The sequence below is a fragment of the Scomber scombrus genome, chromosome 19, assembly GCF_963691925.1.
Source record: "Scomber scombrus chromosome 19, fScoSco1.1, whole genome shotgun sequence".
In the NCBI taxonomy this organism is placed as follows: Eukaryota; Metazoa; Chordata; class Actinopteri; order Scombriformes; family Scombridae; genus Scomber; species Scomber scombrus.
The window spans coordinates 25,694,725-25,838,903 of NC_084988.1; the positions used below are offsets into that span (position 1 = coordinate 25,694,725).

The 144,179-nt window shown below is 38.2% G+C and overlaps 1 protein-coding gene across 1 annotated transcript; it reads right to left on the reverse strand.

Moving 5' to 3' along the window:
- Positions 1-53,588: 53,588 nt before the first annotated feature.
- Positions 53,589-112,282, reverse strand: si:dkey-87k14.1 (leucine-rich repeat transmembrane protein FLRT2). Its single transcript, XM_062439870.1, has 3 exons — positions 112,145-112,282; positions 59,846-60,202; positions 53,589-58,088 (listed from the first exon to the last, which is right to left on the reverse strand). Exon 3 carries the CDS (start codon positions 57,635-57,637, stop codon positions 55,637-55,639), a length of 2,001 nt encoding a protein of 666 aa, XP_062295854.1. The 5' UTR covers positions 57,638-58,088; positions 59,846-60,202; positions 112,145-112,282; the 3' UTR covers positions 53,589-55,636.
- Positions 112,283-144,179: the final 31,897 nt, after the last annotated feature.

Here is a 144,179-nt window from a genome sequence, read left to right on the forward strand (position 1 = left end):
GTAGCTCTATCCAGTCCTGCAGCTAACAGACAGCCGTGTTGTATCAGGGATTAAAAGTGGTGGAAAGTGGTGCTTAAAATCATGCAGATAAATTCATTCTAAGGAGGTAGTGTAGTCATTTAGGAAATTAATGAATTCATTAGTGCACACAAGAAACCAGGTAGGTGTCAAGTTTAGGAAGACTTTGAGTGGAATTTGAATACAAGGATGCATGAATACATGTAATGATCTCGCTCCATTCTGCAGCCAAAGTGATACCTAAATATGTATCCTGCACATTTACCAATTAGAAACCAGGTTATGTGTACACATGGCCAAGGGTGCTGGAATCATATTTGTCTAATCCACTTTCCAAATTACTAAAACTGGGTTTCTCTATCACTTTGTGTTGGCATTATCAAATTACTTAAGAAAGCTGACTGAAACCTGGTTACTTATGTGCATACAAACATAGTGACCCATTGGGGGGTCTCAAACCCTGAGGTAGTAGAAACCAAAAAATATTTAAAAAATACATTAGTGTCATCTGTCATCTGACCATGCTGGATGACAAAACTGTTTGAAGGTGTTCTGAAAGGCCACATTGAAAAGCCGGAGTTAAGTCTGCCAACATGTAGAGGGATGAGATGCAATGAAATTAACATATGGGGATAACAGCGCAAACTTATGAACAGTTTTTCCCTGAGGGCATTCAGAGTGTTTGTACACGGGGAATTGAGAAAAGGATTTGTGCAAAGAATTACAAAAACAAAGCTGGAGAGAGAAGTTCAAGCTCTGCATACATTCTCACCCTTTACACACCTGGCTAATCGCTCTTATTGGATTGTCGGTTTGCAGAAAGGCACAAAATTCTCAGACACATACTCCGACATTGGAAATTTGTGGGAGGGGAGGGGGGGTTCAGACACTGTTTGACCATACGACAAGCACTTCGGCTGAACCACGCTCACTATTATAGGCCACCCATGAAAATGGGGCCATGGGAATAGACTGTCTTTCCTAATGAATTCCCCCTGCAATAGGCCTGGTGTACTGGTCTGCCCAGGGAAAAATTATTGGGTGCACAGAAACTGATGTATCAGCGTCTGTGATTTATGTAAATGCATGTGTAAATACAAGACACACTAGATAGCTGAACAGACACAAAAAAGTCTTCATATGTTCAAACCTCATCATTTGAAAATCTAAGGAAAAAGAAATCAAAGCTATAGACACACTGATATTCTGGCAAATAAACCACAGTAATGAGTGTAAAAAAATAATAAAAATACACAGACATGCTACTCCAGCCAGCGCTGTGAAATGGCTTGAAAGTAACAGGGTAAATGAGGAGGAAGACTGAATGGATTTCACTTATCCAGCCATTTCAACACAGATTATGCAGCATAATTGCAGATGATTTCACAGTTATTTCTGACAAAAGCAAACATCTCAGCACAAGTGACCAGATGATGCTGGATGGGGGCTTTAAGGAAAGTAACTTTATGGTTGTGTTGGCATACAGCAACAGTTGCTTTGGCAAAGAAAGGATCATTTCTGCCTTATATGAATCCATTAGATAAACAGTGCCTGAGCCAGCACACTCTCAATTTACATCTGTTCCAGTTTTTGAAATGGCTTCATATCAACACATTCTCCCCCCCCAAAAAAGCAGAGAAATGAAAAATGATTAAATGTTTGTCAAATGAAAGGGCGGGCAAATAACACATCGGCCTTCGTGTCATTTGTGGATTCATTGCTTTCTCTTTCAGTTCTCCGACGCTTTGAAAAACACCCAAAAAACAAGTAGTCTATGCACATGCTCAAGGTGAAAAGAGCTGTTTTTCCATCACACTGCCCCGATGACATGATTAGCAGCTGACAATTTGTCAGTTGCTCGAGCCAGGACCTTACAGCTGGGATTATGACACCCTAAGTAGATCAAAGTCTCTCCCTGTTGCAGCATTCATTTTTACCTATATCAGCTCTCAGAAGCTGAGACGTACACTTGAAGTAACTATCATCCTTGCAGCCTCACCAAATCTCCAAGGAGAAAGTCTTGACAGGGAGAAATCAAGCAATAGCGGCTGCAGGAGAGAGAGAGAGAGAGTAAGATTGACAATTTTGCGCTAATGCCTCCTGACACTGGTGAAGGCTTTCTGAGGAAAATAAAGTACATTACACAAACAAGGTGCCTCAGCCTAATCCACTGCTAACCTGATTTATCCTCAGACAGAGTGGGCAGCACCACGATGTCTGCTTAAGTTGCTTAGAAAAGCAGCGATAAAGACCCTCCGTTGTCAAGGTGATGCAATCGCTTCTCCCGCAGTTGTTTGACAGCTTGTGAGCTAAGACTTCAGATGTGTTCACAACTCGGTGGATGGCTTCTCTGTTCTGAGTGACTGTGTGAGACGCTGCAATCACATCTGTCTGTGGTTGTGAGGTGTTGATCAGTATATCATATTATATTTGGTTTTGGATTTTATAATGTATAGTTTTGAACAATATCCGAGAAAACATACTAGGACATTTTTAACAAAATGTAATTTTAACCCAAAAGTCTGCTTACCATTGGCAACATTTAACTAAACTTTAACCTGTATAGTTTTGACAGTGCATAGATAAACTTTGTATATGTAAGTCTAGGTTTACAGATTTTATGATTTCTCAAACTCAGTAAAGGGTCAGCAATTTCGGATTGCAGTTCCAAAAAGTGTAGGACTACAGAGATTAAAGAGAAAGAATGGTCATGATCAGGGAAGCAGAGGTTGACATCCCGACGTTTAGTTCTTAGTATGGGTCAAGCTCTAAAAACACTTTTCACAACGCAATGACCCATAGTCTTTGGAGCAACTTTGGATTTGTAGCTCTAGGTTTAAATATTTTATGATTTCTCAAACTCACTTAAGGGTCAGCAATTTCAGATTGCAGTTCCAAAAAGTGCAGGACTCTCAAGAGACTGCAAAAAAAAAAAAAAAAAAAGAATGGTGATGATCAGTGCAGCAGAGGTTGACATCCTGACGTTTAGAGCTTGACCCAGTTTTCCTGGGTCAAGCTCTAAAAACACTTCTCACAATGCAATGACCCTAGTCTCCAAGGGCAAGATAGCTCAGATAATCATTTTCTCAAACTTTTGACATCTATTTCCAGAGCCACAGAAGCTTGCCTGCTGTACAGTGGATGTATGAAACCCTGTCTTCTAAACATTACATTTATATAGAATTGCAACAGCAACTAAATTTAAAAAATGTAAAACACCTAACAGTATCAGCAAGATGTTCACTAGCAAAATATTTAATTTCTTTGCAATACAATATCCACTTTTGCTATTTAATATGAGCTTGTAACTAAAGTATGATTTATCTTTCTAATGGTTGTGTGGTCACTCACAGCACTTGTTTAAGGTTCGGAAAAGATTGTAGTCTTGGTTAAATACTGGAAAGGTCCATTGTGACTCCATGACTTAACATTTTTATTTATTAACTGAAAACAAGTTCACTAACCTTAACTTCCAGAGTTTTTGTCCTAATCTCACATGCAGGACTCAACCCCATTTTGTGGTTTCAAAGTTCTGCCCTTGGATTTCTAATTCCAATACCAATACCATCCAACCTATCCACCTCCTATTGACTCATACGCATTACATAGTGTTGTCTGAGAACATAAAACAATCAACAATTATATTTTTCTACCATAGACTGTATATAAGAAATGGACGTAGCATCCGTGACGTCACCCATTGGTTTGTGGACTGCTGCTCGGAAGCCAAAAGTATCGGATCTGAGCAGCGCCATTTTGAAAATTTCAGGTGCCGGGAAAAATGAAAACATGGATTCTACTTATATGGGCATCAGGAGGAGCATGAGGCGCCCTCCTGAACCTGTGAACCAATCAACCTGTCAATCACAACGTAGCCACGCCCTAATGCATACCCTGCTTCATCGTCAAATATAAAATCAGGGAGGCCAAAATTTCACAAATGAACACCATACTGCATTGAAGAAGGCTTTAAACTAGCGATTGAGACCATAAACACATTTTGAAAACGTTTACTGAGGTTAGAAATCAAGTGAGAAGTTGGTGAATTCTCCATTGACTTGTATAGAGACGGAAGTCCTTTTGACACCAATACGGTCGCCCCCTGGTGGCCTTTTGATAGAATGCAGTTTTAAGTTACTTCCGCGTTGGCATCATTTGAGAGGAATGGAACTCCCCGCCTGTTTTCTACAAAAAGGCAATTGGTTAAACAAATACAGTATACATTTAATTTGTTTTCTTTGATGTTTAGACTGTTGGTGTTTTCTGATCTGATCTCCTATCAGTAGGAGGACATTTGCCAGTGTGTTACATAAATGTCATACATTTATATGTTGCCATTTTAAAGCACTATTATTTCCTTACAAGTATAAATATCAAAAACTCTTTAAACAACATTGCATGTTACTGAGTTTGTAAATGTATTTATACAAAGAATGAACCAAGAAAATAGGTTAAACATTTCAGCTGACCTGAATCTAATCAGTTCACACACTTAGCTTTTTATAAGCTTAATTAAATCATTCAACATTTATTCATAATTTCTACACCAAATTGCTGCTGGTAATTTTCATTTAAATGTTTTAATTGAAATGTGGCGATATTTGTACATGTAAGGACATAACAGTCCACAAAAGCAGTGCTGTTGTACTGTTTGATAAAAAACCTGAACTTTAACTTCAGACAAAGCAATTTGCCAACTCTGAGAACAAAATGTATCCTCCAAAGGGAATTAAAAACGGTTTAGAACTCTATGGAGTTATCAGAGCTACCAGTTAATTGCCAGAGGGCTTGTAGAGATTAGACTGTTCTCCCTGGAATGACGACTGATGTTGATTGGCCAAATACTGTAGGCATTATTTAAATAGCAATAGCAGTAACATCAGGGAGTCTTCACTGGTTGCCTGGCAAACACAATGTGACAATACTTCAGGAAGGTACTGCACCCTTTTTCTCAGCAATGATAAGCTTTCCTTTAGACATAAACATTATTTGTTCTTAAACTTCATCAGTCATTAATCATTGGTGAAATTAGATTCAGGGGCGAGGATAATGTACTCCAAAACAACAGTTTCTTTCAAAAAAAAAATGCATTCTTTGAAAACCTTGTAAAGCATGAGACTCTTAATCCCTGGGTCTTGGGTTCGAGCCCCTCATTGGCCACCGAGCTTATCCTTCGGTAATCATTACAATTCAAAGGCACTGTATTCCAAGTTTCAAATACAATTTGTATAAATTTGCCAAACAAGAAAACGCAGATCTTTACGGTACATTTGTATGTGGTCATACTTCATAAAAGACATTCACTACATGACCTAGTCCTCTTTTTGTATACAATTTAACGTTAAGATGTTGTCCAGCTCATTTTGTTGTTCTTAAATTGAATAATTTGTGAAATAAGATGCATGAAGTGCACATAGTGTTCATATTGACAGCTATTTTGTTATTTAGTCTTGGTTCTGTGTCAAATGTCCTTGTTAGTTTTTATCACATTTAGTCAACCTTATCCTGGTTTTTGAGTCAAGTTTCAAGTTTGGGCATTTTATCTTAGTCTTATATTATCCAAAGAAAACTCTTTTTTAGACTTTTTTAGCTATCAGATCATATTGAACATTTTGGTCAATCTTGGTCGAGCCAAAAGCCAATCATTTTTGTCACTTAGTCAAACTTATTACACATAAGATTGTACCTTATCATTATCTGATGAAAATCACAGGTTGAATGAATAAGAGTGCAGCTTTGCAGAGAGTGTCTAGTCTGATGGTATCAGTTTAAGAAATACATCCAGACATGGAACATCTTCTGATTTAAATATTGATTTTGCACCAACATAATTGAACAACTTGGCCCCAGTACTATCTTTAAAATTATTATTAACAATGAAAGCTGTGCAAAGGAGAACATTTTGAAACAGATTTTGGTTGTCCAAAGTATAAACTTCTTTTCTGTTCTGAATAACGGAAATAACAGAAGTTAGTCTAATAACATTGAAGAAAATACTGTATTGCCATCTGCTTGCATCACAAACATAAATAAATAAATACATCTGATGTCAGTGTTGACAAGAAAAGAATAAGAAAACAATTCTCCCTGGACTTAATGACAAATGGTTAAAAAGAAAGCCATCTAGCTATTTAAACAAGGCAAGGTTTGCTAGAATAACAACCATGATAAAGAATGGTAATGTTATACACTGCTGTTTTAATCAATACAGCTGTACACACAGGCTGCATAATGGCTCTGGTTTCACTCACACTACATACACATGAATGTGACCTGAAGTCTATATTTCTCAGTTAAATGCATGTAACTACAGACTCTGACCGCTTCAGAAACTTATGTGACCTACACTCAACACTGCACCTGAACGCCTCAAGTGTAGACACACAGACGGAGCAGTCACTGATAGTGCTGCTCTGCTAACATGCTGCTCATGCTACGTCTGCTGTTAGTGTGTTATATTTTCTCTCGCACATTTTAGTCTCCTTTTTTCTCCATCTTCAGTATTGCATGTCTCATCTCTCATCTTAGTCGTGGGAAGAAAAAAAAACGTTGCTGAACATATAAAGTTATTTATGCTCTATATTGTTATGCGCTATATATTTTTATTATTATTCTATATTTGTATTATTATATTTTTTTCAGTTTTTAGGAGGATGTATTTTATGTATGAATTTTGAATGCTGGGCAATATATAAGATGATTTTCTGCCACGACAGACAATAAAGTTTCTGAATCTGAATGAGTCATCATTTTCATATTTTAATATAAATAAACATCTTTTTTTTAGAAAACTTTCCAGGCTAACTCTAACCCATCCACACCTTGCTGAGAATCTGGGTTATGTAACTCTCTGGAAATAAATGAACATCAGCAGACTTGTTGATCGTGTTGCTCAGAGTGTTATAACCATAGCTGTGAAAAATGTTTGCTTCCTGTTAAAGCTGGCCTCAGATCAGAACATCAACCGTCAGATCTCCGATGAGCTTTCGAGAGTCCTTGAGTGCGACCATCGAAACAGGACGGGGGAGGGGGACTGTGTGTGCAGACGCCTCGTATGACCCTGACAATCTATTTCTGTTAACGAGAGCTTTAAATATTCATCAGTGATTGCCTTGCCAAGGAGAGGAGCCCTGAGCAAACAGGCCGATAGGCATTTGGCGTCGCTCTGTAATGATCACACCACATATCTGTGCGATAATCAGAAATTAAATAGAAACAGAGCGCAGGGGAGCGGGTCTACCTTCAGATGACTTTTTCACTGCTGTTTCTGCTTTGTTTGATCTCTGCGGGCTTCACACTTTACTCTGTGTGTTTTCTCTCTCTGTGTTCACCCAGATAATCTTGGTACAGACAAGATTTATTTGAAATGTACTCCGCAAAGACAAAGCTTTTTATTTATTATGTCTGAGTACCCCCCAGCCACGTGCTAATTGTGTCAGGGGTTGCGTAATACTGCGATGGGTGCAATTAGTTCGCTTAGTCTACCTCAGACGTTTTGCTGCTGTTCTCTAGAGGCGAGGCAGTAATGTTGAACTGAGCAACATCTCTCTTTAAATAGATCAATTCATTTTGTGGGAGGTTGATTTATAAATAAGCAGCTTACATAATGATAGGGGAAAAAAACTAAAAGACTGAACTGAGCTGAAGATGACATACAAACACCTCAAGATTGCAGGTAAAACTGTACTGGAGCCATCAATATCAACATCAATATCACAATATCATATCACAGGGTCAAGAATGAGCAATATGATAGGATCATTACATGTGAAATAAACTGTCTACATGTTGTTGGTGAGAGGAACTTTAACTACAGCAAATATAGCAAAGTTCAGTCTCTGGTTGATGTGTATGAACATCTGACTGGCTGACTGGACATTTGTTGGGTTTAAACGCTAATTATGTTATATTATTAACTAAATATATTTCACATTTGATTGACATGATGTAGTGTGTTAGGCAAAAATGAATCAGTGAAATAAGAGACAAGGATTCAGTTTTTCTCCAACATGATGATAGGCATTGAGTTTAAGGCATGAGCCTTTAAAATTGTATTTTATATAGTGACAAATAAGGTTTGGCAAGAGGAACAATCATCTTTAAAGAATAGTTTCATCAGGTTTGTTAAAATGTACATTTAGTATTTTTGTTGGTTTGTTGGTCATTTGAAATGACATTTGCACCAATTTTTTTTTACCAAAAGTAAGACTGAATGCTCCTGAAAATGTCAAATGGTGTAACCACAAAAGAATGATGAATATTAAATATTGTATCCACCTACAGTGTATTTCAGTGGACTTATACTAATAATGACTTCATTGTAAAAAAAAAAAAAAAAAAAAAAAAAAGAAAGAAATGTAAATGGTTCCTGATTAACATGATTCCCCAAATTAAATTTAGAACATTTGTATTCCATTACCTTTATTTTATATAAAAGTTATAATGTAAGATCATGCCAAACTAGTTGATATGGTGTTTTATTGAGAATTTATTCATTTTTAAGCAAGTTGAATTATTTGGTACAAAGTTTTTATGGTTAAACCACTTAGACATTTTTTTCCATAATCCTCTAATATATTCTCTCAAAGTGGATTAAAAGCAGAAGCAAGTTATTCATATATAGTAATTTTCACATTGTAACCCCTTTAAATTTGACTAAACCACATGAACACAAAAAAACCCTAACTGACCCATAAACCTTTGTGATGGGACATGTATAATAATTATAATTAATCAATTAATTAAATACATAAAATGAGAAAATGAAACAAACAATTTCCACATCGTTTTTTGTTACGCAGTAAAGAAAATATCCAACAAAAGTCTGTGTATGTCCACTTTTGGGATATTTGGACATTCCTTGTTACAGCCCTGTTAAACTCTAGGTAATGAGGTAATGTCCTCAGCCATTTACCATATCAATAAAATAACACAGTAAAGTAGCATGAAATTAGGTAGATAGATGAAAAAAGTAATTTCACACTAACTTACTTTTATGTCTTTTGGTGTGTACATGCACTAGTTTGAATTTAGACTAAATTGGTATTGTCACCCAAATGACTGAATATGTGGTGCAGTTAACGGCTAACAACATTCCGCCACGCAGATTAAAACATTTAACGAAAGTAAGCATCTACAGCTAAGGCAGAATGCTGCTTAAGCTAAACACTTACATCAGCATACTAACATGTTCATAATCACAATGCAAACAAGCTGTTTTAAAGGTAAAGCTAACACTTCCTATGCATTAAACACAAATTACTACTGAGGCTGATGGGAATGACCAATAATTAGATTTGCAGATACTTTGATCATAAACCAATGTGCTGGGAAAAAAATGAAATTTGGATCAGATGATGCTATATGAAAAGTCAGATCACCAATTCACAATGAAGGGAACGTGGATGTCTGTACCAACTTCCATGGCAACCCATCCAATAGTTGTTGAGAGTGATTTCAAAAACTGATTTTATTGTACTCGAAACCAAATATGTCCACCTCATGATGGAAACTGTCCTCCCAAGAAAAACGACACAATAGGTTTTTGATTTGAGCTGATTACTTGGATGAAATGAGTATCCGGTTCAGATAATGTACTTTCTATGGACATGAGTTTCATCCGTGGTGTGAACTGTGTTTCCACAGTTTTAAACCTTTAAGTAGTCATTTCAACCCTCAGCACGAGTCTCAGATCTTAACAAGATTTAAACCAAACCACAACCTCACCTAAATAAATGACACAATAGGTGATAGAGTTGGATGAAATGAGTGTCCAGTATAGATATCGTACTTTTATGAAGACACCCATGTTCGTTTGTGTCAATATTCATACTCGTGATGAAGGAAGGTCCTCAATTGGGTAGCTGTGTCCACATGATTCTATGATAGACCAGGCAGCCAAACACAGAGCTCTTCTACTACACAGAGCCTATTCAATGTGCACTGCTGTTATGCCACACAACCCCAAGTGTCACATTTCCAACTGTGAAGTTGGACCTTTTGTTTTAAGCCCTTAACTTCAATCATTCTTAACTGTGTGCTTTCATATTGTAGCCAGATAATAAAGGTGGCTTAATTTGAAAGTAGTAACTTCAACCCTCACCACATTCCTCAAACCTTTAACCCAAACCATGATCTTATCCTAAACCTAACCACGTGGTTTTTGTACCTGAACCTATCCAAACTGAACCACATCACTGTCACATCATAAAATACCAATACCAAAATATGAAAACATGAAAATACCAATCATTTTTTAACGGTGGTTGAACAGTTTTGGAAAGCATAGACAAATGATGTCCTGCTGATTACTGCTGATAGAAACACCAGATTAGAAAGTCTCATAGATGTTGTTCTGGAATCACATGGTTGAACAACACATCTGGTTGTTTAATATGGAGGATTTGTTGACATGGTGACACTAGAGTAAAAATCAAGGGATCATTAAAGACATTAGGGTACATCCTCTAGGGAACATGCCTGCATGATTGACTGTGGCGTTAGAAATACATTAGCAACCAAAGCTGTTCTTCTACAACTAGAGTTCCAACCATCCAAGCTGCAATGTAAAGGCTAGCATCATTTGGATTGATGGAAAGCTGCTACATGTACCACAAAACTTCTTTAATAAGGGAACCAACTTTCTTCAACATTTTCCAGGTGTGCTCTTGATGCTGTCTGAGCCACCCTGATGGAATGGTACGTATGGAGTAACTTTCTGAAGCCGGTGACATCAGTCGATTCTGATCCTAGACCTTATGTGACATTGTCTTTGAGCTCAAAGCAATCAGTCATGTCTGAAGCTGCAAACAGAGCAGCAGAATGAAAGAGTTGTACAGATCAATTTGAAGCCATGCCTCAATCCCTGTTACTGACTGATGTCTGTCAGCAAGGAGCTTCTGTTCCATCTCAGAACTTTCAGGGTTGGGAGTGAAAATGGAATTAAAAAAAAGAGATGAAGGATTGAAAGAGAAAAAGGAAAATGATTGAACTTTATGGGATGATGGGTAATGGGAACTGTTGATAAATCAGAATCACATATCCAAAACATGTGTTTGTTTTTTCCCACCATTAAATGAAGGAAGTGTTTATGCCATCATCATTGTGATGTTAGATGGCCTGTAGTTGATGACATACACCAGGTTAAGTACATGATCAGACTCAGTAAAGAGCACATTTATATTCCAACAAGCAAAACCTTTGGTTGATTGGGTTTTTTTAGACGTGGAGTTTCCATACTCTACCACTCTTGCCCAATTTTTTTTTAGTTTTTCAGGGGTTTTTTTGTTTTATCAATAACTTTGTGACAAGACAACTCAGTCATTTTCACATCAAGGCTAATTGTGTATTTATCCTCCTGGTAGCTTAGCTGGGGGGCCAGACAGGGAGGTTTTCTGCCTGTCCCTCCTGCTGTGGTGCAGCCTCTCCCCCACCTTTAATATATGAACATAATACTGCTCACTAATGGTTAACAATGATTCATGATTATGAAAAATGATAAGTATGATACTGTTTATAATACAAAGTATATGTATTTCCTTATTATTATTATTGTTATTATGACATAATGGTCAACATATAGTCACCATTATCACAGTCATTGTTAATATTATTATCTCTATTATTATTATAGTAGTAGTAGTAGTAGTAGTTTTCTTCTTCTTCTTCTTCTTCTTCTTCTTCTTCTTCTTCTTCTTCTTCTTCTTCTTCTTCTTCTTCTTCTTCTTCTTCTTCTTCTTCTTCTTCTTCTTCTTCTTCTTCTTCTTCTTCTTCTTCTTCTTCTTCTTCTTCTTCTTCATTATTATTATAAACCACATCCTACCATACACACACAACCTACCCAACTTCCAACACTTTATGTTATGTCTGTTGTCTGTCTGTTATCTTTTATGTCTGTTGAGTCATCATGTCTCTATGCTAATGCTTGTTTGTGACTTTATTTCACCAGTAATATTTTTTTTATAAATAAAAAAAATGCTGACACATACTCATTGTTGTTCTTCAAACCTTTATTCTTCTGTATGTTTTTCCATTGGTAACTACATCTGCATACTTCAAATAAAGCAAAAGAAATCATTCAAATATCAAAATGTTATTTAAGGACATTTATGCTGTTACTTTTCTTCTTCCGTTTTTTTAATACAATTATTTTTTAATTATTAAAACTTATAATAGAAAGTCTATAGGAGGAATGTTTGACATCTCTCTTTGATATCTTGTGTCTTTAGTACAATAAAAAATGACACTCGGTACACCAGTTCTCCATGAGAATGTGCACAACATACAGAAGCATCTAACCAGTAGCCTCACCTTGCGAATTCATAATATTTTAAAGAATCCATAATATAGTAGTGCTGAGCTCCATTTACTGAAAATAATACAAACTGACTATTGATAAGTACTTCATTTAATCTGAACTATCCCTTTAAAGAGTAGTACATTAAACCCACACATTACATCATTTTAACCCAAACCATAATCTTTCTCTAACACTAACCAAGTGGTTTTTGTGCCCAGACTTTAACCAGCGTTGCCACATCATAAAACATCATTATGTGTTCACAATGATTTGTAACGGTTTTGGAAAGCACAAACAGAAGCAGCCTGAAATATAAAGAAATATGTGAAATGACCACTACTTTTTTTTTTTTTTTTTTCACACATTACATGCCACCACCATGTAATGCAGTGTAAATAACACGTGGTCATTTTTTACGTATGTCTGTGAGATCGGGTTGCACGAGAGCGAAGAATGAAGTGTAAATAATTAAAACGGTCCGCAGAGGCTCGGTCTAGCAAGACGAGCCTGCAGTTGACCTTCAGTCCATGTAAATGAGCTGAGCAGTGTGAGACCACAGGCTCCGGCCCAGACACACTGTTATGTTTTGACAAGACTCTGCTGGAGCCATGACTGACACGCTGAGTTCAACTGAAAAAGAAAAACGCCAATCTTTTAGGAAAATGTAATTTTTAACATCATTCTTAGTGGCTCCGTGGAATGTTCTTGAAGGTATTGACTTTCTGCGCAACCGAAAGAAGAAAGAAAAAAAAACATTTCTCAACAACACACACACACGCACACGCACACAATAACACGCATGCAGGGCATTGAGCAGATGGAAGAGACGTTTTTATCAGCAGGAAGTCATGCTGAAGCAGAGCTGCAGAACCGAGCTTTGACAATCTTCACACTTTGATCTTCAATCTGCACATTTCGGGGACAGGAGGAAACTTAATCCGATTGGTAGTATTGCAGGAACGCTCCTTCATTCTTTTTTTTTTTTTCTTCTTTTTTTTCATTCTGGCTGAAATCAAAGCTCTGTGTCAGGGAAGCATTGTGATTAATCTGCAGGTTTTTGCCTTCTTGCCACTTCCCCCTGCAGGGTGCGGGGAAACCGAAAGGTCACGGCGGCATTGAAATGGCTGTTATGCATGCAAGAGGAGGCATGAATGTATGCATGCGCTGGGATTTTTTTTTTGACACAGGAAAGAGCTTGCTCGACGCTGAGTTGACCCACAAGAGCTTGTATGACATGGTAATCACTCTGTTCACTGGATATCTTTTTTATCCTCGGGGAGCCTTTAGGGCCCTAAAGCTTTGCTACACTTTGATGTGAAGTTTTCTATTATCACCAATTCTCTGTGGTGCTTCTTAATATTTCAACAAATCCATAATGTGGTAGAAGTGGACACTATCAGACCTGGTCATCTTCCAACTGTAATGCTGCTGGTCATCCAGATAACTGTTTGAGATGATAGAGGGATTTCATCAATCTTATTTTTGAGTGATCAGTATTTTCAATGGTGTATTCAGCGACGCATACATAATAATTAGTGTATACTGTATGTATGTAAATATCTGGACATTGAGGTTGATCCAAAATGGAACCCTCAAAAGCTTACCCGAACCAGATGTGCAGGTATTTCTGAAAATAGGAGAAAAACATAAATCACAGCTTCCCATACATAAATGTAATACATAACATATATGTCTCTATATCAAGAGTGATGTTGCCATACATGTTATATAAAAGGTGATATATTATGATTCCATTCATGCAACCTCTATATATATGTAGATCCATATATGAAATAAGCATACTAAAATATGTATTGAATTTAATTGAATGCCTTTATTGTCATTGTACATTACAGTACAACGAGATTAAGAGTGCTGCTCCACTTAGGTACACACATACAATAAATAAATAGATACAACAATATACAATAAATATATATATATACATATATAAGACATATCAATATGATTCATTTTAAAATGGTATTATATGTTGTGACCAAGGCTGCATTAGTTTTTTTCAGAGGCCCCTGGGTGTTTAAGTCCCCGTAACCTTGTTACTCATATTTTAACTCATATTTAAGTCACATATTTAATTTTGGACATACTAGGTTTCTGACGTGACATAATTATCCCAAAAAATTAAAAATAAAATGAAACCTCACATTTTTTTTCTCCCATCATTGAGGGCCCCTTTCTGCTCAAGGGCCCCAGGGCACTTGCACAGATTGCCTGTTTGGTAGATCCAGCCGTAGTTGTGACCAAATATGGAATTTATATATGAAGATTTATTAAAACAACAAATACACAAACATATTTGTTTTAAAAAAATGTATTTTAAACATACGTCTATCTTCTATATGCATATATGCATGTAAACATATACTGTATGGACTGGGATGGATATATGTACATACTGTAATACAGTGTTTATGTATGTGTAGTTTTTGGGAGGTATGGTGGTGCCTCAAAGCAACAGTGTTCTGGGTTCAAACCCTCAGAGACTGGCTCCAGCTCCTCCATGACCCTCTACAGGATAAACAGTATAGAAAGTGGATGTATTTGTATATTACACATTTATAAAAATACATGCATATTATATGTATAAATAATTATATATGTGCCATATAATGTAAAACAATGCATTATACATACATTAGCATACATATGTGTTTGGGTTAGACATGTCAGTATTATATTGTTCCAATTTCTAATAGGTTTCATATTGAGTTTGTACATAGATGACATATATGTATTTGCTTTATATGTATATTTATTTCATGGAGTTCATCTTAATTCCCTTATTCCCTTATTGGATGATTCCTCGCTTGATCCGGAAATGGTTCTGGAAAAGGAGGATCCCGGAGGAGCGAGGAAATAGAGAGAGGGAGAGAGAGAGAGAGCGACTCTTTTATCTGACAGACGCAACCATTTATTGGAAATCAGTTAGTGACTGGACGCTGCAGCTGATCAGATGACTCTGCAACCGCATCAAAACATCACTGCTTTATACTGGGACACATCAGTAGTAAACACAGAAACTTCATTCCGAAAGATGTGACTGTATAAACTTGGAGCGTATCAGTCTGGTACAAAATGTCATTTATCCTGACTGATCCTGTCACCATGACGGGTTAATTAATCATTTCTAAATAATTCATGAGGTCCTGCTGCTGTGGCACGTGTGTAAAAATGCAGACGGCCCCCGTTCTCATTGTGGAGACACTCGTATCATCCCTGCAGCTGTATGATGGCTATGCAAAGAGTGCTCTGTGTGCATCTGTGTACTAAAGCCACACAAATTGTTGCTTTTAGCCTCTCTGTAGAATGTATGCACCGAATCTCAGAGCACGGGTGTGAAGAAGCAGCCTAATTAAACTGTGCTGTATGTATATTTTTCATCAGAGTGGTTTTGTGGCTTCCTCTCACGTAGCGTGAGATATGTATCACCAAAAAAGATGATACTTGCACAGCACAAATGATTAAATTGCGAGCACAGATTATCTTTTTTTTTTCTATCCCACTAACAGGCTGACATTTACCATGTCTAGTGGAAACTACTTAAATAAGATAATGAATAATCCTGCAAAAAAGACCTATTTGCATAATCTGGATAATTAAATAATGCATGTACAGAATGCATGCAGACATGAACTGATTAATACATTTAACCCTCCTGTTGTCCTCGAGTCAAGGAAAGAAGGATGGCAGGAAGGAAGGAAAGATGGAAGGATGGAAGGAAAGATGGAAGAATGGAAGGAAGGAAGGAAGGATGGAAGGATGGAAGGAAAGAAAGATGGAAGGATGGAAGGAAGGAAGGAAGGATGGAAGGAAAGATGGAAGGATGGAAGGAAAGATGGAAGGATGGAAGGAAGGAAGGATGGAAGGAAAGATGGAAGGAAGGAAGGAAGGAATGATGGAATGGAGGAAGAAATAAGGAAAGGAGGGAGGAAGAAGGAAGAAGGAAGGAAGGAAAGATGGAAGGATGGAAGGATGGAAGGAAGGAAGAAAGGACGGAAGGAAGGAAAGAAGGAAAGAAAGATGGAAGGAAGGATGGAAAGATGGAAGGAAGGAAGGGAGGAAGGAAAGATGGAAGGGAGGCAGAAGGAAGGAAGGAGGGAGGAAGGAAGGAAGGGAAGGAAGGAAGGAGGGAGGAAGGAAAGAAAGTGAGAAGGAGGGAGGAGGGAAGGGAGGAAAGAAGGAACAGTCAAAACAGACGGGGTCAATTTGACCCGGGAGGACGATACAAGGGTTAAATAACATTTTGCTGCCTGTTAAAACAGCATCAGTGAGGCCAGGCTGTGGTTTGAGTGTGTACTGTAAGTGGAACATGCAGACAGGTGTAGGTGATAACTGATAAACTCCAAAATCAACAAAAGCTTCAACTTCAGAACGTTCCCTGTATCTCTTCTCGTATCTTCACTAGGAGGGAAACGTGGATGCAATTTAGGGAATTGAGATGCACCCCAGGAAACAATGGGTGCATCTTAATTTCTTTAATTGTCTGATTGGTTCCCTCACTCGCATCCCTCAGGCGGAGAGATGCAGGAGAAGATGTGAAGAAAGAGGAATGGTGGAATAAGATTACACACACACACACCTGAACACACATCAGACTGGTAAGTTAGAAGTAAATATTCTGTCAGAGTACCAGGACTCATTCATTCTGTTTGTCATGGCCTCGTTTCCTACATCTGTTTAAGTGAAATGTTTTATTCTTGAAGAGCGTTACAGTTCAAACTCTGCTGTGTCACATACATTAAAATATAATGTAAATGCACCTGTTTCCGATGTTATGTTAAGAGAAGATATTCCTTTATTAGTCCCACAGTGGGGAAATGTATAATTTGATGTATTAAAACAACATATACACAAACATGTTGTATGCCTGTATGTGTGTTTTTTTAATTTGTTTTATTACATTTAAACCTACTTTTCTATCTTTAATATTTACTTATTAATATATACTATATGGAATGGATATATAAGGGTAAGGGTAAACTTTATTGATCCCCCTAGGGGGAAATTCAATATTGACACAACATTATGGACAGTAAGGACAGTCTCAGTCTTATTAGTAAGAGTGGGAGGTACTGGGAGCTGTGGTGTACAGTCTGGTGGCTGATGGTATGAAAGAGCCCCCCAAGCTCTTTGAGGCACGTGGCTGAATAAGTCTGTGTGTAGTCTTTTGGGAGGTATGGTGGTGCAGTGATTAGGATTCTGGGCTTGAACCCAGTGATTATCAGCCTCATAGATATGGATTAGAAATGGCCTGTTACACCTGCATCCATTGGAAGAGCACTGTGGCAAATATTAGTAGGTAATATGCCACTGAGTTGTGTTATGCTACAAAATAATGATGCTTTATGATATGAGAATGCTGTGTGGCTAAGATCTGGTTAGGAAAAGATCATTTTACTGCTTATGAATGCAGTAAAATGTGGTAAAAATCAGGTACTGTGGTAGGAAAATATGGTGAAAATGTCCCGACGGAAGAGAATAGCGGTCTTGAACTGTCGTCTCCTGCTTGCAACTTGCAGTATTTTACCATTCAACCAACCCCTCTGCTCCTAACAAGGGAAACATCATCTCAGGAGGACTGTTAAACACCATCACACACTGCTGAACATTGGCCGTGCTGCTTTTGAGAAGGGTCAGCGACGTTAAGTTCCTGGGAGTCCACTTAGCTGACGACCTAACCCTCCCCATCAACACCACAGCAGCAGACTCTCCACTCCTCCCCTCACCAACGTCTACAGGGAGCACTGTTGAAAGCATCCTGGTTTTGGAGCCGCGAGGCCTACTAACAACGGCAGCTAAACAGGATTGTGAAGACAGCCAAGAGGATCATTGATGCCCCTCTCCCCCCTTCCTGATGGAGATCTATCGGCAGCAATGCATTCACAGAGCTGCCTCCATCATTAAAGACCCTCCCCACCCTTCTCACGGACTGTTTTCCCTCCTGCTGACTACAGGAGCATCTGTGCCTCAGCTAGTCACTTGTCATGGAGAATCTTAAATAGGATTGAAAACAGCACTTTACCAAGGACAATACTGCACCTTTTCTCTGATAAACTGTTGTGTATTTAACCCTTACATATTGTTCAGGGTCAAATTTGACCAATTTCTACATTTTAGAGTTGTAAAAACACCATATAAACATTTCTTTAAGATGGACTTTTCCTAGTGTTACCCACAGTTTACAAAAATGGAAATAAAATGCATCATTTTCACAAAGTTTTTGTGCAGCTGATTCACATTTTTATATATGTAAATATTCTTGACCAGTGTTTATTAAAAAAAATCATTAAAAAATTCAGCATTCAAACATGTTGTTGTATTCATCATATTCTATAACAAATTTCACCTAGATCACAAAATAATGATTGTCAATCCATATTATTTCCCCCATAAGTTAATCAAACATTTATTAATAACTGATGGGGAATTTATGAATGTGAATTGATGTAGAGGCTAATTATGAGTCAGGATATGAACACTATAGGGTTAAATGTCTGTTAGCATGACTGCTAATTGTGTGTCTGAAATATTTGTTTTTTATTTAAGCATTGATATTTTTTTTATCACTTATGTATTACTATCTGTTACGGAGAAAACAGCATTTCATTTCATTCTTAGCATGCAAATAATACTAATACGACTTTTTGAGCTACAGAGCTCATTTGGCAACCAGGAATATTTATAAGAAGTCTTTTATCCCAAGTGCAATTCATATTTTAAACACTTCCAAGTGATCAATACGCACAGAATAACTGATATGCATTTATATTTTATATATTTTTTTAAATGTATTTATGTATTTTAGGAAGGATTTTATAGAGTTAATGGATTCTATGGATTGTATGTAATTTCTGCTGTATGTCTGTTATTGGTGACATTCTATTCAATTCAATTCTATTCTATTCTATTCTATTCTATTCTATTCTATTCTATTCTATTATATTCTATTCTATTCTATTCTAAAACATCTTATCAAATCATCCTCTACTGTCATCACCTGAGCTACATCACTTCCCACTAGACGTCATCTGTAAGTCAAAGGTGACCTCCACCTTACCAATGAGTGATAACACCCTTCTGAACCTACTAGTAGATGTAACCCTTATCTATGAGCCTGGTAACCACTGATAACGCCCATTCAACCCAGTGACAACATTACAAGTGTGTGTGTGTGTGTGTGTGTGTGTGTGTGTGAATATTCACGACATAAAACTCCAATTCAAATTGCGATTGAGAATATTTTTTCTGTCTGTGTCAATAACAGCCCGGCTCAGTTTTGCTGTCTCATATAGGATTCAGGTTCTACAATCCGCCGCTGTTATCATATCAATGCTGACAACGGCGATGCGAGAACAGGAGCACGTCCTTGACATCAAACATACATCCTACATCAAAGCCTCCTGTGTGTGTCTCCCAGTAGTAACAGCTCCTCACCTCTCCTCTGGCTGTTTTTGCTTGTGATTTAGCTACAGAGGCTGCTGCTGTGCGAGCTGTGAGCTGTGGCATCGCTTCAGGCGTCCAATTGGAGGTTGGGTTTACCTCGGCCGAGGCGGTAATGTACAACCACCACCGCCGCCGCCTCTCCCTCTCCTTCTCCCTCTCTCCCTCTCCTTCTCCTTCTCTCCCTCTCCCACTGCAGAGACCCACTTGGTATTTTAGGCACTCTCCCAAACAGTTTAATTCCTCTCCGACAGTTTGAAGGTCTAATGCCTCAATCAATAGTCATCGTTTAAATTAATCCCCTGCCCTTTTTTGACTCACTAAAGTTGGCTGGATTAGATAGATTATGAGGGCTATCAAGCTCTCCACTCTTGGCCCTCCTTTTTCAACCTTGCATTCTTTATGGAGGGCTTTATCGTCTTGCAGTGTGAGAGCAAAGATGTCATTATTCAGTGATGATGTCTTACAAGGTCCTCACATTAAGTGAAAACTACGCCTGTGGCTTTAATTACTTTGGTAATGTAAAGAATGGTGTTAGTGTGGAGTCAAAGGGGCGTAGTCAATATGGAACATTTGCAAGCTGATGGAGAGTTTCTGGAATGGAATTACTATTTACCTCTGCCTGTCAAATCAGGGCGTCTTTGTCTTCTTTTTATTAAGAGCTCCATCAGGCTGGGAGGAAGACCTGGAGGGATACTAATGGGTATAAGGTATGGATATGCACAACTCTCTGCATTTACCCAATAGCCAATATATAGGTCACATGTGTATATCTCAATTTACAGTATTTATAGACTGATGCATCCATACGCAGCATGAAAGGAACTATTTACTCCATTTTCTATCAATTTGGAATAAATATAGAGCTGATTTCATGAAGTTAAACTCAGATTATAATTGAGCTAATAGTCAAACTTCAGGGCCAGTTTCACAGGTAGTTAAGATTTTAAGATTTAACAATCAATCAATCAATCAATCAATAAATCAATCAATCAAACATGCATACATCGTGATGGAACACAAAGTGCTTTATATAGTCCAAACAAACAAACATTAAAATAGGTACTCAAACAATCGCTATAATAACTCTCAAGAATTTGCAATGAGGAAACACCAGAGGTAGGATACAAAGTGAAAAATAAATAAATAAAAATGTATTAAAGATTAATAAATATATTAATAAATATAAAAAAGGAAAGAATAAAGATGTTAGGGGTAAAAGAGTAAAAGTAATGAAGAAGAAAGCAATAAAATAGAACACTTACTTAACCAGTCTTAATTTTGCTCTTAGATTAATTGAATGGAAGTTCAACAATTTCACTAAAAATAACCAATGGTACCAACAGAAAAAGAGTAAACACCAACAAGGGAAAGAGTTATTAGAGTGTGCAGGAAACATGGCTAGATCTACACACAGATCCCAATCTGGGGGAGTACACAGGGGCCCTTGAGCACAAAGGGGCCCTTGATGATGGAAGAAAACCAAGTAAAGAAAACGTTCAACAGAAAATCCAACATAAGGCTTGACCCATTCTCTTAATGTTGATAATTATAGTCACTGTCCAAAACTAAGTATGTGAGTTAAATGAGAGTTAAAATAAGAGTTACAAGGTTTCCACTCAATGGCAGCGTCCAATAAGAATAAAGTAAACGTTTTTCAAGGGACATGATTTCCAGTACCCAGGGGTCTCTGGGGGTTTTAATGCAGCCTTGGCAGTAACCTGTTGGAAATAGATTAAAAAAACTAAACATTCAGCACACAGCCAGTTGTGTTTCTTCACTCTTGCTCTATAAGACAACCTTTATCTCTACATACAATCACTCTGTCCCATTTCTTATCTAACGTGTCTGAATTTTGTGATCTGAAAATGAATGATAATCATTTTAATGAGGAAAAAGACTGGGTTCAATTAACACAAATTAATATATGCACATATTTACTTCAGAAGTCTTCCACAGACCCCCCTGCAACTCTGGCACAGAGCACTATTCTATGATCTAAAAACCCGCAGGTGAGAAAGAGTTGATTAAACTACCCACCAGTGTATGAAATATTTAAAGATCCCTTCCAGACATGTTTTAAGACATAAAAAGACTCTCTTTGAAAAAGACTCTTTGTATAATTATTTGTGTCGGATGTGTTTTTCCTTAAAAACATTTGATTACACCATTAAAAAGTCTCTAAATGACATCTACTTCCTGTGTCAGTGAAGAATCTGTGAATATGCAAACACTGTCCACTTCTACATCCTTCACTGTAAAGTCCATTCAAGTCCTCAAGTGTCCACATAATACTTGTGTAAGATGAATACTGGACCGTGATTGGCTCCTGAACTACTTGAGATTTCATTTACTGAAACTGAGATTTAACCCATACATACTGTTCAGGTTATGAGCCTCCACAGTATCCCCTTAAAATGAGTCCTCAAATCTATTTTTCATCCATAAATACCTCCTTAATGCAGAGAGTACTCTTTAGGTTTTACACTATTTATTTATGGAGGAAATACATTCAAAATCAAATCACATATTACTGTGATATATTATGTTACATAACGAGGAACACTTAAAACCAACAATGATTGAATAAATATGGCTCAGAATTAATGCAGAACACCTTCTAATTATACAAATCTGCAGTTTATCAGTTATCAAAATTGAAATATTTATATGATTGCATTATTCTGGATATGCTGGTTCTAGAAGAAGTCGGTTCAGCCTGGGTCCTTCATCAGGGTAATCATAAAATACATTACAAGCAGTATTTAAATAGGGTTTTAAATAGCTGAAAAATATTTAAAAAGTTTTTTTTTTTAAATATACCAAAAATATATGCATTCAGATGCAATGGGTAATCTACCAAGATGGGTTGGGTATATGATTAGGTGACTTCAGGCCAATCATTATCCCAGACAGGCAGGGAGGCTCCTTGGAAGTAGGGGTTTCTAGAAAAAGTCATAGTCAAAGTCATTTCAGGCTGAAATTATGATGTTTAGGATGTTTTTAGTCCTCTCGAATGTTGAAATGGGTCAAATTGGATCTGAGCAGTATGTAAAGGTTTAGTTGAGCACAAAGAAGCTGAAGTAATGAGTCTGAATATTTCTTCCACTGCTGCAGTCCTTGTCACTGTGAAGTCCACTGCTGTGCTGTGCAGGAGAGGACAGTGACACATGATGTCACCAGCCGTTTTTCTATTCACCTGCCAGTGATGATCTTCCCTGTGAGGAGCCGCTTGTGTGGCGACAAGGACGAGATCCTTTGCTGGCTTTCAACCAACACAAATGTGCTCCTGTATGGGATAAAGAGTCAGACATTTGAGCTGCTGGTTGGCTGCTGCTTTCAAACCAGCTTCTTTATCCTCCTTAGAGCACATTAAAGAATGTCTAACAGCCAATTACAGCCAATATGAAGCCTCATTAACCAGTAACAACACTCGCCAATTGGTGTTGTACAACTCTGAGCTCCAAAATATCTACAAGCAGCATATAAAATCAATTATATTTTGTTTTTTGTGACCATACTGTGACGGCCCTGGGCCTCTATGGTAGAGGGGATGGTCTGCCTTGCCTTCTACTCCTGTGTTTCTCTCTTCCCCTAGATGGTCTGGTCCCTCCCTCCTCATCAAGTGATTGAGATCACACATCTGGTCTGCCCTGTTACATCATCATCAGTTCTTTATTGTACAGCCTTGCATAAAGAAACTGTAAAAGTGGCTTGCCAAACATATGCCAACATACAGGCTTTTTCAAACACATCCCTTCTTTACTGCTACAGGGCGACAGGCTCTTGTTACCCAGGCACAACTTGCATGTTACTGTAATGTTCTTGCTCTTATTTCCTCCCACAAATTCAAAATAATGTGAATATTTACACGAAGTGAATGCTTCCTGCTCCCTTTTGCCATCTTGACCACCGAGGTGACATATATAAATGTCTCCTCTAGTTCAGGAAACCTCAATAAGTCCCCCATATACAATATGCTGATGGGCAGTGTTATCAAGGTCTCCAAACTGGAATGATTTAAACAATCCCATTCCACTGACAAATGACAGAGATTTGTCAACCCTGCACTAACACTGCTTAAGCCAAATGCTCCTTCTTTTGCCTCCTTATATCCATTTATAGAATAATAATTCAGAAAGTAATTATTTATCAAATAAGAAGTAAACCACTTCATTTATTTACTCTAGAAACTTCCACAATTACAGACACACTTCTCAGCTCCACAAACTTCACCCTCGAGCTGGGAACAGTGCTCCATCATGTCTTGTTACAAGCCAGATTCAACCACCAAGACCACCAAGATGGCATGTAAATACCACACCACTTTTAAGAAGACTTTGTGTGTCATGTTTGCATTTTATGTTCCGCATAACTCACTTAATGCTGTTCAGCCCCTATAGACATCTATTTTAATATCACTTCTTGTGAGGAATGTAATTTTTATTTTCATTATCTTCATAAAGTGAATGTATATGTTTAATTTGTCTGTTAATACAAAGATATTTTCAGGTTATCTATCTATCATTGCTATGATTGTTACTATGGACAACGCTATGCTGAAACCATGTAATTGCATGTTATTTGAATATAAATGTTTACATTTTATTGCTCCTCTTGTCATCTTCATATAGTTCATACACTTTATTTCTCTGTCCATATTTCCTTTGTTCAGTCCATAGTTCAAGTTTTCTATCCCATTTCAAAACTACTACTATTCCATTCTGCAAATACATTTTAAAATTGCAATTCAATTTTGATATTACCTTATTTCATTATTATTATCATAACCTTACTTTTTTGCTTTTTATTCTTATGTGTAGTGCTTTTTTGGAAGCAAAAGCATGGACACATTCTTTGTGTGCTTGCGCTGGCTAGTATAACAGATTCTGATTGAATGTCACACTGACATAAAATCCCAACACCGACAATCACAAAGGTACAAAATATCTTTTGTGGGCCAGACTTGGCTGTGTGATGATGGTACAGTCATTATATTTAAAGGAGGTCTGGACTATAGCTGGATGATTTTAATATTCACTTGGATAGCATCAACAATGATGCTACAAGGAACTTAACTTCATGCCTTGACAGCTTTGGACTACAGCAATATATTGACTTTCTGACACACTCTTAAGGACACATTCATGCCCTGTCATCTTTAATCACTGACATCATTCATTCCTCACTGACTGCTGGTGTTGTTCCATCATCACTAAAGACTGCTGCAATAACTCCAACACTCAAGAAACCTGGCGCCGATCCGAATGATTTGAACAACTTCCGTCCCATCTCAAACTTGCCATTTCTCTCCAAAATACTAGAAAGAACTGTGGCAGCCCAGGTCCACACCCATCTGTCTGACAACAATCTCTATGAACAATTTCAGTCTGGCTTCCGTCCCCTCCACAGCACCGAGACAGCACTAGTGAAAATCACCAATGACCTCCTGATGGCGCCTGTCTCTGGACTTTTCTCCATTCTGGTTCTCCTCGACCTGAGCGCAGCTTTCGACACCGTCTCTCATGACATCCTCTTGGACAGATTAGCCTCCATTGGAATCACTGACATCCCTCTGGGTTGGTTCAGATCATATCTCTCTGGCCGCACACAGTTTGTTCAATTCAAGAACCTGAGATCCGGCTCCTCCCCAGTCTCTAGTGGTTTTCCCCAGGGCTCTGTCCTTGGCCCCCTCCTGTTCATTATTTATCTTCTGCCTCTTTGTCACATTCTCAGGAAATTTCATATTCAATTTCACTATTACGCCGATGATACCCAGCTCTATCTCTCCACTAAGCCTACTTCCACTCTGCCACCCACAGCTCTAAATCACGGTTCTCACTCAACTTTCTTAAACTCAACAGCGACAAAACTGAGGTCCTCCTCATCGGTACCAGATCAACCTTAGCAACACTCAACACTTTCTCCATGTCCATCGACAATTCCACTGTTCCTCCATCCCCTCAGGTAAAGAGCCTGGGTGTTATCCTGGACAGCACATTATCTTTTGAAGCCCACATCAATAACGTTACTCGGACTGCATACTTCCATCTACTCAACATCAATCGTCTCCGTCCCTCACTTTCACCAACCTGCACCGCTATCCTGGTAAACACCCTGATCACATCCCGTCTGGACTACTGTAACTCTCTCCTCTTTGGTCTATCTCAGAAATCTCTTCATAAACTCCAACTGGTACAGAACGCAGCCGCTCATATCATAACCAAAACTCCCTCTATTGAACACATCACTCCTGCCCTGCAGCAACTTCATTGGCTCCCTATCAAATCCTCCATTGACTTTAAGATTCTACTCCTCACAACCTGGTACCATCATATAGCTCTGAACTTATTCACATCTACACACCTTTCCACACTCTCCGATCCTTTTCTGCCATCCATCTGACTCTGTCTCCACCTTTAAATCCCGCCTGAAAACACACTTATTCTGAGTGGCATACTCAGAATGTCTCACACTAACTATCTAATCACATTCTTGTTTATTTATTGTACTATTGCACTATGTTGTCACATTCATATTCATTTATTTATTTATCTTTGCAAAACTTCCACATCAATGTTACCTGATTTATATTGTATGATGTACTGTTGTTGTGTTAAGTGTGTCTTGTAAGGTGTCCTTGAATGCTTTGAAAGGCGCCTTCAAATAAAATGCATCGTTATTATTACTATTATTATTATTATCATTATCTCCAGGGTTGTGTAAGTAGTAGTAGTCTATGCTTGAATGAAAACCGGTTGGTCTTTTCAGTCCTTCCTCTAAGCTTGTAGTAATGCCCTACAATGTCAGCAGTGATGTAATCTCTGAAAGGTGACTCACCTTGGTCACTAGTCCCATTATAAAAGGAAGACAAACAAACAAACAGACAAACAAACAAACAAACAAACCAATAGAAAGCTCCATTTTTTATACTGGGTCTTCTAAGTGCTCTCTGAAGCTAAGCCTAGAATCACTTTGGGTCTTTGAAATGAGAAAATTAAAGCTTGGTTGTAGAGCTAAATTAAATACATTGTTGGAAAGCTGTTGGTTTATTTTAGATACTCAACATTGGGTGTGTGTGTGTGTGTGTGTGTGTGTGTGTGTGTGTGTGTGTGTGTGTGTGTGTGTGTGTGTGTGTGTGTGTGTGTGTGTGTGTGTGTGAATGCAGACGGAACTCATTGAACCAGCTACTAACTAAGATCCCAATCAGTTTGAAGTAAATCCAGTAATTAAAAGCCAATAGCATACAATTGTGAATTAAAGTTTAGAAAGCGGATCGTCTTCGTCTCTACATGCATGGTCAGTGAGGCTCATGGGTAATGTAGCTTTCATACAGGCTAGTGTAGTTAAAAGTGCTTTACAGTTAGTTGATTGATAAGATAATAAGACAGAACAGGTGACAACATTAAAAAATGGAATAAAAAATAAAAAATAAATTAAAAGACAAACATTTAGAGCAATGCACGCAAGAAATCATACTAATGATAAAAAAAAATTGAAAATTTAAATAAAATAATTTTTTAAATAATATAATTAAACAAAAGGGTAAAATAAGAAAGGGATAAGAGAAAGGGTTTATTACAAGTTAGAATAAAAAAGTTGTTTAAAATAGATTAAAAAGACAAAAGAAAAGTAAAATGAAATTAAATAGATAAAGTTAAATAAAAGCTGAACTAGAACTAGGTGGAATACAATAAAATAAATAAAAAGACTACAGAAAAATTCAGTTCTGTATCATTAAAAGAAAACCTTAGCACTATGACTTAGAGAAATACCTCCAGGTGGGTCGACCACAGAAAACCAACACAACAACACTGTTTTCACTCTATGAGATTTGACTGTAAAGGGACATGACATCTATGAGAGACTAGATGATGTAAAATTACACAACAAAGGCAAAATAATATATATAAACTCGATTAGAGTAATTTGGGACACTTTTTGCTATTCTGACTTGTGTACCATATTTACATATGAATCCGATACATTATATCAACACCTTATATCATTATGATATCCTCAAGATGTTTCCTTGTTTAATCAGAAGACAATTTTTAAATATTTTACTCAAAGGGAAAATGGCACATATATAAGTGTTCTTTGTGTCAAATGGTGTCAGAATTTGTGGATTTTCTACTCTGGGACAGTTTGAGCTGAAATCTGGGACACTAGTTTTTAGGCTTATGCATCATTTGATGCTCAAATACATCATAAACATTATTTAACGATTAACAACATTGTTTTAGTCATGCCTTATATCCTTAACATTGATTTTGTGTAAATGTCATGTTATGATCTTTAAGTGTATATTTCACAAGGGGTACATCCTGTTTGGCTATTTTCCTGCTTCCATTTATGACATAAGACCCACAAAGTCATATGATTTCTATTTCATGACCCCCCCTGCTTGGATTCAACACCAATAATATTCACTTTAATGTTGTAGAAAAAGACATAAATGCACTGGAGCTCAGGTGTCCCAATCAGTCAATCCAATCCACCCTACAATTATTCAGACAAAAGCAGTCTAAAGATGCAAAACAGTTCAAACAGAACACAATGTGTGATAGTAGGCAAATAATAGAGGCAAGGTAAAGCTGTAATAACTACATCATTTAGAAACAAAGCCTATGTTAAAGAAAGAAAATGCAAAGAAAGGCAATATCTATTCAAAGGAAAATAAGAATCCCTTTGTTGCATTGGCTATAAAACATTTCTAAAGTATGCCAAAAGTGGAAACTATAAGAGAAGGTACCGTGGCTGCACAAAACACTAGTAATATAATGCATAATATTCACACTACATCAGTGATTAAACCAAGCAGAAAACGTAACAAAGCGTTCCCCCACCTGCTATCGTACCTGCAAGTCCCTAATGAGGGCACATTTCAGTCTGAAATGCTGTTTAAACTTAGTGAAATGAATGATGAAACAAAGCAGCTCACATATATAGTACATCTGAACCAATGAATGAACGGGGACAACTTAGCAGCTGCAGCAGAGGAAGATCACAGCTTCCCTGGAGGGTTTTTATTCCCAGTATTGACACAGCAGTTCATTGAAGTGGGGACACATGGGGACACTAAGTATTCATTTTAGAGCTTTTTTTTCTTTCTTCCTCACAGTCCTGCGTCTCTACTAAATCTAACTGTTTGTTTGTTTTGTAATGTGGATTTATGATAGAACATCTTTGAAAAAATAAGTTTTGATCTACTTTATTATTTTTGAAAGGACACATTTTTAATAAAGTGTTTCCTGAACCCTCACTCCAAACATTTTTATATGTATGCAGACCATACAGTTATATACAGTGTGTATCTGGTAGAGCTATTAAATAAAAGTTTGTTTTTACTATTTTAATAAACCTTATCTTTTCGCTCTTATTCTACCTATTATTTTCATTTATTTATTTATTTATTATTTTATTTATTTACTTTTAAATAATAAATGATTTAAAAGTATTACTTTATTTATTTAATTATTTTTGACTTATTTTATTTAATTGTTTTTTTTTTATCATTTTTACTTTCTCTTGCATGTATTTGTCTCAATTTGTGTCTTTTAATTTGTTCTTTGTTTTTATTCCTTTTCTTTATGTTGTCACTTCTTCTGTCTCATTATCCGCGTGTCAATCAGCTAACTGTAAAGCACTTTGAACTACATTGATCTGTATGAAAGGTGCTGTATAAACAAAGTTCGACTGATTGATTTCATCATTCTATACAGCTACTGCAGCACTTACAGTCTATATCGGCATGGTATAAAAACCTCATGTCCAACACTTAACATTACTGTCAGTTTGATTTTCATGCCGGGCTCGACCCTTGTTAGAAAGTTAAGTTTCAAGAAAGTAAAATATCTCTTCTAGCTTCACAAAAGCAAACGTGCATTTGAAATTGTTTGCTCTTTTGTGCTGCAAATAGTTGTATGCATTCCATGCTATTTTCATAGTTAAGTCATTGTGTAAAAACACGGTCACAAACAGCATCTTATGATTAAATATATATGCGGGATTGCAAGTTTTGTACCAATTGGTGATGTGAAGCTATCTCCCTAAAGGTATGTAAATAGGGGGAACAAATATTAGAAACTTGTCCATATAATGCAGACCAATACACTACCACCTCTACCCACTACAACCTCAATAATATACATAATAATGATAGTAATAACTTTATTTATATAGCACGTTTCAAAACAAAGTTACAAAGTACATTACAATAAAACAGATAATTCAAATAAAAGATCCAAGGTAAAAATATACAATAAATTAAAAACACAACAAAAACCAACACTCAAGAAAAAGCCATACTATAAAAAAAGTGAGTCTTAAGAAGAGATTTAAAAGATCAGATTGAGTTTGCCTGCCTGAGACCTCAAGGCAGGGAGTTCCACAGCTGATGGGTCGAAAAACAGCAAAGGCCCGGTCCCCTCTATTTAGATTTTGGAACCATCAGTAAGGCGGATATTGGAGGATACTGACTTTTACCTGGAATTTAAGATTAGCATTCAGTCTGCAGGTCTCTCATTTTCATACAAGTCTGCCAGAAAAAGTCAGCTGGGGACAGGATTTACGGCCAGTGGCTGACTGACCAATAATGAAAAAGCTGCTTGTGTCCATTTCTGTCTGATATGAGGGATCCACTATTACTAAAGATTGTATTTGTATGCAGTGTTAGATCACAAAGCTTGACAGATACTGTATGGTAACAGTAACTAAGAGGGACATTCTCATTCAAGTGAATTAGAAGGTTTGTCCAAACTTTTAGCTGCTCCTGTAATATAAGGACATTAAATACAACTGTGTGCTTAATCTCATCAAGAGAATCTTACTTCAAAATCTTATCTTGTCCCTTCAACATAACAATATTGTTTTTTTAAACTTCTACATACTGTATTTAATAATTCTCTCGATTGATTATTTGTCAGTCGGTGAATTGTTTCTTTTTTTTTCTCTTATCCTGCTTTATAAATTTCATCTAGTTTGCATTAACCAATAACCACATCTCCTATTACACTGGGATACATAACAGAGAAACAGCACACGTCCTAATATCTTCATTGAGTATTGATTGAATCTAAATGACTTTGCTTCTGATTTTTCCCTGGAAAAGGTTTCTCATTAAGTGTCCCAGCAGTGATGAATGATATGCAGGCAACAGAGGCTGGATTGAAGAGGTGGCGAAAAGGGGAAGGGGAGGAGCGGGGGGGAGGGGGGGAGATGATTACCGAGCAGCTGATTTGAAAGGACATCAGGTCTCGGCTAATGTTCGAGGAAGAATCTCATTCTATAAGAGAGTGGGAATGAGAGAGAGATGGGGGGGAAATAGAGTGCAACCCAGGTTAGAAGATGAGAGATGTGCGGAGATTTTCTATGGCTGAGGCCAGTCACTCTTCTATACTGCAACTCTTGTTCTCTCAGCTGTGAATGAGATGCCTTCCCCCCCTCCCCTCAGAAACTTCACTGTCCTTCCTCCATCCTGAGCAGCTGCATGCCTTATCTTTGATTAATGCAAAAAAGCCCTTTCTCTGTGAAGTTACAAAATATATGTAAATATGATGTAATATATTAAAAAAATATATATATGTAAAATAGTAATTTTCATTATTGCCAAAAATGTAATTGTTGAACTGAGGGTTTGATTATTTACTAATTTACCACTGTAAATCCACTGGAATACTCCACTGTAAATTCATTGGTTGTTCATATTATAAACCCTCACAGTATGTTCTGGGTTAATTTTGACCCCTGTCTAAGAATCTCCTCATAAAAAAGTGTCTATACCAAATTATGAACCACATATGTGTTTAGAAAGCATCAATAGTCGATCTGACTGATCTGAGTGTAATTTTTAGCTTTTACACCACTCATTTTTGGAGAAAAAACAGCTACTATCACACAATATCATGTTCTATTTTACCTAAGACATGAAAATATAACATAGCAATAATGATGGAAATGTATTTTATAACTTTATGGAAGTGTGGGGTTTATTGTATAACCATTAGAGCCATCAGTCTTCAGTGCTACATCATAAAAAGAAATCCTCATAACTACTATCTTATTAAAACTATGAACTATTCATTTCACTTAAACACATGTCAATAGATACAGCTCAAATTTGACCCAGAACAGCCTCAATGGACAAACATGTGTAGCACCTATACAAAAGTACAACATTATTTTCATATGTGTGCATTTTGGGCCACTATAGGAAAAGTAATACATTTCAGAGTAAAATACATTTGGGGTGTTTTTACAGCTGTTAAATGACAAAATGGGTCAAATTTGAGCCAAACAGTATGTAAAGGTTAAGGATTCAGAATTACCTTTGAATGGAATTACAATGAAAAACAATGGGGGGAAAAGATGCATATAGCAATACTGTGCTAGTTTTGCTTGATGCGTCGACATTTTAAAAGCAATAATTTAACATTCTGGGTGTGAGATGAAGACATTGATATCAATGTCATGTCTGTGCATCAAAGGACATTCATGGAAAGGAAATACATGCATGTGATTCCCAGTCGAGGGTTAGATGACAAGGCTGATACCTCTTTATTATAAGTATGACAGCCAGCTGTAGCTTAGCATCACCAAACATCTGGCCCAGGCCCAGATCTATCTGAAAGAGGAAAAAAAGCTTGACAGCACAAACAAAAGTTTAGGTTCTACAGAGGATGTGCTCTGCAATGTCTTGGCAGGGCGCAGAAACTATGTGGTAGTTGCCTGGTAACCTCACAGTGATAACACCAAGAAGTCATCACCAAGAAAAAGTCTGGCACCCAACCCCCCTTAAAACCACACCTTGTCGTTTTGTACCGACTAAAGAAACGAGACATAATGTGTTAATTAGAGAGCTTTAGAGGTGTTGTCAGGTGTATTTTGCTAACTTTGGACAGAGCCCAGCTAATTGGATCCCTTTGTTTCATATCTCTATGCTTTGTTGAGCTAAGTTATATCCAGCTGCTGATGGTAGCTTCATACTTAACGTACAGACATGAGACTGTTATGAATCTCCTGAAACTCTCAGCAGAAAAAGCAAATTAAAAATATTGCTTTGAGCTGGAGTCAGAAGTCGATTAACGTAGTTTAGCCTAGAGAAGACTTATTTACTTTCTAATGAGCAGATTTCCCAAAACATTGAACAGTTCCTTAAGTAATTATCCACAATTAAAAGGAAAAAAAAGGAAAAAGTGACTCTCCCCCATGGGGTTGTAATGGTCTCTACATCTTATAAAACAAAATTGTTGAAAGGAACATGTTTTATCCAGTGTTGTACCAGTAGAAAGACTGTTGGGTTAGTAGATTAGAGGGGTTGATCCCCTTCAGAGCCGAAATGTACTCAATACATGTTGTTGCTTTTATCTTATTATTTACTAGATTAGATGTAGTTTTAGTTAAAGGTAGGGTTGGTGATGTTGGAAAGCTAGCAAGAGAGCTAGCAAGATTTGCAATACAATAGAACTAGACATGAAGGCACCTGATTGGTTTTTGCTTTTCAGTGCGAAGAGCATGGATTGGTCGGAGTTTTATAAGTCCTGTGGCTGTCATAGAGGTCTGATTTTTTCCCTTCCTTTTTCTAAAGACATAATGTATTGATACCTCTGATAATAGAAGGACCATTTCACCCAGTATAACAAAAAGTGCTTCTGAACAGGATTACCAACCCTACCTTTAAGTTTAGTTTAGTTTAGTTTAGTCGTGCAGTCTTAAGGGATTGTAAAATAGGAATCATTCTTCCACTTCTGAGCAGGACTGTGTTCAGTAGCAAGACTGGAGCAAGTAGGATCAAGACTGTGTTCTCAACCTGAACCGGTCGAGGCAGATGGCCGTCCTCTTAGAGCACTGCTCTGCTTGAGGTTTCTTCCTGTTAAAAGGGAGTTTTTACTTGCCACCGTCGCCAAGTGCTGCTCATGTGGGAATGTTGAGTCTCTTTAATTTAAATTTAAAGAGTACAGTCTAGAACTGCTATATGTGAAAAGTGCCTTGAGATGACTTTTGTTGTGATTTGGCACTGTATAAATAAAGATTGATTGATTGGGTGGGCTTCATCTGTCAATAGGCTTTTGACATTTCTTATGAAGTCAAACATGTAGAAGTTTTGCCCTCAACAAACGGTCAGCGGGTCACCAACTGAGACTCTTCTCACCAGAAAAATTACACTGATGACTGATAATATCCCACATAAATATTTCTTGTGTGCACAGTATTGTATTGTGCAAAATAATATTGGATGGTTCCCTCTGTAATAGAGACGAGATACCCACTGGCATTTCTTTATCTACAAAGCCCTTATAGGAAAATAAACGCATTACGATTTGAAACTGCTTTTGAACCAAACCCGCTCTACTAACTGGCTTTCACTTCATGTTCCATGAGTTCGGTCTGAAAAACTGCTTTCAGCTTTAGCTCACCTGACTCATGGAACAAAATGCAGCACCTCCTTACAATAAGCACACTTTTGGACATTCTAGAAAATTGATGTTAAACATCCCAACATCTACATGTAAGCTTAAAACTACAAATTAAAGGCAGTAGTAGAGTAAAATTTTCATAGAAGTGCCAAAACCTCTTGGGGAGGAGGTCAGAGGGCTGGTTGAGCATTCAACCATCACACGTGGCAACTGTGAGGAACATAACATTGATTAAACAGCAAGGACTCTGGAGAGAAGATTGAATGAACACCAGAAACAGACATCATCAGCTATCTGTGAACACCAGACCATAACTGCTCACAGCATCTGAGAAGAAGTTAAAGGTCACTGGACAGCAAGAGAAAGATCAAGAAAGACATTCCTGTCTGGCATATCTAACATCTTTAACCCCTCATGTGACCCCAACAGTACTTGAAGTGTTTGAAGTAGATGGACCAAATCTTAACTTCTTAGAGGTTTCAGATCAAGACTCGCTAGTTTCCTTTAGTAATGGTAATGTTGGATTTTTTTGAAAGTCACTGAAATGATTTTGTTGTGAATTATTCCCATCACTAAGTAAGTTATTGCCTACAACAATTGTACAAGTTCATTGCGTAAACTCTGTTTCCAGTGCTGTGTCAGCACTCTCTTTCACTTCATACCACCTGTGTTAATTAGTTGCCTTTGCAGTATTAGAGAATAGAAAAGAGATGAAGTTAGTTTTCCCCTCTGTATTTGAGAGCTGCACAATTCAAATTAGTGTTACTAACGTCAGGTTGTATAATTGCAGCCTAGCTATTATATGTATATGTGTAGTTAAGATATTTAAGAGGACTATTTAAGTCTGTTTCCTGGGTGTTTCCATTTCACAAACTAACCAACTATTGGTTTGACCATCCACTCCAGTGCAACCCACAGAAGCACTTTCAGCATGGCCATAATTTATAGTAGGGATGGTGGGGAAATGTCCCTGTCGCTTTTTCCGACAACCTAAAATTATCCCCACCACTAATTTGATCTTAACTGCATATGTGTGAATCAAATATAACTTCCATCGGCTCTACAAAGAGTTTACTCCCACATGATCCCTCATAATCCAATGAATGGACGGTTTTCTAAAACTGCTGCATATGGCGCGCGGGTGGGGGCCACACTTACTCAGGGACTCAAATTACACTTTTTGTACTGTACTGCCTTGATGACACTGCTAATTTTGTTGTACGTTGCTCTGCTCTATATGATAACAATAAACTGAATTGAATTTAATTGAAAATTGGCCCATTTGTGTTTGTTTCCACCACCTTTACCTGCAGTGATTGCTGGAGTGTGTTTTGGAGGAAGCAGAAGCTCACACTTGATACACTCAGCCTACATCTACCTCAGCAGACCTTCATAAATCTCATCAATAACTTTGCCTCTTAAATGCCACCCACTTCAACAGCTAGTAAAAAAGGCACAATAGAAATCAAGTTACTAATAGTGGGCCTCTTCACTAATATGTGACTAAAAATGTGCAAATGCATAATTACTGTTGTATTCATGACACATGACACGTACACACAGGCCAATTTTGCACATGTTAGTGAATCAGAATCATTCTAACAGGTGTGTTCCCACTATCACAAATTAGCATACTACAACACCCCGATGTTTCTATGTAAGGAAAGCTGTGTTGGAGGTCGGGCTGAAGCTAAATCTGACAGGGGAAATGAATTACTGTCTCACTGGAATATGGAAATTTCAATATATAAGCTATTGCTATCTAATAGTAGAAACAGGATCATTTTAAGATATAAATAATTTCTTCAAATTGATGATTTATGGATTGCAACGTCTTAGCTATTAATTTTTTTTATATCATTTTAAATTAAATTACGTAAATAATAAATAATAATGAATAAATAAATTATTTTATAATTGGTATACAAATGGTGTATTATTAGCAATTTCCCACTTTTAACCCCTACTGTTCAGCGTCAATGTCAATGTCACCCATTTTTACAAGTGAGAGCTGTCCAAACCCCCCTATACACATTTATTTGAGCTGGACTTTTCCCAATGTGACCCACAGTTCAATAAAATGGAGATAAAACATATCTTTTTTTTCCTTTTTTTTTTGTGTGCAGCTGATACACATTTTTACATATGCAAAAGTACAGAATTCAAACCACACCAAACATGTTATATTCATCATATTCTATAAAACATCTTCTCCTAGACCATAAAATAGTGATTGTGAATGTCTTTTACCATAAATAAACAGAATACATTCTCTGAAAGCTTCATTAAGGATTAACCAAACATGTATTAATGACTGATGGGAAATGTATGAATGTGAATTGATGTTGAGAATAATTATGAGTCAGAATATGAACAGTATGTGAGGGTTAAATGGAAATTTAGACGTAATTATTTTAAAAAATGTTGTTCTATACTGTTTACATTGAATACACATTGACTGTATTATTTTTTTAAGACTACGGGTTGTTATGATTTGTATGTATGCTTGGGCTGAGGCAGTTCTAAATTTGTTCACACAGTAAGAAAAAATTCAGGTAAGAAAATATTGATAAATTCTGCAGTTGTGTTCAGATCCTCAGGTTATTTTCTGTATGCGTTATTTGTGAATGAAGCTCAGTGTTCTTATTGACGACTGCAGGGAAGCAATATGTATCTCTCCCCACATTGTCAATAGACTAGATTGTAAGAATCTCTCCCAGGCGTCCCTCCCATTTGTCGTGATTGGGCAATAAAGGAGTGTCAGCTGGCTATTAAGCCTAAAACAGGGGGATGAACAGATTGACATCAACACACCTCCAGTCCAATCCCAACACACTGAGCAAGGCTTACACCAGATACTGTCTAATGAATCAGAAAATATGCAATCCTTCTACTTATCTATCAAGCCAGTCTGTCTATATATGAGATTTCGTACGCTTGGGGGGAAGCACATTGGATTGGGAATCGATGGGTGCTCACGCAGCACTTCGTCCCTGATGTGTGTGGACGCAGTGGCAAACAGATGCCTTCACTGAGCATTACAGGTAATATCCATCATGGAACATGTCTGTATCACTGTGTGTTGAGAGGGTTAGTTCCATGGACAAGAATACAATAAACATAAATGGAAATGATAAAGTCAGTCTAGAAGCTTTTATTCTCATAGATACAACTTGAGCTGAGAGTTTTAATGTGCAGCATGCAACACTCCACATCTTACTAATGACACACAACCATCAGAAGAAGAGCAGCTCTACTGGATTTCACTCCACTCTGTGTTCATTGATGCAACTGAACACAAATTTGACCACAATGAAGTGTCCTCACCTCAATGTTAAGTCTATCCTGATGTATCATCAAATGTTAAATTGACTGTACTTATACATAGCTTCTTCATCTTTTGACCACTCAAAGTGCTTTTACACTACATGTCACATTCACCCATTCACACACATTCATAGATTGATAGACCCTGCCCATCAGGGTTAAGGTTAGTTCACTCACACATTCATACACCATTGTCACAGCCATCAGGAGCAATTCTGGGCAAATAACGATTTTTTTTTGAATGTCCAAGTATTTCAATGAGTGGCCTATAAAGGATTAGGTATCTTGGCCAAGGACACATCAACATATGGACTGGAGGTGCCAGGAATTGAACCCCCAATCTTCTAATTGGTGGACGACCCTCTCTACCTCCCTAGCCACAACTGTCCCAAATGTATCATTCTTTCACAAATTGGACAATATCAACTTCGGGAAGCACATATATTTTATTTGCATCTGTAATGATATAATTCACAGTAAAGGCACTCATGGTTTACATGCAGAACAAATGTAATGCTTATGTTGGTTTTATCTGTTTGTTGCCATAGAAAGACTAACACTTCCTTTAACGTTGTGCACTGGGGTCCCTCAATGTTAATTTATTGACCTCCTGATATTTCTTTTCTACACATAATGCCACTTAGCTACACATAGAGCCAACAAATTCACTTATGCTTTCATATATGGTAGATTGAATAGTTACAGATGGTCAGATGCTCCCATATGACTGAGATCAAACAGGAACATTTCCCAACATCATATAGGAGGTACAGTAGCTGCATCAAACCAAGCCAGTCTTATTAGTTGATCACACTTTAAGTCGCCCTCTTCCTACAGTTTCACTAAAAGGAATAACGTTGCATTAATTATAATGGATAAGAAACACACTGATCTAGTGATTTTCAACAGATTCCACGTCACTGTAGAAAAAAACCAATAATAAACAATCACTGCAATATACAGAATATGCTGCTATAGTAACAAAATGGAGCATGCCAAGTATCCTCGGATCTTCTCATAGAAGCTTATTTTTCTTCACAACAATCAAATCTTGACTATTCGATAGATAGCCATTCCAATTTTGTACCAACATCCATGGTTCCCAGGGGATGAAACCTACTGATGATCCCCTGACTTCTTCAGGTTCATTTGTGGGACATGTTAGAGAAATTGCTCAACCATTATTGCAAGTATTGCCATTAAATCTGGTTCTGACATTAATGTTGATATTCATCCCCTCAGGATGAATTTATAATAACCTTAGTGATCCTCTGTCTTTTGATCAAGTGCCATCATCTGATCAATATTTTAATCTGTCCAATATTTTAAATGAATACCTGCAAAGCTAATGTCAATCCATCAGCCTCAGCTTTACTTTGCTAACATGCTAAACTAAGATGTTGCCCATCAGAATTCAAGCTTGTAAAACATAAAGAATTCTTCCTTGTGGATATAGACTTACATCTCTACCATGTGTGTTTCCATTTCTGCTGCATCATGTAATTCATATCCTTGAATGAGCTTCCAAAGCTATGATAGGACTGTCCATATTATAGATGTTCTTGCCTTTTTTCAGGGTCAGCTGATGTGTTTTGTACAGTGTAATCATTTAGTGAAAGTCATCTGGCCTCTGATCTCGAAACCTACAATAGAAAAAGGAAAAAAAAAGACATGTAATTCAAGGCTTTTCCCTCTTGGAAGCTCATATTTAAAACCAATCTGACATGATGCGAATGAAGCGAAAGCTGGATATGAAGAAAGAACCAAATGGTGGGCTGACCTTGCCTTGAATCATGACTCTGTTGTGCAATTTAAACCTACTGTGTGGATGGACGGTTCGAAGCTGACAGGGCTGACTGATTTTGTTAGCTTTTTCTTAATACTCTCAGTCTGTCATCATGCAAAAAACTGCAATATCGCCGATGATGATGAAAGCTGAGGTTGTTGGTGCGCTGCCAACAGTGTGATTAATGTAGCCTACTGGTCCAATATGTTGGTGATAATAGGACACACTGTGTGAGCCAGAAAAGGCTGCATCCTATAACTAACCTTTTGTCTGCACCGGGACTCACATCACTGCAGGCACACACACACACGTATACACACACCTTCATACTCATATACTCTCACAAAAACACACAATAGGCCGAGGCTCAGAGTGCAGGCTGATTAGAGGAGCGAGCTGGACTCTACAGAGCCATGTCAAGGTCGAGGGAAGTGGAAACAAAGAGAGCCGGAGCAACTTTTTAACAGCTGCTGGGAAAGCAGGATTTGCTCAGAATAGTATTCCTCACACAGGATACTGTCCAACTTTAATGAACTGGTTTACTGTCTGAGCAAAAGTGAGTCACGTGTTTACAATAGTCTAGACCGAGGGGCTCGTGGGATTTACGAAACATGCTTATTTCCTGATAGGTGAAAGTTGTACATGCATTATGATGATATGAGGATAATCAGCAGGGTGCGGAAAAGGGGAAAGCAGTTCGTCTATTGTGTTGCCTTTTACCATTGAAATGTGTTCAGTTTAACAATGATGAGGAAATGAGGGTATTTTGGGGTGCTCTCTAAGAAAACTGACAATGTATCTTTAAAGCTGCACTTATGACACCATCACCTTCCGATCATTGGGGAATGTTGGGTCTGTTTAAATTTAAAGAGTACGGTTTAACCCTGTAAAACCTGAACCATCAAGTAATCACTAGTAAATTCTTTTCATTTTCATTTACATAATTAATTACATTAACACTTTCCCTATACAGTACAAGTTTTGTTTTGTATCATATTTGATGCATGCTGAATTTTTTTTATTTTTCATAGAATGTTTTATAAATGTATTGAATACAATATCTTTAAGTCCTGCATAGAGCTGATATCAGCCACAATATGAAATGCAATAAAATGACATTCGACAGATTAACAGATAAATGAGCTTCTATACCTGCTGTATCTAATCTGATACACACATTTTCAACTGGAATTTACCATCAAATAAGATACAAAATATTTAGTCATTCAACATTACATCAATCCAGTAACTATTCCTCTTGTAGTATCACAAACTATTGAATGTTTTTTTTTTTTTTTTTAAATCTTCACTTTTTCTAAACTGGCAAACAATTATCCATGCCCAAATTGTGGCTCACTGATTGAAAACGTCAATGCCTCAAATAAAAAGTCCCCTGGTGGTTTATCTGTGCACTACATGTATCTGATCGTATACATCAGGTTTTACACTGATGATGTAGAGCTCTCTAAAACTCATGAATCAAATATGATTCACTTGGCATTACAGGGTCAGACCTGCTATATGTGAAAAATGCATTGACATAACTTTTGTTGTGATTTGGTGCTATATAGATAAAATTAAATTGAATGAATATCTTTATGCAACAGTAACTCATACGATTATATATAGTGTGAAAGGTGTCATCTGTAGTGACGGACCCACAGACAATTACCACGAACTTCCCCTCAGCTCTACGAGATTTTTTGCCTCTTTAAGCTCATTGTTTCACCACTCAAGCAGCTGTTTTCAGCGGTTTTCAGCTTAAAAAAGTCCAATGTTCATTCAGCACCAAACAGAAGATCAACAAGCTAGTAAAAAGCTACAGAGCAAGTAAACAGAGCTAAAAGTAGTGTCAATGCACCTTAATAAGAACACAGTGACAAGCAAATTCATAATGGATGCTAAATATGGTTCCATCTCTAATTGATGTGTACAGTAAAATAGGAACTTGTTTGCTAAGTTGTTCACTTCACCAATTTATAAGCTGTTAACACAACTGATACTGTTGTGTGTCACTTGTTCTGGGTTAGGGTTAGGGTTACCCCAGTTAGCATAAAAATAGTGTATTCTGCTTTAAAGCACAATTCCTGTTTATTACAATTTGGGTCAAATGTTCGTAGTTTTTCATTTTCACATTAATTGCTGAGATGAGGTGTCAGTAGGGGTAAGAAGCAGCCATCTGACAAACATCTCAATGTCTTTACCCAAACTGTTGATGTTATAAACATCACTCACAGATTTACAGCTACCTGCTTCATCTTTGAACTTGCTTGCCATAGTTGTGTATTTCATTGTACAGTGAAGGGAATATTAACAATATTTCATGTTTTACTCCTCCTCAAGGGATCAGGTACCAAAAGATAAGCTGAGGAAAGCTGCCAACTCGAAGAGAACAGGCTACTTTTTTTGGATAGTCTGACAGTAGAGAGTGACAGGAAACAGAGATAAGATAAAAAAAAAACTAGCCTTGCAAGTTGAGTTTTATTTTATTAGACATGGTATGATATGTGGATTTTATGTGCAAATGTAATCCTTTTTTCCCTCCTGATCTGTGTGTTTTTATTAGACCTGATGTATCTGAATGTGGCTGACTCTCACTGTGAGGTTAAACAACACAATGTCGCTGCTGTACAAATTAAAGTTCATCAAGAATACTAGTGGAGTGCAAAACGTTCCTCCAACTTTGATGAAATGACTGGACCGTGCACCACGATGTGGGGCTTTAACGCCATCAAAATGACCCTCGGCTATGCAATCCATTCATCATTTCAAGCATAAATTATCCCTTTATCTTTCTGTTTTAACAGTTAATCAATGCGAGAAGATACAGGGACAGACTGGGACAACATTTTACCACTGATTTCCCTGTGCACGCATTTTCACCTCACTAGCAAAGCAGTGGAGAGAGGCAATCTATCTCAGGTGAAGTGTCATTAAGGTTGGTAGCCATTTTTCATAATCCAGTGGAGCTCTAGAGATCAATACTTGTGTGTGTGTGTGTGTGTGTGGAGGTGTGTGGAGTAAATGTGTGTGTGTGTGTGTGTGTGTGTGTGTGTGTGTGTGTGTGTGTGTGAGAGTGCTTGTAAAGAGGGAATGGAGGCTGCTAGTGGCTCTCTAATGCAATTTAATGCAAGCTGACCACAGTAATGACCAAGAGAAGCGGAAGCCAAACGTTCCTGGGAATCAGAGGGCTATTTTATCTATCCACTATGAATTAAAGAGGAACAGACACTTGATTTAGTCCACTGCCTCTGCTGTTGCTTTAAAACCATTTACAACATTATACAAACTGAATCCCTCCATTTGGAAAAATGCATTAGTTTGGTTAAAGTACTACATCTGGTATCTCTAATCAGCAGTATGTCTTTTTGCATTTAAGTTATGTTTATCGGTACCATTATTTTAAAAGGTTCGTTACCATTAAGGTGTTTTGTTTAGGTCCAAATATTCGGACTGAGCCTTCCCTCATGTGTCCTATTTGTTAGTTATTTATTTATTGTGTCATGCACATACAAGGGCCCAGTCCACATTACTCACAAGACTTACAAGACACCAAAATACAGTGACAGTGGTGAAACATTCGTCAAACATAGACAAGAACAGGAAATGTCTTATATTACAGTGGTTTACCCATTTTCCTAATTTGTTGATGCAGCATTGCCTTCAAACAGAAACTAGCACATGATCAATATTGTGAATTCAATACTGCCTCCAAAATAGGGGACATACCAAGACTTTTTGTCCCGCCACTCTCAGGTGGTGTGGTAATAATTCGGTATCTTTTGGAAATGCTTTCAAACCTTTAGACGTCCTAGATCTTTGCTTTGAACTCCAAACAGATAACAAAAGTCAATAAATTCGCCAGCCTTGTTGAAGTTCTGGAAGTAGTGGGAGATACAGCAGGTATTTTTAGTGAGGTACTAGTGAGGCAGAAGCTACTGTGCCTCTGCCTCGCTGTGCCGATGTCCAAATTTTCTTGACCCTCCATTGTTTGATGACCGGCAGCCAATCAACAAAGACAGGATTGAACAACCTGCTTTTCCTTACACATCCACAAAGACCTTTCTGATGCCTTGAACATGAACAAAGTGTTAAATAGCATTTGCTTTGGGATTGATAGGTACACTCACTACTTTGGAAAAGAAGCCTAGGGGATTAAACCTTGCTCTGCTGCAGCACTGTCTATGTGTATGTTAGTAGGCGTATTGGATGTAAAGACTCAGTTCTAATAGAGCATGAATTTTGATTCTCTTTCAAGCCTTATACAAAAAAACAATTTGACTGGTTGGTTGGTTCCAGTGTAACAGTTCTCAGAGAGAGAAAGCGATCAAAATGAACAATAGTGGAAGCTTTTTGGCTGCTTGTTGGTGGACCACTGCTGCTACCGTTTTGATCTGGAAACCAGGAAAAAGCTATAGTCCTTTTTTTCCCCTTCCATCTGCAATTGTCTCAGTCTGAAATGTGTCGTTCCACTTCAGTTACTACAGCAGAACCCTCTTTCTCTGTGTGTAGTAGAGATATCTTTAAGATGTTTTTCTTCAATCTGATACAAAGTCAAGTATAGGTTATCCAGGTGGCACTGATGTAAAAATAAGCTAACATGCTCACAATGACAATGCTAACATGCTGATCCATATACAGTATATTTAATATCAGAGTCATTTTTATTGGCCAAGTACATTTACACATTTGTGGAATTCGTCTCTGGTTTAGTGGCTCTGAATGTACTTATACACACACAGAACACTCTTCTGAAATAAAATAAAAAAACAGAGAAAACACATTATATGGTGATTCATCCACTAATTTGTGAATTTCCCCTCAAGGATCAATACATTCTTTTTTACCTTATATATATTTTCCCCTGAACCAAAAATGTCAACCAGCTGGTGGCTTGTAGCAGATGAAAGTCTAATTAATCAGGATTCTTCCTCTGGGCAATTTGAGTGTCTGGACCAGCTTTAATGGCAATCTATTGAATATTTGTGGAGATATTTCAGTCTGGACTAAAGTGGTGTATCGACCAACATTTCCATCCCTAGAGTAACACAGATAGTGTGTGTGGCTAGAAACAAAGACATCTGCCCAGGACTGGGAGTGACTGCATGAACCTCCACACATGCTGTGTTCTCCTGGGTAAATTCCTCACTATCAAGTGGCTGGTGACGTCATGTAGGAGGTAAATGATAGTCTGTGTAGTTTCTAGGCCCATGGAACGATCAACAATGAAAAAAAAAACATGGTGCACAATGCAAAGTAAAATAGCAAAATAAAGTTAACTGAGAACTAAAGAAATGCCATGTAGCAATTATACAGATACTAATGTGTGCTCATGTTAGCGGCAGATGTTAGATACAGATGTGTGATTGCAGAATTAGTGTGTGAGGGTTGAGGGGTTTGCCTTTTCAACGACTTCTGTGTGATTAAGTGACATATTGTATTTTCTGAACTGATAGAAAAGTGTAAGTTCCCATTATTTCAATGTTATCATGACCTGTATTTACTAGTTGGAAACAGGTGATTACAGTAACTCTGACATGACATGATGCTGATGCTGCACAACAGTTTTGTGCCAACAGGATGTAATGCTCACCCTGCTGATGCAAATTATTTACACCACATATCTTCTTCAAGAAGTACGGAAGCGTATTGCATTCACTTGAAAAAAATAAAAAAAGCTCTGTTTTTCTGAGATCATTTTCACTGTTTTTTCTGAATAATTTATCTGGCATGACAGAAATATGCTTCCGTAGAGTGGGAACAGCAACGATAGGTTAACGTTACTTGCAGGTGGGAGCTCCTCGCAGGATTTTCAAATATCTCATTAATTCAGAAAAACAGGAAAAAATATTCAGAAGAACTGCTTTTTAATTTTTTTCCAGTGAATAGAAAATATTTGCCAGTTAATTTGGAATTAAATTAATCTTTGACATTTAATTAACCCAAAAATAATTTGGGTTACTGCATATGACACAATATGATTTTATTGATTTAAAATAAATAAATAAATGTTTCTTCTTTTTGGGAAAATGTTATCTAATTATCTATTATCTTAAGATTCCCCCAACCACTTTCAGTGGCTGCTCCATTCTCCCCATTCACTCCATGCTTTGCAGGTGCTTCGGTTCTCTAGGAGCCTTTTAGCTCAGCCTTGAGTTCTGTTTTTTCCCTCACTCAGTGCTACCCAATACTCCCCACAGCTGCTATTCAGCTGTCTCAGCAGTGTTTACCACAAGTTATTTCAATTTCAATATTACCCAATTACTTTTCTTACTGCAAGTACTTATTCACTCAGTAAATGCAGAATCACACACATCTTCTTCATTTAACACAACATCATTGGTTTTGATTATCATTAGCAATTAATAGTCAATCAACAAATACCCTTATATCAAATACAACCTTATGCATTGTTAATAACTATCCTCAAAAATTATACTCCACACTCACTAAGAAATAGTCACTGTATCACAACGTGTGTATGCTTTCTTCAGTTGGCCTGAATCAGTGTTTCCAAAGCAGCTCTTGGTAATGAAGAACCAGATTGGAACACATTTAGTTCTTTACCACCAATCAACAGCCACACCTGCCTGCTCCAACCATTCCACTGCAATTGTGATTTGCACAGATGGAGAGTAAAGACTCCATCATGTGATGGATCCACGTGACCATGCTGAGATATCTGATGTAACTTTTCTTGGTGGTGTTGGGCTGAAAGTGTAAGAATGCAGAAAATGGAACACATCATATCATGACTGCTGTGTTTGCAAACTAGTAAAATTGTATTTACCACTATAGTCTATTTATAACAGGAAAACATTACTACTGAGTTACTACACACAGTGACAGCTGCTTTAAGTATAAGCCCAGTCCCAGAGAGCTGCCGGTAGACTGACAGTGCCACACCAACCCACAGTCAGATGCTTTTAAACTCCATGCAAGGTTCGACCCCACTCTTTGACCACTGTTCCTGCTCTTGTTCCTTTCAATCTCCATGAGAAAAAAAAAGCTTTGAAATTAAGTTTAAAAACACCCAGCAGCTTTGGAGGAGGTACCACTGGTGGGAGATGGGTCCACAAATCCACAGTCCTCATCCCAGTTTCAGATGATGCTAATGAGTCTCCAGCAGTTTGAGTTACACATGTTGGTATCTTCCAGTTTTTTTAGTATACCATCCCATCTTTGTTTTTTCAGTGTGTGGGCAGAGGGGACTGGAAGATCTCAAATGGAACACAGCCATATGCAGACTCCACAGATAATATTGAAAGATGAAAAGTCAAACTGTTTATACATTGCAGTTACTTCATCTCACATACCAAAGAGCAGACAGCGTTTTCAGCAAATGATCACAGAGAGTTCACATTATATGCTGAAGTAGCCCAAGTCTGATTTTTTTTTTCTGGGTTTTCTTGCCTCCAAGTGTCTCAAATCAAATTTTTCATGAAAAAAGGAAGAAACAAAATGTGATTTTTTTCATATCAGATCTGGGCATGTGTGAACCTAGATCTAATTTATATCTGATCTCTCAGTGTGCAACCAGAATTTGTGTTGTTGGTTTTTTTTAAAACATCTCGCTTCTCTGTACATATCGTCTTTCATCATCATTCAAAGTGTCAGCATTTCACTGCTCAGTAAAAAATAAACATGTCACCTTCTCATTTTTATTCTCATCCTCATCATCTGGATCATATGCCGACCTCCACAACAAATAATCCTGAACATGTATGTAAAAGAAGCATTGTTGTAATTGTGATGGGAGACAAGGAAGATGACATTGTTATATAGCAGCAAAGTCTGTAAGTATGAGGTTGGGATGGATGGAAAGTCAAAAAATGTCTGCATTTAACATAGGAGATCAATGTTCACTTCCTGTTTCCAACTGTGAGTCAACAGTGTTAACCTTATGGTTATTATTGTGTAACAAAAAAGGTCCCCTGACTTTAACAAGGTGTCTACGTTAGCCCAAATGATGTTTTCCCAGGTGTACTGTGATGTGGATACAAACACAGGAGACTGTAGGCAGAGCAAAGCTGAAGAACAACACATTTATTTAGCCTCAAGTGCAAACTGAAAACCAGGACTTAAATACAAACTAAAGTGATTATGGGATGAGTTGCAGGTGGAACAGGAGAACAGGAAAAGAGCTGATTGGCTGGGGAAGACACAGGGGGCAGGGCAGGGCCAATGAGACTGATGGAAGGCAGGTGTGGAGGGAAAATCAGGCTGTGGACACAGTCTGGAGGGAAAATATAGCATCAACCAGAAACACAGAAACCAAATATGTCCCAACATATTGATACTGTGGAATCATTTTAGCATGTTAGATATTTACAGATATGCACCTTCTGTCCACCTACAGATACACCTTCAATCTATCTATGCATATTTATAAAGAGCAAATCAATAAACACAAAGAGCATCTATGGTAATGTAACAGCCAGGGTTATTATAGTTTTGAAATTTTCATTAGGTTTTGTTTTTATTTAGTTTTCTAGTTTGTGTTTTTTATTTCAGTTTAGTTTGAGTTAGTTTAACAATTAAGTTTAGTTGAGGTTTTATTTAGTTTTAATTTTAGTTTTTCAGGTATTAGGAGGAAAGCCTTGATTAGGATGAAATAATGCTGACACTGAGGTAAGGTTTGCTGTGTTTCTGACTGTGAGCTTACGTTAGCTGTCACCTGCTTCTGTGTGAGAACTTCCAAGGTGGACTTTCACATTAGTGGGATTTTTCCCTTTTAGCTGTATCCCACAAATGTTCCCATCACTCTTCATCACCACACTTTTACTTTTATCTACTGCGGGGTCGGAGTCTAAATAGTTCTGTGACGTTTTCTCCCTAGAACAACTTATTTCTCAAAAATTGTAAATTGCAAGTCAAGCATCTTCTTCTTGTGTGTTATACACTAGCCAGAATCTGCTATGCTGCCCCCTACTGGAAGCATCCTGTTATCTCAAGAAGTCAAACTGAACAGGACACTGTAAAAATCCAAGCTGATTTAATCTGCAATTCAGTTTAGTTTGAGTTTGTTTAGCATTAATCATTGTAGTTTTTCATTTCATTTTTATTATTTATTTCAAAAAACTAAATTATTTTTTCACCACTAGTTTTAGTTTTCTTTAACTATATTAACTCTGGTAAGAACACAAGGCAGGATTAACCCTTACATACTGTTCAGGGTCAAATTTGACCCATTTTTACAAACGGGAGGTGTAAAAACACCACCAAATGACTTTTCCTAAGGTGGCCCACAATGCCCAAAAATAAAAAGATTTTTTAAATTTGTATACTTATATACTAGTTTTTAATAGTAGTTATAGATAGTAGTTATGAGGATTTCTTTTTATGATGTAGAAGTGAAGACTGATGACACGCTCTCTGCTCTCTGAAACATTAATCAAGGTTTAATCACATTTATTGATCAGTTAGATCCACTATTGATGCTTTCTAAACACGTCTGTGGTTCAACATTTGGTATAGACACTTTTTATTAGGGGATGCTTAGACCGGGTCAAAATTGTAGAATATCAACAGTAAGTAAGGGTTAGTCATTTCATCCTAATATTTAAAGCATCTGTAAACTATCTAAGTATCTGTCCTACTCCCACTCAGTCTAGGCATCACAGGCAGAAAAAGCTGAAGGTCTCTGGTGGGTTGGTGGATAATGGCAGTAAGGAACAGACTGGAACAGAATCATTAAGGTTGTCAAGTGTGTTTTTGTGCCTAAACCTAATCAAACCTCAGTTGTCACATACTTTTAATAACGGTTTCCTGTTCATGTCATACCCTGCATTGATCAATAACATGTTTTGTAGAGTTCATCAGTGTCTTCAATAATGATAACATGTATTGGAATAAGGGAAATGTGTTTATGTTAACTGATGCAAGTTATAGCAGGGTAGTATTCTGTATTGTAATATTCTGAATAGTATGCTTAGTTTGAGTCTACATCATTGCTCACTTGCTCTCTCGGGCCACTGAAGTTCGACCTCACACGAGTCCACTGGAGTTTTCTGCAGGAACATCACTTAACATGGCGACCGGGATTCCCTCGAGGGGAAGTGTTCAGGGGTCAGGTGACCGAGGGGCTTGTGAAACCACGACTGAAACACACTGTCTGTCCTTGCTGAGCCGTGGTGGAGGGATACGTCCTGCTAGTAGCGTGAAGGTTTTGTTGGGGGCATAAAACATGGGCAGTGCACCTACACACAATAGATCTATACCAGACCCACAAACCTATATTCCTTTAGAAAACAGGGTAGAAGCCAACTTCCATCAGCAAGTCCAATCCCATTTTGTAGAAGAGTCTTTGCCCCCCGTCATCAAATATCTTGATGTAGTCTTCCATACTGACCTTTCATTTGACAAACAACTCACAGGAATGTTTCAATCATGCCTTCGTCCAATGGGGGAGCATCTCAAAAATGAGGTTTTTGCTTTCTTGCTTTGCTAACCTTTGGAAGGTCATAAAACCCTTTATGACATTGTGTTTTGACTGTTGCAGTTGTCTATATTCAAGGTTAAGCTAAAAACATGCCTGCAGCTAGAACAGATGCAGCCACTCGACCCATAACCAATTCAAAGAAACCCATCATATCGCTCCTTTTTCCCCGCACGAATATCTGAGGCTGCAGAGTCAGTGACATCGTCATAATATGTATCTCTTTAAAATAATATTTTATTCATCTTAGCTCGATTTTTATGTTTCCTGTTCCACAATGTTGCATGGGTTTCATTGTTTTCTGTTTTATCTCATTTTATTGTATACATATATGTATGTTTTGCATTGTTGAATATGTTATTGTTTTATTCTCTATACCTGTAATCACAAAATGTAATTATGGTTCTCAGTTGTCTTAACTTGTGTTCTTTGCATTTGTAAAGCACTTCAAACACTGTTTTGAAAGGTGCAACATAAAGCTATTATTATTGTAATTACACATGACTACCAAGACAAAAATAAAAAAGGGGAACTGAGACTGCTGAAGCTTCATATTATCGTCGTATGGGTAGTGTAGTTATTTTAGTATAGAGGAGAGGAATGGTTACAGCTGTCAGTAACACTGTCATTGTGTTGTACTGTAATATAAAATCTCTCGAGTGGCGTCCAACTTATGGCCCCTTAAAAAAAGCTTCTTGTGACCCCAAATCACAGGTGAGAACCTACGTATGAAAATCTATAGAAAATAATTATAGATGTTTTCTGTATTTAATTGACCGAAAAACTGAAAAAACTCGACATGACAATCAGCTGTTTAACAATAAGACTGGATAATAAATTTTTTTTTGTCATTTTTGGCCCTGATTTCTACCAGTTGTCATAATATTGTACTCACCAAAGTAATTGCTGAGATGCTGGAACATGGTGATATTTTCCAGGAGTCAGATTTTCTAAACCAAAATTTGTTTGGAGGTAAAAGTGAAGCTGAGTTCACCTAACATGTGTCTAATAAACAGTGTCAACACATCTACAACATAACGAAGTTAAACTCAAAGTTAAACTAAGGAGTCAGTCTGTAAAATGTGACAGATACTGTATCTGCAAAGGACATTTTCTAGTGTAATATCTAACATAGTTTAACTTTGACTAACCTGAACATCCTATCATCTTACTGCTCCTGTTTCTTTACTCATCAAACATATTTTTAGCAATGTCACCATGTTCCGAGATTTCAACAATTAACTTGCTACTTAAAATGTTATTATGACTGATATGAAGGATGGCCATAACTACACAAATGACTGCGGATAAACTGGAACTTCCCTTTAGCTCACTGATGATCCAAAATTAAAGATTTGATGGGAAGTTACAATACTTTGCAGCCTTCTCTGCTGTCATTTGTTCCTGCTCTGCCCTCTCTCTGTTTGTATCTACTCTGACATTCTACACAGATCTGATGTCTGCTTTGCCAGCAAAAAATATGGATCTGTGGCCACGAGAAAGATTAAATACTGTCCAACACAGTTTATACAGAATAAAAACGAAGCCTGAGTAATGGGATCCTTTTGTCCCTGAGCCTCTTTAACCAGGGAAGTGCAGAATCCTGTCACAGAAATGATCCATCATGTATACTCTTACTGTAATGGTAAAGATACATTTTCAACTCCATTAAGAAGGGATAAAAAGAGCGAAGATTATTATTATCTTTATACATTAGAAAATGTGACGTCAAGGGACAGGAAGTGCAAATACAATGCAGAATTAATGCAAATCGAACCAAACTTTACACAAATCTAGCTCATATTTCAAAAAGACTGTGAGAGCTGCATTGTAGGATCTAGTTATTCAAACCTCCTCACGTCTTTATATTCTGTACAGTTCTTTCCTAAGGGTAAAAAAATCCCCACCTTTGGCACTCCCCAGCTTTATTATATTTTGCACTAAGACCCAGAAACCTCCTGTACTGGAATACTACCTGCCCTGGGTTATCACACAATGACCTAGCTCTCTCCTCCATGCAGGAAAACACTGCGTTATTTGATTTTGCTGCAAATGTGTGAAACTTAGTGATGCTGGATGTGCACACAGCTTTTAGCTTTTCAGATGAGAACACATATTTTCTCTTTCTCACGGTGTGTGTGTGTGTGCGTGTGTGTGTGTCCTTTACTGTACTTTATATTTGCTATAAACCTTGAATTGAATTGAACACTTCAATCTGTAAATTATTCTTATAAAAGACAACCTTTGTACCTTCATGCTGTAAAGCTTTTATTAAAATATAAGAACGGCTGTGATAGCATGACTCTGGAAAAGCGACCCATAACAGATCTCTAGAGCTTTCTACAGAGGAAGAGACCCAATGCAAACAGCTGGCAGTGTTTCTGGGCATCTAACATAGACTAACACAGATGATCAAATCTAGAAAAATACAACCAAAGCTTGAATTTTAAAGTTAATTTTTGATCTTGGGAACAGTTTGATTTAGTAGATATTTAAACATAACTTTGTTACAATGTTGAGTGGCCATGCTGACACATGGGTCATTCTGACTTCTGTCTAAGTGATTTGGGAAATGCAGGCTCAGGTTAAACAGAATATATTCAGGAAAGCAGCTTGAGCTTCAGTTTTACATAAATCATTTCAAATGCTCGTCTTGGGTCCAACATAAAGTAAACACACACAGGTGGCTCATTAGATCAATAGCATGGGGATCTGCCTCGAAGGCAACTTCACCAAACACGCTAATAAGAGGACCTTGAATTCAGATGTTTGTTTTTTCTTTTGTCAAAAAAGAAATTCTTGAAATAAATTCAAATGCACTCAAAAAATTGGCTAGATACCATGACCCCCCCACCCCCCCACCCCCACCCCCCAAATTGTGTCAACTTAATAAAGAGACATTTGAAAAACTTTTTTCCAAACAGTTAGACACAATCTTTTTTCTAGAGATGTGTTGTTCTAGCCAACAGCAGCAGTCATTTATCGTTAACACTGAAATCTGTAAAGACAATCATACTAGCCTCATGACAAAGGATCTGCAATGAGGCATTCTTTTATCTTCCGATATTTTGCAAGTTGTTGTGAAGTGTGACATATTATTCTACAAGTGGGTCATTTCTCCCAAATAACAAAAAAAAAAATCTTTACTCATTAACCCGTAATGTTATCTGACCATACAGATACAGTTTGATTGGATTTTATATCATTATCTGTTGTTGAGATTTCTTCCTGTACACCGATACAATTGAGTTGAAAGGAAATGACTTGGCGGTGCTCACAGTGTTGAAAAATGATGTTGTCCTGGTTACTCTGGATAATCCACACTTTAATACATTTTCAGAAATCTCAGGGACAAATATCTCAAAACCTGGACGAATAAAACGACAACTATCTCTCTGGAGAGGGTGATTGTGTGAAGTTGAATGATTCTGATTTGTTGAGGAACAATTGCCAAATAGTGTTCCATTGGCTATTAAGATTCCACGAGATGAATTCACATAGCAAAGACAATTTGGAAAGTGCAAGATGGAAATACTTTGAACCTGAAACAAATGTCAGACTTTATGATTCACTGTCTGTAAATTCACTGTCAGATAGCCTTGTGTTTTTTTTTGGGTGTTTTAACTAATGAGAAACATGTATGAAAAGAAAAAGTGAGTTTAGGATCTTGAAAATGTTAAATTGTCAGAGCCAACCACTTAATAAAGCAGGTCAATATATCAGCCAATACTGCATGCATCAATTAATGGTATTGGCTTATATGTTGTACAGAAGAGAGGATATCAAAGAAATGTGTAGCATTGCTCAAATTGAAATGAATGGGAGAGCAATAGAAGAAGACATATTTTTTATTTAGAAAAAAGGCTGAACGCAAACATTTGTAATGTGTGTTCTATAAATGTCTTGTCTGGAATCTGAATGACCTCCATAATAAAAGTAACATTTAAAAAAAATAAACAAATGTTTAACATCGTTTGAGGGCTTTGACACATTAATTTTTTCAGCTGTAGTGTTGTGCTCACTGTATGTCTTTGTCACAGTTATTTAATTACCAAATTTCCAAAGATCCTTATCAAAACAGTTTATTTGTGTCATATAGTAATGTAAAACACACACATATTGGCTGAGATATTGTTACCTGGTTTCAAATACTGATATTGGTACTGGCCAGTATAATTATTTCAAAGAAATTCAGTTTGACTTGTACTATTACCGCTTTCCCAAATACCGAAACGACTGCATTAATCTTGCATGAAAGGATGTGTTCGGAAATCACTGTACTAGTGAGAATATGTTTTTAAATTGGGTGAAAAGACCCTTAATATGAAATCAACATGCAGTATGTTTGTTTTATGCATCTGTCTTCAAGTGCTTCATATAAGGCTGTAGCCTCCACACTGGACTCCTCATTAAAAAGGTTCCAGATGTGGCCCTTCACCCTGCGTTGACAGCTTCAGAAAATAAAGGATAATGTTTTTAAGCAATTACAGTTTTGAATCTGTGACTTTCAAAACTTAACAGGTCATTTAGTACTCTTTAAATACCTTATCTAGGTATGACATTACCTAATGTGCCACAAATGTAGGCGACTGTTTGACATCACTGGCTGAATTTTTTTATATGTATGCCCTTAGTTGCACAAGATTCAGCAGTGAGACTGCTTTCATATGTCTTGGTGTTAAGCAGGCTTTGAGTGCAATCCATTTGTGGCTTTTGAGCTTTTACTTGTCATCCCCAAAGGACCCTTCCCTCTCCAGACCTCTGTTACAATCACACTGAACTGTCCTACATGAGTATTCTTTAAGACAGCGATCATTCTAGGACAGATCATGAGGAGTAAATTCAATTTTAAGATATGTTTTAATTAAATGTAATGAGGTAAATAAATAATCAAGAGCAAGAGGTTTCGTCAACAACAATTCCAATTGAATGTATATACAGTACACCTTTTGTGCAAAAACATGGATTCAAAAGACATTTTAAGCTGATAACTTCAAGGCACATATATATACTGTTTTACCATAATATTATTTTTGCTGAAAAAAAAAAAGGGAAATAGTTGTTTTTTAATGGGTTCAACATACAGTAGATGATAGATGTGCTTTTTTGCTGCTCACTCTTATGACACCCACCATCAAACACAGCCAGCACAAAGAACATGACCCCTTTACAGTGGTAATGTATTAATCTTGAAAAGCAGGTGAAAACACTGAAGCCTTCCACTTTCTGTGAATGTTTAATGAGTGTGACCTTTAAATTTCCTTTTTTAAAGTAGAGAGAAAAATTCCATTTGCATAAAAATATGTCCTCTTCCTAGAGCAGGAATCTAATAATTTGCATCTAAATCGAGTGTAGTTGCAATTAAACAAATGTGCCATATTACTGTGATGACTTCTAAAAACAGTCACACTGTTTTAACACTGAAAACTGTATGGTGGACTGTATGACTTCAGGAAAAAAGATGCCCTCTAGTGGTGAAAGTAGCTGATTTGTGCCTGTCTCTTTTTTTCCCTCTCTCATACATGAGTTCACTAGCTGGTTTCAGTCCTCTCATGATGTACTGCAGCTACAGTGTGGATTCTGTCCCTATGAACTATGGTCACAGTATACAATGACTTCAAAATCATTCACTATTACTGAAAATCAAAGTGAGACCCAGCCTTAATACTTAGAAATAAATGAATCCTGATTGTACATGTCAACTCAAACAGCACAACTTCAAACCAATAACTTATAAATCCAAAGTTGTTATATAAAAGATATCGTCCAGCCAGTTGTATAAATTACATTTCTTGAAGACACGGGGGTTTCAAATAATATTAACACTGTACAGTGTCCAGTAAAGTGTGGGTAGTTGTCAGTAAAAATGCTTCTGATGCTTTCCAAAACCATCATGTGCGAGAAAAGTCTGCATCCTGAACATTGTTCTTGCAGTAGACTGTGCTGTTGTTCCCCAGGGGGCAGTCCCGGAAGCCGATGCCACCATTAGGGGTGTAAATAGGCTGAACGTGGAAATCTCCCTTGAGGAGCTGCTCATTGTTGAGTGACACTATCTGGAAGCTGGTCTCAGTCATTTCCAGGATGGAATTATCTTTTTTTGTGCCTGCTTCGCAATAGTCATCTTTTCTCCGACCCCGATTATATTTCCACTTGGTGGAGGACTTGGAGCGGCTCTTCTTGTGCATATGCCAGCAGAAGATGCTGAGGAGTATGACCAGGACTATAATCACAGCCCCACCGATCAGCCCAGCCAGCAAGAATGGTGAGCTGGGTTCATGCTGTGTGGCCTGCTCCGGCCCCGTTGGTCTTTTGTTGTTATTGGGGTTGAAAGAGGCTGGTGTGGTCATGGCCTCTGTGCACACTGTATCATCTTTGGGCCGGTAATTATTGAATGCATCTAAGGGAATAACACAGATCCGATAGATGGACTTTGGCTCAAGGTTAGCCAGTCGGATCCCCCGGTGATCCCCACCCACTATCCTCTCTCTCACCGTGTCCCCTGTCAGACTGGGCCCCATCCTGGCCCAGGTCACCTTGTAGGCAGTGACCGGAAAAGCGGCCACCCAGCTCACGTGGATAGCCGAGCCATTCAGGATGGCAAATGTGACCTGCAGAGTCTCCTTTCTGGGATCCAGAGGTTGCTTAGTCCTCAAACCCCCCTCTCTGGTTGTGTACACAGGGTAGAGGGTGGGGAATGTGGGGAAGGATCGCCTTGAGGTGGGGGAAACAAACTGGGAGTCTGTAGAAGATGACAGGGATGGGATTAGAGCAGTATCAGCTGTTGAAGTGGGTGTCATCGCTGTGCTCTGCGGGCACTGGACCAGCTCAGCACTCAGCTCCCTGATCACCATACCCCGGAATTTTTCAGGTTTATGGCACATGAAGCCGCGCACATTGAGCGAGGCTGGCAGAGATTTAAGCCATGACACCACCCATTTGATACTGCAGTCGCACAGCCAAAGATTGTTCCGAACAGTGAGCTGTCTGAGACTGACGAGGCCATCAAAGACCCCCTGTGTCAGCGACTGCAGCTGGTTGCTAGAAATATCCAGCCTCTCGAGCTTGTGCAATCCCGAGAATGCCCTGATAGGGATTCGGCTTATTTGATTTTCCTGAAAGTTTAACTTGATGAGCACCTCCCCTGGGAGGAATGGGGGCGGGTATGTGAGTGAGTTGCGGGCCAGGGAGAGTTCTCTCAGGATTGCCAGGTCCTGGAATGTCCCTGGCGCAATCCCTTCGTCTGTCAATAGGTTTCCATCCAACAGGAGGCGCTCTAGCCGGGTGACATTCCTAAATGCTTCCTCTGCGATGACCGCAATCCGGTTCTCATCCAATCGCAACTCTTTTAGATCATCTGGAAGACCGATAGGCACACTGCTCAGGTGGTTTTTGGTGAGGAAGAGCATCTTCAGGCTCAAGGCCTCACGGAAGGCCCCTTCCTCCACTCCTACAGTAGAAATGGAGTTATCATCCAAATGCAGCTCCTCCAGCCAAAGAAGCTGGGCCAGAGCCGCTCTGGAGATGGTCTGAATGTTGTTCTCCTGCAGATGGAGAACCCTCACATTTTTGGGCAGGTTAATGGGGAACTCATCCAGCTGGTTGCCATAGAGATACACAGTTTCCACAGAAGCCACGTGGTGGAGCTCCAAAGGGAAACCAGCATTATTGATTTGGTTGTTGTGGAGGTAGAGGGTCTTATAACCCTCACCGATTCCCAGAGGCACTGAGGTCAGGCTCCGCTCGTTGCAGTAAACAAAGGTGCGGTCACAGCGGCACTCCTCGGGACAGTTGGAAGCCCGGGAGAACTGCAGGTGAAGGCCTAACAGAATGGGTATCCACGGCCTTATGAAGGAGGCCAAGTCCTTATTCCATAAACGCCACTGTATCTCCATTTCAAAAGGATCGAGAAAAATACAGAAATCACATCAGAGAAAAAACAATAAGAAATGACGATTCGAAAAATCCAACAGAACAGTCATTAGATTTTGACCACATGTGCAGCCTGGTGCTGAAGAAGCTCTTGAGTAATCCCTTGGTAATTAGTTGTCCTAAGCTTCCCAACATAAGAGCAATGGTCTCATTAAGCAATATGATTTCTTGACCAGCCTCTGTCCATAATTAAGTTGGGAGACATTAATAAAGTTCATCACATTTTCACCCTCTCTACTCTTTTACCGGCGGGTAGAGCTCTCTTCAGCAATCTCTGCTGACAGAGCCATGTACAATACAGTGGAGGTGTTATCATTGGATGTCCTCTTCTTGCTTCCTTTCTCTTTCACGTTACACACTGCTGGTCCCAGAACAATAACGCTTCTCTCCTACTCGACCTTTGGATCCAGAAACCTGTTGCAAGAGAAGAATAATAGAAAAATCAGTATTTTCCCTCCCCTAAAAAAGCTTTCCACTGAAGACAAAAGGTGGGTTTTTTTTCCCTTCTTTCCATCCCACAAATGCAAAGCGAGGCATTGTAAATTGGGAGAGCAGAGCAGTGTGCATACAAATGACTTACAGATCTGCTACATATTCCTCAGACACACAGCTGGAAGAAAATGATACTCGGAAAAGATACAGAGAGCAAAGGTGTCGTAAAATGACGAGAAAAACAAGATTACAAATTCCAAGCCAGCGTGCAGATTACAAACGCCAGCTCTGATCTTAAATGAAAACATACACTAAGCAGATTCAAACTTCCCCCCCTCGTCCTGAGTTGATAACAACGGACGTGAACAAACTCCCCAAAAAGAACGTTTTAAAAAATGGACGAATCCAAAGGATTAAAAACATGGCAGCCAAAGCAATAAGGTGTGAATTGAAGCCAAGGAGACGACTGGCTCGCTGATGAGCACCATGACTCTGTTACAAATGTAGATCACCCCCTAATGGATTGTGCCCTGCCCCACGGCATTCAGGAAAAGTCATCCTCAGGAGGGGGGGAATTATCAAGAGGTGAAAGAGGGGACATCAGATATCAGTACTTGCTTACAAAGCCAAATATTTGCCCTGAATTAATGGTAAATTAGACTAATCTTCTGCATTCTTCTTCACTCTTCCTTTGATTCATTAAGTTTTGCTGCTGTGCTGGAAGGAAAGGAGGAGTCCTGGATGGTGATGAACGCAACCTGTCAGCAGAGATAAGATGAGACAAATTCCTCGCACGGGGACACAACTAAGATCGATGTGGGCCTCTCACAATGAGGAGGTGCAGGGGTGCTACCGTGAACGCAAGGTCATAAGATTTAAATAAAGTGGAGCAATTTCCTCGTCCGCAGCGACGGCATTAGCTGGTATACACACAAAAGCCTCATTATTTAGCTGAATTGAGGAAAACAGTGATAAAACCTCCCTATACTGCTCCACTTAACAATCCAATTCAGTCCCTGCAAAGGAAGTGATGATAATGTATTATTAGTGGTTGTTATCTGGGTGGTAGTGATGATTAATAAAATGGCACCAGGCAGCAGCAGCCAATTGACAGATTGCATTGATTTGTGGCCAAGGGAGTTCAATAGTTATGTAATGTTCCTTGAGGGTGGGGGTAGAGGGTGGTGAGGGTGTGGGTAGAGGGTGGGGGGGGCAAATAAGGCATCAAACTGAATACAATTACGGTGACCTGACCTTATCAGCAGGGTCTTTGGCATCAATCCTATGACATATATATTCATGCAACCCTTGTAAAAAGTTATCCACAGGCAGTGTTTATTGTTAAGCAGCGCTGTCCCAGTTTTGGAGAATAATCTTTGGATTGCTCTAAAAGAGAGGGAGATAGAGAGAGAGAGAGAGAGAGAGAGAGAGAGAGAGAGAGAGAGAGAGAGAGAGAGAGAGAGAGAGAGAGAGCGCTTTTCTTTTTCGGCTTTTACACCTACTGAAAATGAAGTGATGATGATGGCATTTATGAAATTAATTATTTTTTTAAAAAGAGCTTTAAAAAAATTCTTATAATTTTGAAGTATACTAAAAATTTTAAAACTATGCCTGTAAAGACAATTTTGACCATTTTAAAAGGGGTACAATTAAAATGCCATTATTTGCATTAATGAAATTTAGCGGGAAAATAAACATAATTATCTGATTGGTCTTTTTTTTTTTTTTGTCTTTCTTACCTTTAGGAAAGCAGAAAGTATTGTTGCTGCACATCCAGCCAGTCTGCTGTTCTCTCCGCAGACTGCTGCTCTCACACCGGGCACACAGTCCGCATCCTGCCCGCTGCGTCCGCTCTCCTCTCCCGCTGCGGATCAGGACTGCTCTCACTTGGTTTGCCGGCGGAGAACTGTGGCATTATGCAGAATGTGCAAGATCCTGACCGAAAGCAGCCAGGAAAATGAAAAATTGAAGTTCAGGTCATCTGTGTTCTGCCGCATCTTCTCAACGCGTCCTTTAAAAAAACACACACACACACACCCCGACAGCCTGACACTCCTGACCCGCAGAGCTGCTCCGGAGCCGCCGGTGAAGTTCCTCTGCCGGATTCAGAGGAGGAGGAGAAGAGGACATGAAGAAAAGAGGAGAGGAGAGTTAGAGACTCCCGGGCAAACACCCGCTGCTCCACCGATAGAAACCCGGGATATGAAGTCCATAGTCTGCTGTTGTGGAGACTGTCTGGTCCCTCCTGGAGCCCCGAGACTCCCTCTATCTCTGTTAACACTCTCTCTCTCTCTCTCTCTCTCTCTCTCTCTCTCTCTCTCTCTCTCTCTCTCTCTCTCTCTCTCTCTCTCTCTCTCTCTCTCTCTCTCTCTCTCTCTCTGCCTTATACACCCCCTTTTCCTCCCTCTGTCCTATCCTCATAGGCTCCTTTATCTCTCTCTCTCTTCCTCTCCTTTCTCTCTCTCACTTAAAGGAGGTGTGTGTTCTTTAACGCGCTTATAAAACGTTACATTTCTTATACTTTGCTGACAAAGGAACAATGTATATGAATGAAAGTGGATTAGGGTAATATGGGACATTGATTAATGCGGGACAACTAAGCTCCAGTGTATTTATCTCTTTTTCTATTCAATTATTTTAAAGATAACTATTATATGCGTATTGTGTCATTTACATTGTTTTGAAATTACACGTTTTTTAACCTAAAAATTGTAGCTCTTAAGAAATTGAATGAACAAATATGGGTATGCACATTTCAGAAAGTGTTGGCAGATAAGGCTGCTTTGTGTGAATGAAAGTATTTACAGGCCTAAAATCTAGTGTCCCACATTAAAACATCTACACATTCTGAAACGATTTGGCCTGAGGAATATTTATATAAGTGCCATGTTCCTTTTGAGTACAATATCCAAATGATATTAAATGTGTAACAAGTCAGAATTGCAAAAGGTGTTGCAAAAATTACCCTGATCTACCCTAAATTAAACATTAACCCATGTAATTTAATTGAACTCCTAACTAAATCACACATAGACATACATTAATAGGGAGAATAAAAAGCAAACAACAAAAATCAATCTGGATAGTGAGAAATAATTGAGAGTAATCAAAGCTCTTCCAGCCTTTTCTTCGCTGCCTTTATTACTTCTATGTACAACTGTCATTTTGCCTCAGGTTTGTTGAAAGTTAATGATTTGTTTAAATACAAATTTGTCAAATAATACGAACAATACAACTGAAATATTGTAAATATTGAATGGATTTTGAAACGGGGCACCTCTACAAAGCAGAGCCTCAAGATTAGAACATTTGATGGGATTTTTCCTTTCAGTGTTTACAGTTTTAATGTTGCGATAACACACATGAATCACATTACCACAACATAACCGCCACACACAAAATGTTTATTCAACCACTTTTTCTGTGTGTTTTTATATGTTTTGCACATTTCCCCCCCCCCCCCCTTTCCATCTCTTTCTTTCTATTGGACGTGCCAAACACATATAACACATATGTTGCATTATGTGCATTTTTCTACAACTTCCACATGTATTGATTCATTCATATGTAAAAAGACAAGTAAATGTAATAATTGACAGACATTTCCATCTCATTACTAACATAGAAATATGTGTGAGATAGTGGAGGAGTCATTACTACACAGCGCAGCATGGAGTACACATGCTATGATCATTTCACTTTAAGACTTTTTAGTTCATTGTCCAGACATCTGCATTAACTTATGTTTTACATTATGTCTCAGAAATGGCTGATTAAGATGACTTTTTTTTTTAATGCACATAAAAAAAGCCTTTTTGGCTAAATTATATACATCCGTTTGGATCTGGTCTTTTTTTTTTCAGATTTAAAGTTACAGCATCTCAGTCAGTCATGAGTTTCTTCTCTCATTGTGTTTCACTTTCTGAGCTGACCTATGTGTCACCAACTCCTGCAACAGATGAATAGAAAAGCTACTAACTCATCCAAACAGTTTGTGTAGATTGTATATTTCTTGTAGCATAGACATTTTTTTCTTGCTTTGAGGCCTTTTAATGAATGGCTTCTGCTTGGAGGCGGATTCTTTGTAAGGATTTCAGACTCAAACATCCAGCTGGGTGATGAAACAAAACTAGTATGGCTCATGCACGGCGTTGTTTGAATTAAATGAATGCAGTTGCTTAACATTTGACCTGTTTCTGATTTTGCATCGGTGACTTTTCCTCCTTCAGATGTACTCATACATCCAGACGGACGCGTGATAAAATGTAGAGTCTATGCACAAGCTGTGTTCACAGAGCCTTTTAGCTCTAGTTAGCACTCAGCAACAGTTCACATAAAGAAAGCATCATTGTGCTGCTGTAACACACTAGTATCCAAATAACTGCTAACCTTCAACCATGCTCTCAATATTACACACACACACACAGACACACACACTAACACAGTCTGTGGTTTGATTCACGTCCTCTATTCACAACTCTCTCTCTCTCTCTCTCTCTCTCATGATTCGAACGCCCCGCTGCCAAACACCACATCTGCTGCCGCCTCTTGCCACTCCAATCTATTAAATTAAAATTCAGGCTAAATCTGTCTGCAGCTTATCGGGGGTGTATGTGGAGTCCGTGGCTAGCATGACGATGTCGGTTTAGCCCTCCGCTTGTTTGTGTTGTCGCTGTAATCTGGCCGCTCGTGTGTGTAAACTCACAACGACCTGGACAGCTGCTCAGAGCGGTTTAGAGCAGGAGTTGGGGAGGAATGGATTACCTGGATATGACACTGATTGTAGGGATCTGTGTGTGTGTGTGTGTGTGTGTGTGTGTGTGTGTGTGTGTGTGTGTGTGTGTGTATAAGATAGTAGTATCAAGAGAATTCATAAGACTACCACTACTCACTTTACATAGTTTGAATCTCAACTGTAAAATGTGCTGATTGGATGAAGGATGAAATCAGATGACTCCACCTTTAAAGCTCCACTGATCAATACATTTCAGTAAGACTCACCGTTCTCATGAACTAGCCTTCTTAAATCTACTGTTCACTACCTGCTCAGCAGCAAACAGCACACACACACACACACACACACACACACACACACACACACACACACACACACACACACACACACACACACACACACACACACACACACACACACACACACACACACACACACACACACACACACAGTAACAAGCTGCATGGTGAACATAGTGGAGCATTTAAGACACAATAAACCTTGACTTTATTGTTCCCCAGGGCAGGTATAATGGCATATAATATATAGCTATGGCTGTAATACTATAGCATACAGTTTAATGTATAATATACTAAATATAAGAATTAAGCATTGTATATATGGTTCAAATACGTTTGAGGTTTTCAAAGTAGCAAATAAAAGAACAGCAAGTACAGCTTCCTAAAAGGCTTTTCATGTTCATTCAAGTGTCACCTACTTCCTTATATTAGTCATTCTCAAGAATAAAGCCAGCGATTCATTTTATTGTGATCCATATGAATGAATCCTAGAAGATCATTATTATTTTATTAGTATAATAATTCATTAGTTTATTTTTTCCTATTATTTTTTTTTACAGGTGTATTTCATTTACTTGTTGTTATGTGTTTAATGCTGAATTTATATATATATATAAATATTGAATTGTTCCTTATTGCTGAGGCTGTTATGGGAGGATGTTATATGTTGTGTTTGTTATCAATTAAAAAAATCAATAATCAAGTATTGGGGGGGGGGGGGGGGGGGGGGGGGGGGAATGTACATTAGAAAAAAAAGTTTTGTTTTAAAAAAGACATTTTATGTGTATTTCTCATAATCACATGGTTCTATATTTATGTTTGGACTGTCAGAAATATAACTACCCAGAAAAAATTACATCATATTATTTTGAAGACCATGTGTTTGATGCATCATTGGTACAACTCTAAATATGTTGAAGGTTTTTTTTACAAATATTTACTGGCTTGCACTAAAAAACCAACATATTTTACCTCATCCATTGAGATTTATTTTTGTCTCCATGAGTCAAGAAACACAAGTTATTATATTGGAACCCTTTATAGGGCCCTCACTGAAATACTCCAATCAAAATTTCAACCCTAGAGAGTTATTGAGGGATATTACATTACTCTTTTTGCTTCTGTGACTTCTTTCAAAATCTTTCATTTTTTTGTTGCAAATCAGGGTCAATAAAGTTACCATATATGATTCCTCACTCACAAATGTAAAACATTTTCCAAAAAGTCTATATATAAAAAATCCACATGGTTCTACAACCTCACAGAGAGGCATGGAGGGGCTATTTTTGATGTTTAGAGAAGTTACCAAATATAGTTATTAGCCCAATAATGGGTTCATATAAAATATTGGTTTTATACTGTATGAAAATATTTCATTAGAATAAATTGATTAACACTGCTTTAAAACTAAAGTCTTCTACTTCCTTCTTATTTCACTATATATAAGTTAATATATATCATTGAATGCACAGTGGAGGTGATGTCAAACAATAGAGGAAGACAGTCTGTGTGCAGACTGCAGAGGCCTTAGAGGTTAAGCATGAATAAAATAAAAAGAGATTCGGTTTTTCTCCATCAGAAAACGCTCTGAAACAACCTTTAGACCATCACACTCTGTGGATAGAATACATGTACAGATGTTAATATGATTGGATAGCTGTTAAGAAAACACTGTGGAGTCAAGGTCCACTTACTCCCTTTCAACCTTTTCAGCCCACGTAGATGAGAAGACTGATAAAGGCTCAGAATAATGAAACGTTTAAGCGTCTGCAGGTCCAATGACAACCGTGAAAACTTTATATGAGGACTGTGTGAGTGAGTCAAAAACTCTGAGAGCAAGTACATAAATGGTGTTTGAGTGGAGACTGTGATGTCAAATGTGCAGTTCCTGGGGGATCGGGTGGTACTGGAGGGGGGTTCATGACCTCAGTAACATTGTAGTTACAGCCCGGTCTACGAATGTGCTGCTAATACTGTGTAAGACATTTTTACTTGGATTTTCCTAATTATAAATGTATAGGAAATGGCAGTTTTCAGATTCAATGCTGAATAGCTGATACAGATGTTTCTAGAACTCAAGTAATATAAAGTATAAATCCAGAGGCCTTGAATCCACCACTTCAATTTAGTTCTAGCTGCATGAGTGGATACATATACAGTATGCATTTTTCTGAGATGGCATCAAGCATCATGACTGCTTCCACCAGGATATGCTGGACTGTGGTGGGAGATTATATTGACAGGCTGACTGGTGAAGGTGATTTCTATAGAGTATAATTATAAGCATTTTTTAAATTTTTTGTTTTCTTTTTCAAGCTATTCAAAACCTACTCCCAGTATGTTTTCAAAATTCATTTCACTTCAACTTCCAAATCCATAGTCAGCCAATCATCTCCACCATCACCCCATTTAAGAAATGTACTATATTTTTCTTTCTGGATCAATTAAGTAATGCGACATCATAACCGCTCTCACTATCATATTATATGTGTTGGTAATTTGTCACCTTTCTTGATACACAATTTATATGGGTCACAATAGGAAGGCCTCCCAACAAGCCTGCATAGGTTTTATTGGCTCCTTCTCCCTCCTTTTTTTCCATCACTTTTCTTGTTTTATTTCTTTTTTCTTTATGTGCAATAAAATAAAAATAAAAAATATATATATATTTTTTTAAATCGTAAATCTCTTCTCTCTTTTGTGGCTTTTGTATACCTTTAGTATAAACACGTGCTAATACATACGTGGTTTTTTACTGACTTTTATGAAATTCACAAAAGCAAAGTTTGAAGGGAATAATGGCCGTTTTCTATACTACTTTTTTAGGCATGAGCAATTTATGTTCCATTACTACCCAGGAACAATGTGTTTTGGGATAACAGCTTGCTACCTTCACAAAAACTGTTTTCCACTCTGAACATCACACTCTTGAGAATAGAACAGAATGTGAGTTTTGGATAAAACTTTCATCCTTTTCAAAGTTTGATTCAAATAACGGTTTATAATCTGTGACGACAGTGTGTCAGTTATTACCAGACTTAAACGCAATCTGGAGACTTTTTAGTTTTTTCAGTGATCATCCAGAATGAAATTATGTGGAATTCTGCAGAATGTTTTTTTTTTTTTGCTTGTAATGTGATAGAAAATATTCATTTAAGATAAGATATATTGTTTTACATGAATTAGAGCTCAGGCGCATTGTTCTGGGAACGGGTTAGGGTCAGGGTTAGATATCAAAACACATATCTCTGCCTGTCTTTGTTCATATTGCTGTTAGCTGCTATGACTCACACATAGTGACGTGTGCTTTTTGGCCGGCTACTTACACAAAGTCACGTCTGATTGGGTGAACTTTTGTGAATGCCTCTGACACATTATGACCAAACCTTTGGGCTTATATTGAAGGAAACGTCTTAATAATGTGAAAATACTAATTTGATGACATATTTGGCATATTATAGAGATAAACAACCAATTTAAGATAGGGACACACATATAAGGCCATTTTCATTTCACCGGGACTTAACATTTAGACTTTAACAAGCAGCATCTTTATTGGAATTAAAGTCTGCGGAAAATATTTCTATTATTAAAGGTTCTATATGTATGTTTAAGAAAGTGCTTCTCATTACTGACACCGGTGGTCATTAAGTCAGCTGCAGTTAGCCTCCTGTTGCTCGTGCTGACTCATTCTTATTGTAGGTAATGTGTTTTTCCTATGTATGTCCCTCTTTGTACATAGATCCATTCATTCAGAGTAACCATCATTTATTGTGAGGAACATACTCATGTCCTCTAAGAGTATGAGTCAGACGCAAGAAAAACATGTGGGACAAAAGTAACATTTGGATTAATTGACCATAAAGTAAGTACATTTTGAGTTTTACAAGTATAATCTTTATCAGAATTAAAATGTGCGAAAATCTGCTTAAAACGTGTCATCGGAATTGTGCGGGCACAGATTGGTGTGGGCCTGGTTATTACTCTCACATGACTTCTCTCCAGCATACAGTGCAAACTGCTTGAGCTGCAGTTTACACTGCTGCTAAAGATGATTATGGAAAAATAAATCTATCGTCCAAGCCAAAGCAGGGTAATTGACTTCTGGGCCCAGGTAGCCTAGTTACACACAGTGGGGGTGTTGTTCTGATTACAGCATCTAGTCAACAACAACCCCACTGCTGCGCTGACTGACAGACACAATAGTGAGAACCCTGGCGCTACAAAACACCCAAATACTCATAACACTTCTCTACAAGTGTGTGTTATTGATTTCTTCCTAAGAGATGTGATGAAACCAAAATACCAGAATTCTACTGCAAAACACACACAACTCTGAGCTGAGCAGGGATCAATGATCTCCATTAGACAAACTTTGACTACAACAAACATCATATGGTGCAATATACAGTATGTTTTACTACTACTGAGTTCAATTATATATGTTTATAACGTGTCTGACTGCTCGTGTTCCCAGATCATCATTTAACCTGGTGAGTACAATGTTGTACAACTGATGGTAAAGATGGGCAAAACTATGAACATTAGACATCAGTTGTACAGTTCAGTCTTTTCCTTTATTAGATCAGTCAATTGAGAGAAATGTGTTTTTGATGACCCAATCATCAAGTTGCATGATTATAAAATGTGTGAATTTGCTGTCTGTTTTCAGCTGTTAGGGTAAATGTTCCCATTAAGCACCAAAATCTAAGTTCAGCTGTTTTTCATGGATACTGACATGATTTGTAAGGGAGATCATTTCTTATAAAGCAACATCTCTCATTTGAAATTGGATTCATTAGTTCATGTAGATGTTGGAATATAAAATAAAGATATTTGATGAAAAAAGTTAAAAGTCTGGCATGAGTTTAATTGGTTCTGTGACTCCATTTAAGCCCATGTGTGCTCCAAATAAGCCAACGTCCCAACGAATTAAAAACAGCAATATATGTATTCAGTAACATGTTAAATATTAAAAAATTAGGAAAAAACCCTCCTGAGCCAAATCTTAAAGGTGTGACTTCAAATGTAACCTCCTTTGTAATCATCAACATTTTCATCAGTAACTGTAACAAATTACAGCAACATTTATTTTTCTGATTAAATAACTTCAAACCGTTACATGGAACTAGTTATTCCCCAACACTGCTCATACTGTTATAGATGATTCAGACTGGAACAAAGCGGTGATCCCACTAACACTGCCAACACTAGCGTGACTACAAATAATCAATAAAAAATGACATTTTTAATTAGCTACAGCCATATCATCATGAGCACGCCAACCTGATAACTCTTTCATTTTCTGTATATTATTTATTTATAGTTTATTGCAGGTAGGGTTTACATGTTTGGCATACATCCAGCCAACCTACTGTGGACCAGACCAGTCCACAGTATCAAGGTAGTGTTGGACTGTAGTGTGAGTCCTTGACAGAGAGTATTCACTTTGTTAAATTAAAATAGCTCTCAGGGCTTTGACTCTCTTCTTGACCCTTCCGAATGCGGCATTGGCAAAACATACCACTCTGACCCTTCTATACTCCCAGAGAAGCCTTTGGCTATGTGTGCTGTCTGTCTTGAATGGTGATTCTTAAAACCTGAGTGCTTTGTTGAAGTCCCAGGTGTGGATATGCTTTTAACAACTAATTTCCCCGAAAAAAACAGTGTTGACCTCATTTATTTTTTATCCCCTGCACCTCAGTACATAGTCATAATTTGCCTATCATGTATCGTAGCAAACATCTATGGGATCCCGCGTTGTGCCTCGACCTTTGAGCACACAGCGCCGCAGCCTTCCCTCTGCATCTTTTACTATTAATAGAGGAGCAGATCGTAGACAGACAGACAGACAGAAAGACAGCACTGGAGATGACAACAAAGAGGTTTTTGTCAGGACTTGGGGGGGTTGACAGGCGGTTCAATCAGTGTCGGGTTTCTTTAATGAGGATAAGGCTCAGTCAGGGGTGGATTATCAAGCAAGGAGGGGAAAAAAGCCCTCAATCTTCCATCTGTTTGGGTAATGTTTTTTTTCAGCGAGAACAACAGAAAAAGTGCAAAATGACACCTGGAGGAAACCTTTTCCACATTTTTTTTTTTTATCACCAGCGGAATTTAAAAGCATTTAATTTGCATGTTTGAGACGCTGACCCATTGATCAACAATCAATAAGCCGACGAAAAAGAAAATGTCTTGAGTTAAGATAAACAAATATATAAATAAATCAAAAATCTCCAGAGTCAAATTTAATCAAGCCACTCCGGAATCCAAGAAATGTCCTTGAGGTATCTGCGCAATTTGAGTGGGGATGCCTCGAATATTTTAATGAGGTACTTCTGTATGTATTTGCATAAATTTGCAAAGTTTTCACTTTGCCTATTATGAGTTGTTTTGATTACAAAATAGACCTATTGAATTCATTTTCAGTTCCTGTGTCAGACTGCAAGATTTACAAAATGCATTAAAAAATCAGTTCAAATAAAAGTGTTGAATAAGAAGGAAGTGAGGTGCAAATGTTTGCATGAACTTAAAACATAAAAAAAAAATGAAGATTTCTATTATTAAAGGTTCTTTATGTTTATTTAAGAAAGTGCTTCTCATTACTGACACCGGTGGTCATTAAGTCCGCTGCAGTTAGCCTCCTGTTGCTTGTGCTCTCTCATTCTTATTGTAGGTAATGTGTTTTTCCTCACTCAGGACAGGGCTGGGACGTCAGTAAAACTTTTTGTATGTCCCTCTTTGTACAGAGATGCATTTATTCTGAGTAATCATCATTTATTGTGAAGAACATACTCATGTCCTCTACACGTATGAGTCAGTCTCAAACATGTGGGACAAAAGTAACTCTGCATAAATCAACCACAAAACAAGTAAGTACTTAATATTTCTGGCATATAACAGTCATTCATATTTCAATTAGTCCTCCAAGCAAATTACCATTTTAATCTTAAATCAATTTATTATGTTAAATGCTACAATTGTATGAAATTGTTCCAAAGCGTCAAACTGACCTTAGTGCATAATCACCATCACCATCATTTTCTCTAATGAATAGCTTTGGGTTGTAACTTGTTGTTGACTTAGTTTAAGTTTTCCCACTTTGTTGAAACTCATTGGTTAAGACAGATGTTCGGATGCATACTTAGTGGTGGGGTTTACCTCGTGTTAACTTTGCGGCATGTCTCAAGAGAAAAAGTCCATGTTGCAACTGTCCCACTGATACTTTCTTCCTGGCCCACCCCTATACTCCTCATAATAACATGAAAGATCGCTAACATTGTGTTTTAGCAAATCATCTCTCAATCTCAGTCAACTTGACTTGCAAACCACCAACTTTGTTCGCCAACCATGTTTGCTAAATAACGGTAAGCTCAGAGAGCTGTGGCCGGGTAGCAACGTGCTGCTGGTTTATTGTGAAATGTGTGGTGGTTGATGGAGGCAGCTAGCTGTCTCAACCCCCTAAAAAACAAAGGTACTGGTAGTGATAGCTGGTATGACTTATATCTTCAGGGTGTTTCTAATTGGATGGCATCATTTTGGGTGTGATGTAGCGGTCATTTGTTGATTTTACAGCACTTTGGAGCACACAAAAACCTTGTGTCCTTTAAATTTTCATGGAAAGAAAGAAAGACAGAAAGAAAAAAAGAAAGAAAGAAAGAAAGAAAGAAAGAAAGAAAGAAAGGTTCTTCACATAGAAATCAGTCAGGCTGTTACAGACAACTGAGGAAGTCTGGGAAAGTCTATTTTTAAAAGTTACAGTTAGTTTAAAGTTACAATCTGTTTACTCTGTGGCAATTTGAATTATGTCACAAGTTTTACATAGAACCTTTAAGTCTAAATATCTAAAATTAAAAGTACTAATTAATCACGAATAAATCTTGTGCACAAATTTCAATACATTGTAAGCAAGGTTTTTTTTAACGTTTTGAAAGATGGCCCCCACCCACTCATATCTCTCACAATGGTTTGGTCCAATGCCTGAACCCCCCGCCACATCTCTGGAAGTGTGCCAGACAGATTATTTCCTTTGACTTTATTAACACCTGCAGTATCACACAGCTGCAGAAATGATGAGTGCATCTTTAAATTGAGAGTGATGTGCACATGTATGGATGTGGCACAGCATTAACACACACTAATTATTGTTCTGTGTTCTGACAGATCAGCTGTTACACACTGACTCTGATTGTTTGTAATAAAGAAGCTCTTCTTTGAATCAATCCTGAGCTCCATCAGAGCTGTCAGGATATTTTTACTTCATGCTGAAAGTCCAAGATAAGCCTCATTACTCACATAATGGAATTTCAGTGATTTAATTGTGTTCTGGGACTGAAGCAGCGGATGTGAACTTTCTATAGCTGCTCAGATAAACCTGGGTCTCTTTTCTATTGGTCCATTTAAAGGGTCAGTTCATCTATTTTACTACCATACAGAAAGTTTTAGCTCTAGTTGTCCTACTTTGGAGATTTCTGTTTAAATGAACAAATATGATTTCTGTCCCTGATATCGTTGCTTCCATTTCAATACTGTGCCCCCCATCCCCCCATACCATTCTCCCCCATTGTGTAACTGAAGATTTTACCCATAGCACTAACATTTCAAGAGCAAAGTCAATTTAGAGAGACCTCAATCTCTGACTCTAAGGGCCTGATTTACTAAGATCCCAAATAGTGGGTACTAAATTGCATGCATGGTGCAATAGATTGCGCGTTTCGTTTGCGTGTATTTTGCGGGTGATCTACTAAGAATAACTGCGTAAATGAAAACAGGTGCAAAAGGTGCAGACAGCAGTATTTAAATGAGGGTTTTGTGTCTTTATGAACATTTTATAACTAACTTTATTCTTGAAATATTGGGAGTTTTATGTTTGCAACTTGTTCACAACTGAAATATTTAAAAAATGAAATCATCCTGGATATACTGTATTACTACCTTCATGTTATATTAGAATTAGTGATTTTTCTCTCTGAGTATTATTTTGTCCTCATTTTGAGTTCATTCTGAAAAACCATGGCCCCCGTGCTCTATCGTTCTTTCTTTTTGCAAACTCAAATACATCCTCTCCCTCTTCATCACTGTGGGTTTTATTATCCTCCTTCCACCACCTGAAAATGAAGTCTGTAACAACACTATCACTTCTCACCTTGTCTCACTCGTCTATGAATCTTTTTTTTCTTCTTTATAACTCAAATCAAATTGCATCAGCACATCATTCCTTTATATTTCAGCTTTGGGTCCTTTTAAGATCCTGTCTTCAGTGACTCCCGGTTTGATATTGTTTTCATCATTTTTCCATCCTCAGCAGGCATCAAAGGGGCTTCCCTGCCAAGATCTTAGACGCTCACTGAAGGTCACTCTCAGTCAAAGCTTCCTTTTACACTCAATGGCTTTTTATTCTCTTATTTATTTATTTTCCGGTGGGAAATCAGCTCTTTGATCAGTCTGCAGCCTTTAACACCAGGCTCACCTCTGTGCGTGCACTGTTTATTCATGCAGCCACCTCACAACACTGTTAGTTGACAGTTTAGCATAATGTGGAAATAATTAGCATATGCGTCAAAGAGCACAATGCAGGCTTAATGGACAAAATGAGGTGAAAGTACACAGCTGCTATTCAAACTTTTGTCACAACAGGAAGTTGGTTGATTGAACATTTGGGGGGGGGGGGGGGGGAATATGTTTTTCTTTAATACCTGTGTAAACCTGATCAATGGGACCAGTCAAAGACTCACTGGGGCCCAAAAAGAAATCTCATTTAACACATGACTGCACTGACATAACATACAGTGCTCTGTCTCATGAACTATACATAGTATATATGAGTCAATGACGTGATGTAACTCAGTGTCAATTGGTGTAACCAGTATTTTTTCATACAAATCTGATTATACACTGGAAAATAAATGTTAACTACATTGTGGAATAAATAAAAAATACAAATATAAAATAAAATAAAAATGTTGCAATGCAACACAATGTTGTTGTGTTTTTTTAAACAAACTATTTAGAAAAAAATGTTTTTTTTAAGGATTTGTCCTGCTCAATATTGAACGTTATCAATATTGAGCTTTAAAAATGTTAATGTAGAAATGTAAATATACATGCACAGAAATGTAGAAATACTAAATACTAAATGTAGTAATTATTTGTACACTTAAATACACTGTAGGTGGATAGAATATTTAAAATGTATCATTATTTTGCGGCTACACCATTTGACATTTTCTTACTTTTGACATAAAACCAACAAAAATACTAAATGTACATTTTAACTTGATGCTGCTTTTAAAACTATTTTTAATATTTTTTTTTAATTGCTCATCTTGCCAACCTTTATTTGTCACTGATCAATATAATGTAAACGTATCACTGAGCCAAACAGTGTTGCATTGTTCCTTCATAGAAAACCAAAGTAATTAATTCATACACCCCAACAATTGTACTATTTCCACATATTTGAGTTATGTTTGAAACTGACACTGAAAATGAAACTATATATTTATGAGGTGTTTTTTTTTAAGATTATTGTCTTCCATTGGAACCAATTGACTTAGGGCTGACAGTCTCAGGCAAAGCAGGGAGCCAGAAAGTAACGAGAGACGGACTAACACAATGTTCACTTTGCTTGGTTTGGCTCTTTTTATAGCATTTGTTGACAAGACAATATAAAACTCTGACAACCTTATCCCTTAACTCTCTTATCTTCCCCCAGCTTTCATATTTTTCTATGCCATAAATTTAATGAGTTGAACCACCAGATGACCGCTGCCTAAAAATACTTAATTCTATTGTTTTTTGGAGACAGCAGCACTGCTACCTGTTGCAGGATGAGCCAATTTACTCATAGCTTTGGGCTTAGCCCAGGGTGCACAACAGCGTACAAACTCCCTCACCCCAATCTAAGTGTCATCTTGTCTGTCGCTGATGTCAACAAGCCAATGACACTATCTGAACATGGAAAACCATGATGGATGGTTTTCGGAGGGTAAAATTGGCCACAGAGGGCCGTTCCTTTGACAGTGTCTCTCTCTCTCTCTCTCTCTCTCTCTCTCTATTTCTTTCCAGCTGCCTTTTTCTACACTTTCCAAGCTTCGGAAGTCTTTTCACAAAACCCAGTTGCGCCCAGCCTGGTATGACTTCCTGTTATTTCTAAAGTTTGACCAGTTTTCAATCTGCCAAAAACGACGAAACTCTCTGAGAGAAAACAGACGTGACGTTTCCCACAGATTTATCTCACAACTGCTTTACTTTCCACGATTTTAAAAAGCATTGCTATTCACACCAACACTTAGAACAATTTGGAAGCTGGATGCTCCTCTTATGCAACTAAAAGTATAACGTCATGACAGACTGTTTATTTTATTGAGAGAGATATCACATCCTCACCTCCTTTTCTTCTCTGCGTTACATGCTGTCACCTCAATACTGTGATGTGGATTACAGTGGAGTTATCTCAAGACGCTTGTGCACTTGAATGTGACTGCTGCTTCTCAGGCAAGCAGAGTGGATGGGAAAACTTTAATGGTTCACCGTGCTTGAAATGAAATGGGATGTACCGCGTGTTCCCAGTGGATGCAATTTAAAACGGGACAAAAATCCTGCCTTCACAATCCAAAACTATGCGCAGTTTTTGCAAAAGCCTGGATTATGTTCACAACTGATTTTTTACATCTGCTGCCAACATTCTTTATGATTCTTGTGTTCTAGGATATGTGCGCATTAAAATGAATACTTTCATTTCGTTAAATATACTTAGCAGCCTTATGAGGAGTCAGAAGAACATGGATACACTTCTCATATACTGTATGTACAGCAGATGGTTAGTATACAGACAGGAAATAGGTGGAAACAGCTACCATGGCTCCATCCAAAGGAAACAAATTCCACATACCAGCAACCCTACAGCTCCGTGATTAAAACAATACATCTTATTTATTCAATCCATACACAAAACCTTAGTGTAAAAGTGACATGTTGTGGTTTCACTATGGGCTTTCTGTGCCAGAGTATTTCTTGCCTGGGAGCAGTAACTTCCTGCATCCAGCCACCTCTCTGATCGTCCTCCAAGAACTCTTGTGTCTTTTGCATGCCTTTGTAGTCTTGACACAGTTCATCTTCTCTGACAGCCGACCAAAACTAAAAGAAACTCGAGAGTTTGAGAGAAAAACTCAAACTGCCCTCTGTCTTACCTCCACACACCTGGACAATCAGTGCGTTAAGTGCATGTGATTGTCAGATTCGTCATTTTTTTGAAAGTTACATGAGTTCTAATATCTGACTCGGAGTTTAAAAAGTTGAAGCGAATTACTTCCGACCTTTTAAAACCACCTGGAAATGACAGCTACAGTAATTTTAAAATCCAAAATCAGGAAACAAAGCTGAGAAAACGTGTTTATTTTGATGGAAGCCACAGCTAATCAAAGCTGTGAATGACCAGGGAGAGATAAACAGCTGAAAATTAAACGTTGAAGGAAATGAAGTCCAATAATTTATTAAAGCAAAGGCGATGACAACAGAACCTGCTCTGCATTGTATATTAACCCAGGAGGACTTCTCCAAAAAGAAAGATTATGGAGTTACCTGAGTAACTTTACTAAAGTTAAACCTGAAACAGGCCGTTTTTTACATTATCAGTCTTTGTTCAAAGTGTCAAAGTTATCTACATATCTTGTTAAAACCTGACAAACCAGACAACTCTGGATATACAGTACGAGGAATGAAACTCAAAAAATGAAATGATAAAATTGATGACCTGTCAGTGAGGTTGAGGTTGCCCTCATTTACAATTATAGTGAGTTATAAACACACTAAAAATTAAGACTAAAAAAAGGACAAATAAAAATCAGTTCAAACAGTTACAGTGTGAAACCTAGGGCAAGACCAAGACCCCAGTTCTCCTAGGGAAGACCAACCGAGCTTGTCACACAATACATAATGATGTGTACTGCAATTATCACCAGTAATAAATCTGGTAGACCGAGTCGAGAGGTTTAAGAGCAGTCTGAGCAGCATTTCTATAGGTGACTTCACCATAATCCAACACTGACAAAAAAAACTGCCTCAACAATCCTCTTCCTACTGATCATAGGGAAGATTGTTCTGTTTCTGAGTTTCAACTTTCAACAAGATTGTTGTTATGATGTTTGAATGTAAATTTCTCATCAAGCCAAGTATGAACTAATACCTACTGTATTTTGAATTTCTGATTGTCAAATCAAGTCATTTTATTTTTACGGTCCGATAACTCAAATTAAACATTTGCCTTAGGGGGCTTTACAATATGTACAACAAATGATCTCCTTAGAAAACAATCCCTTTAATAAGAGAAAATGGTGTTTTGAAGAATCTTGGAAAACCCTGTGAGTCACCCTGGTCTTGCTCATGGTAGCGGCCCCTCAAGAGTCTCAGGAAGTGATGCTGCTGTATGGGCTCTACTTAGTTTACCTTGGCAGAAGAATCACTCATTTATAGTTTTATCATGAGAAAAAGCGTTAAACAGGTTCTTAACTTTTGACTTTCTGACTGATGCTCTAGAAGGAAAGCAGAAGGGCTTCAATTACTTGTATAATGCTTAACACCAGTGTGTGATAATAATTAGGACAGATGAAAAGAGCTGAAGAAACAGTGATGGATTCTTCTATTGTTACTGAGGAGAAGTGATGACAGGATGAGGAGCAGAGAGAGAAAGAAAGACAGGAAGCAGGAAGGGAACGAGAGAGAGAGGAGGCCACAAGATAGCGATCTGCTGGAGCTGGAGGATCTGGCCAGAAGAAAGCCTGAGGGCAAGGAGCCTGGACTAGCTTGATCTAACATCCAGCAGAGCTTGGCTACAACCCCATCCCTCACTGCAGGAGCAGTAGAGGAAGAGGAAGCACTGGAAGAAAGTAAATCCAGAGGCATGGACAGATGGAATACTGAGACTCTGAGGGAAATAACCACCGGCAAGCAGGAAAAGCTAGAGAGCAGAGAAGCTACAGCTGTCCCAAAAGTGCAATATTTTACTCCTTGTGCAGTCTTCTTTTCTGCTGAGTTCCAGAACCAGAGGAAAGTAACTGGCCAGGCATTTGGTGTTTTATGGGCAGGCCTGCACCCAATCTCCCCCCCCCCCCCCACCCCACCCCCAACAAAACCCCCTGAGCATCATCACAACTCAACTACCATCAACCCATCAGCCACGCTTAATTTATATAGAATAATACATCAACCATCACTCATGAATGCTATTTTCTTATTTTATGACTGTTGTGTCACCAAATACAAGTAGAAGCCAACAGTGCAGCATACATATATTATACAGCCATTGCATCACCTAAAGGTACAGGCTAAAAGGTTAACTATAGGCCATCTCTCTTACACATAAAGCATATAAGCACAAAATGTTGCCTATAAATTGACAGTGCAGCTAAAGTCTATTGTGTGATTTTACACTGGTATCTTCTGCTGGAAAGTGGCCCTTATTCCACCAATGAACCTGATGATTAAAAATCTGAATGCTTCTTGTTGGTGACACCATTTATTTAATATATTGTAATACAAAAGAACCAGATGAATATATATATTGTGTTTAACATATGATCATTTAAGACTTTTAGGAGGAAATTGATTACATGTTCTGTTCATGGCACATTCAGCTTCCTGTCACCAGTTAACACGGTCACCAGTTAAACCAGAGCACTGGCCAGCATGGTAACCTCAGCTAGCCATGTCACACATTGAGAACAGCTGCTGGATATTTTAAATCTCTGAATAACAGTTAGTTACTGCTGCATATTGAAGCTTGGAGAGTGAAACAAGCAACTTAGAAATGGAAAGAGGCAACCAAAAGATTAAATAAGAGCGAAACTAAAAGTCTAAAGGTGACAACTTCGGCTGGAAACTAAACAAACAATTCCACTTTAGAACATCAGATAAACACAAGGACAGACGTCTCACTTTACAAAACTTACAAATGAGGCCAGTTGCTTTTTTTGTCCTCCCTGTAAATTTTATTTTATTTTTTCCCATGGAGCCTCGTGGACCTTTCCCTTTCATCAGGCCTGGGGCTTGATCCCCAGTAAAGCAATGCATTACAACAGGGCTGATGCTGATTTCTCCTAGGTTGTCCTCCTGGGTCTGGCCCCCAGGGCCCGCCCATAATGCTGTTCCTGCTCACATCAGCCAACAACAGTATAAAACTGAAGAGAAAATCAGATTTTCTTATATACTCTTTCACACATCTTTATCTGCTTTATATTCATGTGGGTGGAGGTTTGCTGTATTTTCGTGGCCAAGCTGTGTGACGTAGGAGGTAAAAATAATGCATGCATCTCATCTGCATGAACAACATACACTATAAATCAAACATGTTTGGTAATACACTTATTTATTTTCAACCCATGAGTGAGATGAGAAGATGGTTATCAATCTGTTGTTAGCCTAGCTTGGTAGAAGCAGGTATAAACAGCTAGCCTGGTTCTATGAAGAAAAAACTAATCACTTCTAAAGCTTATATATGTTGAACATATTTATTGATGAAATGCTAGATACAGAGACTGTCTTGTCATATCAGTGAAATTGCCGGGTTTGGAATCATCATGCCAAAATCTCAAACTGTTTGTTAAAAATTGTGAAAAGTTTTAATCTCCATTTTAAGTAAGCCTGTTTCTCAGAAATCAAACTACACTATAGTGTCCTATTGGGTGACTGTACCTTAGCATGTAAACTGTCATCATACATACAAATGCACAGTTAAATTAGACAACTGATTTACTAATGGTTAAAATCCTAAAGTTCAGTCAAAACTTTGAAGGAAAAAAAAAAATCATCCAGCAATCAGGATTGTGCAGAGTCACAGACGTTTACAGTGTCCCTCCAGATTTAAAGTTGATTAAAAAACCTCCGACCCTCACCCAAAAATGTATCACTAAGAATTTTTTATCCATTTAAGAGTGATTTCTTCCTCTAAAATGCTTGATAAATATGGCTCCTGGTCTCTCTCTGATTTCCTATCTGAAACCAATCAGCCAACATATGGCACCAAGCCAATCAAGTCAAACATAGCACTGGCAGCAAATGAACCTGAGATGTCTGAGGTGACGGACAAGGCTGTTTCTGAGTATGTAATCATTTCTCCTAACTTTAACCAAGGTTGGCTAACCTTCACCATACTTTCATTACTATGTATCTACCATACCGAAACCCCGTCAGACTAAACCGCTACCACAGCATCTTTGTCAGCCATGAAGGACATTAGCGGGTCAGATACATCACTTGTAACTTTCTGGTTAAGGCAAAACAAAACATTCTTGCATCCTTAACAGAAATGGCTAACATGAACAAAATGTCAGGCTGGTGATGTAACATGTGCCTCTACTGATGTGAAACAGAGCACGGTGATGGAAAACTTGGTAAATACCAGTGTTTTTCAGCCCAGTAGAGGTTTTGGCATGTGTACCTCCAGGCGTCGAAGAGTGGATTAGTTATGTGGGTTTGTGTGTCTGTATTGTGCATATGAATGTGCTCGCCAAGATCCAAGAGTTTCGCATGGTAGATGGGACAGATGATATAGGAGAGGAAAGAGAGAGTAAAAAAAAAATCTGTGAACAATTTTTTAACCCTTACATACTGTTCATATTCCCTTGCATCATGTTCTGGGTCAATTTTGACCTTGTTTAAAAATCCCCTCATAAAAAGTGTTTATACCAAATGTTGAACCACAGATGTGTTTAGAAAGCATCAATAGTGGATCCGACTGATCAATAAATGTGATTAAACCTTGATTCATGTTTCAGAGAGCAGAGAGAGTGTAATTTGTAGCTTTTACACCACTCATTTTTGGAGAAAAAACAGCTACTATCACACAATATCATGTTCTATTTTACTTAAGCAATGAAAATATAACATAGCAATAATGATGTAAATGTATTTTATAACTTTATGGAAGTGTGGAGTTTATTGTATAACCATTAGAGCCATCAGTCTTCACTGCTACATCATAAAAAGAAATCCTCATAACTACTATCTTATTAAAACTATTAACTATTCATTTCATTAAAACACATGTCAATAGATACAGAGATAATTTGACCCAGAACAGCCTCAATGGACAAACATTTGTAGCACCTATACAAAAGTATAACATTTAAAAGCATTTTAATTTTTGTGCATTTTGAGCCACTTTAGGAAAAGTCATTACATTTCAGAATAAAAGACATTTGGGGTGTTTTTACAGCTGCCACATGTCAAAAAGGGTAAAAACTGACCCAAATAGTATGTAAGGGTTTATATGTGTGTGTGTCCATTTGTGTATTATGTTAAAATCTATTTATTGAATTTAATCATTTTCATTTCTGACAGCTGCACAAAATATTTGTTTTGCTAAATACTGTGAGTACATTGTTTAACTTAGCAATGCAGCAATTACAGTAGAAATAAGACAGAATCATGACAGTTAGGTTATTATTATTAAAGTATTCCTAATACAAATAATAAAGTATGGTTGTCTCCATTCATACACTCTATTCTCTGATTATATACACATAATCACCCACTGAAATGTGCATGTATTTATCCGGCTAATTAGGACGAGCCGATAATATATGCCTGCATATTCTCCCGTGTTCCATGATGACTCTGGGAATAATTTGTGCAGAGTGTCCTTCATTTCTTCTTTAGGCTTTAATTTGGTTCACTTCTTTAGAATCTGTGCAAAGATCCCACGAAAACCAAGTGTTATTTGAACACATCAGACACAAATTAAGCAATCAGTATAAAGAAGCATGGTTGTAGCCTTGCAGAGCATTCTCAACTTTGCCTAACGCATCAATAAACTGATGAATTTGTTCAAAAACAGCTGAGAGATGAGAGGGTAGAATTTAGAGTCTGGACTACTGATGTATTTCTGTCAATATGAAGACAAACTGAGGTGGATAATAATTCAATTCAGCTAAATAGCTCCCATAACCATGCTCTGCATAACCTGGGCTACAGGTAGGCGAAACTAAGAGTTACTAACAGCTGGCTGGAGAGTTAACAGAGGTCCAACCTGAACTAACAGCAAATTATGCTGCCTTCTTGATATTTGTGCAGACATGACCATCTTCAGGAGCATCTTCAGGATCTTCTTCAGGACCATCTTCAGGATCTTCTTCAGCACCATTTTCAGGATCTTCTTCAGGACCTTCTTCCTATGTTTATGTTCTTGCTCCAACCCTAGCCACACTTAACCAATGAGCAGACTGAATGTTTTCAAGTGGCTTTAGTGATGAATTTTGATTGTTTTTTCTGTGTGAAAAGAAACTGAACCAAATGGTAAACGCAACCAACTCCCAACCAGAGCAAACCATCTGGGCCACCTTTGGGCTCAGATAAGCTTCTACTAAACCTCAATGTAAATTGAGTTTCCTTTAGTTTACAGTATTAGGCCTTTAATTTGAAAATGGTGCTATTTTTCTTGCCTTCAAAATAGTTTAATCACCTTTGGGAGCAATAATCTTGCCAGAAAAGGCCACATTAATCTTTCTAATGGTCTATGATACTCTATCTTGTGTGCAATGTTGTCATTTTGGCTTTCATGGCACTACATGACAGACAAAAAAGTATCATCACTTGGAGAAAATGTTTTGATACCTTGTCATGAACTGAAATCCTTGCAAAAGAGAAATTTGAACCAAAGAGTAGCACTAGAGAAAAGGTCAAGAGGTCACTATCACAGTCATAAGGAGTCATCCTTTGGGAACTGTGGATATTTATGATTGATGACAATGTGAGCATTCTTGAGCTTTCGTATTCAGGAACAAATTGTTCCTTTTCTTGGAACTCTGAAGTGGTACCAGCTTCCCTCTCACTCTCCAGCTCATCAGCAGCTCACACTGTCTGGCTGTCGTCTTCACACCTCGGCCTCACACCAGGCTTCATGGCTTCTACGCTAAGTAGGCCAGTGACTGATGCGAACACAAGCTATATTAATGAGGTAGGATCACTTTCTGCTCCAATTATTTACCAGTGGGTTGGACCCGGCGAGATAATTCTTTGTCGGGTGGCGCCAGGCCGAGTAACGAGATTAATGGAGGCACTGCTCCCTCAGATGAATCACATATGGTTTGTATCAGGTAGTTGTGCTGTGACGAGTTGGATGGGGAGGAGTTTGGACTGCTGGAAATGTTGTTTCACACTCACTGGAGTGAACTTTGCATTGAAGGTTGAAACTGAACATGAATAACTACAAGTGTAGACCTCTTCATCTTTGTCAAGTCAAGTCAGTTTTGTTTGTAAAACCCAAAAACGTACTCTCAGACTGGACCAGTAAGAGCAGAGCTAAAACTGTATGATACTCCCAAGAGAAACAAAAAAAACATAAAAGCTACAATGTGTAAGTATTGTCTTACATTTTTTTGGATGAAATATACTCCAGGGCAGAGCTTAATGTGGACAGATGTTGTCAAAGGCCTCTATGATTTTCTGGCAGCAGTGCAGATATATTCTTTTTTTTCAAGTTTTCGAGCAATTCTCTTTCTTCTAACCAATCAGAGAAGGCTAAAGTCAGAGGTGAGAGCTCACAGCTGTCCATCAATGAGTGAACACACATAGTAGGACACCCGTGGTCAGTTACAAGCTCTCCGAAAACCTGTGTTAGTCGATTCAAAGAGGTCCGATACAAATATCGGGTTCACACAATCACAAGGGAGAGGGAAGGGTTGGGAGGGGTGGAATTGTTCATCTCATGCTGGCGCTTTAATAGAAAGAAATTATAAATTGTGACGAAAGCATTGATTCTGATACAATGATTCAGTTCTCTAGTTCATTAGGGCCTGATGTAGGCTATTTAACTCAGCACTCTGCAGTGTAGCCATTTCATGCTAGCTTTGTGACATATTGAAAAGTCATGTAACATGTGGCCATAACTCCTTTTACAGAGCTGACATATAATTAGAAATAGTGCACTTGTGCTAAAAGAACTTGCTGGTCTGAGTCGACCGATTGGTGTAACTGACCAGTACTTACAGTATATTCTATTTATATCCTGGCACATACAGTATTTTCATGCTAGTCTACCTATTGTTTTTATCATTTTTACTGCTTGGCTTTGTCATTTAATGACCAACACAAGAATCAATGAGTAGTCAGTGTTAGTAGTTTTCTGGGCTCAGTTACATCAAGTTATATAAGTACACTTGAAATATCAGTACTATTCCCTCATTATACAGGAAGACTGCGCACACGTAGCTACGGTAAGTACAGAAGGTCGGTAGAAGCAGGAAATGGGTTTGACTGTTATTTTACTGTTCATCTTTGTTCTCTCTAAGAAATGTGGCTGACCTCTTGATTTGCTTCCAGCATGTCTGATCCTTTGACTGCTTCGACCCGTTGGTTCCTTTTTAGAATTCGGCAATTAACTTGAGTTCAGTGTTATTATTACTGATAGAAACTAAAATAATACACAAGTTACAATAAAGAGGAATTAGCTTTTAGCAACTCTAGAAAGTTCCTCAATAAAACAGTCAGAACTGCATTCAGTGGCCTGTGAGAAATAATAAATGATTCCCTTTCTTTACATTTTGAATGTGTTGAGACCGTGTGGGTGTGAAAGAGGAAGTTGCTGGTTCATATAACAACTTGTATCTTGCCAGAGGGAGAGATATGAAAAGTATACATGCCCTGTGTATGTGTGTGTGTGTGTGTGTGTGTGTATAATCAGCAGTTTATGGACTGTACTGTAGTGGAAGTGTTGAGTAATTCACGGCTGGTTCATCACATGACAGAGTAGATTAATTGACACAGTGCTGGGAAGCTGTGGAGCCAGCACCTGTCCCGTCACAGCAATACATCAGCATTAGGAAATCAGTCCCTCTGTGATCATTATTTATCTGCCCAGACTAAATGCCCCTGTGCCCCCCCCCCCCCCCCCCCCCCGCCCTTCCCAGAACACAGCATGACACTCAGGAGAGAGGAGAGTATTAAACATGGGCTTAAAAAGACCTGGGCCCCGAGACCACGTCACCTACTGCTTCAACAGGGCAAATGAGGGACAGCTTCTCTATGTAATGATGTGCCTCAAAATGTATTAAAAATATGTTTAACTGGTAAGCAACCCTTACTGGCTGTATGAGGTTTGACTACCACAAAGGTGGAACCAGTAAGACATTGGGCCTCATGCAAGAATCCTTATATGAACACATTTCCTCTTATTTTTGTTCATATCTATGATTTGTTCTTATTTTGTAAGTACTCACTGATTTCTGGGATTCACCAGTGTTTGATCTTAGGTAAGAGAAGACTGTTGTGAATGGTTGAAAGCGCTTGTACCAAGATACAAAAACAACCCCATCTCGCTCTCACAGTTCACAAATTGTTAGTCCAATGCAAGGAAAGTTTTCAATGTTAGGAACACAAATACATGAATATCATATAATCAAAGTTAGATTATGTTTCATAGCAATTATAATAATAGGATTATTAAATTTGTGGGCTAATGAAATACTATTGGTCAATTGATCCTCAATTAGAAATATAATAACTGCTAAAGTTTTTCTTCTTGTTGCCTTTTTTTTGGTGGAATCTCTCTTATTCCTGCACCTGAGCACAGCACCTGCCCTTATATAATGTGTAGGGGTTGTTACTTAAATTAATAAATATCGACCACACACCTTCAAATTGAGATCAAACAGGATTCATTGTTCAGCACAGCTGAGTAAGAGCAGATTTGGGTGGTTAAGAACGTTCAGAGTTAACTTCTCTTATTTTTCTCTTAACAGAAATTTAAGAGAAAATATAAGAAACATTTAAGAGAATGTTGCTGCCTCAGGCCCAACGAGTGCAAAGGTTTTTTTGACCTTAACCAAGTAGAGTTTTAAGCTCAAACCATGATGCTACTGGTTAACCTCTGGTTTTGGACCTGTGTTGCATGTCTCTACCCTTCATTCACATTGGGTCTCTACCATATGTATATAAGAAATAGACGTAACATCTGTGACGTCACCCATTGGTTTGTGGACTGCTGCTTTCACCAATAGTTGCTGCAGCCAATAGTTTCGGATCTGGGCAGGGCCATCTTGAAAATTTCCGGTGCATGCCGGGAAAAATAAAAACACGGATTCTACTTATATGGGCATCAGGAGGAGCAAGAGGACGGAGCGGTGGAGGTTGTGAGGGCTGGATCTACCACAGTCTACACTGGCAACCTGGTGATGCTAACCAAATTAGCTGTTACGACTAACTATAACCACAAAACTCCAGAGAAAACTGTCGGTGTGAAACAAGTTCACGGCTATTTCCATACAGTCTATCTGTCTGCGCTCCTCAACCTGTGAATCAATCAACCTGTCAATCACGACGTAGCTACGCCCTAATGCATACCCTGCTTTATCGTCAAATATAAAATCAAGGAGGCCAAAATTTCACAAATGAACATCATACTGCATTGAAGAAGGCTTTAAACTAGCGATTGAGACAATAAACACATTTTGAAAACGTTTACTGAGGTTAGAAATCAAGTGAGAAGTTGGTGAATTCTCCGTTGACTTGTATAGAGACGGAAGTCCTTTTGACATCAAAACGGTCTCCCTCTGGTGGCCTTTTGATAGAATGCAGTTTTAAGTTACTTCCACGTTGGCCTCATTTCAGAGGACCGGAACTCCCCACCTGGTCTCTACTGTCACTAATAAAAGTATAAAAGTAGCTAATAAGTGAGAGTGGAAGTCTAGAGTCCAAACACAGTAAGGGAAACTTAAGATTGTCTTTTTAATTACTGCTGCTCGATGTCCTCGAGTGCCGAGAGAGGCGCCTTCAAATAAAATGTATTATAATCAATTTTTACAGTATATTTTATTATGATTTGCTGACATGGTTAAAGTTTATAATGACAGACTGGGTTTGATAGTGTATGGGTTGCTCAAGAATGGGACCATTTGCTGTACTCTGTAATTTTATGATATTCTAGTAGGCTTTAATTTGAGTTCATCCATCTCTCCCAAGCTCGAACATACTCATACTTGTGTTTGGAGCTGGCCAGTACTGGGCACAGGCTCAGGTGTCCAGGGGCCCGTGGGGTAAGGTGGCTCCTTAAACCGAGCCTTTGTTTAAACTACTGATTCTAATTTACATTTCTTGTAGGAAAGTCAAAGAGCTCTTATAAAACTCAGTAACTTTTTTTTGCACTGGATCCAGATCACAGTGCAGTGATATTAAGTTTCTTGCCAACACAAAGCCTGATCTGATAGTTACTTTTATTCAACTTTGAATGCTTTATACAGCTAAAACAGGGCAGTTCATGTGGAGTTTTCAACCAACAGCACTACTTTACAGTCATGGTTAACCAATAAAATATCACTGAAAAAGACCGTACAACAACCATGAGCTGTGTGGGTGTCTGCGCTGCATGAGGGCCTTTATGTGTCTATGCCCCAGGGCCCAACACCTCATAATCCGTTCATGCTCCTCCGTTCAACTTCTGTTCCATTCAACTGCTATGTAAGACATTCTAAAACATTTTTAAAAAAGTTAGATGTAATAGTTAAATATAAATGATCATGAAATTAAAACCATGAGTGTGTAGGATTCAGTATCCGATCTCAGCTGCCTTCCTGAGTCCCTGTATAGAAGCTAACTAAATGTATGCTTTCTTTTGAAATATATTTATGTCTTGGCTGAAGGTGACAATATGAAAACAATCAGAGACACTCAGTCTGACAGCAGCTTTGAGCACTCTGTCACAGTATATTACAGTAAGTCTTTTGCACAGCAGTAATTCACAATAAAGCTCTGCAGTCAGATGATAGCCGGGCTCAGCTGACATTTGTGAGATATGAACCATCATGGTCGACATACGCACAGGCGTGCCATCCATCAATATGCACCAGCCCTTCACATCAAATCCAAACCTTATATATTACATTACTCATAAGTCTAAAAATACATTTGCTACCGTATCATGTGGCCCCGCCGTTCATTGTGGCGTAGTATCCAGGGAGGGATGATGTAAGTGTGCCTCACTTTTTTATACACAACCTCACACATTGACACAGAGAACCTCCCTGCAGTACTACAGTGTTGTGCTGTCAGTGTCTGGAGGCTGTGGGGACTTTGGCCAAATAGAAAAAAACAGCAGTTGGTGTTGAGGAAGTGCATTTATAAAAGAGCTGTTTTATATATGTAGCCTATTGATACACATATAAATGTACATATGTATAGTGTTTCCCAGTTTGTTTCTTGGGTCTTAACTTTTGTGTATTACTTTTTTAATTGAGGTTGACCTCTGCTAGTTTTATTTGTACCTTTTTGTAGGAAATGAATTGAGTTTCTGGTCCAAAGTCTTTTATATTAGGCATGACTTCCTTTTACTTCTGCTACTCAAGCATATAAAACCAGGCACTTTAAGACTTGAGCATAATGTAAACAGCATAATGGATAACTTCCATTTGAAATTAACATTACTGCATTAATTGACTTCTGGCTAAGGTGCTAAAAACACATCATTGACACATTTTCACCTTTTAAAGTGGATATGTTGAACATGTTAGCACGCTGCTGTGTATTTACACAACAGGCACATGCTGTGTCTAACATCACATACTTCTGTTAGCACCTTTCTGTTAGTACACTGTGTTCTTTCTAATGTATTGCACAAATTTTGATAGGTAGGCTAAGTGTTTTGCACTTAACAGAAATGACGATTTCTGCATTAGCAAGCTAGCATTAGCAAGCTAGCGTTAGCATTCGCAGTACCAAATCATTACATAGGCCTACTACTAAATTCACACAATAAACCTACTGGTGGCTTATATGTGACAACAGTATAGTGATGTGCAACACACACATGTATAATTTACATTTGTATAATGCAGCGATGCCGTCCTCTGCCATCTTTAACTGTTTGAAAAGTATCCCCTCCCCTTCTGCTACGTAACAAAGATGGCGACACTCAACTTTTGACCGTTTTGAGTGCATCATCCAGGTACTCATAGTGCACCGCATTTTTCCATACTTTTCAGTATTACTTTTCAACGCACTTATGCACTTAAAATATTTAGTGTTAGTACGGAAGAGATTTGAGACACAGCCACAGAGCAACATTAACATTTGGAGATGTGTTTATTCAATTTTCATCTTCTCTTAGTTCTTGCACCAACTCTTTACAGTAAGGGTACATGAGTTATCATGATTTAATTCATACATGAAATAGGTAGAGGTAGATGAATGTGCAGTAATTAACATTCATGCCTTAATGCAAGAACCATAAGTTAATAAATGCATGATTTCTGAATTACTAATGAGGTTCATATCTTCTTCATAGCAACCTGCAGAATCATGTAAATCCTTCCTCATATGATGCAAACCTCATAAACACCCTGAAACATTAGCAGAGACTATCCTTCAAATCCTCACATCTCCCCCCTGCTCTGTGCTGATCCCTCAAATCTAAAAACATCATCACTACTACACATTCTTTTTTTTTTTTTTCTTCTTTTTTTTTTGGGGGGGGGGGGGGGGGAGCGACAGAACAAGGAAGTTTAATTTAAAATACGAGCGTCAGTTACTTTTCACACTACTGGGAAATCATTTATTTCCTTTCACCAGTTACATCCTCGCAATAACTCCAGTGGGATTACATGCGTGCACTCGTACCAGCGTGTGCGCACATCTACACACACATCTACACACACATCTACACACCTGAACACACACACACACACACACACACACACACACACACTGTTCCTCATTTCAGTGGCAGGCAGAAACACTCCTTGCAAGGGTCATGGCTTGGCTCTGGTCCAGCGCCACTGATAGAGTGCATAAAAGAAAGACTTGTTTTAATGAATGGCCTCTGTGTCTGCGCATGGAGTGAGGGGAACATGCAGCTTGGACTCCTCCGCAGTCAGGCCTGAGTTGGGGGCTTTTTGTGGGGCTAGGGGAGGGTGGCGAGGGGAGGGTATACTGCTTCTAAAGCTGGCAGACTCCTATTGTTATTATTATTCTCACTGCAGGAATCTGCAGTCCTTAAACAAGCCCAGGTATTGTATTTTGCGGAATTGGAGTAGAGGAGGGAGCGATGTATGTATGGATGAGGAGTGTGTGTATGTGTGTGTGTGTGTTTTGGGGTGAGGAGGTTGGAGGTAAAAATAACAGTGAGGTATTTCCCATCAAAGGTCCTGCTGGCAGCAGAGGGAAGTAATGCCGCCCTCTTTGCACAGTGTTCATCTTTCAGCAGCGTCCACTAATGAAGTGTTTTTACATGACAGCGAGCAGTTCCAAACAGCTGCCAGGTCACAGTGAAAAGAAAACAAACAGTAAAAGTCTTCGGAGAAATAGTTTTGGGAAAGAGTAGCAATGGTAGTGGTTATAGTAATATGAAACACAGTTAACATAAACGTAAATTGGGCACTAGATTCAATTTAGTCTATTGACAAAAACATAGATTTAGTCAAATTTGAGTCATTTGATTTTCATGCTTCCTTCATCTTTTCTGTGTACAGTTACCATGGTTACAGGTGTTGGTCAGCGGAGAAAGGTGTTCACCTGTTGACAGACACAGTGTCCATGTGTGCTTTGCAGTACTACAACAGACTCTCCTCAGTAAACTCCGTCTGTTTGAACAGTACACTCCTGCTCTCCACTGCACTGGACAAGACTCCATGTTACACTTCAGCGTGTGTGTCTAGGTGTTATGTTTGGAAGATGTAGTACTGTTTGTGCCTGCAGAGGGAGCTGTGTGACATCTGAGAAATTGCCTCGAGTGATGTCACTTGTTCCTACCCTTAGCAAAAAGTAGTATACTTTAAGTTCATTTTATTAAGTATGCTTGAGTGTAAGTATAAGTTTAGCAAGTATACTACGGACCAAGTACTTGTAGTGTACTAGAAAGTATACTAATTTAATACCTCTTCAGACTAAATTGGAACATTTTTAAGTTTATAAAAGTATACTTTAAGTAAACTTTATAAGGTCATTTTAAGTTGACAAAATACACTTTCAAGTATACAACAAGTACACTCATCTATATACTACTAGTGTACTAGGCATATACTTCTAGTCCACATGTTAGTTTATTGAAGTATACTTAAAGTATACCACAAGTACACTCTTCTATATACTGCCATTGTACTAGTTATATACTATATGATGTTGAACATATAAATTTATAACAGGGGAACTACTAAGTATTAGTACTTACTTTTCAGTATATACTTCACTATACTATTCTTAAGTATATAAAATATAGTATATAAAAAATAAATTTCAAGTATACTGCCTCAGTTTTAGTATAAAATAAGTATACTCATAGTACACTTGAATAAACTACTTTTTGCTAAGGGTAGTCTTGGCCTTAAAATAATATAAAATGCATTTGATATTATTGCAGTACTTTCAGTCTTGGCGGTGATGTGACACAGTCAACAACCAATAGATGAGCTTTAACCAAACTGGAAGCTGCGGTTCACAGCTCACTCACAGCCCAGCGCAGACCTCCATGACCTCCATATTCAAAAATACTGTTACATTCTTCACATTTAAACGTTTTTAGTGTAAAAACTGAAGAATAAACTCTCTTTGCTCTCTGAAAGCTTCATTAATAAGGATTCATCTTGCTGTTTATCTGTGACTGGTGATGAGGTGTTCGTGAATTATTTGTTGTGCAGAAATCTGGTAGTAGACTAATTATGCTGGGATACTATGAAGAGTCTGAATATGAACAGTCAGTGAGGGTTAAACTCTAAAGGTCTTGAACTCAGACTGATATTAAGACTAGTCCCAGACTAAAGAAAAGATTGTATTCTGGCCCCTACATCTCTTAACTCTTAAGGCCTAAATGCACTGGAGGCATCTGCCACCTGTTGTTTTAAATGGCTGAATGTGCACCAAAGTGTTATGAGGTGCGTCAAACTGCCTTGACGCCCCTATTCCAACCTAGTCTCGCTTTTGGAGAATGAAATGAGGACCCAGAGACTACAGGTTTTTTTTTTTTTTACTGCAGCCAAAAAAAAGAAGAAAGAAAGAAAGAGAGAGAGAGGGGGGGGGGGGGGGGGGGGGGGGGGGGGGGGACAGAGAGAGCAGCAGTAAGGGCAAATAATGAATGAGAGATATAAAACAATATATTGTGATTATTAAGGCAGTTATAATCTAAAGCACAAATAAATAACCATCAAACACTCAATAGTTGATTTCTTGTGGAAACAGATGCTCTTAGTTTCATTTTCCACCTCTGCATTTCTCCTTCTCATTCATTCATTCATCACCTCCAGCTAACGCAGCAGTAATGTTAAATACAAAGAATAGCAGGACAAATTCTTAGTTGTTGGTATTTGAAACTTAAAGCCAAATGAGGCACATCAGTTATCACTTTGAGTGCATTTGGGTAATTCAATTGAGTAATTAAATTGAGTGTAAGACACAAAATCAAGTTTAAATATCAAGTTTTCTCATCACTATATAAAAGGTGATCAACAGTTAAGCTTGTTGCATATTATTTTGCACCAGTAAATCATTTCTAGTGGGAACAGGATCAGAATGTCATCTGGATTATATCTCTTCAATGTATTTTTTGGACAGGTTTTTAGTATAGTGGTTGTCACAAGGTCCCAGTTACACATTCACAGTATGGAAAGCATGCTCATCATCCCAGCATTTCCCAGAAGTTATGATTTACAGTTCAACATCTACTCTCGGGGTTTGGAATACCTGGAATTTTTGGGAAGCACTTGGGACCATGGGTTTGGATGAGAAGTGTCATTAACATTGTGTGTGTTCACGTTATTACAGCAGAGAGGATTTTATTCCCCCTATAAAATGATAGTATAAACTAAATAAATGTATTTTAAAAGGCAGGTTCACTGTTTTTTTTTTTTAAATGTGTGTCTTCAGTCAGGAGCCCAAATTAACATTAAGTGTGTTTTTCTCTTGCTGTAATCATTCCTCCTGTTCATACTGACCATATGACCATAATGGACTTACAAGCTTCACATCGACTTTAAATGACTGTGTGGACACACTGTGGATTTCGTCCCCCATCATTTGATGTAGATCTTTTAACAGTCAGTATATTCACTGTTCATATGGACACCTGACTGCCGCTTTAAGACACACTTGGAAATGTGTAAAGTGTGAGACTTTGGTAGAAGCTTCTTTTTTTTTGCATTTCTGTTGCATTTAAAAGAATATATTTTGGAAATGTGTCACTAAAAAGTTACAGCTGGTTCAACTACATAAGTCGTGTGAAGTACGCAGTTGTAGTATGGATTACAATGAAAGAAGCAGGACTGATACTTTTATTGATTTTCACATTTACATGAACATCAGCCATCAGACTGTCAACCTCCCACTCCCACTAATGTATTGTATATTTATTGTTTATTGTATATAGTATTTGGAAGTTTTTTTTTATTTTATTTTAATTTGTATCACTTTTAAAGAATGCTGTTGGGTCTATTTTGAATTTCTCAGAGAACCTCAGATCTTTTCCCTAAATAGTTGTTTGAGTTGCCTAAAATTAACCTCTTAAAAATTTAAAGTACCTTGAAAACACACAGTGAGTCATATTCAAACATCTTTATGATTGGGAGAAAGTGATAAATCTGAGCTGTGTTCCAACTGAAGCCATTCTCTCCTTTACACATCACACGGGCCTGTATTTTTATTCCAATTCACTTTTTACTACTTAATGTTAATGAGTATCTTACACTGATGAACCCATTCATGTCTTATTGCTCTTTAATGTTGCGTAATAAATGTCCTGCTTGACTCACAGCAGGAATAATTCACTTTTTAACCTAAAAGCTCAAAAATCTTTGAACAATAAAAATACTTTAATTCAACAAACTCTAACCCTGCTCTGCAGATAGTTGCTCTTCATGTTGTGTGTGTGTGTGTGTGTGCGTGTGTGTGTGTGTGGTTTCTAATCCCCTCAGGATTTTCCAGTGCACGCTTGTCAGTGCTTGGTACAGTACAGCGCTGCCTGCCTCCCACACTGAGTGCTCTTATCACAGAAAGCCCTGTGGACCTAACAGCTGTCAACACCTGCACCTCGGTATCTGCACTCTGCTCCGCGTCGTCTAAACACAGCCAGGAGTGGTGGCTGCTCCTTCACCCACGGGGGCTGTACGCCCGCCTCCCTCCCTTCATTTCGGCGTGATCTAACGCTGCAGCAGGCGGGGTTTGATGTAAAGTTCAGACATCTTTTCTGAACTTAAATCACAAACAGAGAAGAGGAGCACATCCCCACCTCGTCAAGAGCGGGTACATTCACCTCACTTGCCCAAATTAAACTCTTGCTCTTCTTAAATGCTGAAATTCATAACATATTATGAATCAAAACTGGAAAAAGAATAAGAACGTTAAATAAGAAATTACCAAAGAGGGTTGTTAGGAAGGTCAATCAGTGCTAATGATTCAAATTACTGGCTCAAATGTATGGTATTCATAGCTCATGATGTACCTGTAATTTTGGAGATGATTATTTAGTTATGAAAGAACTAAGAGAGAGAAACACTAAGAAGAACTCTCTGGTCTATTTGTTTCTGTACCATACCATACTACATTACTGTATTACTATATTACTGTTATATTAAAGCTTTTGGCCATGATGACGCTTAAAGAAGACTTAGATCAGAGGTCAGTAATAGGCATACCGCAGTCTGTAATTGATGAAATATTGAGGATTGTTAAATGTTTCTATTTTAACAAGCGCAGCTTGTCCAGCTATTACGGTAAAAATGGAGCGGCTCTCAGAAACTTACGGACCACTGTTCATAGCCAATCTGCTCACATGACGCTAATCATCCAATCAAATCCATGCATTTGGATATGCGGAGAGACTCGACTGTCAGTGAGATACACACGGAGAAAATAGTTCATATGTGTTGAAATGTTTTATTATAAAGTGAAGACCAGGAAGAGTAGCTTCTAAACTAATCTAAACTGTTTTAATAGATCGTTAACTTTGCGTGTAAAAGTCGTATTTATACATATGTTTATAGATTAAGGTATCAAGAGGAATCTATACTGTTTCTATAGACCCTCAACTCGTTAATGGAGGATGCTTTATACATGTATTACACAAGACATACCCAATGCTGATTGGCGAATTTCCATAAAACATACTTCACACATCCATACTCCCTACATGATGAACTCTATCCATTTTGGAGCTACCAGTGCAGACCACCATGACATTTGCATGCATTATATTAAAGGGATAAATGCTTTTTTCTCATGCTAAAGTCCCTTTAAAGTCCTTTTTATGAGGACATACCTCACTCTTGTATCTCGACTACTGTTTATAGTCAAAGAACGACTAAATAATCTGTATGATGTTTATTTTTTCATCTCAGTTTCTTGGAGCCACATGTTGTCTTTCAAACAATGATAATAAGCAGGTGTCAAATTTGTGAATATTTTACGGTAATCTAGTTTTTGAAGGTGTAATCTAGTAGTTATGGAGGTGTAATCTAGTAGTTATGGAGGTGTAATCTAGTAGTTAAGGAGGTGTATTATTGTGAAAGCATGTGATTTAGACTACTTTACCTTCTGATAAAAACATCTTCCTTTTTACCCTGAAGGTTCAACTCTACACTGTAAAACATGCACGCTCTGCTGATGCACACTGCCCACAAGACTAAGCTCGCACTTGTTAAAATGACTTCTTAAAAAAAACAAAAAAAGTATGAAATGAAAATGATTCACATTCAATAGAACGTGTCGGTTATTTTCTGAGGCTGAAGTCTCCGCTGCCCAGGAAATTCTTTAAAATAATTTATTGTCGGCCCACACTTGTTCTAGCACTGGCCCTGAGATTGACGACCACATTACCCGCTCTAAAGCAAACAGAACGGAGAAAAAAAAATACCCGCACACCCTGCCTGCAGCTCCTCAAATACATTACAGTGCTTTGACTTGCACACTCATTACACATGCACACTCTTAGTTTTAGAGTGTCTCTGTTCTTTGGTAAATGATAGATTATTGTGCTCTTCATGAAGGAAGACTATAGCTGCTGGATTCCTCACTGGAGTCCACTCTGACTCAATGACTCTACAGACTATTGGGAAGCTTGTGGCAAAGACTGGGCTTTCATCAGTATGCTGGGAGTCGCCACTAACAGAATGCTTTCATCATCTTAATGCTGAGAATGAGATATGAGGTTGGGGGAGAGGAAATGTGTGTGTGGAAATGTCTGTTTTCTAGAACGGTAGCAACACCGCGATCCTAAGAAGAAACAGAACATTTAGATCTATAGACATTGGAATACTTTATAATTACAATCAATTTAATAATACATATTATCATAACATTTGATATACTATATTAAGTTTTCATGTGTTGATGATTGCCAAATTATTTATAAACATACATAGATAGATTTGATATTTGCAACACTTTAATAGTTCATAATCAGTTTATAACTGTCTAAAACATTATTTAGATGCTATTATAAAGTTGCAACTGATTATTACAGTACACTGTTAACTGGTTAAAAAAATAATATAAGGTGAGGATAACAATAGTAGTTATTGGTTAGTAAGTACTTTTTGAATATACTTTTTGCCCCTCATTAAATGTTTAATAGGTGACCTATAGAAGAAGAATGATTTGTGCACCAGTAAGAGAATCACAGTTGAGTTTTAGAATCAACTTCAAATACATATGAACAAACCTTTAAGTCAATGTTGACTTGCAGCACCGCACCATGAATAAACACGGTGTGACATGAGAAAGATGGAATATAAAGGAGAGTTTATATATATATCTTAAAACAGGTAGATATCTTTAGGCATCTAAGCAACAGTCCTTACTCTGTAGTGCTTTAGCAGAACATTATGATCAGTAAACTAAACTACGTTTCTAAGGAAACTAAAGACACAGTGCTGGCAGATAATTGTGCCACCAATCTATTATATTTCTCATTCATTGAAATTGATGATTAGCTTATTTGTGTTACCATTGGCAGACACTGATCAGACTGTATAGCACTTAGAAAGGCAACACAGCCCATTCTTTTATGCTTTACATACCGCAACTCACGTTTCTCAAGGTTATATAGCCAGTAAAGTTTGGTTAATGGGAGAGGCCTTCTTACAATGACACCTATACATCATACCGCTGGTGCTGGTGCACAGTGGTTTACACACTCACACACTCAAACCCACACCACCTCCGCAAAGAGCCACACACTCCCAGCTGTCATTAACAGGAGCACTTTCCTTCACTGTTAAAAGGCGGGTTGGTCTATTTCCCCGCAGGTTTTCTCTGTACTCTCCAGTCTTTTACTGAACCTGGACACGACTGACAGCAGCTTGTAACTTGAAATTTGTAGCTTCCAGGGCCAGAGGCCAACTCCCCCACTGCCTGGAGCAAAAACAGGCAACCTTAGCCTACAGCAGTGTTCTTAAAGATCCACTAAAAAGGTTTAAAGTCCATTACTAATGGAATATTGGAGAAACTTGACTAAATAATGTCAAAAAAAAAGAGTTTGAGTTCGAGTTTCAGCTCATTCTGCCAAGCTGAGAGCACTGATTATGATCCTGGTTCCGCTGGGAGCAAGTCAGAGGCAGGTAACGGGCTCTCCGTGTACGAGCAGGTTTCGACATTTAAAAGATGGTTAGGGTTTCTTGAAATTCGGCAGTTAAAGCTTATCTTTATTAGCAACACTTCAGTTTTTCTCTAATAAAACGGCTTCTGTAATCTCATTACACTCTCATCAGTAGATGCTGCTGAAACATAGCAGTTGAGTTTCAAGGTGAGCTGAGAGGACATTTCAACATACAGTGATATGACAGTATGCAGCCACTGTAACAAAACCCAATATGGTACCCTTAAAATGTATTTGATACAATATATCAGACTGGACTTTTTTTTCATTGCTGTCCTTCCTCTTTACACTTGAATTCATTTTTAACTACTCTAAGATTTACATCACTGTTTTAGTGGCCCCAGTGTTAACCTTTCCAATACCAAACGTGGTATTTTTAGCCACACTAGTGTCATGGCTCTACAGAGGGTAACGATGGTCGGTCAGTCGATCAACTTTGGTTCAGACTGAAATAATCTCAACAACTATAGAATGATTTCAGTTGCAGTTCAAATCTTGTACATCATCTATTCATGGTCCCCAGAGGATAGATCCTAATGGCTTTGGTGCATGTGTTTTATGTCCTCTCTGGGATCTTGGTGACTCTAAATTGCCTGTAAGTATGAATGTGAGCGTAAATGGTTGTCTATACTACATGTTAGCCCTGTGATGGACTGGAAACCTGTCGAGGGTGTACCCTGCCTCTCGCCCAATGACAGTTGGGATTGGCTCCAGCCACTCTGGGGATAAGCGGCATAGAAAATGGATGGATGGATGGTTCTCAGACGCTTCATCGAGCTCCAGTTTAATAAAAAAAGTGTCTCAACATGTTCACCTTTTACATCATCCTCACATAACTAAATTATGTAATACTGCTGCCTTTACACAACACGATAAACCCTTCTGGTACAGCTAGCCAAAAAGCTTTTTGTTCATCCTCTCGACGAGACCATCTGGCCAATTATTCCATCTACCTCATCATGACTGCTAAAGATCCAAGGCGAATTTTGGACCTTGACATTTGTCTGTTAGGCAGTTGTCTGTACAACAAGTATTACAGCATGAAAAGGGGGCTTGTAAAGAAAATAGCACGTCTGTTCAGCATCTGATTTATGAAGACAACAGCTCATTAAGCAGTCAGTCTTGGATTGATCCTGGCACTGACCTCCCATACGAAACACTGCCAGTCAAGCAAATCTCATAGGTGCAGTTCAGAGGTGGGATTTCTACGACATGGCTGAGCTCAGAAAATAAATAGAACATATTGATCTCAATCCCAAAACATTTATTTTGGCCGACTCAACCTGTGACACCTGTTAGGCTATTATTATGGACACAGATGTTAAAACTGAGGTAAATGCTGCCAAACACAACATTTAAATGCCTTGTAGTGTTGTTGTAGCCTGTATTGACTTTAAAGTTTATTGATGGTAAAGTTCAAATTCAAGTTTGATGATCACACTAAATCTCTCAGTCCACTATTCGTTTGTATTACAGATATTAAATATATTGTTTATCGTAAATTTAAATATTTTTTGTTATATATAAACATATATGTTCAACACATCCTAATACTTAAAACAATATAGGTATTAAATTTGGCTAGCAAAAAGAAAAGAAAACAATTCAAAGATTATTAATCATGCCATCTAGTGGCTGTACTAAGAACTACCCAAAGAAGCGTACTATGTCCCTTTACAAAATTCTTACAAATCAATGATAAAAATAATGTTTTATGATGTGACAATGCTGTGGTTAAGTTCTGGTTAGGTTTAGGCACAAAAAACACTTGGTTAGGGTTAAGGAAAGATCAGGGTTCAGGTTAAAATGATCACTCCAAATGTTTCCTTAAAGTTATAACATTTGCCATCATGTTAACAGTAAACAACATAACATCGCAGTTCTAAAAAAATGTTCACACTCGCTGTTTGAAAAATCATGCAGTGTTCCATTTACCTTGGAAGTTGGACGTTGGAGCTGGGAATGATGTCACATCGTTTGAAGTGTTCCAGTTCAAGAAGTCAGAAAACCAGTTCTAGCTAGGTTAGCCATTGATAGAAATACCAGTTGATAAAAACGCATTTCGCTGTATTTTGTACATACAAATATCACAACTTCTACACTGTTGATGCACGGGGCACCCTGGCTTTGGGGTCATTGCTGATGAGGTTCTTCTGACCTTTGGAGTCGGAAATCTGACTTCAGGGGTCCAGTTGAAATTTCCGACTGGGAATTCGGTTAGTCCGACTTCCGAGCAAAGTCCACTTTCTGCCTTCTAACTATGTAGCGACCGACTTAACCCATCTCATCCTAACAAGACAAAAATCATCTTAGCAAGTCATCTTATACTGATATCACCTAAACTGCGTCACTTCCCAAAGTCATAATAACTATGACTATTAGATGGCAAAAATGTAACTATAGGTTGTTTTCTTGTAAGGCCGAGTTGCTCTGTGTTTTATTTACGCCTGCTCTTCTGCAAAACTGACAGATGCCAATTGTGCGATTTCAGTAAATCCAACATAATGCATAATCTTATCGCGTGATCCTCCCTTCAAATGCATATGCAAGAAGGAGAGAGATGCACCCTGCAGTGTTTCTCAAACATCTGTGTCATAAATGCAGCACATGTTTGGACCAGAAAGAGTCACATCTGCACCTACAAAACAAACGCAAAAAGCCGCAGCACATCTGTCCCGTAGAGGCTGTTAATATGTAGGCTCGCTGGTGATTCTGTAGTTGGAACATTCAGCAGCTTGATGTAGTTTGAGATAGAAGTAAATCGAAATAGGAGTCAAAACATGCTGGTAAACTTTTATTGCAGCTTTCTGGAGGAATACCAGAGAATACTAAATCAAACCATAAAGCACAGGACAGGCTGCTCTCACACACACACACACACACACACAACACACACACACACACACACACACACACACACACACAAACACACAAAGTTTGTATTTACAGCTACGCAGTGTATACATGCTGAATTTACCAAATAAGAGTGCACAAATATTTGAAGTCCCACTCTCATACACACACTCAAACATACACACACACACACACACACACACACACACACACACACACACAGCGTCTAGGGTTTCAGTAGATTGGCTGGTCATTGCTCTCTGCTCTGATTTATTGTGGCAAATTGAAAGATTCCAAGAAGTGAGTCAGTTTGTGTTGGCAAGAGCCTCCAGGTCAGTGCACCCCTCTACCACCCACCACTTCCCCACACCCCACCACCACCACCACCACCACCACCACACACACACACACACACACACACACACACACACACACACAATTTTCTCATATTAACCCGAGTAGCCAGTTTAAGGCTTCCTAAGCAAATGTACCACTAAAACAATCTCCATTAAAGTCCATAAGTCAGGAGGCTGCAGCGCTCACTAACAGAGCAGTTCAAACATTGTGACAGCAGCTCTGACTGATGAGCCGTCATCAATCAAACACCACGTTTGTTCTGTCTGACGTGTCGTAATGTGACCCTCACCTCAGAGACAGGTTATCACTGTGTGTGTGTGTGTGTGTGTGTGTGTGTGTGTGTGTGTGTGTGTGTGTGTGTGTGTGTGTGTGTCCGCAGTGAAAGTCTTCATCATGCAGCTGCTATTTAGACTAGAACTGAACAGCTGAAATGACACCTGATTAAAACATTTTTTTTTTTTAATTTTACGAGATATATGCTATAATGATGTCAAACATATGTGTAGCTTTTTTTTTCTTTTTTTAATACCACTTTCTAATAAGGCAGCCTTTATTAAAATATTATTATGATGGCTAATCAGTCTTTTATAGATAAGATAAAAGGAAGTGAATGGTTATCATCCCCTTTGTATCCTGTCTTGGTAATACTAAACAATGATAAATAATAGTAATAATAATTTAGTTTTTTAAGTATAGTTTTTATGACATAATGCCACTTCCTCAGTAAAATAAACTGACATTATTCTGAGAGTAAAATTATGAAAACAGAACCAAATATTAGACTCAAAATGGTGTAAAACTTGTGTGTGTAAATTTCTATATTTTCATCTATTTTGTAAATATAATGTAATAATAGATTTCTTATAAATATTTATATATTGCTGGGAGCTATGATACTACACTGTGTTATAAGGAAAATGTATGCTCTTATTTTTTTTTCAGCACACGTGGACCAAAACGTGTTTGTCCCATTATATTACATAGCTATGCAGTTAAATGTTGGTATAATTTTATTAATGTGTGATAAATTGCTATTAAATAGAATTTAGACCAGATCCTCCCCTACAGTCAAAGAGAGTTTTCACAACCTGACAAGTCAGCCACTGTTCTTATTCATGGCTTATAAAGCATTTTTATGAAGACTACGCTCCAGTGTATTAACCCTTTATTAGACAGTGCTACTTTAAAAAGAGGGTGAATGTGAAAATTTGATATTAATATGAATACAATAGAATAATGGGTACAATGGATAATGGGGCAGCTGTGGCTCAGGGGGTCGAGATTGGCAGTTTGATTCCCGGCTCCTCCAGTCCACATGTCTATGTTTCCTTAACCCCAAATTGCTCCCGTTGCTGTGCCAACGGTGTGTGAATGTGTGTGAACGGTTAGTTTCCTCCTGATGAGCAGGTTGGCACCCTGTGTGGTAGCTCCTGTCATCAGTGTATGAATGTGTGTGAATGGGTGAATGTGACATGTAGTGTAAAAGTGCTTTGAGTGGTCAAAAAGACTAGAAAAGTGCTTTATAAGTACAGTCCATTTAAAATATAATTAATAAATGTTTTTCTATATATTTTAAATGATGCAGGGAGCTATTAGACTTGTAGTAAGAGAAAAATAAAAAAATAAAAAAAACATCTTAGTGCATTTTACAACATGTATTAGCATCAAATGAAGGTAGCAACAAGAGCTTCATGACACTGGTATAATCATTAAAAAACTGGTTATTCAGAAACTGCTATTTGGAAAAGAAAAAAAGGGAAAATCTTGAGTCATAAAAAAGTAATACATTAAAAACGTTTAATAAAATAGAATAAAATCATGTGAAGTTGAGTTTTTACTTAATGTACTATAAAAAATGAGAGGGTGGTTACTGTACTTTGGTGTGTGTGTATTGTAGTTTGACGTGTGTGTGTGTGTGTGTGTGTGTGTGTGTGTGTGTGTGTGCGTCTCCCTGCGTCTTATCTGAGCCACTTCATCATGTCAGGGCAGCAGCTGAACAAATGGAGACTGATGCAGCTCCCTCCTCTCTGCTTCTTGTGCCTTTTGACTCTCTCCCACACGTAGCCGTGACTGACTCCAACACATGTATGTCACAAGATATATGAGCTGCTGCTGCTGCTATTAACTATCTGCAAACCCACAGACTGAGCCGCCCAGCGGGGGCGTGCATGACATCACGCCTAGTCTGGCTTTCACCTCAGGTCCCACTGTTGTAATATCAGGTCAATTATACACACACACATGTTCTTGAGTCCAGTTCAGAGACCTCAGCACAGATACATTAACATTTGTTCTTCCAGTTGTTTTTTTTTTCAAAGTGAAATGTAAGATTCTCTCCACTCTCACCACTCCAATAATTTTCTTACAGTCCCTAAGTTGTGTCTTTAGTCCACAAAGCAGAGTACAGTTAAAGAGGTGACGTTATTATAAGAGCAAGAGGCAAACGTGTAACATGAAACTACATTTGCTCACAACTGATGCGCAATAGCTTTCTAAATTTAACAGCAAATGTTTCTCATCTATTATCACAGGCAGAGTATCACTAGTCCTCATAAAGTCTAAAGGTTGTTCATCACAAACTAGTTCATTCATTCTCCATGTTTGAATATGCTATATAATTACAAATGAATACAGTGTATGAATCAGATTGTTTTTTTGTTTGGAGCTAGGTGTCATTCCAACATTTTTTTTTAATACATTTTATGCTCCAGATGTAATTTCATAACTGAGTAGTTAAGTATGCACCATTAAAAATAGATTAGATTGAGAAAGTTTCATTGTTAAATGAATCTTAAATTCAATTTTTTTTTAGAAGTGGATAGCTCTTAATTTTGGGTTTCTGAAGTTTGGGAACTTTTTTTCTAAATCTTGTAAATAAAAATAATAACTTCATATAACACATTTTAAAACAAAGTTACAAAGTGCTTTATAGTAAAAAACAGATAATGCAAGTAAAAGATCCAAAACAAAGATATCGACAAAAAGTGAGTCTTCAGAAGTGATTTAAAAGGTGACACCAAGTTTGACACTGGAAATTCTACAGCTGAGGGGCCCGAACGGCAAAAGCCCGGCCCCCATTTAGTTAATAAAATAGAATAAACTGTCCAAACTGAGTAGATATGAGGGCCCATTAAACACAACGATTCTTACTTTCAGGTGATTATACACTAATTAAAACATACTTAAGCATATTATATTCCATTTCAGCCAGGTCTGTTCTGTTAGATGCCACTAAATGATTCACACTGCACCTTTCAAAAGTAGAAAACATCCAGACATGTATCAGCCAATCTACCAAGGTGTGTTGGGTATATGGTCACTTCATTATCCCAGACACACAGGACGGTAAGAGGATCCAAAATCCCAAAAATATAAAATCATTCCACCTTACAAACACAGAGACAGTTCCAAATGTTACAATTTGATGTCCTTTGCACATTTAGTTAAACCCCTGTTCAACAGTTACAGTGTTTTAAGTAACGACGAAATTCACACCCCCAGATGTTTTTTTTTTGCTGAACTCCAGACATCCCAAGACACTTCTATTTTAAAGTTGTCGCTCTGAGCAAATTGTGTCCCGTGGCAGACATATAACCCACACATCCAATAAATGAAATCATTACCCAGTCTCCAACTGCTCACACTGTACAAGGAAAAACAGATTCATCATTGTTGAACTCGACTTAGAAACAATTATAACTTAGCAGGAAATGTTGAGAAAGTGCAAAGTGGTGGAAAAAGTGAAAAGTTTTACTTCTGCAATTAAACTGTGTGATTATATTTTTATACTTTTGTTTGTATTGAACTTTAAATAAGATTCCGAATAGCGATCGACTGTCCACGCCACTTATTAAGTCCTTGTGGTGTCTCGAAGGCCACGAATTCTCTTCATCGGGGTAATATCCTCCACATGGCCGGACGGCTGCAGAGCAGAGCTGCTTCTCGAATGGCCTCAGCCACTAATCACAATCAGCAGCAGGACTATTCATAGGTCGACTACAATAGCGCTCCCTCTCATGCTCGGATTATGTAGAGAGTCTCAGATGTACCAACACATGGTGAAGAAACAAACCGTGTCTCTGTAAACTGAGCGTCAAATAGGCCGTTGAGAACAAAACAAAAGCTTTCGTTTCCTTCATGCTTTAGAGACGTCTGATCGATTGATGGAAATTACAACAAGTCAAACAGTTCAACCATGTGGCCATTAGAGAAGCTGCTTTCTTTACCACCCACTGACCGGATGAGCCCTCATCTACATCTTCATCCACAACAACAACGGAGCAACGAAGCTCTTGTCAATCGAGTCGGAGCACATTCATCATTCTTCTTTTTCCTTCCCCCCGTCTTTCAGCCTCTTTTTCCATCTTTCTAACATAAGGTTCCAGTTAAAACTACAGGCAGCCTGGCATGTCAACAATCCTGAACTGTAGGGGAGGGAAACTCTTTAAATTATTGGCGTCAAAATCAAGATCTCAAGCAAGATGTCAGTGAACTTCTCCATCCTGGACTGACAGATTCCAAAGAGACGCCAACAACCTGATCTCCACTGATGTTAGCTTTCAGTTCTCAACTGTTCTCGAAAAACACTGAGCTTAATTCAACTTAATAACTGTCTTGTCTTCATCGTGACCACCAACACAGAACATATAACGTCACACCCAACTCTTCAGTATTTCATCTTTCACTCATCAATGGGTAAAAAAAGGTTGAATCCAATTTTTGTGAGTATAAAAAAGCAAATGTTAAAGACTATTATGCTCAACTAAAAAAAAAACTAAACTTTTGGCCTTTATATCTGCAATTAACAATTTAAATTAAACCTTTATTAAAAAACACACAGAAACAAACAAAAACTGGCTTTAAACTTGATAGAAATGTTGATGCCGTTGTGTGGAGATAAGCTTGGGTTAATTTTAAATAATCAACAGCTACACATACATCCTTTTTTTTTTATTTCTTTGTTTGATTGTTTTTCAAAATTCAAGTTTTTTGACAAGAAATTAAATCCACTGAACTCAAAATGAAAATTTCTTGGCAAGGTTAAGCTAACCATAACCCCGATATTTTTACACATTGATGAAAAAAACACAATTTTGAATAAAAATGGTATAATAATGCATTCAGAGCAGGCCGAAATAACATTTGGGAACAAAGTGTGATGTACTGGAGAAGAGTTCAAGTGCTTGTTTGATTCTGGGGTCATGTACTTCTGAGCACCAGTCATAATTTAGCGATATGTGAATCAGAATCTGGTGACTGTTGCTGGTTGCTTATGCCTCCACGCCACTGTCAATCAAATGTGATTTTTCACATGGTTTTAAAGGGGGCACTGTGTAGAATTTAGCATTTAGCATCTAGTAGACTTGGCAAAAGCTTGGCAGAAAATGAATTTTATATTCATAAGTATGTTTTAATTAGTGTATAATCACCTGAAATCATTGTTTTTTTTAGCCAAACCATGGATCTAGATAGGGCAACAGTGGGTTTCATGGCCACTGTACTCCTATCCTACACACTGGTCCTTTAAAACGTATACTTCAGTTGCATTAAGGGGCTTAAATGCTTCTAAACAGCTAACATGTCAGACTGTGAAAATGCGCTTATCAGTCTCTTGTTTTCATGAAGCTTACGCTGGTCTCCACTTCATAGTGTGTCAGAGGTGTAGTGGTGTGTATATGCAGGTATACATTGTATAGCCAAGCAGATACAACTTTCCAAACATAGCAAGAGATACGTATCAGTGCAAGCAATCCTGTTCCTGTCTTTTATATATAATCTGTTAACTGTGCAGCAGAGACTTTTATTCCCTGACTCTAACCATTAAAGACAATACCTCCTTCCAGGACATGTAAGTACCGGCATAAAATAAAAAGATATCAAGCCTGGAGAGAAGTGCTGTCTGGAAAAACCAAGGGAACAAATGTCTCTTCTGTTGCTGCTGCACACACACACAACTACAGAGATGAAGCAAACCAAAGCACACACACACACACACACACACACACACACAAAAACTTTGTCAACAAAATAAAAGTGTCTCACAGCAATGACTCTGAAGATGGTTACAAGCTAGAGGAAGAAACATCTCCAGAAAGACATAATGTAAATAACACAATTAACCAACACTGAGCAGTGGTGACAGAACAGAAGCAGCAATGCAATATAAAAGTCAGTTTGGTAAATAAGAATTAAAGGGTAAGTTCAGAATGTTTCAAATCAGTCTTATAAAAACAATCATGAGCCCAAATGAACATAAAAACGTGTTTTTCTTGCTGTAATGATTCCTCCTGTTCATACTGACCATTAGAAGATCCCTTCATAATGCACTTACAATGGAAGTGATGGAGGACTAAATCCACAGTCCTTCTGTGCAAAAAATGTATTTAAATATTGATCTGAAGCTAATATGAAGCTTCAGTCGTCCGAATGAGTCAAATCTTCATCTTCTATGTTTCAACGTTACAGTGTTTTTAGTACCAAAGTCTTTTTGTTACTATACTTCCACCACAGCTCAACAGGGAAACACTAAGAGGGAATCTGATGCTAAAAAGACTGTAAATGTGTCAGATATCACTTGATATGACTAACTCACACTGCTGAAGCTCAATAGAAGCTTAACATCTACTTTTAAATGACTGTGTGGACACATTTTTGTCCTCCATCACTTCCATTGATTACTAATAGCTAGGAACAAAGGGAGGAGGAGGGGGAAACTGATAAAACTAATATATAATAAAAGCAAAGAAAATACCAGAAGCACAGCTATACTGTGTGGATTATTATTACTGATGTATGAATTAGTGGGCTGAGGTGAATCTTCAGAGTACCGCCTGCTGCGCGTGCTTTTAAAATTAGAAATTGGAGTTTTCACTGCTCGACACTGTGAGAATTTGCTCTCAGTTAGGAGGAGTGGGAGCTTATTTAGGCTGATTAGAGCGCTAGATTTCCACTTTCAAACCTCGTCCGGTGCAGCTTTAAAGCCCCACAGGGCCAACACATTGACTTTTTGAAGCAGCGAGTCGGAGCAGCTAATCAGCTGAGCCTGACACCGCAAGCAACCCCGGGTCTTTCCCCCACCTTCTTTTTTTTTTTTTTCTTCCACCATCAGAATGTCAGCATCACTCATACAGCAGGATAATTAAACTTTGATTTCATGTAAATTATGATACAATAAAAGGCTATTTATCTCCTTAACTGAGTGGAATGAGCAAATGAAAGAGCCTGTTTACGCGTCATTGCATCATTTTGTTTATTTCACAGATGAGCGATAAAAAAAGGCATTCTGGCATCTATATCTAAAGGTAGCGGCTGACTGCGGGGCCTCGCTAATAGAGGGAAAATTATTTAGCTGGCACAAGCGAAACCACGCTGATTGGGACTTAAGCTTTCATTAAAGATTCAATGAATCCCAGCTGTTGGCAGACCTCGCTGCCTCTGCTGCCTTTCGCTTTGTTTTCTTGGCAGAGTCTTTTCAAACGCAACCCACCAGTTGCCTGCCTGCCATGCTCCTTCCACAGACACGCAGGGGGAAAAAAAAAGGCAATTAGACAGAGTTCGGTCATGTTCCTGTGCTGTCACCCCATCCCACTCTCTCTCTCTCTCTCTCTCTCTCTCTCTTTCCCTCTCTGTGCTAATATGTTTTCACAGCCAAGTGCCACAGCACCACCTAATATCTACACTGTACTTCCAGAGAATTACGACACACACTGCTGCTCATACATAGTGAAATACTCGCGAACTGCTGGCAACATTCATCTCCTCAGTTAACTTCCTTCCAATTCACTTCCTTTGCTTCTTTAATTTTTTTTTTTTTTTTAAGGTAGACCTCCTCGTGGAGCGGAAACCGGTTTGAATGCAGCAGAGAATTGGGCAGTTACAACAATAGCCAAGGTTCCTGCAGCCAGTCCTATTCAGCTTCTTTTAGGCAGTTGGAGTATTTCCAACATGTAGATGGGCATGACATGTTCACCAATATTCTTATTGTTTAACAAATCCCATGAAAAAAAAACAACCAGCAAAATGTTCGTCCATCTGTCAAAACTTCCTGACTTCACTACCATGTTTGAGACTCTCAGCCTCAAGCCCAGTGGTCCCTACTGAAGATGTACATATTAAACTCATTTGGTACCACTTTATAATAAGACTTCACTTATAAAGGATTTATAAATGGTTGTAAGCTAATTAGATTGTAAACACAGTTATAACCTTATTTCCTGTACATCAGTGCAGGGTCACTATTTGGCAAGATGAATGTTGGCTACTACTACTGCATTTATATTCATCTGAGTTGGATATGCTGTCAGATCTTTGTCAGTCAGCAGATTCTTCTTGGTGATATGTTTTACACTTTACAATAAGGCTCATTTTACTGTAAGCTTATAATTGGATGCTAAGAAACATGAAGAGAATCCACTCAACAACCAATAGAAACCAAGGATGCTGCCTGATGAAGACAAAGATCACAATACAGATAAACAGGGATCACTATTTGGCAAGTAACTGATCACTGTTACTTTTTCTAGAATTTAGAAATGGTTCACAACCTAATTAACAAACCAATTTTAGACCATAAATCACAAATATTACGTTTCTTTTATTTTTAAAGACACTCAGTGATTTCTTAAAACAGCTGGACACTGCACTTTTTAACCAGTCTTACTCAGACAAGAGGAAATCATGGGTTTGTTAGGGGACTGTGAATCCACATTTGTGTTTTAGTGAGTATTTCAAAATAAACTACATGGTAATGAAGGAATACATCATCTAGTGTGACACTGTGGTTCAGTGATGGAGCTCTATGGTACAAGTGACTAATATCAGGCTTCAGATACACACGCAACACCTGCTTTTCAATCCGTTGTCGACTTTTTTCGATTTTTCATCCATTGGCATGTGTTGACTGTGGCGATCCTTTAATCTGCATCTAACATTCATGTGACCTCTCAGTGATGAGGTCAGCAGAAATGATGAGAAGAGAGAAAAAAGAATTTAAAAAAAAGGCCAAACTCAGTAAGCAGGTGGAAGGTAAAAAAAAGACTTCCTTTGTCCTTGCATTGTTCACAGTTTGCAACTTCCAGAAGAGAAAGTTACAGCTTAGCCTCAATATGTCTCGCCTCATTTATGTAAGAGAATACCCCGGGATGTATCTACAACTTGCTTCCCGCTTCATTTTCCTACAGTGTGTGTTCCCTTCTGCATATTTCAGCCGGGCCCCGGGCCTGGAACCCACTTTAAACCGGCCAGCCGAGCCCACCGAGAACAGATCTTGCATGTTTATCTCATCCTCATTAGGTGCCCAGTCACTGCGCCGTCAATGGACGTTATTTGTGTTTGTTGGTGTGTGTGCGTGTGTGTGTGTGTGTGTGTGTCTTATCTTTCTCGTACAATCATGTCACGCTGTAACAACAATCCACTCTGACATATAAGTGACATGAGTAGAGTCAAACCTCCCTCGAGGTTGCTTGTTTGTTCATTTCTTTGGCGTGTATCAGCTCCAGGACCAACAAAACAACAACTTCCTCCTGTGTAATCATGTTGGACTGGCTGCACTCTGGCTGTCAAACACTGTAGCTGGATAAACATCATCTTCAAAGCAAAGCAACCCCCCCCCCCCCCCCCCCCCCTCCCCAACTTCATATGTCTTCAGTAAACCTATTGTTTAGTGAAGGAAGGCTTGCATGGGAAGAAGACGACTGCCCTTCTATTTTTTTTTTTAATTTAACGTAACACAAACTGCATCCTTGAAAATGTATTTCTCCTCAAAAGTGCCATGAGAGATGGGTTATTTGCGAGTTCAGTCCCGCCACTTTGATCCGGTAATCAATGTCTGTAAATAATAAGGCGAGCGCCGCTGACAGAATCGAGCCACGGCAGCGTTTTTTCCACCTCCAGTCGATATTTTATCTCGGAGCACGAGAAAAAGAAGACAAGCGCTCAGAAAAATTGCAACTTCTTCTTCCTCCATAAAAATCTTTCCGCACGTCTCAAAAATGCTCGAGGGACACGACGACAAGATGAGAGGCCGCAACAGTTGGGATGCTGCGCTCTGTTCTGTCAGCTGCGAGCGAGAGACTTTGATGTTCTCGCGTCGACATTGTTTGATATCCGTTATTACAGCCGTCGGTACACGTGTACCGATCTTTACTTTTCACGGACAGTAGGAGTGAATTCAAAGAGCTTATATACATATGTTTGATCAACCCGACAACACGAGGCTTTTTTTTACGCCACGAATTGTTAAATATAACCCGTGAAATAGATGAAAACAGGAAGCTGGATTTGCTTTTTCAAAACAAAGTGCAACACAACACAACGCAGGCTGTGTGACAAACAAACCTGGAAACATCAGGGATTCCATTCCTCACACTAAAGTTGAGCAGAAAGTTAAGCAAATGCTGTGTGTGTGTGTGTTATAAGCTTCAATCATTTAAAGCTGTAGAACCGCTCCCCCAAAAACACCAACTGACATATTAGAAGGATGTTAATGGACATGCATATTTACACATCTGGCTCTTTAGCTGCTAAATGCTCCACTATGTTCATCAAAGTCTGCCAGCTGTGGCCGGGCTTATCAGAGCTTAGGTTTGCTGAAAACTGACATCTGCTGCTGCCGCTGGAGATAAAGTGTAGAGGAGACCTCGCTGGACAACCAAAACAAAGAGCTAAAAGAGGCTAAGAAGCTCCATTGAGCTCTCTTTTTTCACATTAAATATAGTCATTTCACATAATGTTAATATAAAAATATCTAGCAGCTTTAACCCTTATATAGTGTTTCGGTCAAATTTGACCCGTTTTGACATTAGACAGCTATAAAAACACCCAAAATGTCTTTTATTCTGAAATGTGATGACTTTTCCTAAAGTGGCCCAAAATGCACAAAAATATTTTAAATGTTATACTTTTGTATAGATGCTACAAATGTTTGTCCATTGAGGCTGTTCTGGGTCAAATTATCTCTGTATCTATTCACATGTAATTTAGTGAATGAATAGTTAATAGTTTTAATAAGATAGTAGTTATGATGATTTCTTTTTATGATGTAGCAGTGAAGACTGATGGCTCTAATGGTTATACAATAAACCCCACACTTCCATAAAGTTATAAAATACATTTCCATCATTATTGCTATGTTATATTTTCATGTATTAGGTAAAATAGGACATGATATTGTGTAATAGTAGCTGTTTTTTCCCCAAAAATGAGTGGTGTAAAAGCTAAAAAATACAGTATGTAAGGTTTAAATGATCTTTTTAAAGAATCAGTTCAACAGTCAGTCTGTAAAATATTCAAAATAAAGACAAATGTCATCATTAGTGTGTCTTACATTGTGCTCGTTAAGTTTTATCAGGTGTCTAAAAACACACAATCATGTACACACACAGAAAAACAAGAACAGAGATGAACAACCTATTTGGTATTCTTTCTTGATGATTGACTAAAATGAAGAGTCTGTTTACAAAATTTAAATAGACTTTTTTCTGCTTGACCTGATTTTTTTCTGCTTGACCTGATTTTTTTCTGCTTTATTCATCGTTTCAGTTCTGCTTCATTCCTGATATTGATTTAATGTCTTTAAGGTGTCATAACTTTTTATTGTTTTAGTAGTTTTTTGTTTTTTTCTATTATAATACAGTGAATGTAATGTAATATTTTGAACATTTTGAACAAACTGTAAATTTCTTTTTTTTCTTTCCTTATCTAAAAATAGTGTCACGAAAAAGACAATAAAAAACACAACAACTATAAAAAACTGCTTAAAAACTTTCACATTTTACCTTTTCATTTGAGTCAACTACACCTCTAGAGGACGGTGACTACAGCTCTGTCAATCATGCCAACATTAAAGGTTAAAGGTTGCCATTAAACGTAGCTGCACATGTGTGGTTCAGGGACAAAGTGATTGGAAATTTGATAAAAGTTAAGCTGCGACAAACATTTTTTATTAACAAAAAACGTTTGATAGTTTTTTGATAGAATGTGTATTAATCCATTACTTTTGCCTAAAAAGTTAGAACATAAAATCTCATTTCAATCATATAAAACAGAGAAAGAAACGTTTCATATTCATTAGCATCGCTCAATAATTACAGCAGTTGCAGGATTGTGTTTATCTTAAATGAAGCTTTAAATAATCAATGAATCAACCTGATTTCATGAACAGTAATAGTTGAACAGAATTGCAGCTGAACTTTTACCAGCATGTGTGTGTGAAGAAAGAAGTAAAGCAGCTCATTACCTTCTCAGTCAGTGTGAAGTGGAGCTGCTGTGGTCGTTGTTGTAGAGCCTCCACCTCCTCTGAGGGACCCGCGAACTTTACGAGCCCTGGCAAAAAAAAAAAAAAAAAAGAGGAGGCGAGCTGCACAGAGGCTCGACCGACTGCTCTCGGGCAGATCAACACCTCAGCGCTCAGCCCTCTCCTGCCGCTGAAACCTAACCCCCCCCCCTCCCTCTCTCTCTCTCTCTTTTCTCTCACTCCCCTGCAGCTCTGAACTCACCCTCCAGCTCGTGCTTCCCCCCCTTTTCACTTTGTGTGACTCCACGGTCCGAGCGATGAGATCACAGGTGGGTTTGAGTTTCCAGGACTCACTCTCGCAGGGCCGCAACGCTCGTATAAAGAACCGGGGAACAGGAGGGAGAAAAAAAGGGGCATCGTGCAGGCCAGCTGAGGTAGCAGAAGGCTGGCATTTCACAGACGAGGAGAACCATGTGATGTTTGCAAATAGAAAATAATTCCCCAGGCTTTACAGGTACTCATGCAGTGAAGGACTGTATGTGTGGAGGGGGGAAACATGAGGAAGGTTCCCTAAATAAAGGAACAGATCAATGTTCGGAGCTGTTGTTCCAACATGTGGTCTGGTGAACAATGCTGTGGCTTTGTTGTTTCCAAGGGGATTTCCAGCAGTACTGTGGGCCGTAATATCATATGATTTATGGTCAGGGCTAATGAACCGTGGATACTAACATGTTAAAGGATCCCTATGGCTTAGTTAAGGTAGAGGGGGTATTAAAACATGAGCCGTGTGGTAGTAATGTAAATCTGTCACTAAGCCCACTTAAAGGTACATAAGGTCTGAAACTGTTGTTGAGTCGAGAGGCATGTGTGGTGAGTTTTATCAAGATAACATATAGCCGATACCGATATTAGGGAGTCAATTAATTCATTCAAATATTGGCTGATAAAGAATAAACACACATTTTTGTAATTATCCTTTTAAATGAGATTATCAAACAATTGTGACAAACATATGGAGGCGTGATACTTTACAGTCTAACAATAAACTTGGAATTTAATCATGATAAATAACTATAAATAAGAAAAGATGTACATATATATTAAACTCTCCTTTTGTCCTCAGTTCAATTTTGACCCAGGAAGAAACAGGAGTTAATTCAGAAATGAGGTATAGGTTCTATAAATGAGGCCTATTGACCATCATTCCCCCCCCCCCCCCCCCCCCCCAAAAAAAAAATGTGTAAAACCTGCGGTAATAAGTTGGAATGAAGTTGGCTAAAAAGGTCTAACACAGAATTGGGTTATAATTTAAACCAATCAATTTTGACCCAGGAGGACAAAAGCAGGAGGGTTAAGGAAAAAATGTGGGCCTAAATCAAATGCAGCATGTATAACTTTAACTAATAAAAAAATATCAGCACATATTTGCTCATACTGATATATCTATGATAGGCCAATATTGGCTGATAATGTCTGCCGACCGATATATTAGTCGGGTTCCATTAACAATTCGTAAAATCACTTGTTGATAGTGATAGGGAACACAACTAGTGGCAAATCCAAAAAGAAATATCTCAAACTCTGCAGCTTCCTTCAGCTCTACTGTGCATCCTTCATGTCTTGGTTTGGTTTTCTTATGTGTAACTTTGTTTTGCTTCATTCTCTCATCAGCATTGTTTCCAGCAGCAGCAGCCAGCTGTTTTTAGAGGGGGGAAAAGCTCTGATAAACCCACTGTACACTACTTGCCAAACAGCAAACAGAAACAGTCTGTGACTAACTGCTGACTGAGTGGAACATATAGCAGCTAAAGCCAGATCATTTTTCTCAGGAGTTGGTGGAGACCAAAAACAGAGCTGAAAGAAGAGCGGCTATTGGACACAAACACTCCAAATCAATGATAGTGTAGCTCTGTAACTGCTGGATGTGTTCATAGTAGCAACATGTTCATCATATCAACTCAAGATAACCATACTGTATGACTACATTTACATCTGGTGTATATTGACACATTATCTGAATACTGACACCTGATCCAAGGATCTTTGCATTTGCAACAGGCATTAACAAGAGCTTGAGTTACTTGACTGATGATTGCATCTCAATATGCTGATTAGTTAGGTGTGGTTGCAGGACATGTTACAAACATGGACTCTCAGTTCAAGAAAAAGCAATGCATTGGATGGTTGTTAGCAGCGGGGGATAGCATGAGGAGGTGGAGTTAGATGACCTTTCAACTTGCTGGGTATGTTTTTGTCTTATGAAACTAGTCATGCTGTACAGATTACATTTACACCTGGCTGAGATTTGATCACAGTGCTGACAGACCACCTCCAGATGTGGCCAACAAATCAGTTAATGATGCTTTAAGGATTTGTTTGCCCCTTGAAATGCACTTCATATGACAAAAAACCCATTTACTAAGAAACTCCTATGTGTTATTTCACTACCCAGGATTTGTAAGAAGGGGTGCAGAACTATGAAAACAGGAGATTGGGTTTGTGTCTTAGGTCCCATGTGAGGTTCAGACAACTAAACACTTTAGTTCTGGTTAGATATATATGCTGGTCAATGTTTCCTGTTTTCTGTAGACAGGGTTGTGTATTTCCACCATCTCTGGTGGTCGTCCAGAAATAAAATACAACTTTCACAACACTAACAGTTCATTTCTGTTTTCTACATTATTGATAGAGGGCTATTTCTCAGATGGGACCGAGTCTGACATTGTCTTGTACTTCAGCGGTGTGGAGAACTGGGAAATACCTTTAGATTTTCTGTGGAAACAGAATTGCCATTGCAATGAACAGTGTAGATTGGAACCAGATTCAATTGAGTGTGACAGAGAGTTATCATTTACTGTCTCAAGGAAGTACATTTAGTGTGTATAACAATGCAGATATCATTTAAAACATGTATTTTTAAAGCATCTGTAGGCACCAGCGAGCAAACTTCTTATCAAGCAGTAGAGCAAACAAAAAGGTATTCTGATATTATTGATATTTTAAACCTTATATACTGTTAATAGTCAAATGTGACCCCGTTTTTTATGTTTAAGAGCTGTAAAAGCACCTTATACAAATTTATTTTAACCAGACCTTTCCTAATGTGACCCACAGTTTACAAAAATGAAAAAAAAAAAAAACATTTTTAAAATTTTTGTGCAGCTGATACATCTTTTATATATTCAAATGTATAAATTTGACCTGTATTTTAAATATTAAAAAAAAAATCTAAAATCAGTATTCAAACAAATTCAAATGTTCTCCTGGACCATATGATAGTGATTGTGAATGTCTTTCCCCCATAAGATAAACCAACCATTAATGACTGATGGGGAATTTATGGGTGTGAATTAGTATAGAGACTAATTATGAGTCAGAATATGAACAGTATGTAAGAGTTAAATTAACAGTACTAGATGTCACTGTGGCTCATCTTTGATATGACGAGTTTCATCTTTGACCACAGCTACAAAACATATTACCATTAGCTGCTAATCCTAAAAAAACTTACTCTAGACTTATGTTGAGCATTTTCTCACCTTAACAGAAAGAAACTTCAGTTAGAAACACTTCATACTTGTTATTTTTAAGCTGCAAACATATTGAATACGAGTCCAGAACACTGACTGTGAGTGTCATTAAAGCATATGTCCTCAGAATCCCATGCTGGTCAAACTTTGGTGTGAACTATGATGGAAACACGTAATTATAACAATAAAGGCGTCACATCTGTGTATTGTTAAAGTGTAGTGAGATCATAACGCCCCGCAGGTGGAATACCATCTTCATTACTTCACTGGAGGAGGTATACATTACAGGGGAGGAGAGCCAGAAATATAACATTCCTCCCGGCCTGAACGTTGCTGTAACACATTAATATCAGCTGTTAATGTCTGAAACGTATAAACTCAGATCTGTGTAAAGACCTGTGGGGTGCTATTATAAGCTGTGAAGCTGCTGATGCATCGGTTTCGCCTGAGAAGCTCCGTGGAATTCTTCTGCTGTGTGATAAATAATGTGGAGTGGCTGGAAGAACTCAGGTGTAGATGTTTTATTCAAGAGGGAATAAAGGGTTTTGATTGGGCAAGAGTTTGTTAAACACTAAAATCAAAAGCAATAGCTCAATTTTTTCGAAATGGTAATGGTAATGGTATTTAATAAAGATTGCTAGGGAAGTATCATGGCATGTGCATCTTTTACTTTACTTATATTACTGGAAGGAAGCAAAATAATGCCTTTAGAGAAAGAGTAGAAATGGTCCTGTACCTTCTCACCCACTCTCTGTGTGGGCGCCTCAGTGTACATACAGTATTATATACAGTATATATATGATTGACAGCTGAACCAACAGGGCTACTGAGACAAAATGTAAATAGACTGGTGCTGCTAACTGTAGCTTACAAGCAAAGTATGCCACAGTGTTTTGTTAGCAGCAGTGCTCAAATATAAGAAGCACGTGTTTAAGCTGTTTAATGGGCTATAACTGACTAATTAGCTACTTCACCAGCAAACTGATAGCAGTACACTCCAGTGGATGTTTGTTTGGTCGCTTCAACAAGCCGAGGTACAACATAACATATGTGCTTTATGTAAGAAGGAGGCATTAATGATACTGCTTAAAGTGAAACAACCCTGTTTTCATGTTTACACATTAATAAAGATTTGTTGGCATCTTCTTGCCCTGGGTTTTGCCTCTCAGGCAACATTAAGACTGCCCTAACCTTCTGATTGGTGAAGAAAGGAGGGCTGTACACTGTTTTATTAATTCATTTTAATTAGCTTCATATTTTTTTGGTTAATAGTTTGAAATATAATTTCAGCATAATTTGAAGTTATGAGATTAAAAATAAGAAAATTCTTACTACGTACTGTATGATATGATGATTATTTATTTAATCATCTTATTGCTGTTTATACACTGTACAGTTGAATTTTCCATTAAATTGCTTGATATAAACCTACAATATTCTGGCGTATGTAATATCCAAAATGATTATGATTATTATTATTTATTTATTTTTAAATGTGCAACTTCTTTTAGTATTTCTTCTTCTTCTTAAACAATAAATGTTTATTATCAGTGATATTTAAATTCTGCTGAAAATGATGAAGGTTAGGAAAACATCTGATTAGTGTCTTTATTCATTACGCAACATTCTGGGCCTAGTTTATATACATTTGTAGTGGCTTGTAAACCCATACAGGCTTAGTAGTAGTAGTAGTAATAGTACATGACACAGTACAATAACAGCAATAGTAGTAATCATCGTCATCATCATCATCCTTCATTCATAAATGATCTCAAAATGAAATTAAATAAACTAAATATAATTCTCAGGTTTAGTGTATTCATGATTAATTCTTATTGTTTTGAGAAAATGCTCATTATGATGTCTTTTTATTTAGGTTTATGAGTATGTATGTCAATAAATAACATTCATTTTGTTCTTATTTTGTAAGGGGGAGGGTGTCTGGTTGAAGCACCCGTACAGCATTGTTCCCCACTCATTTCTGAAACCAAACCTAGGCTAGAAATAAACCAGAGAGATAAACAGCATATATTGTAACATGACATGAAATACCAGACGTCCACCTCACCACCCACTAACTGCACAGCATGGCTGTCAGACAAAGCAACACTTGTTCACTCCATCTCATCTCAGCAGCTTCCCCCACATGTTCCAAACATCTGATGGAAGTTCATGACCAAACTATTTGTGATCTTCTGTTTCAACTTCTCTTCATGCCCCTGTTTTCTCCCTGCTATCAGACATCTCTGAACTCCCAAACACACTCAAACTGCTCCTATCAGTGTCTCTTCATCAATGGAGGAAGTGAATAAAGTGTCTGCGCAGGTATTTCGATTATCAGTGAATGTCTCAAAGCATCTCAAGAGCCTTTCAGGAACAGAACTCGGCACCGGCATGTGTTGTGAGCTCTTTTACAAGTCTGATATGTCAAAGAATGCAGACTGAAATATAATTCTCAATAGCGAGGCACTCTCCAAAGTGTTTGAGCTATTTCTGCTATTTATTGAAACAGCTCAGCTCCCTGTCATGGAGCAGCATTCAATACAACACCTGCTCATGTGAGGGACAGAAGCACGCATAATGTTACAGTCAATGCTACCTCGCTATATGAAACGGACCATGAGACATGTCATCGGCCTAGAACATTGGCATGCTGGTATGTAATGTTATTGTTTGTGTCAACTGGAGTCCCCAACCGGTCACACCCCGTCCATTCCAACCCACATGGGAATCTGATAACAGCTTGTTTTTGATGGTGTTTTCTTGACTCCAGTGACACCCCTGGGTCCTCTGCTGGTCGTAATGCTGAGGGAGCAGTCTCATCAGTGGAAGTGTTGTAGCGGTCAATAGCTGCTGAGCCGGGGTGCCAGTCAGACGATTTAAAACTTTACAAACCACAACGCTACAAAGGGGATGATAGCACAATCAATCCCATGAAACCACCAGTACACAAAAAATTCCCCAACCCAGAGTCAATTTCTCTGTCCAAAAAAAGTCAGTATTTTACAGTCTTAAAGTCGGTTCCCTAAAACTGTGTTGAAGTCAGGGTTATTATAGTAAAACTAGCTGTGAAAAAATCATTTAGTTAACTGAATAAAAATAAAAATTATAGTTTAAAAAAAAAAACCAAAACTACATAAAAACTACAAAGTCAATGCAAAACCTAATATAACTAAACTGAATTGCAGATAAAATCAGCTTGGATTTTTACTGTCTTGTTCAGTTTAATTCTTGAGATAGCAGGCTGATTCCAGTAGGGGGCAGCAGAGCAGAAACCGGGTGCCACATAACGCACGAGAAGAAGATGCTTAATTTGCAATTTGTGATTTTCTAGAAAGAAGAAGAAGAAGGGGATCCACGCAGAAAAACGTCACAGCCCAACATGGGAATATTTAGACTCAGACTCCACAAAAATCCCACTAATGTGAAAGTCCAGCTTGGAAACTCACACAGAGAAGCAGGAGACAGCTAACGTAAGCTCACAGTCAGAAACACAGCAAACCTTACCTCAATGTCAGCATTATTTCATCCTTTACAGCTTCTACTAATCAATCCTGCTTATACCCGAAAAACTAAGACTAAAACTAAATAAAAACTAAAACTGAAAAACAAAATAAAAATGAAAAACTAATGAATTTCAAAATTGTATTAACCCTGGTCGTTGTGTGCTTCCCATCCTTAATGAATCTTTGTTTCTGGATCTGGGATTTTCCGGGGATACCTCCTGCTTGCTCTCAGTAGAGTCCAACCAGATCCTGGGAATAGTCGGCCAGGTCGGCAAATGGCCAATAAAAGGGTGGAAGGCTTGGGTAAAATCCAGTAAGAAGGGAATGACAGTCTAGCAAACCGAAGACTTACAGCGCATTGCCAGGGATAGGCAGGCTACGATTCGTCACTGGAATGCACAGGTTCACATCCCCATTTCTTTTTACATACACCAGTAATGAAATACAGATTGCACTCAGTCCCATAGACCATCAGAACTCACCGCCATTCCATAATGACATATGAAATGTATAGTAGCATTATATTAGATTCATTTGTAATAATTCAGGCCAGACTTTGACCTACGCCACTCAGACACAGACTCATTATAGGTTTATTCAGACTAGACAGGACCATTAAGGTAAGAGACACAATACATGCACAATAGTTGGCATCTGGAGCATAAGAGGAATCAGTGCCTATGTTGAGTTGTGAGGTAATGATGTAAAGGAAAAAGAGTAAAGTTTGCCTTTTCCAGGATAATCTTAATTTGCAGGTAAAATGACTGAAAGTTGGTAATAAAGAGACTTGATGATTATTGTTGTTCTACTCTGAATCAGTAAGATTCATCCTTCAGGCACCAACAGACATCTGTATCACATTTCATGGCAATTGATCCAACAGTTGGTGGATGGGCCAATCAGAATCAGCACTTCCGTCCCTAGAGCGGTGCGGGTAGTGTGGCTAATAAAAATGTTTTCCACAGACTGATCTGACATGATAAGAATCGCCAACTTAATATTGGCTCAGTCACAGTTTTTCACGGTCAATTAAACTGTTTTTTTTTGTTTGTTTGTGCATCAGAAATTCATATTAGTGATACAATTACTCCAGTGCAGTTCAGAAGGCAGAACCAGAAAAAGCATTTAATCTCTCTCTGTGGATTTAATTTTGTACTACTGTAATCTTTACTTTAATTCAACTGCATTCCATTCAGACTTGTGTTTGGAAGAGTTACATGTAGGTCTTATCACATGAGATTGCTGTCCTATACATGAAAGTGGCTCTGGCGCTTATTTAAATATGGAACCAACATGTCCAACTGTCACTTTTACATAACAATATGGATGTCTGTAGATGCTCAGTTCGTCTATGTCGGATGGTAGTAATGAGTGTAATTCATGAGACCTTTTTTTTTTCTTTTTGACTGTAAAAGGGATGATTAAATTGTGAGATCAGTTAGGCTTTAACCACTGACTCAGCCACAGTGCACGATATTTAATTTGACATTTTGACATTTAGCACATTCACGCTCTGCTGAGGTCGGATGAACCCATTTTGTGGGAAAAATCGACAAAATGGTTGTAGCTTGTTCTGCCCAACACTTTTATTCAACACTGTGTAATTCACACAGGGTATTCTAACATCTGGCAGGAGACAACAGATGAAAATTAACACTTTGGCGAAAACTAACACATTACAATGGTGTTGATTAATGTGATTGTCCCTGTAAAAAACGAATGAATAAACATAAAATACAGGGACGCTATGCTGTGTATTGTATTCTGGTTGCTGCTATAAAATGTTTCTTCGAATCTTTCCAGTTCATACAAGACCATTTCTTGCATTCAGTGATTTGATGTTTAGACTCTACAGTGAAACTCAGCCTAATGAATTCCTTTGGTAGGTCCTCAAAGGCAGTGACTCATCATACCCACATTATTCACTAACAGTAATAATTTAGTATTTAAACAAAATATGCTTTTGAAAATAACATGATTAGATGAAATGTGCCCAAGAAATGTTTACGTGTTTTTATGAATCGGCAGTCAGAGAGCTGTTTTTCATCACATCAAAGGTGGAAAATTCAATTATGTGTAAACACACATATATCAATAATTCTGGAGTCCATTTGAGTGTGTATTGATTCTCATGTCTCACTGTGGTATTGAGTTTTTACTAGCATGATATTAACAGTATCCTCTTTCATGTACGGAGACTAATTTCGTCCACTGCTAATTCCTTCTGATGTGATCAAAATACTTCACACCTCTTAACTCAAAACCAGTACAAAGGACTGTTGGCGGAGGCTCTGTTCATTATATCCCCTGACTCATTGAGTCCTGCCATAAATGACGATGAAAAAATAAAACCCCAGAATAAGACAAGGAGACATATTTCTGCCATGAACTAGTAGAGAGATGGACTTTTGTGTGATGAATGAAAGAAGTGTTGTTATGGTGACAAGTGGTTAAAGTACACTTTATTATGGATGCTGAAAGACTATGGAGAGAGACGACAGTATTCAGATGTTTAGATCATTGTGTGTGTATGTGTGTGTGTGTGTGTGTGATTTATCTGTATTTATACTGATTATTAACAATACTGCGCTCAACACAGACAGACAAATTGCTGTGAACTCTCAAGCATTAATTCCCGCTATGCTGTGTAGAAAATGAAAAAAATGTTGGCCGATCATTCAATTTAAGCATTTAATAAAGCCTTTCTGAACAACCCAATTATATGAGGTCTTCTAAAAAAAGTTAATTTAACTCCAACGATGTGTTGCGTGTATTTATTTTATACCAATCAAGCCGTACACCGCAGAGCTTCTGCAGAAAGTGTCAAAATTGATTTAGGTGTTGAATGGACAGTGATTAGGTGCTTCGATAAGCATCGGAGGAGCAGGTGAAAAACATGTTAGTATTACTCATATGAGTGAAAGGAATGATGGGTAGGTTTATGAAAATAAGGTTTTCATAAACTTGGTTGAACATTAATAGGAAGCCCTCTCATGGCAGTCAGACATCTTCCAGATTTCAACCTAGTTGTGATGTCACAAAGTGGGTACACGCCTTAACCCTCTGAGAGTCGAGCTTTTGTTTGGTATGCATTCTTAATTTCTCTTGTGCAAAACTAAGTATTGTCTTTGAACAGGAAGTGGTTTTTGAAAGTCCTCATATGGAGACAATGGCTTTATGTACTGTATAACACAATTAATTCACCAATGTATAAAACAGTTTATTTCCTTATATTTACACCTTCCCTTTGCACCCACAATAATGAGGTTCCAATGTCCTCAAACCTTGTTGCTATTGCTAACATTGGTCAAATTTGTATAGCATATCAAACTACAAACGTTATTAAGCCTAATAATAGCCTGGTCCACTTTTGTCTGCTGTTAGAAAACGTGTTGCTTTAAGAAGTTTTTCAGCACTAAATATGTGTTGTGCTACTTCAGCTTTATTTCTGGCAGTGGTTTAAAGTGTTAAAACAAACCAGTGGTGATGGTTTTTATTCAGTGAGTATTAGTTGACCTCTGTCTCCAACCACATAGTTATTTTGTGTTGGAAGAACATCATTTGTGTCATTGTGTGTGATTATGTGTGTTGGACTACGCAACCATGTAGCCATCAAACCATAAAACACTCTAACATACTTTGCTGTCAGACTTTACTTCCTCAGTGAGTTCTCAGTGAAATGGGGGCATCAGGCCTCTCCTCAAATAACTGTCTGTCACTTCCCTGAGAGGACTCCAGATATTTATGAACCTCGTGATCGGGCAGGATTTTTGACATGGATCATTTCTCATTTAATATCTGGGTGAAACAAAACAATGTCCTTGCGCTCATGCTGAAACATTACCCAAGTGGATAATAGGCGATTAAGCATTCGTGGTCTGTAAATGCCCTCAACCAGGACTGGCTGCTACTTTGGAGAACTGCTGAGGGTACAGAGAATATTATAGAATATTCAGTCAGATTCATAATTCATATCAGTTATACACTGTAGGCAACACAAGATTCATACTTTATCTACCATCATTATTAATGTCATTGTATATCTGTTTACTTACTTAATATATATTCAAAGCTTCAGATACAGTATGTTAAAAATGAACCAAGACAAAGGCACATGGCTACTTTTACATTATAATGGCAAATTATATTCCACTTAATTCCTAAAGAGTGTTTTGAGTCACTTATTATTCATTAGTTTATTCATTCATTCATTTGGCCACTTGGGGCAGTGGAACAAGCTGTAAACACAACATTTACATGTCATCATGCAAGTTGATGGCAAACTTGTAAAAACAGTAGCATCTATTTCAGTGGTCTCCAACCCTGCTCCTGGAGAGCTACTGCCCTGCATGTTTTAGGTGTCTCCTCACTCTAACTCGTTATCAAGCAGCTGAGGCTCGTCAAAGGGCTTGATAACGAGTTGATTATTAGAATCAGGTGTGTTAGAGTGAGGAGATACCTAAAACATGCAGGGCAGTAGCTCTCCAGGAGCAGGGTTGGAGACCACTGATCTATTTGGACTCAGTTTTCTGGCTACTTGACATTTCCAGCATTCACTCTCTTTTAGCTCTGTTTTAGTCTCCACCAACTCTTGAGGGAAATATGTGGCTCTTTTACTTGCTAAATGCTCCACTGTGTTCACAAGCTAGTTGCTAATTGTATCTCTCCACTGTTTGGTGGTGAACTGGTTATGTACAGCTGGTTTATCAGTTGCTGGATGAGAGTGAGTCGGAATACTAAACTTGACTAAAACAATGAGCCGAAAACCCAAAAACAGAGATGGGCAATGATTCTCAGTGGGTTCGTCACTTATTTTGTCCATTGTTTTTCAATCATTCTGCAGTGGTGCACAACTGCTGCAAAATTATGAACATGCCTTCTGCTAAAATTTCACATTTTCTAAACACAAGTACCACCAGGGGTCACTGTTTACCTAAAGCCACCAACAGGTAAAATGTACTATCAATCATACAATCCATTGTTTTCAAGGTACGATGTATCCTACAGGGTTTGTGTATTAATCATTCTGCAACATAGGGAAACTCTAGTTGTATTCCCTTCATATAACTTATAAAATGACAATATGACAATAAAATAATACAACAATAAACTTTATTTGGACAGCACTTTTCTAAACAATGTGACATGGTGTTTCACAGGAAAGAACAGCAGGTAAAACAGTACAGATAAAGAATAGCAGATAAAAAAGAACCAATTAAAAACAAAGGGATCAGAAAACATCTGGGATAAAATAAAGGGCAAGAGGAAACTATGTTCCATGTTGAAAACATGCATAGCCTAACATGGGCGCTGCACACTTCTCTTGAAGGGACCCCCTTCATATTAATATCAATGGGCAAGTAATGATAAGTAAAAAGTGAAAAAGGGTTAGCTTCAAAGTTAGCAACAATGGGTTAGCCAAACTTGACCAGGCTCACTTAAGGTGGACTGACTGACTTTTAAAATGGACCAGCTTTTCTCATTTTAGTGTCAAACTCAGTCGCTTTTAAACAAAGAATGGAGAAATATCTGGCTACTGAGTCTCTTCTAAAACTTTTGCTCTCGGCAACCACCCCCCAATCCCTCCCTCAACACCGCCCCAATGCAGTCAACCTATGGGAAACAGTATCAGTGCAGCTGATTGCAACTTGACTGTCATCAGAATGGGGAGAATGTCAGTGGTAGTGTCTTTAATGTGAATTCCTGGATATTAAATATTCATCTGCATTTTTCCGTAGTGGTCCCAGTAATATTTGCTGTTACAGTGTACTGAAGTATCACATGACACGGTTAAGCAACGTCTGAGTAAAAACAAAGGGTATAAATGCAGTTGCAAGAACAATACTACCCACTCATATCTTCAGATGTTTGATTTGAAAGAGAATTTATTTTAATTAAAATTCTAACTCTTCTAATTATCTGTTAACTCCCTCTGCTCTTTCATCTGTTTCTATCTGTGGATGTCTTGTTTTTTCACAGTCTCATGTTAATCCCATTTTCAAAATTCAATCAGTATTGTTGGGGAAATTCCAATGAGAAGCGATAAAATAAATGAGCAACTTGTCTTTGTATTATTTATTGGAAAATGTATCAAATAATCAAATATCAAAGTACAAGAGTCAAAAACCACTCTTAGGAGGAGGGGTCAATGGGATCATTTCTGCACTTTTCTAAATATATCTAGTAACAAGGTCATTCCAGGGCTATCAGCTCATAGAAGGTGCATAGAAAGAGCAAAACTTATACAGATCAGATATGTACAGTTGATTAAACATTTGATTTGGTACAAACTCAACAACTGATCAACTTGACACTACAAGTATGACTTTATATTACCTAAAATTCCTCATTAAACCAATAAAGCCTTCCAGGGAGGCATGTTGCAGCACAAAGAGATAGCACATGATAGTGAGTACTTCTGTATTATTATTGTATTGTTGTAACTTGCCCCAGAGTGCTAGTTTTTATTCAACTCTAGTATAAAATATTAAATAGTCACACCTCAGGGTGTTACGTTGAAGCAAAAAAAAAAAAACAGCTTCAGACACTCACCTGCTCTTCTATAACATGTCTAGTTGGAACTTGTTTTGATCTGTAGTTTTGTTTGGAATCACTCGTCCAACTGCCTCGTGCGCTTCTACCTTATAGCTGGTGATGTTCTTCTTACAACCCCCACAGAGGGGAGGTGGGCTTCAGCTGCAGGGTTCTATGTGTAGGTAGAGAGAGAACGAGTAAAACAGGCATGTCCAAACTATTCCATAAAGGGCCGTCTTGTGTGCTCCTGCCTGGATGTAATGAAAACCTGCATCCACATGGACGTCTATGGAATAGTTTGGACATTCTTGGACTACAAGCTGGAATCTCTGAAGCCATTACGATTAGTCTTCTGGGGACCATGAATGTCTGTACAACTGTACATTTCATGGCAGTCCATGTAGGTTTCTCAGCCACCACTGAGGATGGTGAAGCCATGTTCTCAGTTGGTTTTCTGGGAATTTGGATTGTAGCAATCTGGGGAAAAAGTTAGAGATTAAAAAAGTCTATAGGTTAAATACTCATACATTGTAAGTATTCTTGAGGCTGATTTTACTATATTTAGACCAAATATGTTTAAATTCAACTACCTAGCTCTCTCCAAAAGTAACAAAACCTTTGTAGCCAGGTTAGCTGTTTAACCCTGTTTCTTGTCTTTATGTGAAGACCACAACAGACAGGAGATTACTATCAAACATCTAATCTAAATCTCTGTAAGAAAGCAGCATATTTTCCAATCAGGGACTAGTATACACGCTGCTCATGATTACAGTTCAATCTGGGGACACAGAAATCGACACAAATCTAAAAATTTTATTTAACCCTTACATACTGCTTTGACTTGTGACAGCTGTAAAAATACTGCAAATGTCTTTTATTCTAAAATGTGATTACTTTTCCTGAAGTGGCCCAAAAAGTACAAAAATGAAAACTTTTTTTTCTCCAAAAATGAGTGGTGTAAAAGCTAAAAAATACACTCTCTCTCTGCTCTCTGAAACATGAATCAAGGTTTAATCACATTTATTGATCAGTCATATCGACTATTGATGCTTTCTAAACACATCTGTGCTTCAACATTTGGTATAGACACTTTTGATGAAGGGATTCTTAGACTGGGTCAAAATTGACCCAGAAAATGTAGCGACGGTGTAAAATATGAACAGTATGTAAGGGTTAACAGTCTCTGATATGGACCCTGTCCATTAGATGGATATAGGGACGGAGCTCTATAAATAGCATCCAATCAGAAATTCATAAATGAGGCTTTGACACTGATTGCTGTGGGGTGGTGGAGGGGTGATGCTGCGATTTGGTGTAGATTGCAATGACAGCACAGAGAGAGACAAAGCAGGTAAGACAGGTTTAAACATGCTTCAGCTAAGACGATTGGCAGATGATTGAAAAGCTTGTGTACAGGGACGGCTCAGATAATTGGATCTTAGCTGAAAGGTGGAGCTCAGTGTGATAATGAAATAAGCTGACAGTTTTATTCCTGCTTGAACTTGTGCTAAAAGCTTCATAACATTAAAGCTGCTTCGATGTCCCTGAATATCTACCACCTGCATCAATCATGTGTCCCAGTCACACATGTGGCACATCATAAAATGAGAGGCAGAAATTCTTCTAAAAAATCAAACAGTATGGTAGCTGGTTAAACTGTCCACACCTGCTGTGAGCGCTGTATCTTGAACTCTTCTTGACCCAAGAAACAGGTGGAAAAAGATAAAGGATCAACACTTACAAGCCAATATTTGAAATGAACCGTCAGTGATGTTGGAGAAAAGTGTTGCAATGACCCCAAAATGCTGCTCTGACTTCCTTTTTTGGACCTCTGTAGAAGGAAAAATAAAAATGCAGTTCAACCATAAAAAGATGTTTTATGGGCTGCCCTACATTCCCAATGAAAGCCAAAAAAAACAACTTCCCTGGATAAAAAGCGCAAAGATGCATCCCGGTAGTTTACATAGTGTCATATAATGCTAATGAAAATAAATAATGGCCCCTTGTGAAATTTTATGCGCCTGGAGCTCCAAGCCCCTGGTGAGCCTCTCCTAATAAGTGCTGGCATATTGTAACTGCTGCAATAACAGGCCCATAACATCATTATGTTCTGATATCATACTGTTTACAAGCAGCCAAAGCCGACATAGTAGACTTACCATTAAACATACCCCGCTGCTGGAAGAACTGCTGATGTGCTTCCATTATCTTCAATGAGTAAATGTCTCTTACTGCAGCACTGACCTCATCAGCTGTCAGGTTCAAATCTGTCAGGAAACTCAACAGTCAATCCAAAACTGTGAATCACAGCAAAGAGGTCAGTATGGCTGTAATTCAGTAGCACTATCTCTCTCTCTATCTGTATGTATTTTTGTCAGAAAAATATTCAGATTTATACTCGATGCAGAAGGAACCTTTACTGGAAATTGTCTAGACTGCCTTATTTTCTCTGTTAAATTGTCTCTTACTGCTGTGATACTTTTCACTTATACAAAAGTCACAGCATATACAAAAATAACATATGTAATATTACATAATAAAGCATGAACTGTATTTGAACTGATAAACAAGAAAAAATTAAGAAAACAAGGTCTAAACCGAATCTAAGTAAAGGCTGTATAACTGGGTGAAAAACATAATTTTGTACTAAAGATATGATAAAAAAGAGCTCTATAGAAAAACATGGAATAAAAGCTCATTGGTTCATAATGAATCATTTAAAAAAAAATGGAGACTGTGCATGCAATTCCGTCTTATAGCAGCTCTTTTTCTTACATTTTTATTTCTTTATAATAGTGTATGAAACAATGTTTAGTAGAGAGCTAAAGCGAGTGAATATTTGACTTACAAAAACACGACCCTAAATGAATGATAATGTTACTCCATAACTGTTGGATGTGGAAACTGTCTGCTGAGTAGTAAAGGTGATATAAATCAGTGTTGTGTTCAATACTTGTTTTCTCTGTTGCATTAACTACTAGCAGTACTGACCACTGTTCCTAAATCAAAATAAAACATACAGATATGATAATTATGAGACAACCTCCGAAGTTTAATCCTACAACGACATTGGATTAACTGATATCACTGTATTTAGTATTTTAATATGTTCTAATGACTTAGTTATATTTTTGGATGTATTTGTCTGTATTTGATAGTTTTTATATTGTGTCTCACTATAGGCAAGGTAGTTTATTTTATTTATATAGCGCATTTCATACACAAGTAACTCAATGTGCTTTACATAAAACAACTATTTAACAGAAAAAAATTGGAAATAAAAAAAAACAAAAACATAAAAACATGGAAATTGAGAAATGAAAATAAAACCCAATAATAGTAAACACATACATACCATATCTCAGAGCCCTACTGGGTTTTGAGATCTATATAATACTACTACTATAGAAAGGCCATCCAACAACCTCTTGTGTGTTTTATTGGCTCCTGCACATTTCTGTGATGTTTACACTGTGATTGTCTAGGACTCATGGGAAAAGATGGCTATGTAATAAATGCAAAAATATGTTACGGTTTTTGTTTGTTTTTTGAGATAGTGTAAATTCCAAGGAGAGTGTCAATCATAGAGAACCAAAGTGATGAAGGAGGTTTTCTTCCAGTTTCACTTTGGTTCTGTATAATAGATTTTAAGAAGCAGATGAGCAGAAGAATACAAATCTTGCGATCTGTTGGAGGTCAAAATTGAAATGGCGCACTTTTACTAAAAAAAATACAAAAAAATTCTGGAAATCTGAACAGACATAGCAACTCACTGCTGGCCTCATCATTGTAAGGCTCCTCTGACAATGAGGCAAACGTATTGGTTTCAAGTACGGCTTTATGTTGGATGATGGACATCTTTGATATCTTAGATCTACCGTGTATGAATAAGTAATCCAATACATCCATTTATTCATATTTGCTGTGATACAGAGGTGAGCAAAACCTTCAAAATAAATCAGTGAATATGTGTCAAAAGGTCTGTCCACGACCAGACCAGGCTCTCTCCGTCTTTAAAAGAGCTAATCTGCTGAGACATGATGATGAGCACTTTTCTCTTCTGTCTGTTCCTCATCTTATCCACAGATTCAAGGGCCCGCGGTATGATTGAAGATTTAAAGAGAGCTTAGAGGCGCTCGCAGCACTGCATACAAACTACAGGATGGAATTCTTTAGCCTCTCATTATATTTCATCAATCGCGTCCACATCTAGTGGGGCACTTGAGTGGCTCAGGTGCCCTGCTGGTGTGACAGTACAGCAGAAATGAGGCACGGAGTGTTCATGGTCACCCCCCCACTGAACTCATCTATGAGCTTCACCGGGATAAGCAACGGTACAAAAATAATCGCAAACAAACTAGTGCCTTCATATTACTCATAACACATGTGTAGTGTACATTTCAAAACAGTCAGGAACCAATGAGAACAGTCTGTTCTACCACCAGTGTCAGTTAAAACCCAGCCAGCATGTCCATGTGGTGCCCCACATGGGTTAAATGTGGGCTACGTGGGTACTGAGTAGGCATGGGCTTGAACTGTGCAAATTTTGCAGGTCCCATATGGTTTCAGTAACATGGGCCCCACATGTGAAGCCCATGTGGGCTGACTGCTGGAGCGCCATAAGAGATGTAAATGGGCTAAACAGGCATGGGCACAAACAGGGCAAATTGTATGGTCCCCATACTGTTTCAGAAACATGGCCCCCACATGTGAAGCCCATGTGGGCTGGCTAATTGGGCTCCATTTAAGGTTGTGATCCCATTCAAACCCCATTTGGGCAAAAATATGGGGTCTATATGGGTCTTACTCAGTTGGGCCCAACCTGAAACTCAGTCAGAACCGCCATGGAAACTTCAGATTAAACCACTTGGGACCCATATTGCAGCCCAAATTTAACCCTTAGTGGGCCCACATGGACATGCTAGAAGAGATTTATCATCAGGTTTTCTTGTTAGATGAGTTTCCTCTAAAGACCCTTTCAAACATATTCAATAACAAGCATTTCCTTGGTCATTCAGGTTACTTTGAACAACCTTTTAGTCAGGATTAACCTGCAAGACCACTGCAATGTCTAATCTATTAATATGGTTTACTAAGAAACTATGATTTACTAAGGTCACCTATACCTGTGCCTATGTTCCATATGCGCACAGTTAATTCAACTTCCAGTCAGAAAGCAGGTTTGAAATGGAAAACAGTTGTTTATTCCCATGAATGGTGGCACCAAATAACAGGACTGGAATATACGCTTAGCAGCAAACTGCGGAGAAACCATGACAACAATGGCAGTGAGAAATATAGATCTGCTGTAATCTGTCTCAAAATTAACAATATCATTTTGTGATTTATGTTGTGCAAAAATTGTAAGTTCTCAAGAATTTCACACAAGCAAACATGTGAACACTTCAGACAGGATCATAGCTTATTATCTATGCAAGATAGATAGCTGGGAGCTTGGAGAGAAATAGTGAAGGGCCTGCAGTACGAAGTTCCCGTCTGGCAAGTGTCTTAGCAGTTCACTCATCAGCTACGCCAGGGGTCAGGAACCTGGGGCTCGCGAGCCACCACTGGCCCTTTTGCTGCATGGCCGGGGCTCTCGGACAAAATGGGTTGGCGCAAAAAAAAAACTTGCAAATAAAGGGATAAGCATAGGCCTAGAGGAAGGCTAAAACAACAGTCAATACTACTTATATTAAAATGACAAGGCTTCGTGGCAAATACGTAGGTCTATCCGAGAAATTTAATTTCACTTTCCACTTCATTTGACTCCGTAAACATAGCCTGCACAATATTGTTAGTTTTGCGGCTCGCTGCCATGACAACATCAAACTAAATCACAGATTTCCCTCCATTTCCGTCAACAAGATCTTGGCGATTTTCTCGCTAAATCTGGCGACTTTCCAAATCCTCTTATCGACTTTTTGTGGTGTTATTGGAGACGTATCGCTCTGCAGTTACTGTCTTCAACGAGTTGCGGGTGCTGCTGTGAGCCCCTCCCCCGTCCCAAAGCACTCACAGGCGGTCAGGTTCACAGTAGCCTCGCGCAGCAGTCCCAGCTGCAGTCAGAGCAGAGAGGAGACCCACACCACTCCATGTCCAGACTGCAAATTAATTGCGCAATTCCACCCCGTATTACAATCTTTTGATTAAATTTGGATCTTCTGAGATTTAAAAAAAAAAAAAATGGTAAAAGTGGCTCTCCAGGAAAAAAAGGTTCCTGACCCCTGAGCTACGCCAACCAGCCCTGTGAGAAGTTACTTTGTCTTCAAGCTTTCAGCACCATTTAACAAGGACTGGTATTCTTACCATAATTGGTCCTCCTGTTCATACTGACCATTAGGAGATCTCTTCATAATGAACTTACAATGGAAGTGATGGAGGACTAAATCCACAGTCCTCCTCCTGTGCAAAAAGATGCATTTAAAAGTTGATCTGAAGCTAATATGAAGCTTCAGCGTCTGAATGAGTCAAATCTTCATCTTCTATGTTTCAACGTTACAGTGTTTTTAGTACCAAAGTCTTTTTGTTACAATACTTCCACCACAGCTCAACAGGGAAACATTAAGAGGGAATTTAATGCTAAAAAGACTGTAAATGTGTCAGATATCACTTGATATGACTAACTCAGACTGCTGAAGCCTCATATAAGCTTCACATCTACTTTTAAATGACTGTGTGGTCACAATGTGGATTTTGTCCTTCATCACTTCCATTGAAAGCACATTTGAAGGAGATTTTTTAATAGTCAGTATGAACAGGAGGAATGATTACAGAGAGGAAAACCTCTTTACTGTTCATATGGACACATGACTGCTGCTTTAACACACACGCAAAAACTGTGAATCTATCCTTTAATGGTTGCACAACACATCACCTGACAAACAGTGACAACTACCATTAAATTAAATGAAACGGCTTCATCCAAAGCAACCATCTCATTAAAACGTTGAGCAAAATGTCATTTTAGTTGATATCAAGCCTTTTAACCAGTAAAATATGTTGTCACAACTCCATCAAGTCTCCTTGTCAGGTCTTTGCCACTGTGCTGCTGCTGCTGCTGCTTCACTTTAATGTCACTTAAACTGTAAGAATGATGCAATTCTTCAAGATTTACTGAAGCAGTGAAATTATATCTTAGGAGCAGCTCTGCCTCATGAAATGCTTTTACATCTACAACACCAGGCTATAAACTACGATTGAGAGATGTGAATGAGCGAAGACCCTAACAGTCGCATGGTTACACAGAAAGAGCCTCAGCCACTAAAGCTCCGTTTCCGAAGGGCAAATTAGCATTTAAATGAACTTTGTACGCAGCTTTTAAGGGAACAAAGATGATGTTAGCATGAATGGATGCGTATATGAAAGCACTAAAAATTGTGTGTGGACCGGTTTGCGTGTGTACCTTTTTTGAGTGTTAAAAGCACACGTCGGCATTCACGCGGTCCGACACAAGCGGCCCGCCTGGCTGCTCACGTCCCGCTCATCTTTCTCACCAGCCGTCAGATGAAAGAGGCTCGGCGGCGGCTGCTATCTGTGCTGACAGCTCCGGTCACGGCCGCAGCGTGTTGTGCTGCTGGGCCTGGTGGAGCTGCCTGGACCAGCATACATCAAGCTGTCTGGTATGGAGTCCCCCCCCCCCACCCCTCACATTACTAACTCTCCCTTTTTTTCCCCTCCTTGCCTGGTATCAAGCATGTCTGCATGGGCAGCTATCAAGCCAGCCTCGTTTGTTCCACGTTCAGACAGAGATAGTACAAAGCTGTGTGGTGATGGCTGTCCAGGCAGCCCCCCACCCCCCCCACCCCCCTCTCGAGGCTTGCAGCATGACCCCAGTCCAACACAATCACATTCCTAGACTGGAGCTTGTGTGTGTGTGTGTGTATGGCAATCCTCCAGGATCCTCCTCACTGCGATAAGGCAGAACCTCAGCTTTTTTCAGGGATAAAGACAGCAGGTTGTTTTTTGTGTGTCCAAGCCAGAGACGAGTCATTTGTGTTCACGTCCCGGCCAGCTTCTGGAGCGCTCTCTCTCTCTCTCTCTACCGATGTGCGATTCTGGCTTGAATGCAGTCGCACAGCATAACATATTCATGTGATATCAGTGTAAACATGCAATTACAGCTGCTTGACAAAAGCCAAGGAAGGTAAACCTACACAACATCCTATTAGACCATACAAGAAACCAGACAGGACAGGCTCCTCTCATATTCCACTGTTGAGATCCCAGTCCCACACACACACACACACACACACACACACACGCTAATACACACATACATATCCACCACCCCCTACCTACCTTCCAAGCTTGCAAAATTCATGCACTCAGCATATTATTTCAAAGTGCTCCAAAAACCTGGAAAGTGACTACATGCTTCAGGGTGAGAAATGATGTAGGGCTTTAGAGGGAGCTGAACAGCGTGCAAAAATATTCTACAAAATGGTTTCCTTTTCGCTCCCTGGAGTACGTGTAAAAGGAAGAAAAAGGGAAAAGTACGAGTTTTTTAAGAATGCATCGAAGCCAAATATCAGAGAGACGTATCTGACTGTGTGGTGTCCATATTCCTTCCTCAGTGTGGTGTTCAACCCACTAGGCAGTAGAATATTTATACTCTGTATTGACTGTGGTCTTTATCTATAATGTATATAGTAAATAAATAATTGTCCACCTAGCTGGCTGGCAGTGAGGTTTCCCTACAGGGGGGAAATAAGAGTGTCGAGTCCAAAGAAAAATAACTCTCTTACCCCAGCATATGGCTACTCTGTCTTTGTCCAAGACCTGGAAACACAGGGGAGGCCTTGAGTCCTGGTGACTACCATTACATGTCTTAATTCGGGCCGCTGCGAACACGCTGACCCCGCCTTGAAGGAATCACCTTTGGAAAAAGATGTTCTGAGTGATAAGTGCTGAGCAAGAGGCAGAGTTCAGGAGACAGGATATATAATCTTTCCTTAGTTTATGTCTGCACGTTTTCATGTTTCCTGGTCAGCCAGGGGTTTGACCCTTTTGAAAAAGACTTATGGGAGTTGTGTTAAAGATCACATACACAGCACTGGAAGTAGAAGAACTTCCTCTTTCCAGTAATTATCTAGTGTTTATCCAATGTCCACTGAGGATATAGGCTTAGAATCCTTTGGCTTTTTCTTTAGTATCAACAGAAACTTGATGTACTGATAGGATTAACTGTTAACTTCATAATTACTGTATTAACACTACTTTTAGGTTGTGGGTGAAGCAGAACATACAGTATATATATATAGTTACCACTAATTCAGTTATGTAACATGAACATAATGACGTACTCCACTCTGTTAGATACATATGAAATAGCAAAGCAGTATAATAGACACAAGCTGAAAAAAGTGTACAATGACATAACACATAAACTGTACATTATAACAACATTACTAATACTTTAAAACGTATAATAATACACACACAATAATAATATTATAATATATAATATCAAAATTCAATAAACATAATCACATACAGTACCATATTATGAGTTTTTCCCAGCAGAACTACTATCCACTGCAAGAGTAGGACAGTATAACACTGACATCGAACTCTTTTGGTATATAAGTCAAACCGAAACTATAGGTACCCTTCAACCAAACTGACAGAAGTATGAGATATCTATCATTCATTATTTCACATTGAATACAACTGACACATTGCTTTTGATTTACAACTTAACATATTATTTAATACATTGAAAAAAATGAAAATGGTATGGCCAAAAATATTGGTACCCATCATTTAATAGTTTGTAACTCCAAATAAGGTTTTTACACATCTCCACTAGTACATGTAGTTTGGTCCAATCTTATTGAGCAAACTGCTCCAGATCTCTCAGGTTTAATGGTTGCCATCTTCACAGATGTTCAGTGGGAATCAGATCAGGGCTCAAACAGGCCACTTCACAATGGTAACATTTTCTTCTCTTCCACTCCTGAGTGCTTTTTGATGCATGTTTGGGGTCATTATCCTGCTGTTAGACCCATGACCTGCAACCAAGACACAGCTTCAAAGTGTCGCTTCAAAATGTCTTGATTGTCTTCATGTTTCATTGTACCCTGTACAGACTCAAGGCATCTAGTGCCTGAGACACCAAAGCAACACCAAAACATCACTGATGATCACTCATGGTATGATGTTCTCTTTTTCTTTTAAGTCTTTTTTTTCTGTAAATAGGGTTGGTGTGATCGACCAAAAAGCTCTAATTCTGTATCATCTGTCCAAAGCATATTCTTCCAGAAGGACTGTGGCTTGTCAACATGCATTTTGGCTTTTTTGTTTATTTTCCCGGATCTTCTACCATGGAGCTAATTTTCATTCAGACAACGATGAATGGTGCTACTTGAAACTATTGTATCTTGAACTTTAAGATCAGCTTGGATCTGTGTTGAAGTTTTCGTTGGTTATTTCTCGACCATTCGAGCAATTCTTCTTTTCAATCTTGGACCAATTTTCCTTTTGCGACCACGTCCAGATGTTGGCTACAGTTACATGGACCTTAAACTTCTTAATAATTGGCAGAAGTGGTCACAGGAACATCAAGCTCTTTGAAGATGATCTTGTAACCTTTACTTGTAACCATGCTTGGTTGTTACCTTTTTTCTAACATATTCAGACCACTTTTTAGTTTTCCATCTGTATTCAGTGTTCGATGTGATGAACACGGTGACACAAAACAGTAAAGTGAGTCATTTTCTTCTTTTAAACAGGCTGCATGAGTGATTGTAAGACTGAAAACACCTGTGATACTAATTAAAACACTGTCTGATTAAAGTGTCACTACAAATCAATTGTTTCTTGCAACTTCTAAAGGGTACCGATAATTGTGTCCATGCTATTTTAGAATGTCTGTATATCAGGAGTAATAAGCATAGATTCAGTTATTTTCACAACTTTTTTGTTCTGTTCCACTACAAACCAAACATAAACATGCACTGATAATAAAATATCTCAGACAATCTTTCAACACTGTTCAGGGTGAATGGTGCATTTTTTTTTTTAAATGCAAGGGTACTAATCATTTTGGCCATGTCTGTATATGTAAATATGGGATCTACAAAATGAACCCATACCAAAATGAATTGCATCTTACTGGTATGCATGTAGCCAGCAGTTACAGTAAATCGTTGAGCAGATTTAGGCAGCGCTGGCAGATTTTGATTAGGAACATACCACTGTGACGATGACCCCCTAAAAACACCCCACTCACACACACTTTGACAATCCTGTGCCAAATGGTCCCCATTCAAAGGCTGGATTGACATCAATTTCCTGAGCTATCCAAACTACAAAATAAAACTGTTATCTGGTTGATGTGTTAGCTGGTGTCTCTGTGCACTTGGCCAATGACAGAACCAGTGATCAGTGGGTAGGGTGGAGCTTCAGGGCTCTGCTGACTGACTCCAGCATGTCAAGGAGTGAAACACGTCAGAGAATAACGCTCGAAAGGAAAAAAAAAAGCAGACAGTAAAAACACAGCTTTAATCAAGAATGGATACTCTGACCCTGTGTGTAGACAGATAGTATGGCATTAGCTCCACGTTTATCAAATCAGCAGCGTATGACTACACAAGAGGCGTTCAGGTACATTGTTGAGCATAGGTCTCCTGCGTGCTTAGAGCCCAACACACTATCACTGTAGTTAAGCTAATAAAACAGAGCAAATACTTCCACTGGCAGTTCAAAACAGTTTGTTTCATAAGCTTCAAGACTGTGGCAACAGTAAAGCACCACTACAGACAAAACACAAATCTTTGGAACATACAGACCCACTCAAGTCTGAACCGAAGGCACAAAAAATAAGAACAATCTAAGAACCCAATATGATCCACTTAATTTGGGATGCACGTTTATTTTAAATGCAGCCATTATTTTACTTGGAATAAGAAAATAACATGTATTTACTATTCGAGTACTTATTATTTATAACATCTGTGTATAATATAATGTTAGTTTTATTCATGTTGTTGGTGTATACACTCATTCACACCTAACTAACCCAAATGTATTCATTTTTCTATGCATTGAAGTTGTGGCTGGAGGCCAAGCGATGGAGCCATTCCCAAGAGGCGTGTATTAAAAGGAACTGCACTTGTAAGATGAATAGGGAGTTTTTTTTAACTGTCAATCATACAAAGCTACTTTAGTGGAGTCCCAGTATAAAAATATATAGCTGGAAATGAGCTAAATAGATGCCATTTAAGTTGACTTACTTGAAGTTAAATACCCAAGTTAAACCTTGATGTACTTGGATTGTACTTTTTGGATGTCACTGTAGACAAAAGACATTTGTGATTAGAAAGTACCAGGTAATAAATCCCTGATAATCCCTGCTCAAACACCGCCTGGTGGCAAAACTCCAAACTTTATCATCCTAAATGAAAATAAGAAAAAAAAAACAGGAATGACAAAAATACTGCACCCCTGATTAATAATATATTTCTACGCCTGTAAATAAAACAAAGTCACGACTGAGCGAAACACAGCTGAGGGAGGCTACGGCGAGGGTTAACGAGTACACATGTCCAACCGAGGACAAAACAGAGACGGGTGAGGAAGGAAGGTGTCGACTGGGGGGCCACGAGATCTCCAAAGCTAAGCGGGCTGTCTGGGCTCGGGGCTGTTATCTCAGACTTGTCCAGGTTCTTATGGGACTAATTAATTAGAGTTATGCATGTTTTGATACCAACAGACAGAAAGGGACGGAGGGGGAAGACAGGGAGAGAAAAACAGAAGGAGGAAAAAAAAAAAAAGCAGAGAGAAAATCAAAGGCTGCCTCGAGAGAATCCAGCCTGCATAATGACACGCATGCCTCTTTCCCTGCCTTGCCAGCAACCTGCAGTTGTTTTCCTCAAAGGTGTATGGCACTAGGCAAAGGGAATTGTTGATAAAGACTGTCTGAATTGACTGGATTGAGTTGTTGTGTTGCCAGAACATGAGTATAGCTCATACCCGAGCCTCCCGCTGCCTTCCACACTGCCACCATGAGTACAGTCATTAGCTCCACGCCGTTACAAATGAGTGGGCAACAGAATCACAGTAGGGAAGGGATTTCTAGAAACATTACTTATCCGGGGATCAATTTTGCGTGTGATTAAACATAGTTAACTAATTATGGCGACAGCATGAGTTATGATTATGGGGAAATGATATGAATTACAACACAGCAGTGTAAAGAAGAAGAAAAAAAACTCTGCCTGTGATTTATCTGAAGTGGGATCATTTGGGGGGGGGCCAGAGGAGAAAAATGGTATAAGCAGACGCAAAACATATTAATGCACGGCTAATGAACATCCTAGTGAAAAGCATCAGTCACCATCATGTTAATGTTGCATGACGTTGTGTGGAAAAGAGAAACGCTGAAGAGAAGAGCGAAAACCATCATGTCTATTGGTCATGTCTGAACCATTCCAGTCTGATGAATAGCATTTTATGGAAATGATCACTATTAAATGTGGCAGGTTAGTGTGGAATCAATTTACTGGCTTGGCTAAAATGATACTCAGGATCTTGTTTCTCAGTATTAAGATTGTGCTAAGTCGGCAGGGTTAGGAAGGTTACTTTGGAAATGTAATAGGTTACAGATTACTAGTTACTACTATACTAGTAATAAGTAATGTAACTCCACTTGTTTCCTGTCGGCCTCTCTGCCAACAACTGTACAATAAAGGCAAAAAAGCCCAAAAAATATTTTTAAAAAAAGACTGTGCTTTATTTTGATAATTGTTATGACCATGAGAATGTTTAGGGGATGAGGGGAGTAACAGTTGGGATAACCAGGCGGGAAACGAGAGGACAAGTCAAATTCATTAATGACTTATTCAAAGATAATCTGTAACTCAAGCACAATTAACAGAAAACAGATTTCTCTGAATAAAAGGAAGCCAATCTGAAAAATAATACTATTATTAAACAGGAGCACTATTGTAAAAAATGAGCACAAAAACACACATACAGCAACAGTCATAATGCTGCTAGATGGCTCACTGACACTCTCTACGCTCTAGCTCTCCATGGAGCTTATATGCTGAACCTGATGGCAAACAGGGCACTGCTGTGGTAAAAAGTTAAGGCAGTGGAAGGGCCGTACCTGGAAGGGCAAGAAAAAAGGAGAAAAAAAAGACAACTGAAAACAAGAACACACAGGCATGTAACACAAACCCTTAGGAAGTCAATGTTATGTTACAGTTTTCCTTTTTTTTTAAAAGATGAAACTGCCTCCAATTTCATGTTCAACTTAAAAAAAAAGTGTGTTTTGCCATTTCCTCTAATACGATCCATATGTCCAATACAAAAACAATCCATAAAACATTTATTGATGTAATCTCAATGATTATAATTTGTTTACGCTGCATAAATGATTCAGTTTGGTCAAAAAAATCAAGGTGGAAGAAAACAACTTTGGCTGTTAGTATGAAACAGAATACTAAACTCACTTTTTATGTCTAACCTTTATTGGATCCTTGGATGTTTTTTCACACCTTGCCATGACCAAATTTACCATACGGGCAATCTAGGGGCCCTTCAGCAGAAAGGGGCCCTCAATGATGGGATGAAAAAAATAAATGCACATGCTTTTTTTGTTTGTTTGTTTGTCAGGTATATGTCATTTATATATGTATGTCCAAAACTAGATATGGAGTTATAAAGTTTCCACCTGACAGCAGCGTTATCCGATCAGAATAAAATAAAATAAAGTTTGGAGGACATTAGCTTCAGTTGCCAGGGGCCCCTGGAGGTACTAATGCAGCCTTGCACCTTGCTGATATTAAAATTCCAATATTCATCCCAGATGTTTTTATGAGACTGAAGATAAAGTTTAGTTTCTGTTGCAGGGATTTTATTTCACTTATACTCTAGCACATGTCTATACACACACACACACACACACACACACACACACATACATTTCCATCTCATAGTAAACAGCTGTGTGCTCCTCCAGATCTGCTTTACAGTCAGGAAAGATGACACTTTGTTTACCACTGCAGCTCATTGAGCAACATGTAAAGCACACTGGAGATGAAAGCAGTCAGCGTTCCACTGATAGCAGTTACACCGTCTATTTTCACATTGTTATTATTTTCAGTTTAGCATTGTGAGCTGAATGCAGTGATATTCCAGAGTCTGTCTGAGTGGGCAGGGAGTTGTGGCCCTCACTGGCAAAAAGTTGTGATTCACCCATTTCTTATTTAATTGTTGGCGGTGCGATTTCCTGCTCAGTCTTCATGTGGATACATGATAACTTATAGTAAAGCACCCAATCCCTAAAAAGCTTCATATTAACTTCAGATCAACCATAAACATATAAACATATTTTACTCCTACACTACAGACATGTGTGTAACTACCAGGCGGGGAGTTCTGGTCCTCTGAAATGATTCCAATGCGGAAGTAACTTAAAACTGCATTCTATCAAAAGGCCACCAGGGGGCGACCGTTTTGGTGTCAAAAGGACTTCCGTCTCTATACAAGTCAATGGAGAATTCACCAACTCACTTGATTTCTAACCTCAGTAAACGTTTTCAAAATGTGTTTATGGTCTCAATCGCTAGTTTAAAGCCTTCTTCAATGCAGTATGATGTTCATTTGTGAAATTTTGGCCTCCCTGATTTTATATTTGATGATAAAGCAGGGTATGCATTAGGGTGTGGCTACGTCGTGATTGACAGGTTGATTGATTTATTTTTCCCAGCATGCACCTGAAATTTTCAAGATGGCGCTGCTCAGATCCGATACTATTGGCTTCCGAGCAGCAGTCCACAAACCAATGGGTGACTTCACGGACGTTACGTCCATTTCTTATATACAGTCTATGGTAACTACTCAAACTTCAAACCTCAACTTTATTTGTATAGCATTTTTCATACATCATAATGTAACACAAAGTGTTTTACATAGTAAAAACAAACAAACAAAAAACAATAGGAGCTCAGGAAAATATATCATAACTCTCAATCTGCAATGAGGAAACACCAGAGGTAGTATAAACATGTACAAAACATGAAAATAAAATAAAAAGGTATTAAAAGATTAATGAAATATTTAACCAATCCATCCTGTCCATATCATTCATGCTCACAGTATGTTGGGTCTAATAATCTCCTCATAAAAAGTGTCTATACCAAATGTTGAACCACAGATGTGTTTAGAAAGCATCAATAGTGGATCTGACTGATCAATAAATGTGATTAAACCTTGATTCATGTTTCAGAGAGCAGAGAGAGTGTATTTTTTAGCTTTTACACCAAAAACAGTATACTATCACACAATATCATGTCCTATTTTACCTAAGACATGAACATATAACATAGCAATAATGATGTAAATGTATTTTATAACTTTATGGAATTGTGGGGTTTATTGTATAACCATTAGAGCCATCAGTCTTCACTGCTATATCATAAAACGAAATCCTCATAACTACTATCTTATTAAAACTATTAACTATTCATTTCACTAAAACACATGTCAATAGATACAGAAATAATTTGACCCAGAACAGCCATTTGTAGTAAAAGTAGAACATTTTAAAATATGTTCATTTTTGTGTATTTTGGGCCACTTCAGGAAAAGTCATCAAATTTCAGAATAAAAGACATTTGGGGTGTTTTTACAGCTGTCACATGTCAAAATGGGTCAAATTTGACCTGAACAGTATGTAAGGGTTAAAAATATATATAAAAAGAAAGAATAAAATAAAGTCACTATAGAATAAAGTGGGTAAAACTGGAAATGTAGAAGTAAAAGAGTGTAAGTAGTGAAGTATCCGTGGTGTTGTAACTTTCTTTCTTGCTTCTGATCAGTGAAGCTCATTTGTAATTTACTGTTTGCTCTAATATCTCTGAAGCATTTTGATATCTCGATAACACCACAGCACAGAGTCACTGTTAATAATAAACTTCACGCTATATTCAGTGAGTGATCATGATGTGGTGTATGTGTGTGTGTGTGTGTGTGTGTGTGTGTGTGTGTGTGTGTGTGTGTGTGTGTGTGTGTGTGTGCGTGTGTGTGCGTCCGCCCTCTATTTGTTTGGATCAGGTGGCAAATTCTCACACATTATTACTTTTAGTGTTTCGATTCTTCTCAGCGCCGCTCGCCTGTCACTGAGTTAGATGAAGTTTTTTTTTTTTTTTAAAGCGTCTCAAATAAACAGAGGAGAAAAAAAAAAGCAACCATCTCCTCAGCTTGTTAGTGGATGTTTTCTATGCAACGTTCCCACTCTGCTGCAGGCTGGCAGGCGTGCAGTCTGCCTCTCATCTTCTCTTTGAAAAGATAACAAAGACCTGCTCGGATGGACGGGCTTTCTTCAGATTTATTAGCACATCATAATTGTCACCTGACGAGCTCTTCCATTCATCATGGAACGTAACCACACTTGAAAGCACAGGAAGCTTCCTCTTCCTGGATCTTACACTTTTCCTGCTGGTGCGCTTACATAAACTTCCCTGTTCTCTGTGGAGAGCCGACAACGAGAGCCTGTGTGGCCTGCTTTTGTCTTCACAGGCCTTTTGGAAGCCATTGTTTTACCTCACAAATAATATTTAATGAATGCTGGCCGTTTTTTTTTTACTGTGATGAATAATTCAGTTTCTGTTGCTATTGCTCTCTATAGCCAAGTGGCACAACAGTTGTTGTCAGAGGAAGTAAACAACTTGAAACAGAAGGGCCTAAAAGCCTCTCCCCAGAGACGCGCTGATGTTTTTAGATGGACCGACCGTTTGCAGCGCCGCGCCGCCTGATAAACGCTAAGTGTTTACATTGTTTTCTGCCCGATTCAGATGTGAAATCTGCGGGGCCGTATCAAAGATTGGTTCAAAGTATATGTTTCCCCTCAGTAGTCAGCGGATGTGAAACAAGTCGGGATCTAATAAAGACATTTGTTTTCTTTCTATTCATGAGGAACAGCGCACAGATCTCGAGAGTCTTTCTAACATAGGAACTAGTGTGTATTAGCTGTCACTTTCCATATTAACACTACAATGGCTACAACGGTCATTTTGATTTTTGTGTACTTTCATTTAACCCTTTACATTCTTTTCAGATTTCAGATCAAATTTGACCAATTTTTACATTTGAGAGCTATAAAAACACCACATGCACATTTCTTTTAGCTGGACTTTTCCTATGTGACCCACAATATACACAAATAGAAATAAAATGCATCATTTTTTTTTATTTTTTTTCGTGCAGCTGATTCACATTTTTAGATATGTAAATGTACTGTAAAAGTTTGATTCTGCTTTAAAACATATTTTATTCATCATATTTTATAAAATGTTCTCCTAGCCCATAAAACAGTGATTGTGAATGTTTTTTTTTCCATAAGATTGGTCAAACAGAAGGATGAATCAAACATTTATTAATGACTGATGGGGAATGTATCAATGTGAATTGGTGTAGAGACTAATTATGAGTGAGAATAAGAACAGTATGTGAGGGTTAAAA

Coding starts and splice junctions, on each gene's coding strand:
- si:dkey-87k14.1 (XM_062439870.1), bottom strand. CDS start 57,637: ATGGAGATACAGTGGCGTTTATGGAATAAGGACTTGGCCTCCTTCATA.